The sequence below is a fragment of the Limanda limanda genome, chromosome 6 (assembly GCF_963576545.1).
Source record: "Limanda limanda chromosome 6, fLimLim1.1, whole genome shotgun sequence".
NCBI lineage: Eukaryota > Metazoa > Chordata > Actinopteri > Pleuronectiformes > Pleuronectidae > Limanda > Limanda limanda.
Window position 1 is genome coordinate 16,246,353 of NC_083641.1, and position 144,179 is coordinate 16,390,531.

Sequence of the window (144,179 nt, forward strand, 5' to 3'; positions counted from 1 at the left end):
GCTTGACATACGTCACATACTACGTTGCTCTGATTGGTTGTAGGTCTATCCAATTGAGCGAAGAGGCATTTTGTTTCCTGGTTCCGTTGAAACACGCCCCATAATCACAGCCCAATGGAGCGGTCTCAGACTCATATTCTGACTAGAATAATGAGTATGACAACGTCAGGCTATATATAGACATGTATGCAGCTGTGTTTAGTTTTTAAATGTAGTGTAATTTCACCATAAAATAAATAGCAAAGTTAGATTGCGACATCTAGTGGTTGATTTGTGAACATGTTTTTATTGAATTTAAAGGGCGTCGAGACTCCATAGCTTTACTTCATTCAGTTCAGTTATGAAAAATTCATTTTAAAAACACCAGACAATTTTGTGTGACATCACTTTTTTAACCTTTCAATGTAGCTCAAAATTTTCCAAAAAGCAGTACTCTTCTAATGTGAACTCTTATATATTTGGAGCTGTTGTACTTTATTCTTTGTACGTGCTTCAGTAAGTGTAAATGGTCTGATAATGGTGTGAATACGGATGAAGCTCTGACATTTCCTGTCATGGAGACCTGACAGTGACTGAGATAAGCCATCATTAATGGACACACACTGAGTCTTTGGTTTGTTTAAGGAGCAACAGTTTTATTTTGAGCTGTGACAAAAAGAAAAAGAAACAGTCGCCTCCTCAGAGTCTTTATGTTCACGTTCAGGATTAAAGTGCAGAATTGTTTTCACAGCTTGTGTAAAAAAAAAAATTAAATAAGACAACAGAAGAAATATAATATTAAAATATCAAAACTGGCAATGGAGATCTGGAAAATATAAATATCATACAGAACAAGATGAAATCTAATACAGCATAGTGTCAGCAATGATATTCAGTCCACTTGAATCAGGCTTGCACTTATGATACATTAAAACAAAAGAAAAAGGAAATCGGTTCACGTTTTTTCGAGTCGTTGGCAAGGCTAGCTTACAACAAAGGCACAGCATTGTTCAGAGGTAACGATCCTTTGCAAAGAAGTGCTGCGGAGACATTCTCATCGACGCGTCTAACATGCTCGACATGGCTCCGACAGGAACGGAGACGGAAACAAAGCCACTCACGGACGAACACATCAACCAGGAGGGTCTCAGTTTACAGAAGCATGTGTTGTGTTTTCAGCCTATGTTTATATCAACAGAGGGTGACATGCACTCCGAGTGTCTGTGACGTAAGCTTCGGAAACATTTTACGGCCCTGAGCCAAAAAGTGTTGAGGGGAAGGTGAGAGGTGAGACAGGCCGGGTTGAGTGCTCTATCATCAGCAGTGGTTGCAGCCTCTGGGGGCATCACATGTGAAACCAAGCAAGTCAGAAACAACACAGGACATCTTTCACAAAGGACCAGTCTGTAGGCAGCAAGCAGAGCTGGGACATCACATCCTCCAGGTAGCATAGACCAGGAAACATACTTTCTTGGTAGGTATTCAAGTGGACAATGGAAAATATAATTCATATTTCCCCTGGTGTATAACTAAACTTACAATAAAGCTGCTTCCAGAATTTCACTGGAGATAATCTCCTTTCTCCAGAGGGGCTGAATGAGAGAATGCAAATGTTTGAGTGAGAGGCTCCGGACTTTCTCTGGAGTTTGTCCTGCCAGGCCTCTGGTAAAAAGTCTGGAGAATGTCCGAATGAGCCGATGTGAGAACACAGCAGGAAATCCTCTGGAGGATTCATGGTAAGCAAGTTCATGATATTTCTATCATGTGACAGGCCCAAACTTCAAAAAACTAATATCTCAGGACAAAAAAGCGGTGCCACACACACAGAAGGCACAGACATGTTGCGCCACCCATGACCTGAACACTCCGGCTTCAGATAAAACCGGCTTCTGCCAAAGGTTTTTAAAACCTGATCCATGCTCAAAAATGCATTTTAATAATCAGAAACATCATTTATTAATTCTGATATAATCCGGTTTGCTATCAGGAGGATGAAATTCTCCAGATCCCATTTTTACAGTTGAAAGGCTCTATCAGTGTCTTGCATTCATATGTATATCAACCTGAACTGACATTATTTATTTCCTTATCACAAGTAGCCCAAGAGAGGAAATCAACAAACATGGCTTCAACCAGCCATTTGGTAAGATAGTGCAAATTAAAGTACTCAAATCTGTACAAAAAGATTTCAGTGGTTATATATATATATATTTATATATATGTATAAACAACAAATGCTGTATTTTTGTTCCTCCTTTCCTTTATAGCCTGGGTTTTTCTCACAACTTTTTTTTATCCATTCTTTTTTTTTCTTATTTAAAATCACATCATTTAGAAACAAAAAAAACAAACTTGGTACAGAAGCTGGACAGACCTACAGCGGAGTATCATGCAGCTCGTGAAAACAACAGCAGGAAATTGAAATTGAGATAAAAAGCTTGTTTAGATTAGAGACAGAAATCTTGTGTTAGAAGGTGCAAGAGAGAGATGTGACCAGTGGAAGAGATGATTTCTGAGGAGAGCGCATTATTTATGCAAGCACGCAGACAGATGTAAGGACGCACACACGTATATACAGTGATATTTACAGGTAGCATGTACATGTAAACAAAGGAGGAGAGACAGATGTGTGAACAGACGTGATAAGACAGTACCTTGTGTTGTTATCCGCACACACCTGAACTACTGTGCACGTACATGAGATGAGAGGTAATAATCAACAACAGATCTGTTGCCCTCAAAATCATCACATCACAAATAATCTCAGTTGATCATAAAATGCAGATTTAGTTTTAACCCTTTTCCTACACTAATCCAGTATAATGGGGCCGGTCAAATGTTTAGAAGTATATCTTTGATGGTCGGAAATGACAAAATGCAACATTTACTGAGACGTTTCCTGGTGATAAGATTCCTCATCTCTCAAATGCTCATAAAAGCCTCTAACCTGCCACAGTGGCATTGCCCCTTTAAATGCAGCCCAACCATCCCTCTCCTTTAATGTCAACTGGTCGGCCAGTAAAAATATGGCAATGCAGCGTACGTATATAAAATATGTCTGTACATTTACAATATTTAAAACATTTACAATGTCGCCAGCTATGTACAAGGGTAAAAATGCATGATGTAGTTTAAGTTGCCACTTGAATGTGAAGGAGATGCACTGACAAGCTCTTAAATTTGGGGAGGCAACGTCCCAGATTTGTTATGTGTACCTCAGTGTTTCTTAAGTGCTACACAATAAATGATGGAGAGGAGCAGCAGGTCTGAGGTCAGAGCGACACGATGAACCAGGATCTGACCTGAAGGCATTAATTACAGTCATGCACTCTTCAGTTAGCTTTTTAAAGCTTGAAAGGGTTTTGTTTGACGTGCACAAGTTGGACAACAACATGATCTCAAACTCTTTGTCTTGAGCGACAAGTCAGGCACCTCTCCTTTGCAATTTTCATGAATTCAGTTCTAAGATCCAAACCCAAAAGCAAAATCAAACCAAACGCAGAGAGAAACACCTGCAAACACAGACTGAACCATGTGCTCTGTAGCGAGGAGGCTGAAGTTTCACTTTTTGGACTAACTTATGCACTTGCATACACACACTATGATAACTACAGGTTTTCTTAAAAGGCATGATGTTAATTCTATACGATTCAGGAGTCATGATTTGAAAGTTGGATCTGATTGCATATGACATGCTCCACAAAAGCTTTGGGTGGAGCAGAACCAAGCTATCGCAGTTAATGTCTCTTGATTTGACTGAATGCTTTCCTATGTATGTGTGTGCGTGCATCTCGCACAGGTGGCTTTTCACATCCACATTTTCCCCCTGAGTCATCTGTTAAGCCTGAGCCCGCTGGGTCTACTTCAAACACGGAGGGGTATGTACATGACTCCTCCAGTCACCACACCACCAGCGGCAGGCGGTCGCCACCCCAGTGGCGTTAATTCAACCTTCCCACACCTCCTCTTGTGTTCAGTCCTGCTCCGGCTGTTCAGGGTGGGTGTGCAGGCCGTTTTCGGGGCGCACCATGCTGTGGTTCTCCCAGAAGGCCTTGTGAAGCGTGTCCAGTTCGGACACCAGGGGTAGTCCCATTTCCAAGTGCATCTGAAGGTTGTCCATCCACTCCCCCAGTTTGGAAAAAGCAGGTCTAAGAATATATAAAAAACACAGGATTTTTCATTAATTTTTATTTTGCAGTTATTTTTATATAATCAAACTTACAGTTTACCTAATAACACAAAAAAACATTGATAATTAATTAAAAAATGTAAAATAATTTTTCACTTTGAGAACCACATACAAATTTCCAAGAAAACTATATTGGAATGAGCTTCAGTCAAGAAATGGAAACTATGAGTTTCACACACTCATAGATATCAGTTCCCTAAACATCCCCGATGTTTTTCATCTCCATACATTAACAATTCCAATTGGTGAAATCGTTAAAAAACGCAACCTCCGCACTGCTAAAGAAAGAGAACAAAAATGACTGGATACGCCCCCTGATCCAGATCTGCAGCAAGATTTGATGGATCCCTCCCTGACCCAAACCACATCCTTCCAGCAGGTTTTGTGAGCCCTGAGTTTTTGTTTAATGCTGCGAGCTATTACACAAACAAAAGCATATAAAAACCTAACCTCCTTGGAGGAGGTAATAACACTGAGCTTGGAGTGAGAGGAAAACAAGTTTTTGTCGGGTGAACTGTCCCTTTACACACAGTAACATTTGAGTGTGAATCTATTGTTGATGTCTCACCGTTTGTCTGCATCAAGGTCACAGCACACAGCAGCCAAGGGGAAAAAAGCAGGGGGACAATCTGGGGGACAGAAGTGCTCCAAGAACCCAGACACGTTCAATCCGAAGTCCATCGCCCTGGGGAGGTAGTCCGGATCTGCATTCACCCTGCCAATTATCTGGAGGGGGGAGCAAGAAGATCACAGAGAGAAGGAACAAGTCAAGTTAAAGATGGAAGGATTCAGAGTCCCCTAAAAAAACAGTATACCCTCCAAACTGTAGCTGATCATTCCTGACAGACCACAACTACCGTTTGCCTGCCCATCAGAAGCCACATGAAAACAGCTCTGCTTTCCTGCTCTCTCTAATCCATTCACTATTTTCTTGCTAATGGCATCCATGTGGAGAAGTCCTACTCTGAACCCAAAAAGCGGATGATATGAGGTCGGGCCCAAGGCTTCCACACAGGCTCTGGAAAGCGCCTCCAGAAATATGGAAATTCTTACACATAAAATTAACTGCACACTGTATTCTATTTATTAGAACTTTGCAGAAAAAATAATGTCAAAAAGTATGCTTTTGTGGAACTAGAAGAAGTAGAGCTGTGCTCCAAATTGAATGTGTTCTATCTTGGGTCATGCACTACCCCTCCACAAAGTGTCATGGAAATCAATTCAGTAGATTTTGTGTAATCCTGAAAACAAACAATATAACCTCCTCGGTGGAGGTAATAATGACCTCTCTGAAATCATAACTATCTGCTAGAGAGTGTGCAGGGTCACTCACCTCACAGAGCATGATACCAAAGGAAAAGATGTCTACTCTCTCATCATAGCTCTTTCCTGTGAAGGAGATGGACACATTTTAAAATAGAATTTAGTACAGCAGACAATCAAACACTGCACTACAGTGACAGTCGTTTTCTGTAGATGAATGGGTATAATTGAATGAATCTTTATTGAGGTATAATTGAAAAATCAATGTCGGTGTAGCTCATACCATGGATCATCTCAGGAGCCATCCAGTATGGGTTTCCCACAACCGTATACCTCTTCCTGCGGTCAGGCCTCTTCAGACCCGGCAGTTTACCCTGCGCAAACTCCTCCTGGTGCTTGTCATCGATCATGAGCCGCGCCAGCCCGAAGTCGGCCACCACCACTGTGTTGTTCTACACAAAGGAAATCCAACACGTCATAAAAAATGAATGCTGCAAGTGCACATGCAAGAGATAACAGCTTCAAGGTAACAGAGGCGTTTAAAAAAAGCTTGAAATTTAACCTCCAGCTTCTAACGTATCGCAGAGTAAAATAACTTAGGATGTAAACTGAACATAACAAACTTTGTGTGACACATGTACAATGATCTCTCTGTTTGAGGGGGTAAGCTTGAGGTTAGTTGTGAGCAGCGTGTTTCAAGACTTAAAGCGTCTTATAGCTCCTACTAACAAAGATCCCCTTTATTTCTGTATTTGAACTGCCCCATGACAAGTGCACCATGTTAAATCCTCAAAGAAAACACACTGTATGTGCACAGGTATGTCCACAAACACACACACACAGGAACATACATGCTCTTACCTCTCGGACGAGACAGTTGTGTGAGTTCAGGTCCCGGTGGATTATGTTCATGGAATGCAGATATGTCTGAATAGAAGAGAGGACGGAGAGACAGGCTTTAGTGGTTATCTCAAGGCCGAGGGGAACAATCTTGCCTTGTTTCATTTCAAGTAGCTGCTGTTGTAAATACAATAATCCAGTCACGCACGACACTCATCACTGTGCTCCAGGGAAAACATGAGGGAGTCGTGGTCTAATCCTCGCAAGAATTCATGTCGTAATCTCCACGGAGGAAGATGGAAAATATCGTACACGTTATGAGGAGAAGTGTTGTAGCTCAATAACATGACAGCTAGAGACAAATAAAAGTAAAAATAACAGGATGCATTAATAATATAATATAATGTAAACTACAGCAGTTATATTGCAGCTGTGAATCAGGAGGTAGAGTCATCACTCATCAGAAGTTGGTGGTTTAATCCCTGGCTCCTCCAGTTCACATAATGAAATGTACTGAATCCTGAATTTCCCTTGGTGTGTGTGTGTGTGTGTGTATGTGTGTGTGTCTGTGTGAATGGGTGCATGTAGAGGGAAGCCATTTCGAATGGCCAATAAGACATACACTATTTAAAATATCCATGCACTTCCATCTTTGAACTCACCATCCCAGCAGCTATGTCCTTGGCAAAACTGACCCGCTTGCTCCAGGGAAAGTTGCTGTCCTGTGAGAGGAAAAAAAAAAATGTCAAAAGTGCTGCTGATAAACCATGTAATCTAACTTAAAGATCGTCAAAGTACAATGAGGATCAGATCATTTCCTCAGCCACAACCAGGCCTTCCTCATGCATTTTGAATAGTGAAACAGGAAATAGACAAACTCCTGTTCCAGCAGGTGCACACTCCGTTCTCACCATTTTCTTGATGATTTCCCTCAAGGTGCCTCCTTTTATGTACTCAGCGATGAAGTTGAGTCTCTTGTCTTTGTAGAGGACACCGATGAACTTGAGCACATTGGGGTGCTCCAGGCAACGCATGACCTTCACCTGATGAAACAACACACAGTACTATTACACAACCTCTCTGCAATAAGTCAACATTAGCCAAATCATGGTAGTTTATCTTATAGTCGGAAATCATTTTGCTGGCTCACACTTCACTTCTTAGTATGATTTTGTCTCTGCTCTTTGCAGTTCTGCTTTCTATTCATAAAAGTGATTACCACACCACTGCTGTAAATGTGAACAAAAGTCAGAGTGGAACATTAATGTGAGCAAAATATTTTGAGTTCGGGTAAAATAAAACTTAAAGGGATAGTTTGATATTTTGGGACATGTGCCTTTCAATTTTTCCTGCTGATAGTTAGTTGAGAGGCGGGATACCACTGTTAAAAGATGGATATGGTACAGAGAACAATATGTTGCATATAATGTAACAACCAAATATCTCTATGTGCTCAACTGAGATCAAGTATTTTACTTTGAACTGTGGAATCTGGACAAAACTTTAATTTAGAGGAAGAAAAGTGGATCTGTACGAGGTGACAGTGAGTTTCATGTCCCATTCATTGTGAACTGTGTAATATTCTGCATTACACAGAAATAAAAAGAAATGAAGGAAGGAAGGAAGGAAAGAAATAAAGAAAGAAGGCAAAGCTTGTTTGGCTCTGTCCAAATGTAACACAATCCACCTACCAGCACAACTGGGACTCATAAAGGATGTAATGGATGTTAGTCAGGGTTTTGGTAACCCTTTGACCTTTAAAATCTAAGACCAAGATGTTATATATCTTGTTTGTTAGGATTAAAGGTTAAACCTCACTCCTAACCCCGCAGCCGACCAGGGACTGTCTTTGTGTTAGGTTAAGATAGCTGCTCTCTATAGCTTTCAATTTAGCAAACAGCCGTCAGAGTGGAATCAAGTTTGACAACTTTTCACAGCTACAATGAATCGTTCATCTAACAGCAGCCATGTTATAGAAGCAGTGGGTAAACACACGTGTTACTCATCACATCAATCAGGCTTCTGTTATATTTTAATACAGAGCTTTAATTTAAACATTTGTGTTTACCGACTGTTTCATGACAACATGTCCCTGTGTCTAAAGTCTACTCATGGTTTCAGGTCACTGAGCTTTGTGAGTCTGTAAACATGCAGACTGACTTTTATCAGGTAGAAATACAGCATAATTAAGACTTAATTAAGACACTAAGCCAACAGAATACCAAAGTTACCAGTGAATCAAAAGCTTTGTCTCAGCCTCAGTCCTGTGACTCCACTACACAATTCGTTTTACTGATTTCTCATGTTACTATTTCTCTCTATTCAAACGCATTTCAAAGGCAACAGAGAGAAACTTGGTTCAAAGCTGTGGTTTAATCGGTTACATATGCCGTTCGGAGGGACACCTCATAAAACACTTTCCTCCCTGAAGCTCGGGCTGTGAAGAGGAGGAGGAGACATATCCCCGTTACACACATAAACATGAAATATTACCACTCGAGTCTCGTGATGCCTTTGTCTCAAGCGTTTGCTGCATTCCTGTCTTATTTTCACCAGAGAGGCCGTGAAACACAAGATCACAAGATACTCTGTGACGTGAGATATGGGCCACCTACACAACAAACAGCCTGAGGGAGTCATAATAATCAGGCTTCATTGTGGTTGAGGTTTGTTTAACTTCGTCGTCATCCGCATTAATTACAGAGCAAAGACTCTTTATTATTGTAGCTTAATAGTAAAACTAGAGCCCCCCATGTATATTACATAAACACAACCAGAGGAGAATAAGTTTGTGAACTTCAAACATCCTTAATTAGAAGTTCTTTAACTGCGATACCAAACATCAAATAGGAACGTCTAGACCACTTCAAGAGTAACAATAACTCCAGGCTTCTATGCAAGAGTGAGTCTGTGTTATCTTTTCAGATTAATGGAAGGATGTGATGGAGAGGCGAAGCTTTTGGGGGGTGTTTCTTATTTCATTTTTTTCTGCATTTGTTTGTTTGTCAGCAAGATTTTACAAAAACTACTGGATGGATAACCATGCAACCTGTTGGCAGAATGTGGGATGGGTCAGGAAAGAACCATTTAAATTTGGGTGCAGATCCAAACCAGGGGGCAGATTCAGGAATTGTTTTTCACTTTCTTTAACATTTTGAGATGGGTTGTTTTTCAGTATTTTCCTTGATTTCTCAGAGAATAATTCATGGACGCTGATGAAAAAACCCAGAGGACTGATATTCATTATTGTGTGAAATTAAGTGCACGTCCAAATAAAAATCCAGATCTAGTGAATTTAAATATGGCAGGACAGGTGTGCACTCTACTGAGTCCCATTCCAGTTTCACATATTTTATCTTCATTTATTCAAGAAAGAGAACTGCTCCTGTTTTATTCACTCATGTCCTACATTCATACGAAGCAGCTGCTAATTTTAACCTCTATCACCAGGTCCTTCTCAGGCACAGACACATTTTCCCTCTTTATTTTCTGAGCATAGATTTTTTCAGGCTGGTCCACGTATTTAAACCTGAAACTTTCAAGCAACAAATCTTCTTCACAAATGTTTGGGTTCTTGATCATGATTATACTAATATTATTTGTGGGGTGAAGGCTAACTAATTTCATATTTCTGTTTAGGACACAACATTAATCTTCTTTTGACCCCTAACTACAATAAAGTAGCTCTTACCTCTTTAAGGAATGTTCTCTGTGTCTCGTCATCAAAGCGAATCAACTCCTTCATCACCATCACCTCCCCGGTCTCCTTGTGGGTCACCTACAACGCAATTATGCAACAAATCAAGTTTAGCAAACAGTTGGAAGAAATTATTATTAGTAATATTGTCCATACACATTTGATTGTGACACTGACATTCATTACATTACATTGCATATCATTTAGCTACTTTATGTGAAAATGGGAATTTGTGTTAAATCTACAAACGCCCCAATGCTGCCATCTTCTGGACATCATGATTATAACAACATGAAAACGCTGTATGATGATAAGATGTCAGTGTTTCTTTAACCCCCTCATCTACCTTGATGGCCTGTCCGAAGCAGCCCTTCCCCAGCACCTCTCCGTGGATGAGGTCAGACGGGCGGAAGACACGGTGCAGTCGGTTTGAAACGACGCGGAGGGACTCTGATCGATTGATGTCCTTCCTCTCGGAGATGGGGGATGCTGCATTACTGGAGCCTGGTGATTTATCAATGCTGCAGCTCCGCCTGGAGGGTGAGAGGGGAGACAGGCAGGATGAGAAGAGTAGCAACGAGACAAGGAGAGGAAACAGCAATACTATAGATACTGATGGACAATCTCATTAGGAAACATTCATCGTATTGAGGGTAAAAACGGTAAATGCTGAGAGTATGATGGGAGAAATTATCTTAAATACACTCAAAGTTCTCAAGCTTTAATGTTAATAATATAAGATAAAACTGAAGTTAAAGAAATACAAAACATTTTCCCCGAAATCAAATATTTAATCAGCGAAATCACTTCTTCAGTGAATAGATGTTAGAGATATAGAGGCCGAAATGCATTTTGCTCACATTTAAACATATACATGTGTTTTTAAGGTGTTAAAACACACTTAAGATACTATAAATTGATTCATATATTTTATCACAAGAGGGTAAAAGTCTGTACTTTGACTACATCTCAATAGTGTTTTCTATTGGGCACAACTCTATTGTAAAGTAGAGTAGTTCTATATCTGTTCATGTTTTCTTACTTGATGATGCGGGATCTCAGGTTGCTGATGTCGGGGTTGGGGGGCTGGGTGATGGGCAGGACGGGGCTGGGCCCCTCAGACAAGGGGCTTGACAGGGGCCCGTCCACGTGCTCTTCAGCCCCTGAGGAGCCTCCCTCCAGCCCCTGACTGTGAGGGTCGTGCTCGAGGGTGAGCTGCAGCAGCCGGCTCGTCTCCTGGATCAGCAAGTCGATCTGCAGCAGAGGAGGTGGTTTGGGGATGAGTCAGAATTAGAACAGCAGAGATCTGTTTCATAGCTGAAGAAACGGTCTGATGGATGAAGTAAAGCTTTATAACACTCAGCTTGGATCTGTTTGTAAGTTCAGTGAGATGAAAAATTCACTTCTGCTGCTTGGTGCCTGAAGCTTTAATGAATATTTGATTTCCCTCTTACCACAGAGCACTATTAAGCATTTACAAGTCTGAGCTCAACAATAAACCATTTGAAGACCATAATGAATGAAATTTAAAACATATGGCAAGAACGAATAGGAGGAATATCAGAGTGCACGAATTATTTAAACTTCCCCATAATTTAATAAAAAATGAAGCTTGGTAGAAAGAAATGCCCCCATATCCATAGTCTCCATAGTCTTTCTTCTGTTAATGTTACTTAATATCATTGATAAAGAACTTAAACACACAAAACATTACAAATTGTACATTTCTCTCAAAAATATCTATTCATAATCCTGATTATTCAATTTTAGAATTTTTAAGACAAGGCGGAATCCCTGTAAAGTAGATCATAGAAGATTAAAACATGTTCGTTTCATTATTCATGTAACAAAACTAAAAACATGAACTTGTTTCTTAAAAAGTCAGTTTCTATATGTATCAGCTAGCAGTTCTACTTATTATTGACAGTCACAATTAAAGTTCTTGTTCACAAGATCAAACTACCAGCACAGGATCATGAGAACATTCAATGCACTGTGGTGTCATTTGCATATTTACAATAAAGAATCATAGTTCATTCGCACAGGACCAGTGTGGTGAATACCTCGTCCAGGGGAACATTGTAAATGGGCGTCCCGTTGATTTCAAGGATCCGATCTCCAACATGAATGGAATTCTTCACATCTGGACTGATGCAGTCTGGGTCCACTCTGGATGAAGAAGAAGAGGAACAGATAACAGAGGATAAAACACCTTTCTTGGCTCATTTGAATAACAGAGAATAAATTTTCCTTCCCCTGAATTGCACATTTTATAATTAATCTCATCCGTCTCCATCTTCTATTTTTAGGCCTCCTGTATTCATCATGCACACGCACACACATACACACACACGCACACGCACACGCACACACACACACGCACACAGAGATCAACTCACTGGGATACTCTGATGGTAGGTGCATGTTCAGGGCTGTAGCCGTTGGTCGGGCTCAGTGGCTGATCGATGGCCACAGAGAACCCTCGCCCTCTGCGTCCGTTGCCCTCGGCGGCGGCTGGGATGGACACCAGTGTGACCGTGTGAGGGATTCGTGAGCATGGCGAGTCCGGCAGCGACACCGGGGTGACGATGGTCTGGTAGTAACAGTGACCGCTGCACCCAGAGAGGAAGAGGAGACAAAAGATAAGAGAGGGAAGGATGGAAAGAGATGAGGTTATGAAGTCCAGGAAATAAAAATCCTCGTGAGGTCTCTGACTCGACAACCGTCCATGAAATCATAAGAGGAACTTCAAGTTCTCATTACAAGTGTTTTCACAGCATCACATGTTGTTGACAGGATGTTGCTTGAGCTTTGGATAAACACTGTGCACTCATTGTTCAGACGTCAGACGAGGGTCAGCGTGACTTCTGAAAAGTCGAGATCTGTTCCCAAAAAAATTGGAACACACGTTTCTCATTCATTCATGCGTCATGTCTATCAGAATTTGACGTAATGGCAGAGCCCCTCTCCTGCTCTCACCTGAAAAGACCCAGGCTGCCGACGAATGGAGGTCGTGATCAGACTGAATCACACAGTCATCATCCACCTCACACAAAGACTGTTGTGTCCTTCTGGTCTGTGTTGTGTAGCTTGTTTAATGCTTAACCCTGTTTTTTAAACCCTGAGGCTCAAGACGCTCACAATAAAACCCTACACTGCAGTTCCAGTTGAAAAAAACAGGAACCTGAAACAAACACATAATAAGATCTGCGAGCGACTGATGATTTTCATAATGTTCCTGATGTGAGATTTACTGAAACTGCTGTTTTTCACCTCAGCCAAGGTTGTTTTTTCCTTTCTGTTTGCAGCATTATGCAAAAAATACTGAACCAACTTAATTCAAACTCAGTGGAAAGGTGGAGTGGAAGGGCAGATCCGGCAATTGTTTTGTCACTTTTTTTTAACATTGCGAGACGGAGCATTTTTCACTATTTTGGTTGATTATTTTTTCTACATTTTTGTGAATCTCTCAAAATGTAATGTAGAGAAATTGATGGAAACAAATCAGGCAAATGTACAGTGTTAATATCTATATCAGGTGAATTTGCTGTGGATTCAGAATATGATCTGGATGTATCTGCTCTCAATACATACAGTACATGCAACATGGTGATAAAGTGGCCAATCAGCCTTGGCAGAGGTATGAGCTGCCCTTCTGGTAATCATATTTGTTTAAATCTTGTCCCATGAATAAATAAGGTCATCGGAAAAAACAAAACACGACCAACCATTTCTTCAAGACCGAATGCATCTGTAGCCTTTTTACAGTTTTTCCAGGATTACCAACCCTATCTTTAATACCAGAGATCTAATCTGAAACTACGGACTGGTTTTCTACAGTGCATCTGCCTCCAGCTGCAAACATCTGCATTTTGAGTAGTTTCTAGTATAATTCTAGCTGGAAAATGTAGCCTACAAAATATCAAAAGCAACAAATTTCAAACCATAACTTTAAATACGCCTGATAAAAGTGCGGTTGCCCTGGTTTTCCCACTGTGCCTTGTGTCAGCCGTCCCCACATTTTGTGCTAATGTCGACAATAAGTTCTTTGAAGTCCAAAATAAGCAGCATAAACTTCAGATTCTGTCAGTCAGCGCTAGCTTTGGCTTCTTCTTTGTGGGTTTGGTCGCACTTCAAAGGGATTTCGAGTGGATTAGTTTGTGGCAGAGGAGGGAATTAACACAACTAACTGAAACAAGTAATATAAGTAAGAGGGAAATAAAACACACAAACTAAAGGGTCCCAAACTGCATTGTCATGGCTGCCAGTGGTAAAGCGGCATGAATAAATCATATTATAATTTTGGTTCTGAAAGATTTTGATATTTCAGACTCACCAGTAGAGCTTGGACCTCTCCACCAGAGCGTACGTGTCGCCATCACCGATGAAAGCTCTGCAGTTCAGGCAGGTGAAGCATTCTGGGTGATATTTCTGTTCCCCTGCGACCTGTTAGAAAGAAAACCACAAGCATAAATAGAATGAATAGTGTTCTATTCATTTTCTAGAAACTGGAAACCACAATATTAGAAAGTTGAAGATCTTGTTCTCTGATCCAGAGAGAAAACAGATATCTACAACGGTGATTGTGACGTGACCAGAGCAACAGGCAACATGAGGCTTTGATAAATGGTCAGAGAAGTAGGCCGAGGTCTGGCCGCGGAGGGTAAAGCTGAATTACAAGCTGGGAGATTGAGTTTAGTGCAGCCAGATCCCCCTCCAGGGCTTAGGGCAGTTTTGCCAAAAAGGAGAGGGAATTGAGTTATGGCCAAACAACGAAGGAGGCAATGAGCAGATTAATCAGTGTGGCAGATCGGAGCGTGATGCTGCAGCTGGAGGTTTCACTTCTGGGTGTTCTTCAGACCAGCAGGAGAAAACCGAAGACGAAGATCAACCTCACTGAGCCTCCCACTCACACTGCTGCTCATTAAAACTGTGTCCTCGCTTGTTGTGACTCTGATCGACTAATGCCGCCTCCTTCACATGTCAATATCCGTCCTTTTTAACGCCTTCTGGTAATTATTTGAACGCCCCTTGGATGCAAATGACCCACCGACTCCGCCACCTAATTGACTCTATGATTAAACATGAGCTGCACATTTTTGCTTTGAGAGGCAGAACATTTTGAAGGGAGCTGGGCCCCCTGACAGCACCTCTCAACTGCAATGATCTGCAATGCTAATTCAGTGTACTGAGTCCGGGGAGGGGCAGTGCACGCAGGACAACGCCACAAAGAAGAATCCATTCCATGCAAATAAAAACCAAAGCAAAAACATAGATACTTGCATAAAGACTCCTTAAATTACAATTCAATTGCTTATGTCAAATCCAGTTTCACAATAGTTTCTGCTCACAGTGTATATTCTGTTTGCACTGTAGATACTATTTCCATTTTATTGATACTTTAATATTTCCTTGTGTTTGAATTGCATGTTTATGTATTAATTACTTTTAATAAGTCTAGATAATAAAAGATAAAGTATTTTTTTTTTTTATCAACATGGATACAGACATGAAAAAAACCCATCCACTGCTGCAGCCTTAAAGTAAAATCAAAGCAGAACAGACACGTGGCTCAAATGATCAATACAAGTGAAACCAAATGAGGGCAAAGAGGGAGAAAATGGGAGAATCAAAGAATCAATAAAATCATTGTTTAAAGCCATATGTCTGCTGCTGCCCCACCCTCCTTGGAGAGAAGCAGTAAAACTACGAGTGAACACAAACAGATAAACACATGCCACCGGCCCTTGGGCTGCAGGGAGGAGGACACCGTGCAGGCTTATTAATTAACAGCTTTTTAAGTAATTCGTTGGAGCAGCTCCTTCCAGCTAAACACCAGATAAAGATGCCATCACTTGGCCCAGATACCCAGAGAAGTATACTGTTATTCGTTTGGCTTATTTAAATCCTTCTTTTTTCATTTTTTAGAGAATAAATGACAAAGATTTAGAGCAACAAAAAAATCAGAAATCAGATTAAAAAGGTCTCCTCTTGAATGTTGTTTAATGCTCAAGCTGATCATAAAAGATCGTAGAGCAGGAGGAGAAAACAGAGGCAGAGCGGATGTGTAACGGATGAGAGGCAGGGCAGCTGCACGGCTTAATGGCCATCTTCATTTCTTTATTTATCCTCCAAGCAGCCTCGCAAAAAGGAGGCATTAACAATTACTGTCAGACATCAGCCAGATAGAGGATACGACTCAGAGATAAGAAAAGAAAAGTACCAAAGAAAGAAGAGAGAGACGTGAGCGATAATCTAAGGAGGAAACCAAGAAAAGATTCAGAAATCATTCAAAGGTTAAATACAACATTTTGGTTTTTATGTTGTGAGTTTGGCAGTCGTGTGTGTGTGTGTGTGTGTGTGTGGGTGTGTGTGTGTGTGTGTGTGTGTGTAGAACTTAGGTGTCGCCCTACAAATGTGAAAGACAGGAAAAGGAGGACAGCTGGACGGAGATGAAAAGGGCGTGTGGCTGCTGCACAACCTGACATGCTGGCTGCCATTTGCTCGCCCTGCAACACATCCACACCCCCCACCACACACACACACACACACACCCATCCTCTTTAAAACCACTTCTGACAGGCGACAGCTGCTGCCCTAAAATTTAGGACATGCTTCCTCTCCAAAGTATACAGATAAAGACAGATTGACTGATATGTGATTTCAAAGCATGTGACCGCCTCGCAGCTTTCAGAAGACTCAAGAAACATCCCATCGTGTTAACGCCCCACTTCTTCCGTTTCTCAGCTGCGCTCCACACGGTGGAGTTCACGTGTCCTCAAGCCTCCGAGAGTGTACTTCCATCTTTGTGTGTGAGCTCATCGTGCCCATGACTGCGTGTTAGCCGGTCATGTAGCCTCGTGGCCTCCTCTTCTTCTAGAGGCAAACCAGACTGTGTGCACATGTCTCCCCGGGGGGGAAGGGGAGCGGGTCGATGGGGTGCAAGAGGAAGTGGGTCAAATTGCAGAACAATGCTCCGTTGCCAGGAGTGAAGAGCCTCTTCATCACATTAACTCTACTTACATTAAAGTATTAAAATATGTCTCGTATCCGGATTGTGTCTAGATCTGAATTTAATCTGATTACATTTACACTTAGTTTTATATATGTGTCTCCACTGTCCACACTGAGATCTGATTGAGATCCGATCCTTTCGTCCAGCTCATGTTACGTCCTCCTGTCTTTCTCACAGGTCCCAAAAAACAACAGCACCTATAGATGTTCATTTGTGAAGCTGTGGTTTTGTGTGTGCTTGCTATTTAATTTGTCTCCATCCATGACTGTCTTCAAGAACATTGAGCTGAGGACTGAGGAGAGGACTGTTTGTGTTTCTCGGGGCTGCTGGCTGCAAGCTCCCAGCAGCTGCTTTGGAACAGTCACACGTGGTTTTCTCTCGTAAAGTTGTTATGTGTGGATTGACAATGTAAATGCATTTACACTTAAGTTCGTGGTGGTCACACTGACCACCTCCAGATGTGGTTTGACAGATTAGATCACGATCGTGCATCTTAGGGTGCGATGCATTTGTGCTTTCATGTGGTCAAGCTCTATCTTATTGCAATCTGTATTTGAATTCCAGGTTTAAATGGGGAAATTGTGACTTCAAAAATGAACTAAAGGAAAATGTAGCTTAAGTACAAAACGATGCATTACGTTTTTTGTGACTCAGACATCGAACCGCTTTTACTTGGGACTCCTCAATACAAAGTCTTATCAAATATCACTGTAACATTACCAAATTATATCAATTATCAATTAAAAATAACAGTTTATCCTTTTGTAAATTAGATATAACTGTGTTTTTATTCCTTTTGCATTCATGGAGAAATATTTGAGTTTCAGCGTAACAAGCATAGATGCAGAAAGAGTGGGAAAAATTCGATTACTATTAGCTGATCTTACTTTTTTACTGACATTTTTTTTGCAAAGCATTATGTAATTTGTTGTTTGTTGTGTCAGATTTTAAATTATCTGCCTAACCTTGTGGGCATAACCTGCTACCAGCACTAACAACGTTCACTCATTCAGCCCTGTAGTACACTCATCATTAAGATCATAGAAAAAAAGAGAAAAGATTGAATTTAAGAGTTAAAACTAATGCTTCCATTATTTAACATAACAAACTCCCAAGGTATACTTGAAGCAATATAGAACTAGCAGTGATGGTCAGCCTCTGAGACTGTTGACCGAGCCTGTCAGGTTCCTTTAGGTTTATTTGTTTTTAAAGATTTATACGTGTGACCTTAAGTTGGGCTGCAGAATGTGAAGAGACCCTTTTAAGGCATCTGGAGGAATTTATGACACTAATGCTGTGTGACACTAAACAGTTGAGAAACATGTTGGTGGGTTTCTCGACCATTCCTTCAGGCCAGTCGCCCACTTTTCCTGAGATGGGGTCTGAGTATTAAAACCTCCGGACATTAGAATTAGTTTGTACAAAATGTCAGAGATGTCAGACGTCTGAAATCTGTAAAAATATTCATAAAGGCAACATTTTGTTGAATAGGGAACTGCTACTTATTTGTTGCTCTTTATATTGGTTATTTTTCAAACACAGTAATTTAGTTACACACTTTCAAAACATTACATGATTTCAAAATGATTTCTTTAAGCATCCAGTTCTGTTGCCATTTTGATCAAAATAAATTTTTATTCAATATAGATTTTACCCCTCCGACGTCACAGCTCCCAGCCTCCAAATTGTAAATACTTTTTTTAAGCTTTGTATGATATGTAGTTATGTTTTTGGAAGATATTTGATGAGCATTTTATAGAGCTTATTGTTGGGAGTCCTATCCGTAAAGAGATTTGTTAACTTTTTAGAATGAATTGACAGTGCATGCTCCTATGTGTAAAACACACATAGGATGGAAGTTGATATAAAACATTATGCATAAGGTTTACAGAATCCACATAGCATGAGTGTTGAAACATGTGTATTTATACTCAGGAGGACCTCATCATCCACATCTATTAACACCAGTCGTACCCTGTGACTTAGGTCTGCTTCTGCTAAATGTGGAACAATGACCTCATATCAACACGGCTGGGGGTGCTTCTGAACGACCTCACTAAATGAAGACAGATCTGGCTCTCCTTAGCTTCTTGGTTGATGTACTGACCTCCTACATTACCTCAACTCAACAAAACTAAGTCCATATGTGTCTGAGAATCCACTCATACAGCTTGAAAATGTGTTTTCAAAAATGACCTCATGAAGAAATAGTAGAAACAACATGTGCACCAGGTACCTGATACTCCCCAGAGAGAGAGAGAGAGAGAGAGAGAGAGCTACAACTGGGTCAGATTCCAGAAATGCGTGGAAGGGAATTCCTACGATTACCAGATCGAAATGTAGCAGAGCTGCTGTCGTGGTGGTTTGAAGATAAATAAAGTGAGAAAGAAAAAGAGCCTGATGGCCAAAAGTCCTTATAGACCTTCGAGCTACAGCAGATATCATTTAGGCAAATACAATTAGACTGAGAGCCTGAAAAAGAGCGAGGACAGTGATCCACATTCATGCTCTCTGAAAGGAAAACCCCCTCCTGCTCCAAACATACAGTACCACTGTCCACAGCCTTTAGAAACGCTGGTAATGTGTTTCCTCGTCTCTGTGAGCCTCACATTCACTGTCCTCAGATGAGGAAATCAGTCACAGTGTGACATGTACCGGAGGTGGTGAATAAAAATAACACGCTGCTGTGACACAGCTATTAAACATGACGACCGTGTTTCTCTGTCCCTGAATGTGATCACACACTTTGAGTCTCGCTTTTATCTGTAAGAAGAATGCTCTCTAAAAATAGCACGCGTGCCATGGCTCATCAGTTTTTCAAGACATGAAGAAAAGACGAAAAGAACTGGGGCAAAAGCAAAAAAAAGAGGAAGAGAGCTGTAATTACAAAGCAGTAAAATAGTGCCCCAGTTTAAAGGGACACAACATGGTTCAGCTTCAGCTTTAAAGTTAAAAACAGAACGATAGATAGATCACAGATGGAAGGAGAGTCTGCAAAAGCAACCAGCAAACCATGTCATTCATCCCCTGGGATTATCTGCCTCCCGTCCTCCTCGCCGGCTCATGCATGACTGTACATCGCCCGGAGGACACCCGGCAACCCAGAGCAGCATCATCAACATCATCATCATCAGCAGTTATCAGTGAGTATCCTCACCTTCTTTTCCCTTTTCCAAAGCCTGAGACAGCAGAAGCTCCAGTAAAACAAGTCTCCCACCATGTCAGCGTGAGCCGGCGTCTCTCCCTCGCTTCTCTAGCTCATTCTAGTGAGGCGGCCGATTCCCCCACTGTCAACACAACACTGGCAGAGAGACGCTGCTCTGAGGGGAGGGAGGGACAGATAGAGAGAGAGAGAGAGAGTCAACGCCTTTGCAGCTGAGCTCATCTCTGAACCACTGACACTCCCCCTCCTACACCCTCCCTTCTCCTCCTTCTTTCAACCTCACTGTTACTATGACCTCATCGTTTCCTGTTTGGCCCCGCCCACTCTTGCACACGCGCCGGCTAGTGGCTTCTACCGCCCCCGCCCCCAACCCCCTGGTTTCTTCAACAAATTCCTCACCCCTCCTCACCTCCCATGCTGCAATCACATTTTGAAACCAATGATAACTACCAGTGACACAGTCAAAGGCTTCACTTATGGGATGTTAACAGAGGGAATTGGTTTGATTATTCAGGAAAATGAATCGTATTTTAAATGATTGATCTCAAATTCAGCAGAGTCTCTTTCTTTCACAGAGCTTGATATTGAGGTCAGCACTGGAACTCTGCTCCGGTCCCAGCAATTCAAAGAGCTCCAACCCAATTTTGATTAGCATATTATCTTTCTCTGTCTGAGTTATAGAATTATAGAGTCATCTGCCACCTTTTTCTCATTTTTCATTGTTGCCACTTCCTCACTGGGTTCCTGATAGTCATCGTTCATGATGACCATTTCTCTCATCGTCGGCAGTTCTTGTCTGATCTTCTCTCCATTCTCCTTTGCCCCTCAGTTCTGCAAGGTGCAGCTGTTGGTCATTCATCTCTTGGGCCATTGTGGTCTTCTCCTCGGTTTACTGCACCGTTGAGTTTAGTTGTTCAGGTGATTACTCTGAATATGTTAACCCTTTGATACACAAGCCATGGAAATCCCTACTAACATGGGTCAAAAAAGACCTAAAACATTCCCTGTGTTATTTCATGCAAGGCTGGGTGTTTCTTTGCTATATTCTTTTATAGCTTATTCTTCTTATTCTTATAGCTTAGGCTCCTTTGATGACATAGAAGATGAGTCTTGGATCATGAAGTATCTATCTATCTATCTATCTATCTATCTATCTATCTATCTATCTATCTATCTATCTATCTATCTATCTATCTATCTATCTATCTGTATTGACAAACGTTTCAGCCATCGACATATTTGTCATACAGAAGGTAATAATAGGCCCTCTTCAGGGTAGACTGGACACAACAGTGCCTCGTTTTTCATTAATAGCGATTGCTAGTCCTCTACAGCACCAACAGTGTGAGACACATTAGCCTAGAAATAGAAACCATTAATATCAACAGCTGCCAGCGCGACACAGACATCAACACGAACTCTGAAGGCCGAAGGGAATGTGACCAACACGTTAATGATATTATTCTATAAATCCTATTTGAAAAAGACTATGTTAGTCAAACTACCTCTCACCTGTCACTTTGTTTTTGTGCTGTGCCAACACTGATGAGTCAAATGTTGTCTACAGTCTAAAAGTCAAACTATATTAACAGTTTGACATCTATCACGCCTAGGGTTGGGTACCGAGAACCGGTTCCAATATGGAACCGGTTCCAATACAACCGATACCTACCCGGACCGAAATGCAACGGAGATTTCGGTGCCTCATTTCGGTACCTGAGCAAATCAAAGCCTGAGGTCTCCGCTCGTCCCGCCTCCTCACACTTCCGCTCCTTCCTTCACGGATGTCGGCCGGCTGCCGGTGGACAGACTCTTGTCTCCGCGCTGCCCGCGCCCCGCGTGCGTCAGGGCTTCCGTGCAGGTGGTGGGGGGGGAGGATCTCCTCGCGGGACCTCTCCCCTCCGCCGGGCGCATTTCCTCCTTGGCGGTGCGCCGCGACCGGCTCCGGGTCGGCTTGGAAAGGCTCGGGGTGGGAGGAACGAAGACCACGCCGAGAAATGTTTCATAAAAGCGTCCGCATTTTAGGGGGACGAAGGCGGGGGGCCGAAGCCTGTCTGCGACAGCCCCAACCGCGGAGACACGGGGGTCTCTGAGTGATGGAAAAGCGACCCTCAGTCTTCATTTGGCTCAGGCACCGGAGTCAGAGTCACGAGTCAGAGTGTTTGTGTTTTGTATTTATTTTTATTTATTTAAGTATAGTGTAAACTTTTGTTAACAGTTCGTATGTTATTCATAGTTTTAAGTTAAAAAGGGTTTTGTATTTATTTATATTTATAATCTACTTTAAACAGTTAATATATTTGGCAATAAAAAAAGCCTTTCTTGGTCAAGCATCGTTTTGTGCACTTTTTTGAAAAAAGTATCGGTTCAGGCACCGTTTAGGCACCGGTATCGTTTTAAAAGTATCGGTTAGGAACCGGTATCGGATAAAAACCAAACGATACCCATCCCTAATCACGCCACGCTTTAAGCCAATGTCTTGGATGATAGCTTGTGCCAACCTCAGGAGTGTTATCATGTGCTACGGGATGCTGACTACAGTTTACTTAACAGCCACCGATGTCATTCATAATAAGGGTGTTCTGGAATGTACACACTGAACCTTTAAGACATAAGATATGATATTTATTTGTCCTTTGCTTCCTTTCCTTCCTCATTCAGTCTCTGTTCCCAGCTTCATCTTTGCTGCTGCGTCACTCTCTCCTTCAGCCTCTCCTCTTTGACTCTGCCTCTCTAGTGCTTGTTCTCTCACTTTGCTCATGTCCCAACCATGTCCTGCATAGAAGTGTTGACCCCTCCCATCAGTCACAGAGCCGTGCTAGGGGTTCAGATATTAATAGATGGTCACATGCACTCTGTGAACTGCTTGCGACTTCAGGGTAAAGGCCAAGCAGATGATACAACTACACAGTAAACAATAACAGTGACACTGGACATGATGTGAAGTACTTTAAGTATTTCAGGGTCTTGTTCATTAGTGAGGGGACGATGGAGCAGGAGATGGACAGGCGGGTCGGTCTGGCGTCAACAGTATTGTAGCGGTCTGTTGTGGTAGAGACGGAGCTGAGCCACAAGGCAAAGCTTTCGATTTAATGGTCGATCAACGTTCGGCCCCTGATTTATGATCACAAGCTCTGGGTAGTGACAGAAAGAACATTGCTTGGAAACCTATTGGATATAAGTACACAAGTCAAAATATATATATAACATAAAGGAGTGTTACATATCATATCTTTAAATAACTTGAATGAATATTGTCTACATTGGCCACTGAACACTGTGTTTAAGCCTTTAATGTTACATCTCAATTCTTAAACAAATTCACAACCTTCAAATTGAGAAAAGGGAAACAGTGAAAGGTGATATTGGTGGCTATATGTTCACTATCTGAACCTGGGGTAAACTGCAATCTACTTTCTGTACCTATTTTTACATTATATCAAAACCAAACATTGGGTTTCATCAGACCTTCTGGCTGACAGTCAGTTCAGAAGTGAAACCAGCAGCCCACAGTCGCACCACCCGGGGGATTTCAGCCCAGTGAGGCTTCTGCTTTTGTCAGTGTTTCCACGCTGGAAAGAGGTGGTGGTACAAATACTTAGCTGAAGATCACTGATGCAAAATAGACAACCTTAAGTTCCAACCCCCTTTAGAACAAGCAGTCCTCCAGCTGAAGTGTCCTCGAGCAAGGCACAGAGGCCTCGGCAGCTGCATCATCACTCTTTATCTAATCCTCACCTCCCTGAGGCAACTTAAAGAAAGGATTCCTGATCCTAAGTATTCCTAAACAATTTTCCACAGTAAGACAGAGCGCTGTGTTCAGACTAGAATGACTGCGACGCCACAGATGAGATCATCAACAGCTGATCCAGCTGCTAAGACGACAGTATCACAACCAGCACAGATTGTAACAAATAACCTTTCGCAACATATTATAAGACACACGCCTGCCTTTACCTAGAGGCACTAACAATCAGCAGGTGTTTACCAAAACAAATTATTTTCTGTGACACAGAGCTAGATCACACCAGTGGGGGTTGATGAAGTTCACTTTATAATCTGGGACTTTCCATTATAAACCCCCAGAGGTATTACTGTTCCTCTACCACTCATAATGTCAGAGAGCAAAGTGATGAAAGACAACACTGAACCTTACCTACTGTCTTTTACTGTTGGACTGCTTAATTCAATTCAATTATATTTGTATAGCGCCAAATCACAACATGAATTAAGTCATGGCACTTTAAATAGTAAGGGCAGGACCTTACAATATTAAACAGAAACAAAAGGTTGAAGTGTTAAAATTTGAAATTACCTGAAGTTAATAACCAACTACATGACATACAATATATCAAGTGTGTATCTATACAGTGAAAACCAGGAAATAAATAAAAATCATGATTCTGTACGTTTTTAATTAAACAAACAAACGTTTAAACTTTCTCATTCTGTTATTTATGACAATCACCCCCCACGATGTTCATGTTTTCTTTACAGTATGTTTTCCATTTTATTATTTTTTCAACTACTGTAAATGTTTTGGAACCATAAACAAAAGCAGCTAGTGTCCAATTCAGTCTAAATTCAAGGTCTCTGTATTTGGTTAATTAATATTTGTCTTTTCTTTCTAGATATAGTCATTTATAATAAAGTTTATGGTTAAACTGTAACATAACAAACCTCAGTTACATTTATTTTTCTTGAACAGCTCAAATCATGGTCAAATGTTTTTCTTTATTCGACGCTGCACTTTTTTGAGCCTTAAACAATACACATGCCAGGTGTGAAGAGGATAAGATGAACGCTCATTGAGATATGTGTTCCACTTGCAAACAGACAGATTTCATAAATTAGTAGGTAGACGTATAGATTGGCTGATATATCCATATCAGAATTTTTTTACTACCTAATATCAGTATCGGCATCTGTCCCCAAAACTCTGTCGGGCTCCAAATGAAACAATCTAATAGTATCAAAACAAAACTGAAACCAACAACAATAACTCCTAATGACGCAATGAAGGGGAAACACATTGTGTAACATTCAGAACATTTGATTTGTATTAAACATGTTGCCAAACAAAACTCCTTGATTCATAAACACTTCTGATTTCAGGGAAACGTCTTGGATTTCACCTTCAACTGTTTATTTGTGTTGCAATCTGTGAAACAAAGAGAGAAAAACAGAAAGTCCCCAAGATTTTATTTGATTCCAGTCAGAGCTGAACCAGAACCATCTGGCAGGAGGAAGTTTTTTGTAAAAGCTCTGACACAATGACATTGCAAACAGCAATGAGACCTAATGGACAAACAACAAGGTTCAGTGCTGCACAGAGGACGGTCCCAGAAATGTTTACTCTCATAACTCAGCCTCACACATGTCCAATACCCACTGATCAAGGATCCACTTTGTTTCTCAGGATTCCAGAAGTTAATTATTTTCTTTCTTTTTTCCACTCATCTAACTCCAAACAATGAGCCCTTGACTGGGTCTCCTCGATCATGTTAACACCTCCGCTGCAAAAAGTGTCTTTTTTTTTTCTGAACAGGTTTGACTTGCTGACTTCATCAGCCGTTAGTCGTTCACAGACAAACTGAATGACTCTAAACAGAGAGTGGAGATGAAGGTGACTTCTGCACATTCATCTCTCTGCAGGAGGAATGATGGATGGACAGAATGATGGAGGGACTGGAGAAGAGAAATTACACTAGGTAAAGCTGTGTTCAGTAAGTAAATTAGTCACAGTAAAGGTCGTAAATAACTGAGTAACATCCACTGACAGAATTACAACCTGTTTACACAAGGTTATAGCTGCTGACAGACTCACACACTTACACACACCCACAACAATCGCTCCATCCACAGAGCAGCTGCAGTTACTGAGAAAACGTACAGAATACACCAACACCTTCAATAAGAGACACTTCTATCAGGGGCAATTTAGGGGCTCAGCTTTTTCCCCCAAGGACACGTCTCCTAGAGACTGGAGGAGCCGGGCATCAATCCACCCACTTTCTGGTTAGTGGACGACCAGCTCTACCTCCTGAGCCACAGCTGCCTGAGCCAAGAAAAGAGCTTAAACTAAAAGTTAAATGGTAGCAAATTTATAACCCAGGTGGTTTTAAGTAAAAAATCCTTTAACAAAAGTTCAGAGAAAACGATTAGAAAACATTTCGCAAACATTTTAACGGCTAAGCGTGAAATGAAATCCCATGAAATGCAAACACAGCTCGTTCTTACTCTCCTCTTCTCACATGACTGTTTCTATGGCCGACCATCACTTGTGTGTCTGCAGACTGTGACTTATCACTGTATGAAGTCTTTGACTGTAACAGCAGAGTTCTTCAGGTGCAGTCGCATCAGAGTATTTCATAAATATAAGATCTTGTTTCCCTGCTGCTCTGCTCGTCCATCAGAGTGACTGCTTCTCCTTCCGCCGGGTGTGGCACAGACGCAGCCTGCTGACCTCGGTCTGCACGTCTCCACTGTGACACATCTGCTGCGGCCATTTTGGCACTAAGACCTGATTGGCTGCCAGATCTCAGATTTACTTAAGCATAACTGCAGAGATAGTCAATCACTGTGGCACTGTAAAAGGAGCTGTAAAGCAGAGACAGGAGGAAGAAGAGGAGGAGCGGTGCAGCAGCCATCGCTCCACCCAATTCACTTTAGAGTCTCCTACATGTTTCATTACTGAGATTGCACCGCAAAGGGCAAGCTGTCTGGAAACAGTGTGATAAAGCACACACGCACGCACACACACATAGAGCCATGAATAATTTGTGTTCATCGTGACCATGACACACTGCAGAATCTGACCTGGAGGCAAAGTGTCAGAGAAAGCAGTTTTATGTTCAAATAATAGACTCAGCTTTTTATTTTAAACCAGTTTCTACTATCAGAGCAGCACAAACAGTCAATCCATTTGTTCTTTTAATCAATGCTCTGGGTTTCCAAGGCTTTAGAAACAGTTTATCACCTCAACTTGACAAAACTAAAGACTCTAAATGGAATTTAACAACAGCCTTGATATTTTGTTGCATATAATTGAAATGCGAATTCATATCATTTAAGGTAAATCCCACTTCAAATAGCACTTTGAGCAATTTCCCTGTCATATGTGCTTCATGCAAAGTAGACAGGCGGTAGTTTTCCAGGATATGAGCTTCACATATTTCCTCACGCAGCTGACATAGTTTTCCTATCGTCTGCTGCCACGGCTGATAATTCTAATTTTACCTCACAGATGGATACCACGATGAATTCCACGGCCCGGCTGTGTAAGCTTTCGCAATGATGAATGAGAAGGGAGTCATAAATCCTGCTGCTGTTGAACATGGATCAACTCTACACACTGACCACATTCCTAAAAACAGCAAACTAGTTTCTGTGAAGAGTTTCCAGATTTATCCCTGAAAATGCTGATGTTTTGGTATCCTGTGTTGACACGGTGAAAATATTTTTAATACAACACAGTGTTAAATAAATAGGCTTTATGAAATTACTCCAAGGGACATACATGAGGGGGTCTCTGGTCTATTTTCAATCATGTAGGGGGTCTTGGCTGAGATAATATTGAGAACATCTGCTCTGTCAGGTAGTGAAATGTGTGGAGCAGCAGGATCCTGGTGGTCTTGCCACTTTTCACCCAAAAAGTGGAGATGAACATTAAAATACATTAAGGCCTGTGAATACCAGGATTATGCTCAGTAGCATGTGCATGACATTATTGGTAAAAACAAATATTTTGTATTTTCATGTCAAATAAATCTGCTGATTATTTCCTAAATTAATTGATTCATTGATAAATTAATTATAGGAACTCAAGTTTACATCTTCAAATCCCCCTTTAGTTGATTAAAATCTCCAGAACACACAAATGTTTTTAGTTTTTCATGAGACAAGACAAAGAAAAGAAACAAAACATGCTAAGAAGTGAAAACCTGGAATCTGCGCCCCAAATGTGAGGCCAAAATGTCTCGATCACCCCCTGGTGGCTGGCTCCAGTATAGGTCATTAACCCAACATCCTTCAGTGTAATGGATGTGATATGGAGCAAACTAAAAAGTCAACATACACGTCAAATGCATTTTTATCAAAGACGGTTTCTGTTACTTAGTTATTCGATGATATGAAAACAGGGTGACTCATTTTGATTGACAGCCGAGAACAACTCTTTATCAGTCGATCATGTATATCGACGGGACTTCGCTACTGCTCAGTCTGCTGCAGCGTTCGTATCTGGGATATTTTGGCTTAATTTGTGGACGGTGGATGCAGTGGAGACGCATTGTCCAACTTTATATATACATACATCTCTACAAACACAAAAATATAAACATCTACCCAACAGAAACTACATTGCACTTTCACTTGTGCTACCACTGGCCTGGAGTGGCCTCGAATAAATATTCTAGTAGACTTACATTCAGTATTAATCTGTTTCTTCAAGCTTTGGATGAGTGTGTTTCAACAACTAATCAGCAAATAGACACAACTCTCCTGTGAAGCCGGTATCTCGTCTTGTCTATAATGCAGCAGCACTTATCAGCAGAGGTCGACTCTATTGTTTATCTGTTTTTCCGCTGCTGCAGCCACATCTATTCAGAACCTCTGTGTTCTCCTGTGTCACAACAACCACACACATCAACAGCTCTGACGTTCACCGGTGGTCTGTAAGCTAAGCTGACAAAGCAGTCAAAGGAATCAGGGTCAGTTACAGGTCTGGCACCGGTCCGACATGCATGTATGTATGTGAGGCTGTAAACTTCTGGATGTCTGTGTGTCGCAGCTCCGAGCTGTGACTCGAGGTTCATCAGCAGACAAAGAAGCAGGGAGGTGATGAGAAAGGAGAGTCAGCGGAAAGATCCTCTTACCATGATGAGGCCGGTGGTGATGGGATCATTGCAGCCGTGGCACAGCTCCCCGAACCTGGCCCAGTAGTCCTTCTTGCAGAAAAGCCGTCCATCTTTCTCATAATACCAATGGGACAGTGAGGCGCTGCACTCACAACATCTGACAGGAGAGAAGAGGCAGAGAGCAGTTTGGTATTTGAGGATAAAATCATCATCATACGAGTGACAGAAACAAATCCAGACATGCCAGCAGGAGTGTTAGGGTTCAGGTCAACATCCACCAGAACAAATGTTAAGTTAAATTTACCGATCAGGATAATAGTTGATCAGTTGTTCATTAATCAAGTAACTGACAATTCAAGACATTATCTGAGGTATTAAGCTACTTTGTAAAAATTTCTTTGCAAAAACAGCAGAAACAAGGTGGCAAACATCATCACTACCTCACTAATTATCAGTTAGAACCTTTAAAATGAACCAGATTAGGTGGTTTTTGTGTCAACACTGTATGAAGTTGTACTGGACTCTGTTAAACCAGCTCTAACCCTCCTAATGATACCCTGCAGGGCCCCAAATTATAGTTTTCATGGTGATAAAAGTCTCAGGCCCAATCCTATTTAACCCATAGGCCCTAGCCCTCAGCCCTTCCTCTTCATTTGCACATTCACGTGTGGGGTGAGGCTTTCCCAATACCTGTTGGGATGAAGGGGTAGGGCCAAGTGATAGGGCATAGCCGTCAAAACACAGCCTCTCTTCAAACCAAGGGGTTTCCCAGAAACACCGGCAAGTTGTGAGAGAGACCCACAAATGTAGCAATTTTTCGATTAATAAGCATTTCAAAACAACAACCTTGAAAAAGCGATCGCGATCGAAACGGAGGGGGAGGGCTAAGAGCTGGGGAGAAAGGGTGAAATGGGATTGGGCCTTAGTGTCTGTCACAAACCAGCCCAGCCGATGAGGAACATATGAGATCACTCCAAAAAACACCACACAACAATATCATTGTGGTGCACGACTACAACAACATGCTTTCCAGTTTCAGAGTGTGTGTACTTACTCTGACAACCACAGGGACTGTCATATTTAGTGGTAAAACATGACTGTGGTTAAACCGTGCTCTACATCATTATGTAGAGCACAGGATGAAAGAACACTTTGTGAAGGCTAATGGGAACCATGATAAAGGATTCAGTTATATAAAGTGCATATGTGCACAAACATGACCATCAGGGAGGAGTCTTATTAGTCCTATATTGTCTCTGCAATGACACAACAATTTCGACCATACAGACTCATGTGTCCCAGGAGCTTCTGTTGGACTCAGCAGGTTTAAAGTGAACCAGCAGGTAGAACCTCACTGACCAGACATCGTGTTTCTATCTGCACCTACCCACTTATACCACGACTGTAAACACTGTGGCTTCACATCAGCCGCCACATTTACTCTGCATCTGTCCATAAATCTAAATGTGTGCTAATCCCCTGGTCTATAATGTACACATCGTTCATTAATCAGTCAATGCCTGCTTACGTGCTTGTGTGTGCATGTTTTTAATCTCTCTAAATCGGTGTGTAACAGTCAGTGAGTGTGTAAGTGAGTGTCTGCAGACCTCCACAGCAGAGCTGACCTCACATCATCTTAAAAGCAGCCATGTCTGCTCTAACATATCAAGAGGGTGTGGAGCAGAATATTTCATCTCATCCCACATATCATCCCAGTTTTCTCATGTGCCGACTGCTGACTTAATTGCCTCATTTGTGTACCATTTTGTGGTTCCTATGGTGTCTGGATGCGATGTTGGGATGAAAACAATTGACTATGTCCTGTGGCTCTGACTTACTGAAGAGACTGAAGATATGTTGCATTTTTAAACTTCATTTATTTAACATTATTTTGCAGTATTTCATGTTATTTGATGTTATAGCATCAGATATAGTTATCTCACTACAAAAACAGTGGATTAGGGTTAACCCACTGTTAGGACTGTTAGCTGACAAAAGAAGAAACTGCAAATGCACAATTTCAATCGACATATTGATTCATCAGCTACTGGAAACATAATTAATGTATCATCCATACTAAAATAATAATTAGCTGCAGCTCTCACTCACTCTCTGTTCCGCAGGGGGTTGAATTTGAACAAAATCTATAGAGTTACATCCACTCTGCACTAAAACCTGTTTGTGTCTTGTTGGTAAAGTAACAACTGGTAAACCACTCAATATGACTTTGTTGCAGTCTCTCACACAAATGACCTTGCAGTACATACAGACACAATTTATTTATTAGACACATTGACACACTGACAGACACACCCTCTCCCTCCAGTGTCTGGGTGCAGAGCGTCACCACAACTCAGCAGATTGTAGCGGAGTAGCTTCGGGTATGCAGTGTGTTGCAGTGTGTTTCGGTGAGCGGGGGGAGGAGAGGAGACTTGGAAGTGGGTCAAGGCTTTCAGAAGACATCTACTACTCACATGGCTCTTTGTGCCACTCAATAACTGTCCTTCACTACACGCACGGTGACGCACACACACACGCTCACGCCAACACACACACACACACACACACCCTGCAGAACCCTGCCAAAACCCTTTCAGGGGCAAAGTCTTACCTGGGGAGGATAGCTGCAGTTAAATTTGCATGTAGATACACACACACACACACACACACACACACACACACACACACACACACACACACACACACACACACACACACACACACACACACTAACAGTGATTTTAATGTACTGAGGTTGAGCTTCTTCATGGAAGCTTTTCTTGGAGCTGGGAGTGGCAGCAGAGGATTAAAGATATGGGTGAATACATTAGTGACTCCTCGATGGAAATGCAAAAATCTGTGCCTTCGGGACAATAATCTTGTCTCAGAAGTATAGGGAAAAAAAGAGAAACACACAGTTTTAAACCACAAATAAGGGAAAACCACAATACAAATTTAGTTTGTGTCAATGTGTGGTTTTGTGTGCTCAGATTTGGGCATTTTTGTGCGAGTGAGTTTGTGTGGGGATGAGCATTGACGTGTAAGAGGATTATCAGTGTGAAAGACTCTGCTATGATGCTCCCAAAACCAGTTTCTCACACTCTGCTAAGCCGTGGCACCTCGCTGTGCAAAAATGCAAAAATCAAGAGCAGAGAAAAACTAAATAATGCATGTCCCTTTGCTTAGCAAGGAAATCTGAAGTTCAAGGTGAACACACAGAGAGGAAGGGGTTACAGAATATCTGTGAGGCTATATGGAAAACACATCATAAGAAAGGGTAGAGTGAAGAAAATACAAGATGGTTGATTTAAGAGACAATGAAAAAGTCACAAGTTGCTCGGACATAAATAACAAGTGAAAGGGATCAGACGCTGTGAGAGCCAGCTGTATCCCCTGAGGGGCAGGAAACAACCAGTGACAGAGCAGAGGAGACAAATCCCTGATGGAATTAGCTCAAAATGTCTGACAGAGTAATAAATTCCTTTTTCCAGGTCAAAAGCCGGCAGCCTTTTCCTCAACCTCTCACCTAAAACATCTGACTCCAGCTGAGTGCTGTCACATTCACTTACTCTGTGTTTATAATCTGTGAAAGCTACTTTTCATTATCTGGAAGAAAATCTGTGAGTTTTAGGTCGGTGTGAGACAGGCAGCGGGCCAGGAACATTTTATTTTGACAATTCTTAGTTTTTTTGTAAGATATTGGAATATTTCAGCATATCCGCACCTATTTCACCAGAATAATATAAGTAAACAACAGGCAAAATCAACTCTCACAAAATATGTAACATGACGAGGTGGAGAAAAAGATGTTTTAGAGGTGACAATGTAAAAAAGAACATGAAATCTTATAAAGTCACTCAGTAGAGGCCTGACAGTCCCCTTAGATTCAATCAAGCTGCAAATTATATCAGTGCCGAAAATGTGCTTAATTCATTTATCAAGACTCATTAATAATTACCTGGAAAAAAGGCTAGGAAAAATTACTTTATCTCTCAATGTTGAAGACAGTGAAACCGATTCCTGGATCCGCCCCTTGATTTCAAACCGCAACCATAATTTAATCTTGGTGAAAACATTATATTCTTAGTTAAGGTAAAAATTTACCTAGGATCATTTTATAAAGATTTTTTTATCAGTATTATGATTATTTATTTAATTCCCATAGACATATATCTTTGATATTCTATATATAATATTTAAAATTATTTGTTATGTATACAAAGGTACTTTTTGCATAAATATTTGTGTGTGTCTTTGTACAATTGAAATGATTAACACACCAGATAAATGATCCACATGCTCTGTATTAGTCTGTAATTATTCATATTTATTATTCCCTCATTTATCTAATTGGACAGTTTCACGATGTAATTTGTTTTTGAACGACTCTGCGTCTATTCATCAGGCTGACGTCTGACCCAGGTCAATACCGAACATGATTAACTTGTCCCCGCTGATATGAATGGACCAGTAGCAGCAGGTCTGAGAGGATGAAGGAGTCAAAGCCCCTGAGGGACTGAACTGCTGAATCTGATGGAAATGTAAATATATCCCAGAAGACATAAGGACACACAGGTGATGACAAATAGGAAAAATGTCACATCTGCCTTAACCTCTGACCACTCATCTTGTACAACAGATTACATTCAGCACATTTACATTAAAATGTGTTTATGTGGGTTTAAAATACAACAAAAACTATACTAATTCATCTGCGACAATATTCTAATAATTCATTATTTTTTAAAGCATAAATGTGAAATTATTTTGAGTTCCAGCTTTTACAATATGACGATGTCTTAACTATATTTGTCTTAAATTGTAATGAATTAAATAGGGTCAGTGATGAGACAGAGCAGATAAAGAGGATGTCTCTGACGAATTACGACTTATTTAATAAATAATGAGTTTTTGCTCCTTTTTCTGGTGTTCTATGGATCTAATGATTATTGATGAAGAATTCTCACAGAAACACACACACACACACACACACACACAGATAAATGACAGATATGGAGATGGACAGTTAATGATTAATTGGGGTAAATGTCGTCTGTTGGTGAAACTGGTCTGAGATTCAGAGCTCTCTGTGTGTGTGTGTGTGTGTGTGTGTGTGTGTGTGTGTGTGTGTGTGTGTGTGTGTGTGTGTGTGTGTGTGTGTGTGTGTGTGTCTGTGTCTGTGTGTGTGTGTGTGTCTGTGTGTGTGTGTGTGTGTGTGTGTGTGTGTGTGTGTCTGTGTGTGTGTGTGTGTGTGTGTGTGTGTGTGTGTGTCTGTGTGTGTGTGTGTGTGTGTGTGAAACATGAATCTTCTCATCAGCTGCTCCACTAAACTGTGCAGAGTACGGGAATGACACAAATATCTACAGTACACGTCTGAACCGGGGCGGAAACTAACAGCTGTTTTGTCCATCAATTCATCTTGAGAATATTTTTTTATAAATTAAGTCTAATAAACTGAAACATTTGGCAAATATTTCCATTACAACTGCACAAAGCCAAATGAAAAGTCTTAAATTGACCTGTTTTAGTAAATACAACGTTAACATATTACATTTGACTATTTTTGCTAAGAAAATAAAGCAATTGATTGATTGTCAAAATATATTTCAATATAATAGATAATTTATTATATTTCTGTCAAAGAGCTAATCCATTAAAAAAATCGCAGGTGCTCTCATTTGAACAAAGTAATGCACAAACAAGCAGCTTTTTTATTCACTCTGTTTTTAGATGTGTCCTTGAATGTCTCACAGTGAAATATAACCAGAATTTAACCTCCAACACAAACCGTGCTGATCATGCAGTTCTGGTCAGCGTTTTATGGTGTGTGTGTGTGTGTGTGTGTGTGTGTGTGTGTTGTGTGTAGCCATAGGTCATTAAATGACGTGCAGGCCGACACTGCTACAGGAAGCAGGAGGAGTCAAAAGGAAACCGTGTGTGTGTCCTGGCAGAGGTGTGGAGCAAATCATTACCAAGTGACAGATGCACATTTATGAGGAGCTACACCTCTCTCACACATACACACGTCACACAAGCACATGTGTGCAACTACTCATTAAATATTAAGTTTTCCATCATCGGTATGGAGCTCAGAAGGACATCCATCTCCTTCCTGTCTGCAGAGGCAGCAAACCTGACAGCAGAAATGCTTTGAGTACTTGGGATCAATAAGTCCATACACTGGTTGACCCAGCGTTCCAATACAATCATGAAAAATCAGACGGTAAACGTCAAGTGTGTGAGAGTCTGGCAGAGACAAATGTGTCGACTGCAGGAAACCGTCCCAGAATTCAGCAAATGCTACTTGACCTGCTGGCGAAGCTGAAACCCCACAGACAAAGAGAAAATACAACCACTGGGAAAAAGACAGGGGGGCTGTGGGTAAGAGGGATGAACACACACGCACACGCAGACACACACACACACAAACGCAAAAACACACACACACACAGACGGCTGAAAGTCATGCTTAGAAACCAGCAAACTGTCTGGGGAAGACCCCTCTCTCGCCCCTCTGGGGAGACATAAATAGACGAGGATTCCTCATTCAGAGCCAAGATTTCTACTTCCGGGAGGATTACTAATACACAGGCAAATATAACGAGACAGTGTCCTCATCAAGAAATCTATAATACGACTGTGGAAAACCAATACATAACGTAGAAGGTGGAGGATTTACATTTGGTGACTGATCAACTGTTCGTAGCAACAAAGAGACAAATTCAAGAATCGTTTTGAAATGCAGAGTTTATAGAACTATGAAGATGAAGTCTTCTCTAAATTAGAATCAAGTGGGAAATACATATACAAACAGTAATATACTATGTATGGCGGAGATTTTTCTAATAATTATCAAATTTTGGTTGGAGAGAATATTTTTAAACCCTTAACAGAGATTCTGCACAGACTGTAAAAAGTTGCATCTTGTCTCTACCGCAAAAAAGCTGGAACCAAAAATAAAGAGGAACATCTGAGTCTAACACAACAGACGGATACAGAACGTGAAGGAAAAACCGACTCTGTGACATCTTCTCTGCAAACGACAAGGACGTGGTCACATCTCAGATGAGATAACGTCTACGTACGACATAAAGTCAACAGAGGAAAAATCCAACCACAGTGGTTCCCATATTTGTGCATATTTTTATATATATATACATACATTTACTTTTGGTATATACTGTTAAAATGTACTGATATAAGCACCTTTGTTATTACTTATAGACACACCCAGCACACACACACAAACACCTCCATCTCGTTCCCACACTTCCCTTTCGGTGCCCCCTGTTTAATCAACTCCCACTCCCACTCCTCCCCCTTCCCCTTCCCATGGCAACGGAGAATGCCACAGCGATGATGTCACCCTCCCACATAAAGAGGCATTACCTCATCGCCTTGAACTAAACAATCCCTAAGAACTCCCTTAGCCAATCGGGCTTAATACTGTCCTCCTGTTATTATAAAATTTATATTTACAATGGGAAATAACCTATTCAATACATATAGTAATAAAGGATAAAGGAAAACAAATGATGAAAGGGTTTATCTAAGATTAGCTAATTTTGCCTCGTATTAACTTATTTTAAGTTGAAATAAGCTTCCTCAATGCTTTTGATACACGTGTAAACATTATTTTGATGTTTTTATATATTTTGTATAATTTTTTCTATTGTTGTCTGATTTATGTCAATACAACTACAGGGCTGGTGCTCAATTGGTTCTCAGTGCAATGCAAATAGAAGAGATTCTACTCTATTGTTCATATATTCAGTATCCAAGTGGCTTAAAGGAATACCAGGCAAATTGTTTCTTTAAAACAGCAGCTTCAAAATTAGATTGTTGGCTCAATGACTGGGAACATGGAGCACGGACAAACTTTCACATCCCCCCTCATCACCCTGAACATCTGCTGTTGCTCTGTGTAACTTTGGTGAGTGGGTACGATGGAACCGACTGATAGCTGCAGATTAAATTGCTGGAATCAGATCCAACAAGTTCAAGAATAATGCTGAACTGTGGATCAGTCAAAATATGACACATTTTAAACAGAATTTGTTACAGCTGCAGCTCCTCGGCCGGGGGTTACCACAGCATTTAATTGTGTGGGACTACACAGTCAAGATATTGACATGTCTTGTTTTTTCTCTACATGAAAACCACCATGTATGGCTGCAGAGGGCGCTGTTGCTCAGTAGAAGATACATTGTTTTGCTTTAACTGGTAATTCATTTTACAGTTGACCTGCTAGTCACCCTAGTTCCTGCAGGTCAAAGCTGCTTTTGTGTTTGACTTGGACTGACTTGATGGTGACACTAGGGTAACCTTCATGTTGGACACCCACTTCCTGTAGCATCTTGACAGAGCCTCAACTCACTGTTCCCCCTGACATTGGTAAACTCCAGCTCAGTGGCACTGACATCTGAATTAAACTGCTGCTAAATAAATCAAAAAGCCGCGGAGGAAAGCAGGTTGGGAATTTTAATCAGTGGAAATAATTGCATGCTGCGTAGCCTGGGCTCTGCAGAACAAATGTTTCAGACGCGCTCTTTATCCCAGGCTCGCTGGTCTATTCAGCTGATAAACAGGGGCACTGGCAGACTGGGAGTGAATGATGTGCACGGCAGCAGTTTCCTTTGTGATTGCTAAGCTGCGTGGACTGACTGACTGTCGGCACAGTCGGTCTGGGCCCTTCACACTTGTTTCACTGTGGGGAAATGATAAAAGGTCTCAGTGAGCTCTGGGAACCTCCATGAGTGTTGTTTACTGGGATTCAGGAGAGACAGCAGAGGCCTCATTCACTAACAGCTCTCTTTGTGCTGCTGCTGTTTCATTTACAGCAACAGTTCCACATCTCCTCTGTTGTTGATGGTCACTCACTCACTCACATCACTTACTGGGACACTTGATGCTGTGAAGCCTTTGTCGATGTTTTAATTTACACCTCTGCTTTTTCCTCCGTTAACAAAATAAAATGTCTGCTGTGAAACAAAGTCTATTAAACGATAAACTGTATTCATAGTGTGATTAATATGTTTTCTTTTTCAAAATGTAATTTTAAAACTAAAAAAATGTTCTTGATCTGCATCCAGAGTAATTGGAAACTCTGTGGTCATGCACTGGCTTAGGTTGAGCAATTCAGCAATCCCCTTTAAGTTTCCCAACAGTTTTTTAACTAAGCAAAAAAGTTGAAGCCTGCTTTTTAAATATATATTATGAAATGTCTAAGGTGAATGAAATTAAAGTCTGTATAATTTTTTTCAAACGATTAAGGTCAAACCTGTAGTTACAGGACTGATTACTCAACACAAGGAGAACAAGGGTGTTAATCTTCCTTTCTTTAATCATATGCAGGGTTTAAGTCTGGACTCTATCTGCTCCAAAAGCGACAACATTGAATTTTCAGTGTGATTAAAAGTGCAGTAGAGGAGCCAAAGGTTAGAGCCCGGGGAACGGCCGATTAATCAAAATACGCCAACACACAGGACGACTCCTTTCTCCTGTCTGTACGTTATCAGCAGGTACGAGGCCCTGAGGCGTCACAGTGATGAGGAGCAGGAGTCACTGGGGCAGACACAGAGTGTGAGAGGAGAATATTCATTTCTTTTTTAAATGACAGACTTAACTTGAATATCTAACAGCTTAACTTTTCTGTTGATTGAAAATCACACATGAAAATAGATTTTTATAAAAGTATATCTAAGTGCATCAACTCATGTCTGCAGTTGGCTCAATGAGAGCACCGTGAAAAAAAATTCAGATTAACAAATGCTTATGCAGAAAACCTGTACAGTACCATATCAATACATACATTTATACATGTTCCTGGTAAGGCTCCATCTATAAAAGCACGCCCACCCACACGGTAGTAACTGTCAATAACACAGGATCCATGACCCAATGTTTTCTGTCTATTTAACTCTTAATAGGACCATAATAATAAAAAAAGACATCATTCTGTATTAAAGAAGACTTGAAACTAGAGATTGAATTACTATTTGTTAATTTTCTCATAGACCTATATAATAACTGACTTTGTGAACCAGTGGAGTCTCCCTCTGCTGGTCATTCGAGAGAGTATTGGTTTGGCTTCACTTTCTGGACACTCTATACTGTATACATATACTTAGTATATTTTCATATAGGATCTGTCATTATTGACCAGTGATTCTCAAGGTGGGGGGCGCGAACACTCTTCAGGGGGGGGCGCGATGTCACAGACGTATAATTTATGTATTTTTTTAATTTTTTTTAATTCTTGTATTTATTTTTTTAGGTGTAAAAAAAAAAAAAAAAGACCGCCGACCTGGTACTGGTTAGTGGAAGCTCCCTCAGCGGCGAGATGCAAGGGGCTGGACTGACACAAACAAATCAAATACTGTTTCGTTCCTGATCCACCAATCATAAGAGGAGTGTTATCATTTGAACGCGAGTTGGACATACGCTTCCGAGTATAAAAGTAACCGCAGGCATGGTCAGTGCTCACCCTGACTGAGACGACACCCTGCAGAGTTTGTGCGATTGCTCTTGTTTCCTCTATCATTCAGATATTCATTTCTTTATAAACAGTCTTTTTAAAGACTCACTCCTTCCTTAGTAATACCTCCCGGCACGTGCAGTAGGCCCTAGGCCTATTCGTAGCCTAATCTAAGGAGTAATTTGCTCCACAGTCTTTTTAGAAAGCTCGTAGCCCCAAGAGCTAGCCTTCTAGCTAGCTAACTTCTTCCAACTGCAGCTAGCCCTTTCCTCCTTAACACCTACCTTTACATCTTCAATCATCCACCGTGTTGCAACAAATAAAACACCAGCACTTGAATACTATTCTGTGCTGTCCCTGTCTACATTGTGTACTGTTCCTTTTGTTAGGAACCTTTGCCTAGCACAGCCGTATTCATTATTCGTGTGCAAGTGCAAGTCGCTCACAGCCACACATACAAACACACGGACAAGACCACGACATTGCAATTACAACTATATTATCTTCACACACTGTATCAGCAAACAAACACAACTATGGACAAGTTTCTGATTCGTTAAAGTCAGGCAACCGATGCGCCAGTTGCAAAGAAGCCAAAGCTTCGCAAATATGACAAGAGCTATTTGCAGTTTGGTTTCACCGTCACTGGCACGACTGAGCAACGTCCTCAGTGTGTTTTGTGTGCCGTGGTGCTGGCAAATGACAGCATGAAGCCGTGCAAATTAAAAGCCACCTCGACACCAAACACCCGGACTTGAAAGAGAAGCCTGTGGAATTCTTTAAACGTAAGCGTGATGGCCTCCAGCAACAACAAACCACCATCTCCAAGCATAGCACTGTCTCCAAGCAGTGTCTGGAGGCATCGTATGTAGTTGCTCATAGAATTGCTAAGCTTGGCAAACCCCATACAATTGTCGAAACACTGATTTTGCCGGCCGAGCAAGACATAATAATAATGATAGGAGAGAGTGCAGCTGCTAAACTCAGCGCAATACCTATGTCAAATGACACTGTGTCACTCCAAATATCAGAAATGCCTAGTGATAAAATAGAAATAATAATTGTCTGTATGGGCCTAACAATAACAATAGCCTAACCTTGACATGTCAGGTACAATATGCTATATATCTATCTATATTTGGTGGTGTAGTTGAGGGCGGCGGTGGCGGGCGGCGGGGATGGGTGGGGGGAACCCAACTACCCCTTACCAGCTTTGGGGGGTCCAGCTTGCAAAAGTTTGAGACCCCCTGTTATAGACTATTAATAAAAAATCATTTGCGGCTGCCAGCATGTACAAAATCCTCCTCCAGCACTTTTTTAATGCTACAATCATTAGTGAGCCCCCTCCAGCAAACAAATATGTAGCTATTTATAGTGAATAAGTCATTATTCAAGTGTTCCACAATAATCCAATAAATCTACATTTGTAAACATTGATAAACAATTTAAAAATGGATTTCCGTCCAGATGGCTGGCAGCATTTCTCCGGATAATGAGTTATAACAGTTCAGTGGAGAAACAATATAGAGCTTCTGTTCATATTTCTGACTTATAACTGATTATAAATTAAAAACGTTAAATGGTTTGTTATGACTTTGTTTACAAACCCTGTTTAAAAGTTGCCTGATCAATAAGGGGCACCAAAGTGTTTAATCCATGTGTTTACTCTATATATGTATGAACAAGCACAATGTTACGCACACACACACACACACACACACACACACACACACACACACACACACACACACACACACACACACACACACACACACACACACACAATGTACCTTGTGAAAGCACTATATCGTATCGTGACAGCAACATTCATCTATAACAACCAGACATGCAGATGATGTGAGACACATCAGCATTTGATTCATTGTCCTGGACACAAACCACCACAGACAGAAGTGGGAGACATAGCGAGAAGTGGGAGACAATTTAAAGAGAAATGACTAAATCACATGAACCACATTTCAATAATGCCATCCCTCTGGTAAACTCTGTTTAGTAAACTGTGGGTCTGACTGGAGCCTGCGAGTGTGATTTATGTTTTTTAAGAAGCTGTTGTTTGTTTCATTTGTGTCCGTTTCACAGCTTCTGTGCGGAGACATGATGGGAAGTGAAACATCAGGTGTGAGAGACAGCTGCTGCTGAACCATGAGACGGAGCATTCAGGAAACAGAGCATATCACTTGTGCTTAATGCTTTTGAATCAATTCTTTCTGCTTTTCTCAGTCTCAATTAAATTAACCTCTGGGCTTAAGACTGTTGTTTAGAAAACAAAAAGCCCCATTAGGCCTTTTATAGGAAACAAGAAAATATAAATATAAGTAAAAATGTGATGTTGAACAGAATTTGTTAGCTTTACTTTGTGTATTTAACAGAAACATTAGTGCATATTGACACTAAACTGGAACTCAGCAGAGATGATACCTCAGCCAAGGTCCAACAGCCTCCTCAAGAAACCACATTTCAATTCACTAGATCCAGATTTCTATTTGGATCTGCACTAAATTACAGACACTCATTAATATCAGCCCCCTAGACATACCTGATATTTTCATCGAGATCCATGAACTATTCTCCTAGAAATCAAAGAAAATATCTATCTCACATTGTTAAATAAAGAGTAAAGCATTCCCGGATCTACCCCCCCTGATCCAGATCCGTAAAGGTAATAAATAGTGTTGAAGTTAGCCATGAAGTTTTGGACTTGCTAGTCTGGAACAAATCAGACAATTTTGTAATGTTTCATTTACCAAACGCTTATCAAATTAATGAAGGAAAAAGTCTCATTCAGTTGACTGCACAAATCAACCAACATGATTAAATAAGTTAAAACCAAAATGATTTTACACCAGATAAAATAATAATAAACTAGATAAATCTAGTAAGCTCTCAGATTAATGTTTAGTTTGAAGAACCAGACGCATTAATCTTTAACCCAGCTGTTATTAGGGTGCAGTTTAATGAAAGATCAACAAACCACGTCTGCTGGAGCCACTGTGCCTTTCGTTAAGTTTGTTATTTTTCAGTCTATTTGTCCTGAGTGATATCATGATAAACCACAGACTCAATAATCGTCCACTCACATAACTTCATTGGTTCACTTACTTTGAGAGTTGCAGTCTGTCACTGCACTGGTCCTTTGCTGACATGTCAGCGGTGGGAGTGAGGGTCTTGTTTTGACAGTCAGAGGAACGACTCATGTCAGCAGCTCTGATGTTCAACAGCTCGACCAGCCGCACACTCCCTCCCTGCTTCGCTGGCTCAACCATCAATGACTCTCTCCCCCTCTGTCTCTCTCTTCCTCTACTTCCTCTCTCAGTGCAGCTGCACCCAGGGGTCACGCTTCTTCTTCTTCAAGCATTTCCTGTCGTCTGTCCCTGTGGGAGCAGATATGACCCTGCAGATGTCACAGGGCTGCTGGATTCTTCTTTTTAAAACCCCCTGAAGTAGGGCTGGGCGATATGGCATAAAACTAATATCGCAGTATTTTTAGGCTATATCGCGATACACGATATATATCTGGATATTTTTAAATCTCCTCTAAATCAGCGGTGGATCATAGAGGAAACTCTGTGTTTTCAGTGTTTGTTTCTACATCAACAAAGTCACTGAGCGGCTGCTTCACATGAACATGCTCTGATCTCACTGTGTAGCGGAGTGAGTGGGGGGGACAAGTAGCCCTGACTGCAGTGTGCAATTCAAGGCGGTGTTCCGAGTGGGTGGAGTCAAACGTTTGTCTCAAAGACACCACCTAGTGGCAGAAGCCATGCAGCACATGAACAAATGTCCATACTGCATGAACATATCATGTTCCTAATTAGACATGTAACACTATATTTGTAAAAAAAATCATTGCCTGTGATTAAAGAAAGAAGGTCGAAACAATGTATATACTGTTAGCTGAAGTCAAATAAATTGTGGGATCCCCTATAAACAATATCAAGCTGTATTTTAGAGGGACAGACAAGAAATGTACATACGTACATAATCAGTCTTCTAAGTATCAGCTTGATCGTAATTTGCAGCAAAAATATTTAAGCATCTGTAACCCCAGAATGTGGTGTTTTAATCTTGTTTACAAAAATTGAAGTTGTTATAATGGAGTGAGGTGAAGTGTAACCTCACTCACAGATAGAACTCATGTCGGCTTTACCATCTGCAGAAAACATCTGTTCAAGCAGCCTCAGACAGATCAGCTGAGGTTCATGGTTCACAGTCCGTATAGTTTCTTTTAACATACAAGTCAAATGTTTGTTCCCACAAAACACAAACAGAGATACCTTCTGTGGATGTTTTAGGTCCACATAACATTTTGGCAGATATCTATAAACAACTATTTGCATATCAATGCAGATAAGTAATAAAGCAGATATGTATAACGTTTGCTGCACTGAAAACATCAGATATAACAAATCACTTCAGTGGTTCATTTCATGCAGGACTTTCATTTGTAAGGGAGTATTTTTACATGAAAGTACTTCAAAAAGTCTGTGTATTTCTTCCATCACTGGTGTCGTCGACTAATTCACTGATTTACAGTTAGTTACACAGAAAAAGAGAGTCAGTCCAGTGATGGAGGCTAAATCCCATGTGGATGTCTCAGCCTCACATAGAAGCCATAGACCATAGTAACTGTTGCTATGGAGCACAGCATTAGAGACTAACACAGTAATCAACAGTTATCAGGATCTGGACATGTTTAGGGCTAAAAATGAGATGTGTTACATGAGGAGAAAAACATGTCACACTCTTTACACGTCTGTTTTATAAACTGAAGACATGTTTACAACACAATCTGATCACAGCAATGCAGCAGATTAGATTTATGTCAATCAATGGATCAATTATACGACTAATTTTCAGCTCTACACAACATCACTACTCAACTGTGTTAGATCATAAAAGCTCACTTGTGGTGATTGTGATTGTAATTAAAATCATGATACCACAATATCAACGCCAGAGAACCAGTAACACAGAGGGAGGGCAGTGTTGCACATTATGATTTATTTACTCCCTCAGCTCAGTCACCAGTCCAACAATAAATCTTGTTCTGCCTCCATCTTTTCCTGCAGCTTCTGTTACCGGGCAGAGTTCATCTGCAGGTAGAAACAGCTGAGTCACTGCAGCTCTTCACTGTGTCTGCTACTGAGAAAAACTTCCCTGCAGGATGGAGCTGCACAACTAAATCTAGTGCACATTCATATTTCAGCAATACATGACTTTCTACATCTGTATTATGATTGCTGTTCTTTAGCAAGAGATTTGCTTCAATCTCTTGTTTCAACCTTGCAGATTTACAAATCTATCCCTTCATGTTAGTCCTAAATCATTCAGTTATCAGTGGCAGAGTTTGTTCTGCAGAGTGAGTCAGGGCGTAGACACATGCAGTCAGAAAGACAGGCAGCACAGGAAGACAGTAGAGGGGTTGCAGACTTTGCATCAGCTCATCCTGAACGAGAGGCAGATTTGACTAAACTATTTCACTCTCACATGAAAACGTGTATAGACAGAGTAAGAAAACTGTATCTGTATATGATTAAAGATTGAAGAGCACACAAGTCTCTGTTGTCCTTTGGGACTCAGCAGTGACAGTAGAGCAGAAATAGTTTTAGTGAGAACAGGACAGAGCTGCACTGTGCTGCAGAGGCACTGCAGCAGGAGTTCACCGCTTGAGTACAAATATAAAGATGTTGAAAAGATGTGGATTCACTTTATCTAGTTTCAAGTACATTTACAAATCTGTGTTAAGAAAATATATGAGCATGTACATATCTCTTTATGGTTTTATTGATTTTATTGCCCATTTAAATTTCTATTTTGCACTTGATCTTTTGTCTAACTCAAGGGAATTTCCTGTTATCAAAAGAATAACAGGTAGGGGCATTATTTTGAATGCCGTTGAAGACTATGCAATATTAATCTACATAATGACCGGTGATAACAGGACATGAATATAATTTATTTTTAAATAAAAACCATGAAACCAATAGAATGCTGATAAGCATAAATTCTCTTATTCCAGGCACTCAAGGTTTTTAGTGTTGTCATAAGCATTCCACACCTTCATACTACACAGGCTTCCTCTTTTCTTTAATGGCAAGATCGACATTAACATAATCTCTGCAACCCCCCTGGAGAAGACATATAAACCGACCCAGAGATCCCCCACGAGAAATAGTCACTGTCTCTGCTCATCTTTGTTTCTCAGGTGAAAACCACACATAACAGCTGCTTGTTCTGCTCTCACCTCGACATGCACACAGCCAGAGGAGACCTGGGCGTACATACTAGCAGTAGTAGTATATATTTTGTTGTTATTTTCTATCTGATCATGAGATATTTTTGGTATTGATTTTCTTTTTGTATTTATGAATATCCTAACAGAGAAAATTGTTTCATAAATGTATTCTTCAGATCAATAAAAATCATATTGGTGGTTGACTCATAATTCTTGGCACAGTCTGTGTAGTTCAGCATTGGGACAAACAGAAACAGAAATAAACCATACTGTGTGGCTGCATTTCCCATGAAACCACCAGTCCTGTGACCCATTGTTATTTCCGACGAGCAGTTTATTTCCCACCGAAAGGGACTCGCTACAATCTCTACATAACACTGTCACTTTCATTTTGCAGTCCTCCTCTCCCCTCTTCTCTCCTCTCCTCTCTTTTCCCCTCCTCCTCTCTGACATTTATTTGTTTGGATTTAAGTTCCCACAAGTCAAATCTTCCACAGAAGTCTTGTCTGACTAGTAAATCCATATTAAATCCTCCTCCTCCGTGGCGATGCTGTCCCCTCTCAGGATGTGGATCTGGGTCAGACCAACATTCCCTCCATGTTCCAGACCTGCTTTGTTCTATGAGGAAACATCACAATGATTTCTGAGAGAAATCAACACTTTCCTAAAGACTATAACTAACTAAACTAAAGGCTTGGTAACTGACATGGCTTTTTTGCTGTATATTTAACACTTCTGTGATGTGTTGTGACAGCATGGTGGACACGGAGAAGCTGTAAAGCTGAAGCTGTAGGCGGATATCAGACACCTCTAAGAAGTGTGAATAAGGACGGCTTATGTCAAAACAGACCCCTGGGCTCAGAGAGTTAAACAGCCTCCATGAGAGAAACGCTGTCTGATCATTTCTATCTCTTTTTGGCCATTTTTGCCTCTTTGTCGTGGTTTTGCATCACTTGTGCATCATTTTGTGTCTCTTTGGTCACTTTGTGTCTTTGAACTGAGGTCAATATATAACTTTATATTTGCCCAGGACCCCCCCTGACCTCTGGAACCCCCGTGGCCGGTGCCCTGTGGCCCAATCGTTCAACAATAACTGCACTGATATCCCACTTAGAGAGAGGGGCAGGGGGGTGCTTATATATGCACTTTGTGCCAAAGCAACCCAGAGAGCCACTGAAATACTTCACATGCTGAGGTAGCCAGATGTCTCTGTACACACACACACACACACACACACACACACACACACACACACACACACACACACACACACACACACACACACACTGAAACCATTGCCATTTAGCCCTGTGTCCAGATACCCTCCTCAGATTTCCTATTCACTCTTCATTAATGACACACTGTGGGGGGTTGTTTCCACACAGAGACAGACGATGTGTCGAGCTGCACTGGAGGAGGCAAGGACTTTTATTACCTCAAAGACGAAGAAACTCATCAGGAGGCAAAATAAGATAAAATAAATAAAACAGCGTGTTTTTTTTAACTGCTGGCTATGAAGGAGTCACGTAATGGCTGCAGACAACAAACATAAAATTTTCTTTCTGAGAAATAAAAAGTAACTCAGGTGAGATGAAGCGAGATTTGAATTGTGCGTAATGTATGAAGCAATTTTTGACAAGAAAGAAGAATGTATGGAATAAAACATACATTCTCTCTGGTTCTGCTACATCAGTTCGAATTCCTTTCAAAATTGTGGGGTCATTCTTTTATTTATTTATTTTTTACAGAAGAAAAGTCTCTACACTAAAATAACGTTTTATTAACTATATGAGAGTGAATATAAACAAATATTATTGTATTCTCCTTAAACAGTTCTGTCAATATATACATAATAAAAATCTAAGCTGTTTATCTGAGTACTGGAATCAGTAGCTCGTCCTTTTCCAATAAATTTAAAGTTTTCACATATTTCCTTCCTTAATGCAGTAAATATTTTAAACAGCTTTTAACTGGAAAAATTAGACAACTCTCCTAATAACATACAAACATACATCCTACATTAAAGATACTTCTCTGCACCCACCTGGAAAAAACTGGATCACTCAGATCAAACAGAAACAGAGGAGAGACTTTCACACATTGGTGTGTCTGCACAGATTTATGGAGCCGAATTCTTCCCAAAGTCAAAAATCATGCAGCTTAGGTTAATTGGAGACTCTAAATTGACTGTAGGTGTGAATGTGAGTGTGAATGGCATGTATGTCTCTGTATGTTGACTGTGTGATACACTGGCAATATGTTCAGGTTGACCTCTCTGCCAGTGTCAGCTGGGATGGGCTCCAGCCCCCTGTGACCCTCAAAAGGATAAGTGCTACAGATGATGGATGGATGGATGGATAGATGGATGGATGGATGGATGGATGGATGGATGAATGGATGCATATTTATTGCGATCATGCATCTCAAGTTTTAGAGGAGAGAGAGCGAGCAGCAACATTTACGAGTCCCTGCTGAAAGTCTTTTTTTGCAAAGAGCCTATAAAATATTATTGACTGCATCTATAAATTACAGTCCTCCCTTTCTTGGCAGGATGTGCAGTCAGTCAGTTAAGTATATTACAAGGTTATGAAGGTGTTTTTATTCCAATCTAATAAAATGGTGACGGGATTGATTTCTTCTCTTTAGCATAAAGGTTTTATTCAAAACTGTGGATCAGCTGGTAAATCCTGCTCCTCTTTGTGACTCAGCTCAAAGTGTTTTTAACTTATCTTTAAAAGGTTTAGATTTTCTCTCATTTTACACTAGATTAATTCTTTGCTGCAGTCAAAATGTTTTCAATGGAAAAATACTCCAACAATCATCTCACAACATGAAAGAAATGTTATGTAGGTCTTACATGGAGATTATAATTCTGCCTGTTATATTGTTTTGTGGGGAAAAAATACATAAATCGTAAACTAAAGGGTTTGGTTTCAAGCCTCTCAGAGTCCAAATCAGGCTCCTTAATTTGAGAGGATCTGCTGCTCATTATTACAGATGAAGGTTTTTTGTTTCACTGGCTAAAATTCATAAATGTGAATAAATGTCTTTCCCACAGAGACACGTGTGATCTCACTGCCCACACACAACATGCCACAGGATCACTTTTCCGAAGCTGATGGAGAGGAAACAAGACATTTTGACCATGTTTCATTTGAATCATATCAGTGTAAAGTGATGCTTGGATCTCAATCGTACACACGTGGCACCTCATGCAGAGAGAAACCTGCCTGAGAGTGAAACAGAAACCTGCTCATTCTTCTCTCCAAACAAAACCACTGAAAAGTAAAACTAAACACACACACCCACACACACACTCACAGCGCTGTGGAAATGTTAATGACTGTGGCTGCAGATGATAGAGCTAAACAAGCAGCTGGAAGAAAACAGAAACACAACACTCTACCTGAGGACACCAAAGACTGAAAAAGAATAAAAAACAAAGACGTGAGGAAGAAAAAAAGCAGATAATAGACATGTTCACTCACTGCCAATAACAAATGCAGGTACATACACATTAGATGTTGAATCAACAATCTCCATCAAGAAAACAGGAATAATAATGTGTGTGTGTGTGTGTGTGTGTGTGTGTGTGTGTGTGTGTGTGTGTGTGTGTGTGTGTGTGTGTGTGTGTGTGTGTGTGTGTGTGTGATAAGACACAAGCAGGTCACCTCTATGATTCATTTTCTGTTGAGTAACTAATCATCAATCAACTAATTGTTTCAGCTCTAGACTCATCCATTCATTCATCATCTCACTCATTACAACGGCTGTGATCCATATTTTGATATTAAAAACAATAAATCAAATGATGGTGTACAGAGGAGGAGTCACCGACAGAGAACAATCCCATGAATCTGCACCTTCCCTCATCTTAACAGACATTTTACTCATCGTTCGTCTACTCCGTAAATTTACATTTCTGCTCTTAAATCAGCTGTTTTCAGGGAAAAAACACTTAAAGTCCACTTTACACCACCTGCTCAGCACCACAACCAGACACACACACACAAGGTGGCAGTAGTTTCAGCAGCGACAGAGTCTGATAAATCCATCAGAAGCTGGAGGAGGTAAATGGACAGAATTCATATCATGTTTTTCTAGTCTCCTTCGCAACTTAACGTGCTTTACAGAACAATTCACATTCACCCATTCTCACACGTTCACAGAGCGCTTCTGTACACAGCACTTCTTTCTATCATACGCTGTCAGCACATTTGTCAAGTTTTCTTGCATTAGGACATTTCAGCATGCAGACTGGAGGAGCCGGGGATTGAACCACCAACCATCTGGTTAGTGGACAACCAGTTCTACCTCCTCAGCAACAGCTGTCCCGCTTATATTCACCCAGTGGTTGGTAACATGACCCCAAATGAATAATAATGTCTAATACCTTGGACTGGATTTATAAGATGATCTGTAAACAAGGTACCATATAAACACCTTTTATCGGCTGTACCCAAAAAAGAGTGAACCCATGAAGTTACTGTTATCATGTCAGTGGGGTGTGTGTGTGTGTGGGGGGGGGGTGCTGAGTTTGTGTTGAAAGGTACCTGAAGCAGACAGTGTGCCATTCACTGTTGAGGGCCTGGAGGAACTGCTCATCGTAGATCCTCTGTTTGCATCCCGCACAGACGGGCAAACTTCGTCCTGCAACAACAACAACAACAACAAGTCCATGATCACACTGCATGTACACAATCACCCCTGTACAGGTTTTATAGCTTGTTACTGTGAGCTTTAAATCAACAGCAGTTCTGATGATGAGACGTAGTTATTGCTGACGTGTGTTTGCATGTTTGAGTTATCTCTGCTCTCATCTCGCCTTCAATGCAAATCACCACCGCTGGTTCATAAAGTCATAAAGTGACTGGAGCTGCAGGAGGAAAAGATATCAACATAACACAAAAACCACAGTGTTCGACAATTCATCGCTACTGACAAACCAACACAACACATGAGTATAGGAAACCAGGGTTGTGGGTAAAGATCCTTGAATAAAGATCTAGTTTTTCAACTGATAAAGTTTCTCCTCTGAATTGAGCACAGTCTGATAACAACTGATTCCATGAATGAGACGACCACAAATCCCTCCTCCCGTATTCTAATGAGGAAAATGTTAATTATGATTAGAGTGTCATGAAAAAAAGAAATTTGGGACAGTTAGAAAAACAGTGAGTGTCGAAGCAGCTGCAGCACACAGCTAACATTATTACACAAAGTAGATGTTGCTGCAGCTCATTTGACTAAGCACATTTCTGGTATCAGCAAGAATAATCAGTTACAGAGGACAAGATGATTACTTCTGTTTCCTCTGCATAAATCTTCATTAGCCTTGTTGAATACGTTTACATGATGACACAAAGCAAAAGCTTCATTCCTCGTTATTTTCCCCTCTTGTTTACACCAAACCCGAGCAAACGTCATCGAGCAGTGGGTATCTGTCGTATGTTGATGACACAAACTGCTGTGAAAACTTCAATAGGACGTTATAAAACCATTAATACATATATTAATGAGACTAAGGTTGAAATATACCTATTCAATTAATGCTTACTCTGACCTTTTTCAGGTTTATCAGAAAATGCTGTGTTCATGACAGTATTCTTATTCAGACTATTGTCTAAATCTAGTTCATATCAATGTATTGGTCTCCATGGAAACGTGTCTATTATTATAGCTGAGCTCCTGCACTTTCACAGTCAGAGTCTGTTAATTAAAGTTAGGAGAATGTCTGAAAACCTGAACCTGCCTTCAACAGTGACACGAAGAACATCCTTCAAGAGAGCGCTATCCCATGTATAGTGAAACCCCTCATAAAACAAGAGAAAGTGCATCATTAGGTCCTTTTGGTTAGATACACAACCCTATACATATGCATATCGCAAACACATCGATAACACACAGCGATCGAAGGTTTTAATTGTCAGCGTTTAGGTCTGAAACGTGTGTTGGCCGAGGTTTTGTGCGATCAGCTCATTTCTGTGATCAGTGAGTGCTGCTGCGGCCCCACTCCTGTTTTATTGATCAGATCCATCCTGAGGGAGGTCCGGTTGGTTCCTGTGCCTGTTCTCTTCCTCTCCTTTCACCCTCACCTCTTTATCCATTCATTCTTTCACATTATCTCCCTGACGGCCGTGTCCACTTAACCTCTGCTGTCAGCACATACCTCAGGAAAGTCAAACAAACACACCTGCGTTCACACACACACACACACACACACACACACACACACACACACACACACACACACACACACACACACACAGTTTGACTAGTGCTGGCCTAGGAATATGTTCTCCACCCGTATCTCAAGTAAACATTCTTCATTCCCATGAGATGAACTCACTGTGAAGCAACGTGACTCGTCACATAAGAGATCCATTGTTGAGTTCAGTGAACCTGACTGACAGCTACAGTGACAGTATCTCATCAGAACTGAAGCTAAGTATTCATGAGAGTATACAAGAATATCGATGATTATCGCTTTATGACTTTCATCAGCAGAATTATGAAAAAAATCTAATATATATATTAACATAATGCTATAAGCATTGTATAAGCACAGGTAGGAGGTGTTACACATGATTTGTAAAATGTCTTGCTGTTTAAATGTAATTCTCTGCTCATAAAGAAGAGTTTAAAACCACAACCTCTTCCACCCAAAGGAACAATCATACTTACTATAGACTGATGTGAACATTTTATATAATTTAATCTTTGTCCTCATCATTCAGAACTAATAAGACCAAAGCCTCTTCTAGAGCAAGAAATACAAGAAAGAAATACTCACTAATTCACAGTTTGAGAAGTAAAGCTTACAATCGTCCATTATGAAATTTGTACTTTCGTCTCTAAATAAAATTGCAACCTCTCAAAGTTATAGATGCATGTAGAGTCCAGACTGGAGATGTTCTGATACCAGCATCAGAAATGTCTCCAGACGAGTACGCAAATCTACTGATATCATACCACGTCTTCAAGGTATATTAGTTTACACCCACATAAATTTGCAATTTACCATTTTAAAAGTATATTTACCAATATTTCATTCTGGAAAGTCCCCACATATTTTACTTTTTGTTCTGTTATCTGAAATAATTCATTCATTACAGCTGTGTAACATATTTTTTGGTCAGTTTATTTATCTTCGAACCAATAGAAGAGCTCCACACCAGGAACACCTCCCAAACACATTACATCAGTGAGACTCTAACTTTATCTACATTGATGTACTCTATTTATGAGGTGATGTCCTGTTTACATGACACACCCACAGAGTCTCAGTGTATGTTATTAATCTGTCAACATGTTCTTCAGATGAGTTCATGTGAGTGGAGATGAGCAGTGTCCCTGTGTGGAGGAGAACACACTAACATGATGGTGCATCCTCTCAGAGAGAAAACATGGCTTCAGCTGCAGAACAGAACCGGACGCTCCTTGCACACACACAGACATACACAGACACATACACACAGACACACATTCTCCATCTTTCATCACGCACATTCAACCACACCTTCACTGAGAGATGATGGTATAAAGCATGTCTGGTCTGCAGCCATTCTCTGAGGAGCATGTTTACAGGATGCTCCGCTGCCCCTGCACCTCCATCCGGCCGCCAATACCACCCAGGCAGCCTCTCCTTCCTCCTCTCCTTTCCTTCTCTCCTCTCACCTTCCTCCTCTCCCATGCGTTCGTCCTTCCAGGTGCAGCACAGCAGCATCAACCTCATTCACTCTCCGGTCAGAGAGACAGCCGCCTCGGGTCCACAGATCACCGGTGTCCGACCTCCTCCACCGCCGCTGAGTCCGTGTGTCTGCCCCGCTCCGCTTCCTCCTTCCCCCGCTGCCTCCTGCGGCGCTTCATTCAAGAGACAGGCCGACCAATGGGAACGAGAGCCGGCGAGAGGAAGACAGGCCGCGACCAACCAGCGTGGATCCCCGGGTTGTTAATGCGGAGAGGCGGGGTGGAGCAGAGGAGGAGGAGGAGGAGGAGGAGGAGGAGGAGGAGGAGGAAGATAGTGCAGTGCAGTGCAGTAAATAACTCTGATGGTGTTGCACTTTGCAGAACAGGACATATAGAAGGAAATAATAATAACATATTTTTGTGATTATTATTAACTTTATTTATACACTTTTCTTACCAATGATCTTTGCTTTGCATGGAGGAACCAGTGAGAATAGCACGATGGGACATGAGCAGAGAACAGACATCCACCACAGTCCAGCTGGAGTGAGGCTTCTTGACAGATGCCTCATTCTCCAAGTTTCAGAGAAATTTATTAGATTATTTGTTTGTGTCTGGTTAGTCCCGCCCACTTCGTACAGTTTCCGTAGTGTAGTGGTTATCACGTTCGCCTCACACGCGAAAGGTCCCCGGTTCGAGACCGGGCGGAAACACTTTATTTGTCCGTCAGTATTGACATTTTCTCCAGGGGTAATAATATGTTGTATCAACCCCTGATGACTAGTTGACTCAACTCTGCAGCAGTGGTCTCTGGAATATTACTTCTGTAAATCCACAAATTCACTGTTTTTATTCTGTTTACACTGTACATATTTGTTTTATTCCAAATATTTTTTTTTTATAGTTCCTTATATTTTAAGTTACTTTATTCATATATTTTGACTGTTGCAGCAACATGGCAATTTCCCCCGCAGTAACACTATTAAAGGATTCTTTTACATCTTATCTTATTTCACAGACAGGGGTGACAACATGTAAAGAAATGTTTAAAGAGGGATGAAGGAGAAACTTACGACTGGTCTGTGTAATGTCAAATGGGCGGTGAGTTTCATTACATGGAGGCTATGACAGCTTAAAGCTCAGTCACCCGTTGTTACAAGGTGAAACCTGGGAGCAGCCAGCTGGGCTCCATCCCAAGACCTCAGCAGTCAGAGGACAGGTACTGGGTCAGTGGATCTGAGAGGTAACTGGTTGCAAGGGCATTGAAGGGTTTATGAGTTTTACCATCAATATGAAGTTTAACAGGGAGCAAGTGTAGAGAGAAGTGTTAATGTTGCTTTAATAGATCTCAAAAAAGGTTTGTAGTTTAGTTTTATCATATTGCAGCTTCATAGTGTTTCTGAAGTGGGACATTACTTGACTATAGCTTCTGCTGTTGGAACAACAGTGTGAGCAGCGTTTTACAGGATGTGGATCACAGGTCAGTGGTTCTCCCAGGAGATCTCCAGAGAACAGCAGCGTGAGTTTATTATTTCCAGCTGGCACAACACAAGCAGAGTTTATTGTCACCACACTGATGCCAAAGTCTAATCTTAATCTGGGGTTGATTTTCAACACAAGATTATTCAAATGGACACGGGTTAGGGTCCTGTTTGTTCAGCGGGACGGACAGGAAATATTTGGCCGGGCTGACGTATCTCAAAGTACCCATGCGGGCATGAATAGAGCCCAGGATATTAGTGTGTGGTGTGTAGCCCACAGCTCACTGATCCACCAGGAAGCTACAGGCCAGGTGGTTTTGATCAAGTCTCAGGACAAACTCTCATGTAGAGAAAAGGGAAAAGAAAAAATCTCAGGAAGACACAAGATCTTTAAACACCTTTTATTTTGTTGTTTAATGAAGCAAATAAAATGCCAGGAAGTCACATGTGTGTCATGGAAATATAAAAAAAGTGCAAAAACCATACTGTTCCTCCTTATAAAAAAGACAGTTTTAAATAAAGATGAAGAGTATCTCACGGCACATAGGACAAGGTCTGACCCTGCAAGGCTCAAAGACAGTTCTCACACAGCACCGGGCGGAGCTACTGAAGCCAGCTAACATCAAATTAGTACAAAATACAGTACACAATTACACACAGAAAAAAGATGGGTCACTTGGCAAACAGCGCTCATGAACCTTTGGTCAGTAAAGCCTTTTTAAAAGCAGCTCAAGTAAATGAAGAACAACAGGAGCTTGTGCCTCACGTTAACACACACTGTGGGCTCTCCTGTCAAACCAAGTCTTACAGTTCGTAACAGTAAATGCAAATAGCAAGGGTTTGTTCTTGTTCACATATTCCTGATAACAATAGAGCTATGAGTCAAAACATGGTGCAAAATAATCTTTGGTAATCATGTAATGACAAAGTTAGGTAAATGTAGATAAGTGCTGCGATGAGACTAAACATGTGAAGCAGACTCTGTCCCAGACGTTAGGACAGCGACACGTAACTTCTGAAGCTTTCATACATTCATATATAAATGTACATAACAGAGTAGCATCTGAATGGTTTTATTCTTCTTGGAACTAAAAGGCAACACTTTGCTTTCTGTTGTTTTTTTAAACATCCTGTTATTAACTAAACATTTTTCATTGTCTTCAGCACATTTCCTCAGAGCAGCAGCTGCTCTTCATACATCACAAGTTTTGGCAACATTAAAAATGCTGAGAAAACTGAACTGCATAGCAACAAGACTCAGCAAAGTTACTGTGAGCAGATGGGTTGGCCGGAGCCCCGATTCCTGCTGCTTTTTACCCAGCAGGCCTAAAAATAGCAGCGAAGGAAAGACGGGGAGCCAGACACGACGCTGGGATTGGCCAGAATTCAGTTTTTTGGACGAGCCCCAGACCAACCCAGCCCCTGTGATATGTCAGAGAGGAGATCTGTGCCAAACTGAGCACAGATCACCTTGCTTTAGGATTAAAAACCCGAGAGGGAAATCGTTGGTAGGTCACAAGACTCACAACAACAGGCGATGGTTCAGACTCTCGCACAACAGTACAACCATATGCCAAAACAACACTAAACAGACAAGCACACACGCACACACACACACACACACATTACAACACAAGGGGACACAAAACACTTTGTATTCTATGTAGGTTGGTGGAGTACAGGAAGTCAAAGCTGAATAACGTGAACACATTCATGATTAAAGGCACGAACAATGACTATCAATACGTCACATTAGAACGTGTACAAGACTGTGGGTCGGTGGGTTTGTATAAAAACAGACACTGACGTCAGGTCAGTGAAACAAACATCTTTACACATTATCTAATGGGGGTTTGTTGGTATATAAAATGTACATTCTCAATCATGCAGTAGCACCATAGTTTCTTGAGGTCAAACTGGATCTCAAGAGATCCTCTACTTCCTCCTCCCGCAGTATTTGCCCTGGCATCCTGCGACTCCACCTGCAGCGAAGAGCAACATGTGTATGCTTTATTCTTTCTCAGTATAAACTAGTTCACACCATAGTTTGTTAATAAATATGGACAACATGTCTCCACTGCCTCCCACTATCCAGAAATGAAACAAAGCTGAAGACATCATTTGGAGCCACAGTCTGTGTAGTAGTGATTGGGAGATGGAGCTGTGGTATCGAGGTCCCGCCAAAACACACTCAACCAATTGTGAGTGAGTTTCAGCTGTGGATCATGACCACCTAGTTTTTACAGCATCTAAAAACTACAAACCAAACTTTCCTGAAACATGAACATCTTCTGATAGGAACTATCTATGAGAAAAATTCATTTGACAAAGTATACTTTGATTTATTAATTTGGCCCATGTCCTATTCACTAACATGGAGTAGACAGGGTATATAATGCAGCCATCCACCAGGGGGCACACAAGAGCATTTGGCTATACTTTTGGGAGCAGTTTATAGTCCAACTTTATAGTTGACACTGTTTGTTAGCACTACGCCTGTGGTACAGTTATACCTATAACAACAAATATAAATATAAAAGCTGTTTCTTACCTCTGTAGACGCCTCCTCCTGCTGCTCCTCCTGCTCCTCCTCCTGCTGCTCCTCCTGCTCCACCAAAGAATCTCTGCAGTGGACCGTACTTTGCTGCTTTGGCTGCAAAGAAACATAATATGAGCTTTTTATTTTAACCAGAAAGGTTTCTTTGGTTTGTAAATGTTTTATGAGTCGTCTCCTGCATGACTGAGTGACGTTTATGACCAGAGCTCGTGTGGAGTTGACCACAACTGATTTCCCCGACCACTGACTAAACACAGGTGCTGGGAATTAATTTACGGATGGATCTATTGACGAGGGCAACGAGTTCAGAACAACTCACACAATGTGAGTGTGAGAGTTAAATTGTATTTCATCCCAAAACATACACTTAAAACAACAAATAATAGTGTGTATCATAAGAATATCTGCATGTTGATTCATTATGACATTAAAATAATATCAGATGTGCACATTAATGTTAAAAAGACTGGTGAACAAAATGCTGCCCTAAATGTGTGTGTGGATGTATCAGAGACATAGAAGAGATCACCCACCTTTTAAAAAAGTCATATAAAGTATCTATGATAATATTATTATATATTGTGTTATATTCTGGGTATTTGCTTTTGCTTCTAATTCATATTTTCGAATCTCAATATGTGAAATTTTTTACTCTGTTTCCTTTCATAATAGAAATCTCATCATTTCTGTTAAATACACTTTCATCAGTACTTCAGTACACGTTTGTCTGTGGCTAATTAAAATATAGTTTTACGACAAATCTAATGGATTATTCAATTTAGAAACATTATCTTATCCAAATATACTTCCAAAGATGCATTTTTTTAAATGGAAAAAGTTGCATGATGGAGGAAGCTCTGTGTCTTTTTCTTCATGATTTGTCTCAGGAGATGGTTTTCTCTCTGATCAACAGTCAAAGGATGGAGATAAGTGTATTTACTTGAGTTCGCTTCCTGCGCTCAAGAACAGTCACAAATTCTGAAGGACAGTTTGCCATGACGGATTAAACTTGACACAATAAAGCTAATTTGAAAACCAATAAAATTCAAGTGGATACAGATTTGAGTGAATGACAAAATAATCGCAGTTGAATAAGCACAAGTGGCCTAAATCTGAGAGATTATAAAATGATTCGATTGCCAAGCTTCAAGTTTTCTTAACAGTAACCAACCAGAATATGAATTTTATTGGCTGACTGAACTGTGTTAAGGCTCAGCTTCACCACACTGTATGACAATTAACGCAATAATGACATTCCTCTTTAAACTGAATCCTGATTTTGTAATATTATATCTTTCTTTACATTTACCATCACAATGAGAGTCCATCATTAACTAAGACACTATAAGAGTAAAAAGCAGAGACAGGTAGCTCTGAGGCACCAGACAAGCATTCCTTGAAATAATCCCACCAGCAATAATCTCAGATGTTCAGGAAAATGCAGATTATCACGCATTCAGCTTCCTGGTTGTTCTGTGCCATCTGCAATGACAAGCACACACCGTACCAACCCACACTCCAGCCTCCGTCCAAATAATCTGACATGTTGCCGTCCTCTGCCAAACAGCAGAGTTTATGAGGCAGAGTGAGCTGAGGAGCAGTGAATGTTTTCATTACTGCAGCGATTTATTATCGCTTAAGAACGTGGCGTTTTGTGAGAGTGTGGGGAAATGTGAGGAGGTGGGTGTTCGGTACCTTGTTGAGGAGTCAGTGGGGCTGGTACGTATCCACCTAAACAGCGGTCAAGACAAAGACAAATGAGAGATGAGTTGGAGTCATTACACCTAAAATGAAATCTGTCACAGTGGTTGATGTGTTTCTTTTGGTCATGATGAAGAAAATTAATTCAGACCAGCAATAATCTCAAATGTTCAGGAAAATGCCGATTATCACACATTCAGCTTCCTGGTTGTTCTGTGCCATCTGCACTGACCAGCACAGAACATACCAACCCACACTCCAGCCTTCGTCCAAATAATGTGACATGTTGCCGTCCTCTGCCAAACAGCAGAGTTTATGAGGCAGAGTGAGCTGAGGAGCAGTGAATGTTTTCAACGTTGCAGCGCTTTATTATCGTTTAAGAACAAGGTGTTTTGTGGGTGTGTGGGGAAATGTGAGGAGGTGGGTGTTCGGTACCTTGTTGAGGAGTCAGTTGGGCTGGCACATATCCACCTAAACAGCCGTCAAGAAAAAGACAAACGAGAGATGAGTTGGATTCATTATACCTGAGCCGAGATGAACTCTTACACAGTGGTTGATGTGTTTCTTTTGGTCATGATGAAGAAATTAATTCAGACCAGCAATAATCTCAAATGTTCAGGAAAATGCAGATTATCACGCATTCAGCTTCCTGATTGTTCTGTGCCATCTGCACTGACAACCACACACTTCACCAATCCACACTCCAGCCTTCGTCCAAAAATCTGCCATGTTGCCATGTTGTCCTCTGCCAAGCAGCAGAATTTATGATGCAGCGTGAGCTGAGGAGCAGTGAATGTTTTCATTACTGCAGCGCTTTATTATCTCTTAAGAACGTGGCGTTTTGAGGATGTGTGTGGAAATGTGAGGAGGTGGGTGTTATGTACCTTGTTGAGGAGTCTGTTGGGCTGGTACGTATCCACCTAAACAGCCGTCAAGACAAATGGGAGATGAGTTGGTGTCATTACAATAGAGCTGAGATGAATTCTTACACAGTGGTGGATGTGTTTCTTTTGGTCATGGTGAAGACATTTTTTAGGTGTTATCAGGAGATCACATGGGAGGTACTTAGATCTGGTGTCTGATACAGAGGTCTCATTATTTCAACCAAATTTTTGTCACATTTGAATTAATTTGAATAAAGTGACCTCTGACACAAGAATGTACAGCATCATTTTCTCTTTTGAAGATTGTAGACAAAATCTATTTAAACATCAATATTTTCATTTGCATCACCGTACTAACCCAATTCATTTCTGTAGGTACCTATAGGTGCACAGCGATGAAAAGTACAGATGACTGTCATTCAAACACAATTAATTCCCTCATTTCAAAATAAACCTCCAATGTGTTTAAACAAGTTGTAAAAAATGTTGAGTTAAAATTGAAAAGCCCTTGATTATCTTTTGTTGAAGAAATAAGAGAGCATGAAGTATTTTGTTCAGGATTTTATGTTAATTTGTGATAAAATGTATTCATATCATCTCAAACATTTAGGACTTTTCAAATTTAACCTGAGATTGAATGTGGTTATAATCTTTCCAGCGTAAATCAACTTCTAAAATTCCAATTAATGCGCAAGAGATTAGAAAAAGACTGTGCAGAAGCAGCTCTGTGTTTAAGTGAAAGAGTCGTGTATAAAGGGAAGGAGAGTGAGAGTCTTTGAATCTTTCAGGTGCTACTGAACCACAGAGACATTTTCCATGAATTGTTAATTGTTCCTCACGCTTTACTGGATATCACTGAGGATTAAAATAACTGAGTAAGGAGAAACTTCCTGTTCTCCTCTCCCTCTCTTTATGCTCTCAGCTCTAATGGGGGAAGCGACGTGTTAGTTTGCCTGTTCGCTCTTCCCTCCAGCTGTGTTACCTGGCTGCTGGCAGTTGGACATTAATCCTCCTCCTGATCCAGAAACAAGGATGAAAAGTTAAAGAATCGTCTGTGATCTAAATCTTAAGATTCGGTGGAGGCAGGTTTGAATCTGCCAGCTTATTGGTGGTTGATGATTGGCATCCAGTAGAAAAAATAAGGATAAACTACTGAAGAATGTCCTGTAAATGATCAACTAAAATGCTCTCATTTGTTGGAGCCTTTCCACCTTTTTTATTGCAGAGCTGATGCTCTTACAGAACAAATATACAAGATAAATGTATGTGTCTATCACTACGTTAACATAGTTCATGACTCATCAGCAGAGAAATGCTGACCAGATTTCTGTTTCTGTCCAAACTCCCATGTTTCTTTAATCTGTCAAATCCATCTGTTGCTCTGCCTGAGGCATCTTCCATTTTTTACCTTTTTTCCTCCTCTGGTTCGAGGGTCTACAGACAGAGTGTGTTGTTGATAGTACAGGTTGTGATATTGGGGCTACAAATAAATCAAATTCACTTCATTGAATTTCATTAGCATAAATACACATGCAGGGCAAGCATTAGTAGTCGTACCTTGGTAGTACTGCTGTGGGTAACCACCTCCATAACCAGGAGCTACAGGAACTCCTGTAAAAATGAAAAACAGAATAGACTCAGTAAACCCACTAACAGAAACATTTCCTAATTAAGAATAATAATTCCAGTGGCAGAACACCAGGTCTAATCAAGTCCTGTATCTGCACTGTGAATAAATATCCTGGTGATTTGTTGCGATAAATTATCGTAAATATAGAGCCTTTATCACTTTGAGCCACTTTTTATCCACACAGTTTCTGATGCAAAAACTGTGTGGGTAAATTAAAATGATTAAACCATTTGCGGCAGCATTTCACACAGACAGACGTCTGTGGCCAATGGGAAGAGGATTAGGGCCGTGAGTTTATATGACGAGCTGGTACAGTATCTGTGGGACTGAGACATGTGGCTGCTGCCCTGTGATTACACTCATCCCTCACTGATGCACAGAGGAAAAGGAGGAGCACAGGCAGGCCCAGTGGCAGAAGTGATATGTGTGTTATATTAGCATAATATTGTTTATTTCTTCTATAAAGAAGAATTAGAAATGTATAACAAGTATGCAGCGTTCCTCACCTGCTGGCTGATATCCAGCACCACCAACTCCAAGATTCCCATAGCCTGTTCAAAATTAAATTAAATAAACCAATAATAAGAATGTATCTATTCCTGTAATGTGTAGTAAACTCGTCTTATGTTTTTCAAAAATTGGCATGTAACTAGAGGCTCAGCTGAAGTCACACTCTGGCAGAGTTGTGTTATTTAATTGCAGGATTCTCAGGGGGTTTGTGTTATCTTTACACAGCTACACTTTGATGTTGTACACAAAATCACTAACAGTAATCAGTCTCCACTGGGAAATGTTGTGTTACTGTTTGCTCCATTTACAAACTCCTGTCGGTGCATTAACACTTCAGAGATCACTGACATTTTACTGGAGCTGGATTTTATGACATTCTGGCGTCATTACTACTGTGGCAGAATTTATACTGCCTTTGTTAACCTTACAATAATTTTCCTCATGAGTACTATTTATATGGTTAACAATCTCACTTAATGAAATAATTATAATTTCTTCCCTGAATTTATTTTAGTTAATTTATGGTGCTACTATAATCAACACTTTCCACTATGAAGCAATGAGTTACCTCGCTACTGTGGCAAACAGCAGTGACAGTGTTGGCTGTAATTGTACAAACAATGATTTAAGAGCATCCTGCAAACATTTGATCCAGTTTAAAAACGATCCTACTGTTCTTTATTATGTATAACATCTCCTGATATTAGCATTGTGGTCTATGACAAGCATACAAATAGTAAAAATATACATTTATAATGATAGTATATTATTATTATTATTATTGATAATAATAAAAATGACTTTATACCTTGTTGTTCAATTTAGTTATGAAACATATTGTACACACTGTGCTTCCATGTGATCTATAACAGGCCTATTACATTACCTGGTTTGGGTGCTTTAACTCCACCACCAGCACCTCCCAGTCCAACTCCTGAGGGATACGTCAACCCACCTGCTACAAGAGACACAGCACTGGGTTAGTTGAGGTGATAGAGACCCTTAAACTGTTTAACTACAGTCAGTCTGTACTGTACAGGATTGTAAACCAGTGGATTTCCTGCATCAAAGTCTCAGGCTGGCTTCTCATTCCTGACACCACGCCCAGAAACTTATCAGCACGTCGGACAATTTCCTTCACAGGAAACAGTGCAATGGCATCTCCTGACCAACTGCCACTCTGAGCAACGGGCAGAACGATTTTTGTTGTTGTTAGGGGGGGGGGGGGACATGTTGTATTAATGCTGTCAGCTTCCTCTCCTTTCATACATACCCTGTCCATAACCATGACGATATGGACTGTATCCCCCTGAATCACGGTGACAGACAAAAGTGGCATTATTGTCCGCTACGTTATCTCAGCCACTACAGTTTGTGTTTGGGACGGGTTGATGGGAGAAATGGTAATAATTAAAAAATCATATAGTTGAGAAAAAATTTTGTTACATTGTTTAATGGATTTTTTTTAAATTTGTGCTTTTGATTCCTCATGTTTTCTTGTTTACCGATACCTACAATATCTCTTGTGTTCTTTAGGTTCATAAAAGGTGTTATTTTTTACCTATGAAATTAAATGTCTCACCTGGATAAGTTCCTGCTGCCAGTGGGATTCCAACTCTGCCTCCGGCTCCTCCCACAGCTACAAAAAGTTGAACACAACAATGTATGATGTAACAACCATAAAAACAGTTTGAAATGACATTCTCGATAAATGTTGGATGGGAGATAAATGCATTACACTCACTGGAATGTAATGCATTTATATTGATGTTAAATATAAAAGATTGGGAACTTGCCTCCATTTGTTCCACCATAGGGATATCCACCTCCAGCACCTAAGGAGGAGAGTGTTAGAAGACTGATGGTGTGAAATCAAAGTGTTTATTGTCACATGCACCGAATAACTTAGCGTCATCAGAGCAGTGAATTCTTATTCAGATTAAATAGAAGATTCTTCATTACAATTCATTTGTTTATGCTGGTTTTATCCTCTTTAGCAAATAGGTTATTGTTAAAGTAACTTCAAAGGTTTCTTTACAGGTTACTGTGTGTGTTATTGATCTCAATTGGGTGACACCACTGATGCTCCTGTGTTCATCAAAACTTTTTCTTTTCATGATTTATCTTATGCAATAAAAAAACATCTTGGACTTGGTCTCATGTCCATCACAGGTCAAATGTGCACTGAAGCAGTCCTAAAACTGTTAACCCACTGAGGCACAGAACTGATGACTTTTCAGTCTATTGAAGGTATAATTGGTTAAACAAAGGCCTGATGCAGCTTTTCCTTATTTCTTAACTGCTGCTTTTATTGATTCCAGTCGAGTCATTAACTGTCTAGACAGAATGTGCACAGTCAAATAAATATACAGCCTGAGAGGGATCTATGAGAGTGAAAAAATCATAAAAAGTCTGCTGATAAATTAGTACATCATTAGTTAGGATTCTGAAGTTGCAAGGTGTGTGTGTTTGTATGTACCATGATGTTTTAGAAAAAGCTACAAATGTAAGCAATTATCCTCTAATTCAGAAAGGAAGAAGGGAAGAAAGATAACGTAACCATATATAATTGCTAAATAAATATAAACTAATGACATTTACTAATGTGGATAGATCTTACACTGAGTTGAATGTAGAAGTTAAATTCTATTTCTTTAATATATTATTGAACAGATTATGTTCTGACTTCTCTTTTTCCCTCTAAAGAGTCACACATATATTAAGTACATTTTTTATAGTAATAGGTACCAATATATACAAATGATTTAATATTGTTTTGTGGAAATGGAATGAGCCATGTAATTAATAGTTAATGTTTTGTAAACCACAAGCAAGAGAAACGTATAACTTTTTTTAAAAACACGTTGATATCATCACATTGTTCGCAGTTACAGAATTTAAGAGAATAAGTAACATGTTGTCTTCTTTGAAAAACAGGTATAAGTCATATTCACCTGGAAAAAATGGTTTTGGGGCTTTGACACCAGTGCCAACAGGAAAACCTGAAACAGTCATATTTAGTTATCATGGTCAGACTGTAGAAGAGACAAAGTTGTTGTTATTGACTTTGTCGCCACCATGTGGCAAAAAGGATAAATCACAAGTGTCAATGACAAAACATAGTCTTAGGGGAAAAAACATTAGTTGTTCGATAAAGTAAGTTACTATACCTCCGGGTTGTTGGACTCCAGGTGCAACTGAATGAGACAAGAGAGTTTTAGTCAATGGTTGAACGAATGAATAGGTCAACGTAGAAAGTGAGACTCTTGAAACTGTTGGAAAAAGAGCAGAGCTTGGCAAAAGAAAAAATGTAAGAAAAAAGAAGGTCGAAAGTAAGAAAACACAGCAACAGTATTATTTACAATGAAAGTGTAACCATACTCTTATGTGTTTTACACATTAGTGAATCTCCTTGTAGGCTTAATATGTTTTTTTTGTTATTATTATTATCTTATTTCAAATTCCTTACACTTTAAAGACAAAGCTGTACATTTCAAGGGACAGTGTGAACGATTTAGGGGAAAGTGATCTATTGACAGAAATTTTATGTAAAATAATGCTAGTGATGTTTTCACGAGTGTGTTTGATCTAAATTATACAAATTGTTGTTGTATTTACCTTAGAATGGGCCCTATATATTTAAAAACTTTAACTTTGAGATTTTCTGAAAACTGAATGTTACTACAGGTTCTCTTTCATGTTTGGAAGGGGGGCTGACCTTGGCCTTGTGTGGCCAGATGTTACACCAATTTACATCGAGCATGAAATATTAGTCAATCGCACAATTTGTAGACAAAATAAAAAGAACATTGCTCTCACCAGCAGGGGGTGCTCCAACACCTGTTCCACCTGTATAAAAGAAATGTCTCTTCAAATTTTGTCACACGTCTCATGTTTGAAGAAAAGCTGCACAAAATTTTAGATTGTTGAAGGATCTTTGTCACATATTTACCAACGCTTGTGCCAGCTGTGAAATAAAAATATAAATAGTTTCAGCTATCACATACAGAGAGTATATGAACAGTCATAGTTCAATATCTATGTGCAACCCACCATTAGGCTGAAAAATTCCACCAGAAACTGTAATAAACAAGGAATAAAAGATCATTATAACAGATCGAGACATAAGACAAAATTGAATTAAGTATCTGCAAATACATATAAGTACTATGAACCCACCGCCTGTTTTAAATATTCACACGTCCACCACAAGAGTAGGCAGTGCAAAAAAGAAAAGAAAAGAAAAACAGCATTAGTCAAACTTTGGAGTTTAAAGTATTTGTCTGTTTGGTTTGGCAACATCAACAATAATAAAAACTACATGTTTAATATACTACTATTAGCTAGCTTTTCCATACTAAAGTATATATAAAGTAGCTACTGATTCAATACATTTTACATGCTGGAAATAGAAGGTATGGGAATAACAAACAGGGACAGAAGAAAAGTCATATTCATTTCAAAGTAATAGCACGATGTTAAATAACACGATGATAGCAATACCGTGTCAATAAAGTAAAGATTAAAAAAAAATGAGATCACAGTTCATTTACAACATGTAATTATATCAAAGGTAGCTAAAACCTCATTATTATCATTTGACTTTCATGTCAGTGGGTTTATCCCTAACTGTAAAACTTAATTGTTAAAAGAGACATTTAAACAACACTTTAGAGCGTTCAAATGTGGTAAGACTTCTTCTAAAAGTCTCAGTGAAATGGATTTACCAATATCCAAACAATACAGCTATCATGTGATGGGAAGTAAAGAACAGTGAGCTGTTAGCGAAAAGGAAAAAAGAGTGCACAAGACACATCCTGCTGAGAGGAAGAGAACTAACACACTCAATCAACTCCTCTTTCAGCAATTTGTGAAGAACTGTTTAAACATCGAGACTGATGCTCAGCTGTCATGTGTTAAAATTGTTTTGTCTGGAAAAGAGCAATAAAACCTCATTCACTTATTAGATCATGTAATGCTGAAAGATGTAGTTGAGTAGTGTCTGTCTTTACAGTCCCTTAGGGAAGGAGAAAAAGGAGTACAATAGTTAATGGAGGCTATAAAATAGTTTTTCCAAACAGTATTTGAGAAGATGACAATTCTTATTCAAATCAATCCCACGCTGCAACTTCTGTCCATGAAGATTTTCAGACTATTCCCATGATATAGATTTAGACAAACTGGGAATTAATGATTAACAGTGGCAGCTTTCAGAGCTGGTGGTGGGGCTTTACCTTTTATAGTTAGATTTGGAACAATTCTTTAAGTGTCTCTTCAGGACCAGAAAATAATCACCTTCCCAAATACTGAGTAGACTGTCTCGTCAGAAAAGCAAATACATAACACTGTTAGTTGATATCTTTCAAAATATCAAAGGTTTCATGCAAAGAGCAAGTCTTACTGGGCTGCTGGACCTCTGGGGCCTTGCCAGTTGCATTAATAGCCGTGAGCTCTGTCAAAAGACAACAGTTCCAGGTTCATAAACTGTACTTTAAACAGTGGCAGAGTGAGAGAAACTAGAAGAGGCAGAAGCTGTAGGGTTGACCCTTATACTGCCACAGCTGGGAGGCTGTAAGGTAGAGCTGGTCAATAGCTGGCAGCGCTCGCAGTACAATCATGTGAGTTTTGTGTGCAAGGAATGGCAAAAAAAACGTAGAGGGGATAAATTATGCCACAATACTCCTGCGGTCGCCCCGATGTTGAGTACCATTGCCAAATATGAAAGGAAATGTAGCACTGCGGTGTACTGTAAAGCCTATTATACAACTATTGCAAAACATAAACACACAAACTGTACCTGGTCCAGCAGTTCCACCAGGAAATACATCCTTTTCTGTAAAGAGCAATGAAAAGATCAGTCACAATATACAGAAGTCATAAAAAGCTACATCCAAATAATGATAAAATAATTTAAAAATTGTATTCAAAGTCTGACCTGGTTTTAGAGTAACACCCGTCCCACCAGGTGACACAACAGCAGAACCATCTGGAACACCTCTGATGGTTGTATCTGGAGTAGCGTCTGGCACACCAAGTCCTACTCCAGTGATGCCTCCTGAAACAGGTGCACATGAGGTCAGACACTGTTATGCTCTATATTACAATAACAACTTGATTTTGTTATAATTTTGAATAATAACTCTAATGCTTCTGACTTCTCCCTCTTCACAGACTTCTTCCGGCTCAGCACAAAGACACAACATTTGGCTGCCGTTGTCTGGGCCACACATGGTCTGCTGGATGTAAGGATCAGTTGGGCGGTTTGTGGCCCCAAGCTACTGAAGAGCAACTGGCATTAGACATGTGGTACATTACCTCTGTAGTGGGAAAAGTATGTAGTGACGATAAGATCTAGATTGACAGCAGGTGGTGCTAGTGATTTGAACACTATACCAGACTGTTGTAGAAAAGACAGAGCCTGACATGAGGGCTAAGCTTTCAATTAACCAAATCTGCATTCTCTCAGCTTTGGTCAGGAGTTTGAGTTAATGACCCAAAGAATAAGATTACAGATCCAGACTGTTGCAGAATTTGTTTATTTACTAGGAAATGTGTGTGAATGTGTAGCATGCATGTGTATTCAATTCACCCACCGTATTTAGCTGCTTTTGCAGCAGCAGAGTATTGGCCACCTGTCCCGGGTATTACTCCAGCTCCTAACCCTGCTCCTGCTCCTAACCCTGCCCCTGCTCCTCCTGCTCCTCCTGTTTAAAAAATGGAGAGGTTTACATTAATTATTTTAATGTATGGATCATATCAGAATACATGAGAAGATATCGCTTAAGCAGGGAAATATTTTTCCGTTTTGTTAGGGTTATTTCTGCTTTCATATTTAGCAGCTTTTGCCCCCCAGTCCCAATCCTGCACTGAGCTCTACTGAATGAACCTAAATTAAATACTACACACACACAAAGTCTAGCATGTGCTGTTAAACATTTTCAGATCAATAGGAAGACAGATTCAGATGATTGTTCAAATTTGTCAAAAAACAACAATATCAAAAATAATCTTAAAAGCTACTTAAAGAAAACTTCTTACCGTATTTCGGGGGTTTGACTCCAGCACCAGCACCATAACCTTTGAGGAAACACCATTATTTCTTAGATTATACTAACTTATCACAAAGGAAACACATGCAGTGAACAAAACCTTCTCATCTGCACTGATACATCAATTCAACCGCTCACCACCGTAACCGCCAAAACCAGGTAGTATCTGTCCTGCTCCTCCTGGAAGTCTACCTCCTGCTTGTCCTCCTCCTGCCACTCCTGTTGAAAAAATATTGACTCAAACCATCATAAATGAAAGATTACAAATTACATTACATGTGAATATAAAATACATTTTATATTATTCTAAATTGTGTCCTGTAGATGAAAAATTCTGTAAAGCTGGTTATATTTTATCTAATGTTAATCAAGATACTATGTGAAATTATAAATCAGTCTCACCATATTGTGGAGGTTGGGCACCAGCTGCTATAGCTGCAGCACAACATGGTAAAAAGGGGTGAGATTAAAAAGTAATCTTCTAAGTAATAAAACATTGTTTTCATTATTCATATAATGATTAAGTCTGTGGGATATGCTTACATCCATATCCTGGTAAAAGTGGGAATCCAGGAACTCCTCCTGCACCTCCAGCAACACCACCTGCACCTTTCATGTACAAATTGGTAAAAAGTATTTTTTTGTGCAAATTCTAATTCAGTTGTCTTTTCCAGAGTTTGAATTGTTGTTACCATATTTAGCAGCTTTAGCAGCAGCAGCAGCTGCAGCTGCAGCAGCAGGGTATCCTCCACCTCCCAGTCCTCCTGCTCCTAGTCCTGTTCCTCCCAGTCCTCCTGCTCCTCCCAGTGCTCCTTGTAATGTGGAGACAAATGTACTCTTTTGTAAAGCTGGTGGTATTGTGTGATACAGTTATTTGTACGACATACATTTCATCATAGCTAAAATGCCCCAGATGTGGTTATTTTTGTGTATTACCGTATTTAGCAGCTTTGGCAGCAGCAGAGTATCCTCCTGCACCCCCTGCACCTCCAAGTCCTCCCGGGCCTCCTTGTCCTGTTCCACCCAGTCCACCTGCGCCTCCCAGTGCCCCTTGAAATATGAAGACAAATTTATTCTAATCTAAAGCTGGTGGTAGAATGTCATTATCATAGGAGTAATACTATAATTTTGTATTCTTACCATATTTAGCAGCTTTAGCAGCAGCAGCTGCTGCAGCAGGGTATCCTCCACCTCCCAGTCCTCCTGCTCCTCCCAGTCCTCCTGCTCCTCCCACTCCTCCTGCGCCTCCCAGTCCTCCTGTGCCTCCCAGTGCCCCTTTAATGTGGAGACACATTTATTCTTATCTAAAGCTGGTAGTATGGTATAATACAGTAATTTCGTCAATATGATAATACTTTTAATATTAAGTTGCTACAATGTACATTTGAGTTGGGCAAAATAGGTTACCGTCATGTATTCTTACCATATTTAGCAGCTTTAGCAGCAGCAGCTGCTGCAGCAGGGTATCCTCCACCTCCCAGTCCTCCTGCTCCACCCAGTCCTCCTCCACCTCTAGGTCCTCCTGCTCCACCCAGTCCTCCTCCACCTCCCAGTCGTCCGGCTCCTCCCAGTGCTCCTGCTCATGTTGAAAACAAGATCATCTAATATGGTAAAAAGAAAAGTGATCTGGTCTAACTTTCCCCATAAATAAAGACTGAGAAAATGTTATTTCCACAGATTAATAATTGAAGAATATCTGAACTAAAAAAAAAGATAAAATCAAAGTTTATCTCTTTTGGTTTCAGACTTTCTCACTTAGCAGATATGCATGGTGTTGCAAATGCATTAAAATGTTAATTGTCCAGAACAAACAATTGCATTATCTATAATTAAAAAGGTCAGTGAGAGAATGATTTGAAGGGCCACATTCGTAAAGATTTCCGATTTTACCCATACCATATTTAGCAGCTTTGGCAGCAGGAGAGTATCCCCCTGTTCCTAATTGTCCTCCCGTTCCGAGTTGTCCTCCCGTTCCGAATTGTCCTCCCGTTCCAAATTGTCCTCCCGTTCCAAATTGTCCTCCCGTTCCAAATTGTCCTCCTGTTCTTAATTGTCCTCCTGTTCCTAATAACAAAGCACTGAGTATGAATTTTGTACTTAAGAAGATATCCAGGTACAGCCCCTGGTAACACTCCTGTCCAGAGAACACCAGTAGAAGAAACAGGTCAAGTGTATTAGTATGAATAGATAGATTGTAAAAAACACAAGTTAGATATATATAAAATTCCATCATATGCAAAACATGAAAGTTCTCACCATATTTAGCAGCCTTGGCTGCGGCCAAGGCTGACCCATATCCTGCTGTAAAACATTAAAAGAGAAATAATCATATGATCACATTTTTACAAGTAAAATACATTGAAAAACCACAGACAACAGCTTTTAAAAGAACATTTGACTCAATGTAAGTGTGACTTTACAAATAATGTCTTTGATTTAGACGGACATATTTCGATGACAGGAACGAGCAAGCAAATCTGCCAACCACATGTAAGGACATATGCATTGCTAGATGTTTCGTTTTTTTCATTTTTGCAAGTTATTATACCTCCTGGCACCAGCCCTGGATAGAATCCACCAGTACCACCAACACCACCAGGCCCAACTCCTCCAGCCCCAACACCTCCAGGGCCAACACCTCCAGTGCCAACACCTCCTCCACCACCACCCAAACCTGAAACAGAGAACACAGATGTTGGTCTGATCGATTCAGCACTAGTGCTACACAACCTGCACCATGTTAATTGGAAAAGAAAAACAATGGAAAATCTGTGTCCTGGTGATGAATGTGATAATTAACCATATTTGGCAGCTTTGGCCTGAGCAGGTGAGATGCCCCCTGGTCCCACTCCTGCAGAATATTGAAAAAAAGGCATGTTTAGTCTTTTCTACCTCTCTTCTTAGTCACAGACTAACAAGCAAATCTGCCTCTTTATTTCCCACAAAATTAATTACGTACCAGTTTTCTGGTATGTGATGAAATTTAAAAATTGCCCCAGATGTTTTTACTTTTCATTTTTGCAAGTTATTATACCTCCTGGCACCAGCCCTGGATAGAATCCACCAGTACCACCAACACCACCAGGCCCAACTCCTCCAGTGCCAACACCTCCAGGGCCAACACCTCCTCCACCACCACCCAAACCTAAAACAGAGAGCACAGATGTTGGTCTGATCGATTCAGCACTGGTGCTACACAACCTGCACCATGTTAATTGGAAAAGAAAAACAATGGGAAATCTGTGTCCTGGTGATGAATGTGATAATTAACCATATTTGGCAGCTTTGGCCTGAGCAGGTGAGATGCCCCCTGGTCCCACTCCTGCAGAATATTGAAAAAAAGGCATGTTTAGTCTTTTCTACCTCTCTTCTTAGTCACAGACTAACAAGCAAATCTGCCTCTTTATTTCCCACAAAATTAATTACGTACCAGTTTTCTGGTATGTGATGAAATTTAAAAATTGCCCTAGATGTTTTTACTTTTCATTTTTGCAAGTTATTATACCTCCTGGCACCAGCCCTGGATAGAATCCACCAGTACCACCAACACCACCAGGCCCAACTCCTCCAGTGCCAACACCTCCAGGGCCAACACCTCCTCCACCACCACCCAAACCTGAAACAGAGAGCACAGATGTTGGTCTGATCGATTCAGCACTGGTGCTACACAACCTGCACCATGTTAATTGGAAAAGAAAAACAATGGGAAATCTGTGTCCTGGTGATGAATGTGATAATTAACCATATTTGGCAGCTTTGGCCTGAGCAGGTGAGATGCCCCCTGGTCCCACTCCTGCAGAATATTGAAAAAAAGGCATGTTTAGTCTTTTTTACCTCTCTTCTTAGTCACAGACTAACAAGCAAATCTGCCTCTTTATTTCCCACAAAATTAATTACGTACCAGTTTTCTGGTATGTGATGAAATTTAAAAATTGCCCTAGATGTTTTTACTTTTCATTTTTGCAAGTTATTATACCTCCTGGCACCAGCCCTGGATAGAATCCACCAGTACCACCAACACCACCAGAACCAACTCCTCCAGTGCCAACACCTCCAGGGCCAACACCTCCTCCACCACCACCCAAACCTGAAACAGAGAGCACAGATGTTGGTCTGATCGATTCAGCACTGGTGCTACACAACCTGCACCATGTTAATCAGAAAAGAAAAACAAAGGGAAATCAGTTTCCTGGTGATGAATGTGATAATATACCATATTTGGCAGCTTTGGCCTGAGCAGGTGAGATGCCCCCTGGTCCCACTCCTGCAGAATATTAAAAAATGCATGTTCATTATTTTCTACCTCTCTACTAAGTCCCAGACAATGTATGTCTGGGACTAACAAGCAAATCTGTCTCTTCATTTCCCACAAAATTAATTACATTAAAGTTTTCTGGTATGTGACGAAATTTAAAAATTGCCCTAGATGTTTTTACTCTTCATTTTTGCAAGTTATTATACCTCCTGGCACCAGCCCTGGATAGAATCCACCAGTACCACCAACACCACCAGGCCTAACTCCTCCAGCCCCAACACCTCCAGGGCCAACACCTCCAGTCCCAACACCTCCTCCACCACCACCCAAACCTGAAACAGAGTGCACAGATGTTGGTCTGATCGATTCAGCACTGGTGTTACAACACCTGCACCATGTTAATAAGAAAATAAAAACAATGGTCAATCAGTGTCCTGGAGATGAATGTGATTATTTACCATATTTGGCAGCTTTGGCCTGAGCAGGTGAGATTCCCCCTGGTCCAGCTCCTGCAGAATATAAAAAAATGCATGTTTAGTCCTTTCTACCTCTTTACTTAGTTCCAGACAATGTATGTCTGGGACTAACAAGCAAATCTGCCTCTTCATTTCCCATAAAAGTAATAAAATACCAGTTTTCTGGAATGTGACAACATTTTTAAATTGCCCTAGATGTTTTTACTTTTCATTTTTGCAAGTTATTATACCTCCTGGCACCAGCCCTGGATAGAATCCACCAGTACCGCCAACACCACCAGCCCCAACACCTCCAGCCCCAACACCTCCAGGTCCAACACCTCGTGTGCCAACACCTCCTCCACCACCACCCAAACCTGAAACAGAGAGCACAGATGTTGGTCTGATCGATTTAGCACTGGTCCTACACAACCTGCACCATGTTAATAGGAAAAGAAAAACAATGGGAAATCAGTGTCCTGGAGATGAATGTGATCATTTACCATATTTGGCAGCTTTGGCCTGAGCAGGTGAGATGCCCCCTGGTCCTACTCCTGCAGAATATAAAAAAATGCATGTTTAGTCTTTTCTACCTCTCTCCTTAGTCCCAGACTAACAAGCAAATCTGCCTCTTCGTTTCCCACAAAAGTAATAACATACAAGTTTTCTGGTATGTGACGAAATTTAAAAATTGCCCTAGATGTTTTTACTTTTCATTTTTGCAAGTTATTATACCTCCTGGCACCAGCCCTGGATAGAATCCACCAGTACCGCCAACACCACCAGCCCCAACACCTCCAGCCCCAACACCTCCAGGTCCAACACCTCGTGTGCCAACACCTCCTCCACCACCACCCAAACCTGAAACAGAGAGCACAGATGTTGGTCTGATCGATTTAGCACTGGTCCTACACAACCTGCACCATGTTAATAGGAAAAGAAAAACAATGGGAAATCAGTGTCCTGGAGATGAATGTGATCATTTACCATATTTGGCAGCTTTGGCCTGAGCAGGTGAGATGCCCCCTGGTCCTACTCCTGCAGAATATAAAAAAATGCATGTTTAGTCTTTTCTACCTCTCTCCTTAGTCCCAGACTAACAAGCAAATCTGCCTCTTCGTTTCCCACAAAAGTAATAACATATAAGTTTTCTGGTATGTGACGAAATTTAAAAATTGCCCTAGATGTTTTTACTTTTCATTTTTGCAAGTTATTATACCTCCTGGCACCAGCCCTGGATAGAATCCACCAGTACCACCAACACCACCAGCCCCAACACCTCCAGGTCCAACACCTCCAGTGCCAACACCTCCTCCACCACCACCACCCAAACCTGAAACAGAGAGCACAGATGTTGGTCTGATCGATTCAGCACTGGTGTTACAACACCTGCACCATGTTAATAGGAAAAGAAAAACAATGGGAAATCAGTGTCCTGGATATGAATGTGGTCATTTACCATATTTGGCAGCTTTGGCCTGAGCAGGTGAGATGCCCCCTGGTCCTACTCCTGCAGAATATAAAAAAAAGCATGTTTAGTCTTTTCTACCTCTCTCCTTAGTCCCAGACTAACAAGCAAATCTGCCTCTTCGTTTCCCACAAAAGTAATAACATATAAGTTTTCTGGTATGTGCGGAAATTTAAAAATTGCCCTAGATGTTTTTACTTTTCATTTTTGCAGTTTAGTCTTTTCTACCTCTCTACTTAATCCCAGACAATGTATGTCTGGGACTAACAATGTATGTCTGGGACAAACAATGTATGTCTGGGACTAACAAGAAAATCTGCCCCTTTATTTCCCACAAAAGTTATTACATTAAAGTTTTCTGGTATATGACGAAATTTTAAAATTTCCCAATATGTTTTTACTTTTCATGTTTAAAAGTTATTATACCTCCTGGCACCAGCCCTGGATAGAATCCACCAGTACCGCCAACACCACCAGCCCCAACTCCTCCAGGGCCAATACCTCCAGGGCCAACACCTCCACCACCACCACCCAAACCTGAAACAGAAAGCACAGATGTTGGTTAGATCGATTCAGCACTGGTGTGACAGAACCTGCACCATGTTAAAAGGGAAATACAAACAAAGGGAAATCAGTTTCCTGGTGATGAATGTGATCATTTACCATATTTGGCAGCTTTGGCCTGAGCAGGTGAGATGCCCCCTGGTCCCACTCCTGCAGAATATAAAAAAATGCATGTTTAGTCTTTTCTACCTCTCTACTTAGTCCCAGACAATGTATGTCTGGGACTAACAAGAAAATCTGCCCCTTTATTTCCCACAAAAGTTATTACATTAAAGTTTTCTGGTATATGACGAAATTTTAAAATTTCCCAATATGTTTTTACTTTTCATGTTTAAAAGTTATTATACCTCCTGGCACTAGCCCTGGATAGAATCCACCAGTACCGCCAACACCACCAGCCCCAACTCCTCCAGGGCCAATACCTCCAGGGCCAACACCTCCTCCACCACCACCCAAACCTGAAACAGAGAGCACAGATGTTGGTCAGATCGATTCAGCACTGGTGTGACACAACCTGCATCATGTTAATAGTGAAATAAAAACAAAGGGAAATCAGTTTCCTGGTGATGAATGTGATCGTTTACCATATTTGGCAGCTTTGGCCTGAGCAGGTGAGATTCCCCCTGGTCCAACTCCTGCAGAATATAAAACATGTTTTAGTCTTTTTTACCTCTCTACTTTAGTTCAGTTAATTTGTACAAACACACACCAGTTCCAACCGGATATCCAGGATTGGAACCAGCTGTTCCTCCTGGCAGTCCAGCTCCACCATTACCGAAGCCTCCATAACCTGAAACATGGTAATAGAGACAATTTAGTATCCTCTGGATTTTTCCCTAATGCCTCTGTTGTCACAAATCTTTGTCAAGATTTATACAAGAATTTGTACCAAAGGGAAGTTTTCCTCCTCCAGGTTTTGCTCCATAGCCACCTGAGGAGAAAATAAATATGAAGCAACAGTATTTACCAACATGACTAACATTAATTATCTATAACATGGTTTGTAAACATGAAAGACTGTATGAAATCTTTGGTCCATAAAGTCTCATGTATTCATCATGTTACAGATCAAGTCATCCACTTTGCACACAGCAAAGCCTATTAATGTCCCTTGCTTGAGTAGACCTTTTAAAATAAATTCAAGCTCTAATCCTTTGAAGCAGGGGTCTTCGACGTTTTCAGGCCAAGGACCCCCAAACTGATGGAGAGATGTAGCAGGGACCCCATACTATACTATATATATTGTATAAAATAGTGTTTTATATAAATCTTGGACTAGTGCCAACACAGCTACCCTGTTATTGTGCATTCAATACAAAGCTATTCAAATAATACACAGGTTCATATATTCATGTTTTCATTATTGTGTGTCGCTGAATGTGTGCATTACTGACTGAAAGATAACATCTTCTGCCCCCATTTATCCGTTCGCTACAATATGTTGGATTCATGTTAATGTGTATTTCAAGACATTTAAATTTTTGGGAAAAACATTGGTTGGAACATTTTGTTTTAATTAAAAATATATAAAAAAATGTTTAATCAACCAAAAATTCTGCGAACCCCTCCAGTACCCCCGCAGACCCCCTAGGGGTAGCGGACCCCCTGTTGAATACCTTCCATAGTAACACTATGGAACTTTTACTGAGTAACAACACCCTCTGCAGCCACACGTGGTGATTAATTCTGTTGGGCTCTCTGTCCTAGTGATTAAGTGTTTTTCATGTCAAGAATTAAACAAGTTCGATCGATGTGTTGAGTGGACAGCGGGCATAGGTACACAGGGACGTAATGTCCGAGTAACAGTTACTGTCTAGATTCAGTTCGTACCTTGCACTTTGGGTGATTTGAGAGGGTATCCATGAAACACCCCTGGTTGCATCTGTCCACCATACCCACGGCTTCCTGTGCCAGGACATTTAAATCTTGATCAGCTGATACCACTTATATAGACAAAAAAACAAATAGTAATCATAAAAAACAATACCTGGACCTTGACCTCCTCCCTGTCCTCCACCTGCAACTGCACAAGAAAATGTTTGGAAGAGGAGGGTGAATAGAGGGGGTATTCAGCTGCAATATGCACCTTCATCGCTGGATTTCGCTAAATTCTACACACTGAACCTTTAAGTTATATGTAATATTGTCAATTAATATGTTGTATATATTAACTATTAGATGTTGTCTCGATTGCAGTGTTCCCCCCACAACTTGTATGTGTACATCTGAAAAAACTACATATTACCTGATTTTTGATTCAGGTCAGTTCCCATTGGCACACCAGGAAGAACTCCACGTCCACCAAACCCTAAAGGAAACACAACAAACCAGGAAACAGCCACATTAAATCTCTATACAGCACTAATGTGTAAAAGTAATGTCCATTCAGACAACGAAACACAGCCAAAGCCTGCCTGAGATTAAGCAATAAAATACACAAACCTTTTCCTGGCACCAGTCCACCTTGATAAAGTCCAGGCACACCCATACCTGTCACAGTCAATAAGAGAGACAGTTTCTGCATCTACAGTCAAATACATGAGAAGGATCTGGCATGCACAATCGGTTTGTTTGAGGAAATTATACACATATAAATCCATATCACAAAACACCACTACCACATAGTTAAGCCAGACAGTTGCTGCAGGCATCCGTATAACTTGGCTACAGGCTGACTTTTTCATTGTGTGTGATCTTTCTTCTTTGATTCAACTATTTATTGCCCCTGCTGAGGTGTTGCTGTGCTTGGCTTCACCTCTACACATAAAAAGAGTTATTTATTGGTGCTTATATTGCATCCAATTTTATATCCGCTGTAAAAATGCAAGTAGATATATTTAAACAAGAAATAATGGGATTATTTCTAATGATATACACATGTTTACATTTTTTATTTGTTCATCTTGTTCTACTACTCCTTGCTCTGTAAAGTATGACAGATGAAGTCTGAAATATTGAAATTGCAGTAAAGTTTTTTTTAGCTGCAATATGTGTGTTTAAATATTCAAGTATACTAATATAGACAAAGCCAATTTAAACAAAAGTTTAAAAATCTCATACCAAAAAGGAAAAAATCCAAAAATGAAAAAAGAGATTTTGTAAAACTTAAAATTTGATTCAATTTGATTCTGATTTGTATGGAGTTCATCCCTATCAACGGATTCTGTATGATCTGTAAAGATTTTGGGACCAGTAGTCTTTTGGTTTCTGTTTATAGTTTCTGTTATCTAGCTATCAGTTTATAAATGTATCTGTATTCATATGCAGATAGCTGTTAATAGAGACAAGCCAAAATGTTGTCTTGACTTAAAACATCTACAACTAATCGGACTTCAAAAAGTGTCTTGGCCTGGATATCGACCGTCTACACAGGAAACCACAGAATATTGTCCGTTGCTTCCAGTGGCCAATTCGTCATCAGATGATAGCCAATGGGCTCCGAGATTGAAATAGCTCTAAATCACAACACATCATCTCAAGGCACTTTAGTGAGTAAGGTTTAGATAAAACATCATTATTTTGCATATAAATATAATTTCATTTTTTCTAGTTCCCTTGAACACCTTCCAAATTCACTAGAAAATGAATTGGATGAGGCTATGCTTCCCTGTGAGTCAAATCCTGTCTGCCTCCAGTTTTTATGTGTTTATTGTTGAGTCTACAAAACCTGGCACTTTGGAAGCTTTCTTTCCTGCCGCACCATGAGCTCCCCCTCCTGGAAGGCCTGTCTGAGGAATAACAGGTACTGGAAGAAATAAAAAATGAAATAAAATGTTAGTTGGCTCATTGAGGGAGTTTGAAAAATATACAGTGTGAAAAATATACAGACATCTTTCTTCTCCAGGTGCTGAGTCCAAACAACTGTAACTGAGATTTCTGCCTTCTTAGGCCACTGGTGACAGCTCTCTTTAAAATCGGTACTTTATTATATTAGGTAAAGAACTGGCTCTGGTCAGAGAAATTAATTCCACGGTACCTGAGGAGCCAATTTAGGCTTGAAATGTTGAACTTAGGAAGCACAAATCATTGCTGTAAACACAAGCTGTAGCTAATGCTCTTAACTTGTCATTATAAACAAACAGTACAAATTTAAAGTAAATAAGCAGCATGATGTGTGTGCTACTTGCCTCCAATGGGCAACGCAGCTCCAGTTCCTGTGCTTACAGGAACTCCTCCTGCCCCTAGCACTGTTCCTCCTGTCCCTATTTAAACACAAAGTGTACAGACATGAAGATAAAACAAAAATATACAATTTCACATTTTCTCTTAGACTCATTTTTATAATGATTCAAGATGAGAGATGTCACATTGTTCATATAATAATATAAAGCTCTACTCTAACCCTAATAAATAAAGAACGAAGAAATATAGACATACAGCAGTAACAATAGAATAAATACAGGTATAATAAATGATATAATATACTAGAACAAGAATAAGTCAAGAATGCTAGTATGTCAATGTATATAGAATGTTTAAAACAACAATCGTAAACATTTGAGAAAGAAAACATTGCACAATTGCAGATGGAATCAAGCTCTCAAACTCAACTTGAATTGAAAAAATTGAACAGTCAGAAATTGTTCTAAGCAATGATTTAAATGTTTATAAGGTTAAATATTTAATTTTATGTAATCAACTGCTTGTCAGGTGATATGAATCTGAGGGTCATGCATCTCCTACCAGAGGTCAGGAGGGAAATCATTGTGTTGTGTGAGTCACGTCTTTATGATCCTCTGGAACTCTGAGGCACTGCTATGTGTACAGCTCTATAAACCTGCAAGAGTATTCTCTAGTAGTACATCCCACGACCATGAGAGGGCAATGTGATACTAAAAAGCAGTACTGAGCAGGTGTGCTGCTTGTAACAGACTTCGCCTCCCCAGCAAAGCGCCAGATCTTCAGACTGACCATTGGTATTGAAAGCAGCTAATCTGGCCCCACTAGTCTGTCATCACGGCATGATCAAACAGAACATGGCTGATGTTTAATCAAATCATGAGAAGCGGCCAGCAAGCATGGCATTTGCCTTGCCTCATCAAATGCCTCACTTCTTTGGCGATCCCCTCGTGGAGGAAATGAGCCGTCAGTAAGAGAGTTTGGCAGCAGAATAAAACATCCATTTATTTGTTTATTTCATTTTTTTATCCCCATAGTTTGCCGGACAGACATTGCGCACTGCCTTTAAGTATGTGGTCTGAAAGATTTGGTGAGGAAAAGTTTGGCAAGAGAATGGTTTGTTTTATCTGTGCTCTTTCTGTAACAGTTTGTTTCTTTTTTTTGAGTGTCATGAAAATACAGACTGATTCTAGGTACTGAGGTTTTGTCATTGCCAACCAATACTTAAGAATTGGCTCTTCGCCATAGACCAGTTCCAGTCATGATTGGACCCTCCTGAGTTCATGCTTAATCAGCCTAAATTAGAGCAAATCATGAGCAAGCACACACACACAAACATACAACGCATTGGACTTCATGTCATGAGGTTTGCAGTTACATGATAAAAAATTTACATGTGTTTGCCAAAACTCAGTTTTTCATGCATGCAGGTCTGTTAAAGTGCTGAAAAGAGTTGAGTCATTATTCAGAACAATTCAAGTCTGTGGGCCAAAAATCAGCTTACCTCCCTGTGGTAGCAGATGGCCTCCTGCACCTGTGGTTGCAACAACAAGACCGTATACAGTGGTATTCATAAATATAAGAGATTCAGGGAATAAACATCAAGGACCATTAGCAGAAAGGTTTAATTTGTTACCTCCAAGTCCGTCAAGGAGTTTATGTTTTCACCCCTGTCTGTTTGTTTGATGGTTGGTTTAGTCATTTTAAACCCAGAAAATATCAGCCATCAAAACAAACAAGTCATAATAAGCAAGTAGAACATAATCAGTTTCCTGTGCCAACAATACATTTTCCATCTTCATGTCTGATGACCCCCAGTTTCCATCACAGTCTGAGCCTTCAGCACTGCACTTTGTTTAGAAATCAAGATTTGGGTCTTTCTGTCCAATAGAAGCATCAATAAACAAATGATGATTCAAACTTACAGTCTTAGCAAAATTATAAGAGACAAAACTACATCAAATGATTTCTGTAATGTTCTAGTGCAATTTAAATATGCATGCTACTCATATGGACATAATACAATTGGCAAGATCAGAGAAGGTGACATATTTCTGGTAAGTATTAGTAAATTTGCTCAAAGCTGCAAAGTAACTAGGAGACTGCCATACAGTGCTTAATACAGTACAGTACCTACAGTAAGTGTGAGAACTGAGGGAGATGGAACAAATAATTAAGGCTCCAAAAGAGGTAAAGTACTGTAAATGTCTAAATTAGAGCAATAAGGCTATTTATGATATTTGATAACCTTTCAAAATATGAATCATGTTATCTCTTCATATTCATTTATTTATTTATTATCTGTAGTGTAGTTAAGTTTCTCTACTCCTGAATTTGGTTTGATTGTTTTGAATTAAATATTTAATGTACTGTACCGATCGTGACAGAGAGGGTAGCTGAATCAGAATAAAGGAAAACTAAAAATGCTGGAATTGAACAGCAGTCTTTAAGAATATGAGAAAATTAAAAACTAAACAAAACAGAAGCTGTACCTCTTTTAGCAGCTTTCTGTCCAGCTCCTGGAAAAAAGCCCCCAGTGCCTCCTCCGTATCCACCATAACCACCTAAAGAAAACATAGAGGCAAATGTCAGTGAAACATTTTGTGTAGTGTAAACTTTTAAAAAGACAGTTTGCCCCCTTTTTTATTGTTATAAAAGGTATATTATTGTAATACTGAGAATATAATGGTCGAACATACTGTTGAACTAATGTTACAAATCTCAGTTTCAGTACTAACCTGCTCCAAGGCCACCACCTCCAAAACCACCTCCTCCTAAATTTCCATAACCTGGATGAGAAATAAATTATTGATGGGCAGTCAAGTGGAGTGAAAGAAATAAAGCACGAATGGGGCAACAAGGGTCAAAGATGCACAACTTTCTTCACTGTGAAGAAAAAAATACTCTGTTGTACTGACCCTTCAATAAAAACAACCCATCACTCAGGCTTTCATCACAACATTTTCCAGGACCTGCAAGTACTTAACCGTAGATACAAGAAAAGGAAAAACAAGAAATATGACCCAATCAACTTGTGCTTAATCAAATGTGATTTAAAACACTCACATTTATGTTTCTAGAGCCAAGGACTGCATGTTGGGAGCAGTGGAAAGTGCTGACCCCCGCTGAGTGAGAAACATGATAGACATAACATGGCTGAGTTCTGGTTGTGCTGTATTCCAAACAGTGGAGGTAGCAGTCTGTTCTTTGCGAAACAAGAAAGCCCCAAACTAATCCATCGGCGGCAATGATTTTTGGCTTGACTTGACGGATAAATAAAATCTATCCCAGCTTGTGTCTGTTTGCCAATACCAAAAAAATGAAAGAAAAAAGAGTAGACATGCTGACCAACTGCATGTGGATTAACAAAACGTGGAAGACCCTAAAAATTAGGAGCCTAACATGGGAAAATAGGGCCCAATGTACAGCCAATATTCAGTCAATAATCATCTATGTACTAATTCCAGAAATCTGTTAGTCTGTAGTGTGGAGTGAGAACCGTTCCTATTATCGGCTTTAACCTTGGCGTGTGTATTGTTATGGGCCCAAGGACGTACTGTGTCAAATTTCGTGGGATTCGGACACACGATAGGTTCAATATTAATCAACTTTAATAAGCAGCAGTAAGTGACGTTGTTATCACAACAACTGGCCCTTGACAACTGATTCTCCATGGTTTTGCATACTGAGTCGAGCTTCACGGAACTTCGAATAAACAGGTGAACAACTCTTTGTGCAGCGGTGTCTTCAGGGTCCAGCAGTTAATCTTTACTTGCCAGCAGAAAGAAAGTGGACTCAAGTGGATGTCATAGAATGATATCAATTAAAATTAATTTAATATATCAGGCAATGCCGAAACATTCTATAATTTGACTTAAATTCCTTTCAATAAAGTAAAAACATTTTAAAAAGAAAAAAGGTGAAGGTTGGATATTTATTCAACTCCAGTCGTTTAACAAGAAGTAGTATCTCTAGCATATGGCTGAAATCATCTATGTGTATTTTCTAAGGGTAACATATGGCACTTGATGCGTCTCATGCTTCTCAGAGCTGTGTTTCTAAGCTATGAGTTGAACAAGTTCACGAATCAGAGACAAACATGCTGGAGTAATGACTGTTTTTGAAACCAGGAGAAATTCAAAATGCAGCCAACGAGCTAGTCCACCAAGGAACTTGTTTTCATCAATACTTGTAAGCCAAAAAATCTGGGAGTGAGAACATCTACGCATGGGAAACAAGCTGAACAAGGGAGAGAGAGGGAGACAGAGACACATGAGGCCGGAGGGTGAGAGCTTGGAGTCAGTCCAGTAATCTGCAGAGTTGCAGGTAATGATACTGATGAGGAGGAGGAGGAATGTGCTGGGAAAGACAGAGAGAAAGATGGAAGTGTGGAGTTTCATGACCTAGTCAAAATAAATGTGGGCACTGGCCTTGCCAACAGCTTGGCAAACACACAGAGTGAATTGCAGGCCCAGACGTTAAGCTAAGAATCTTTGCAATAATCCATCTCCTTCAACTTTTTTTAGCTCGATTCACCTCGATTGCTCAACTATCGTTGGACACACCTTGAAGTAATAACAACAGTAATCATTTCTTGTATAAATCAGAGTGATCTAGGGCTTTCTCTTTTCCAACGTCTACTGAGCTGACACAAGGAATCTGTATCATTTGTCTAATTTTTATCAGTGAGCCTCACATACCATAAAATGTTAAGGAATTGACAGGAACTGACAAAAACAAAGGAGTTGCAAGATAAATGGCACATAGCTGATGCCTGAAACCTTTCGAGTGACTAAGTCTGGCTTGTTGTGTTCTTGTAAGACTGTACTGTCTGGTATTGCCTCCAGATCACAGAATGTCTCATTGGCCAGAGACGTGTATGCGAATGTCAGAGTGACTGTTGGAAACAGCACAGTGTGCGCAACAGAGAGATTATGCATGTCAATAGAAGAGAATCACTGAGAACGAGTGAAGTCAGGCAGAACCGTGGATACTTTAAGCCTGCTCATCCATCATCTGGCCCACCTGTAATCACATGTGCATGACCCAAGCTGGCTCTGGCAAGTCGTCATCAGGGTCAACCAGCACCTGCCACGTGGAGCTCCGATTTAAGATCAGGAGACGAGATGCAGACATGTAGAAGTCAGCCTGAGAGGGTATGTGTGGGTTTGACCATGAGTGCGGGCCTTGGGCAGACAAAAAATTTAGACAGGGGAGAAATCACTGAATACTGGGGAAATAAAACACATTAAAGTGAAAAAATCAAACTCTGGAGGTTGTGGAAGGACATGCTTACAAAGCCTGGACATTTGTTGGTTTGGGGTCGAAACACTAATTGTATTTGTGAGAGATAAAGTTTTAGTACAAAAGCTCTCAGTTTAGCCGTATTTACACTATCTGCTCTGCCCAAACAAGCATGCTTTTGTTGGACTGACATCATTACAGTACGTCATCTCACACAAACAGACCTGTCTTAGCTCACACATTATTGGAAATCTACACCATGTTTGTTGTCACGAACCACACACATAGAATGTCTGCACCATGACCCCGATATCATATCATCACATTTCCTTGATGCGGCTCCCAGTATTTAGTTGATTTCTAACAAGTTGAAGGGTTTCTGTACAATAATTTAGTGGCTAATCTTTCATGGTGACGCTCAAGGCCTTGTGGGAAGCCCAAGAGACCACTTGAATGTCCAACTGACTTTGGACAAAGAAACCTTGCAGCAGGGCAAAAGTCTGGATATAACAGTATTGGGACAGAAACACAATACTAGACAGGAGGGAGGACTGGGGGCATGCAGAGGAATTGGAATGCAAGTGATGCAGTACTGCAATGCATCATAGTTTCCCCCAGTTAGATTTCTAAAAGAGGTGCAACAGAAACCTGGTTCATTTGCCAGTTCCAATTCAGGAAAGACCACTGGCTTCCACAGCTGTACAGGGACAGGTGCACCAGCAGGCTGTTGAGGTGAAATTTGGGGATTGTGTGACATTGAATAACTGAGCGTTTCCCAACATTAATTTGTGGTGTCTGGTTTAAGAATTATCTCAGCGAGGGTACACATGTGATTTCAAGTCTAGACCTTTTCGGACTTAATAGCAGTTTTGTTTTTGGAGAAAATGAAAAGATGATGAGGGACAGGCTGCCATGTTCAGATGTGCTGGTACATTCACTGCCTCCTGCTCAGTCGGCAACACACTTGAGGGGTAGCTATTGTCATTTTGGCCACTGTTGTTTTGTTTTTTTAAACCAGAAGTAGGGCGAGCCTGACAGAGATCTCGAGAACATTGCACGCCCACCAATACCTGCAACCACTAGTGGGCACACTGTAACCAATGTCCAAAAGCATGTGCCTTATCTTCTGTTTTACTCTCATTTGGACCATAATCTAGAAAAGGGAGAATTATATGGTAATTTTCTCAAACTTCAATAGAGAGAGGTATTTTCGAAATTGCCCTCTGCTGGTAATTTAAGAGTATACAAGTTTCAGGCACTTTTGCACTGGCTCAACTTTCCAGACCCTGGCAAGTGGGCAGCATGGCCAGCTCTTCCAGCCACAAGTCATCCTCTTAAACTCTAGTCCAGAACAAGTGATAGATATGGTCCAGTTTAAAGAAAGATATCTGGTTTCAATCTCAACATTGAAACATTTTGCTCATTCTCCATTGGGGTTAGGTCAGGTAATTCTCTGTTTCAGAACCAGAAGAATACAAGATACATCAATCAAAATGTTATCTTCAACTTGCAGACTCTTGCTTTTGTTCTCCAAAATATTTAATCTCTTTTCTCTTTCTTCTTTGTTCGTTTTTCTTTAACTGTGTCTAAGGTGCTGCGTGCTGATCAGACATGAGGTGGTAATTGCCACAACCAGAGGAAGCCAAACGTGAGAAGTTAAGATGGATTTGCTTGCTTATTTCCATCTCCTCCCTTTTCCTCACCCGCTCACCCTTGTCTCTCTCTACTTTGTGAACCAGCTGGGTTCACTGGTGAAGGCTTTAATTTAAGAGATCGAGGAATTTCATGGCTGAGATCCACTTTAACTGATGGCAGACGCTTAGAGAGCAGACGTTGGAGCTAGAGGTCTGGAATGTTCAGGATTTTTTGGGTCAATTATTTGCCATTTTGTTCTTTGTTTTTGCTCGTATTTAATCAGGGAGGCAGTCTAGGAACAAATGCTTGTTTACTGAAAAGCAAGGAATGAAGATTACAACTCTTGTTTCTTTAAAAGTGTTGTCAGGAAACCACTGTCAATGTGATGCTGCTCGTCTGTGACGGGAGAGTCACAGAAAGATTGTAAATTGAGTCGTCTGTTTCGCTAAACACTGGCATCACTAAACCGACCATAACTGCAAACATATAAAAAGTAAAGGCTAATTGCGATAAGCAGAGAGGCGTGATATGGCAATAAAATGCTGCCATTTTTTGGATGTGATTGAAAGTTTTGATGATAATTTCATCCTCAATGGCTCTATGGAGGTCCCCAAAGGCTCAGCATTTTTCTGTGATTGACAGGCAGATTCTGCTCTCCGGCTGTGGTCCCATTTAAATTTTCACTTTGAAAGCTAAGCCTCTCATAATGTTCTTTACTGTCATGACACCAGATTTTTATCAGTATCAAATTATCACTGTTCCTCTTCCAAGATAGTGAATAGATTGCATTCTTACGAGGTGACGCAGGACAAGCTGGAATAAAGCAGAATGATGTGAGGTGCTGTAGTGATTACATTTCGCGTGAGACAAGTGGATACACCGAAGCTTTCCTTGATTCCTCCTCTTCCCCTCCCCTCTCCAGTGACCTCCCTGCTCCTTGTCACTTCCAGGTCCTCCGTGCTCCCAGTCACGGGCACTGGGCTGTGAGAAGCAGGACCGGTCACATGTTGGACTGATTAAGTATTCACAGTCACACCACCGCACACAAAGCCGTCCCTTGCTGGTTGGTGTGAGCCAACCGACACTGGCGTCGGGCCTTTTATTGTTTTTGCTTTCCTTTTCCATGGAGTCATTGACGCTATCAATGAGAGGTCCCGAAGCCCTGAGCCTCCCTCTCTGCCAGATGACCCCAAGTGCACAACTGCCAGGTCAAAGGACTAAACTTTCTAAACTGCGCCGTGCAGTTATTCATTGTTGGTATGGCTGCTCATTTTTTAAACTTTTATTGGGAACATATCCATCATACTAAAAAGAGAATGCTATGTCGTAAGCTGTATATTGCTGAAGCACCTTTGCCTAAATTTCGAGGTTCTCACCAGCCCACACACTTTGGCTGCTGAACACACATCATCTCAGAGGCATTGAGCAACTCCTTCAAATGGGCTACAAATTAATGGTAAAAGTAAAAGTCATCATTTCATGTTGTGTGGATTACAACAGCTGCCACTGTGCCAAACCACAGATCCTTGCCCAGTGACGTCTGCAGCCGTCTGATCTAACCAGCTTGAGCCCTAGTGCGCCTCTCACCTCCACAAACTCATGGTTTGATTCAAATACATCTGTGTGAAGAGAGTTGCTGCCGTCCCTTAATTCAAACTGTGCTGATTTGTAAAGCATGCGTTAAACCATATCCACCGAGTTTGTGATGTCATTGTTAATGCAACAGATTAAACCCGAGCAGAACACGCTATGCTGTAAGCTTTCAAGTTGACCTAATATTTCTCCTTTTTGATTAGTTGAGAGGCTCTGCTATTCTACTTATTAAACACTTCTACAGAAATGTAGAAACAGCCAACACTGAAGCCCTTGAATATGTCTTATGAGTATCCCTAATACAGAGATCATACCATCACCCACTTAAGCTTGGTGCACTCACTTACAACATGTAGTGTGAAAGCATTCAGACAAAGCAGAAACACACTGCGAGCATTAGAGTGTACAGCAGGACACAGAGTTCACGTGCTCCGAGAGAAACCAATTTTTTACAACAGCTCATGTCTGAGTTCTACAACCAGAGAAGTTCAATTTCACAAGTTATACATAGGGTGAGAAAACCAGTCAACGTACACAGCCTGTGGCTAAGGTATGTAAAGTTGGCCGAGAGTGTTTCCTCTCCCAGATGGTCCGCATATGCATCTGACTGCTATTCCACTTTTCTGACAACTGTGGGCTGAGAAAAGAGACTTGTGTCCGATAGGTTGGCTCAAATCAAAACATGCAAATTGAAACAATGACGTTAGATTCACTGAGGGGGCTTCAAAAGCGTTTCCCAAATTCCTCTGACATTTCAAAGGCCTGTCATCATTGTGCAGCCATCTGAGGCATTCCACAATGACAAACATATTGGATGATCTACGAAGGAAAACAATTATAAGAGATAAATTGTGTCATTGACGGAGGAAAAGCTCTTTATCACATTGTACATTATGTCACTGCGAAGGATTTCACTCATGTGCTTTCATCTAAAGTGTCTAGATAGATGAAGGTAGAGTGATTAAAAATCCATTTATTTCACTTATCTATAATATTCACTATATTTACCAGTTCTGCTTGCGTTAGAAACCTCATCAATGTGCCCACTCGCTTGCTGTGAATTCCCCTAACATAATCCTACTATATTCTCACATGGGCTCACTCTGACAGTGAGGGGCTGGCAGGAAAAACTCTGGAGAAAAGTCTTCAGCAACTGACTCAGATATTTGCGTCCTCAAATGCGGCCCCTCCAGATAATTTCAGTTAGAGAGTACAGTGCATGTTTTAAAGCATCCTATGCAGGTTAAGTTGCACATTTTGATCGGCCGCTGCTATACTTGCAAAATGTGGAACACACACAACTTTTATCAGCTCTAACACCATTTTAATTGCCCTGTTACCAACCACTACACACAGTTTCCCTGATTTAACAGAAAACAGTCCACCTCTACCAATGATTTCAACAAGGTCATTCAAATGCGGATTTGTCTTTATGGCCTCTCTGGGAAAAAAGAGCAAGAAACGTCTCCATCAGAACATTAACAACACTTAGATTGTGCTGCCAGATGGACAAGGATAGTGGTCCATGCTCCAGACCTATTGGCAAACGGAGCAGGGGAGAGGTTGAGCAGCTGCCAGCAGGATGGCTCATCAACTAACACAGAGAACATGAAAAAGAAGAACCACACTGATGGTAACATGCTCACTGGAGAACAAGCCACAGTCATGACACAGAACAGGGTGGTGAAAGGCCGTAGAGCTGTAACTGAGTTATAGTGAAAGTTTTGGTCCAACGAAGGGGGAAATACCTCAGTTAGAAAGTGTAATGTGTGGCATGCGTGATGCATTAGACACCAATAAAAACTAATAAAGCCCTTATCTTATCTTGCTTTACTCTGGTATAAATTCATATTCCCAAGATGAATTAGAGAGATTACTGTGGACACTAACAACAACATGTGGTGAGATCATGCAAAATTGTTCGGGAAACGACAGGCTTTTCCAAAGAGAAAAAACAAGCTGTGTTGGCTGTGTGTATGTTGGGTGGGCTTCGTCGAGCATAGGGACAGAGTGGGTTTGATGTAAAAGTTTCCTCTGCAGACAGTTAAGGTTTTCTAGATGAAGCTGAACAAGCATGTAATTTGTATGTCTGTGAGCCGAAGGTGCCCAAACCATTGTCGGGATAAGTATTTTAAGATTGCGCAGGTAAGGTATGTATATATGTACATGTATGAGTGTGTGTGTTGTAATTACACACAGATCAGCACCATAAACATATTTACATACACTCATGTTCGGGCACATTCGCAGGCAGATGCTTCCAGGTCTGAGCTCCAGTAATGAAAAGCATATGTGCTCCCGGAGACTGAACCTCTTCCAAGCTCATCATCTTCTTTTGGCTAAACACTTTCATCTTCTCCTCAATCCATCAGTCTCTTTTCTTTTAGCGACCTCTGTAAGCATGTGTGTCGCAAGAACGTGCACATAATGTTTTTGTCCTTTCCTTCACTTTTCTGTCCTCCCTGTACATTTCCACTCATCTGCCTTTTCTTTATTCTTCAGGTTGTGAAGAAGACAAGAACATTTGAGGGGAGGGTCCAAAGATGAACCTAAAAGAATCAGGTGTATAGAGGGACGATGTAGGAGGATACACGGGATGTACGCAATGGTCAAGAGTTTGTAATTCAGAATCGGTGGATGGATAATAACATGAGCATTATTCTATCAACAGCCTTAAAGTGAGAACCAGCATCAAAACAGTATTGTGTTGGCCAGAGGCAGCTCAAACTCAAACCTATGTATTGTCTGCACCGGGAAGCTTCCAGACGGCTGTCAGATCTACTCACAGAGACATGTTGCTCCAATGGATGATGTAATTCATCATTTTAAATTACACACAATTGTCCAACCATGATTTTATCTTTCATGTAACCGTTGGGACTATTTTCACTATAACTCCATTACTTCAAATTGTTATGTTTATTCAGTGAAACTAAAGAGCCAAAATAAAGAGAAATAAGAGTTGAGGACTATTTACATTCAGCTCCCAGTTTATTTGGTACAATTATCTGAAACTAATGCAGCCTAATACAACAGCCCTGCAATCAATCCTACCTCCAGGTTATAATGTCATTTTGGAAACTAGGTTGTGGTGTTATTGAGTTGTTTTGAAATATAATGTTAGGTTGAATAATAGGCTCATATTACCATGCTCGCAATATCAATTTCCTTCGGATTTTCAGCTCAGTGGTGTTGGCGTGCAGCACTGGGGGTCAGCTTTGTTGATTTACTGTTGGAGCGACTGAGAGCCACACCATTTTTTCTACTTGTATTTTTGATTGTATTTTCAACCAACCACAAACAGTGAAACTAAGTAATTAAAACATGAACATCTACGATAAACAAGGTTTTGACTTGCCACTGTGCTGATGCAAACTCAAGGGAAGCCTAAGACAACTGACTGCCAGCATTTAGCCATTGCTATGCTATGTTCGCTCTCTCTTACACACCCAAACACACACGTTAACCCTAACCCTGGCAGAATGCATTCCCTAGCCCCTGCCCCTAACCCTAACCATCCTAATTAAAAGCCTAACCCTAAACCTAAACCTTATTGTAACCCTAACACTAAGCCTAACCCAATTCTAACCCTAACCCTAAAACCAAGTCTTAACCCCGAAACAGTCAATTAAATGGGGGTCACAAAGTGACGGCCGGCCAAAAGGTCCTCACAAAGATAGCTGTACAAGAGCACACACACACACGGAGACATACTCTTACCATAGTTACTACTTGCCAAACCCTAACCCTCACCTGAACCTAAACTTAATCTAAACCTCAAAGCATGTCTTCACCTTAAAATGTAAAGATTTACGTCATGAGATCTTTTTATCCCAAGAAATAAGAAAAGTCCCCATAATGTGATTGTGTAAACAGATTTAAGTCCGTACAACATGAATTAGACCTGGACCCAACACACACACAAACACAAACATATATCAGCCTTGACACTAAGTAAGACTTCAGTGCGTGTCAAGTTTCTAATTCTTGGTCATGTTGATCCTCACTCATAATGGGTATTGACAATATTTTGGAAACAGAATAGAATGGCGGCTATAGTATTTCATCCATGTTCTATGAGAGGCAATATGTAAAAATAAAATTGCTTACAGATTCAGACTTATGATATAACATTTCATTGGTCTCCGATTATTATAGTGCTGTACAACATTGCTTTGGTCAGTTTCAGATGGGGAGAGAGAGGTGGGACAGACAACACGTTGTTTTCAATTTGTTGACTGGCAAGCAAATCATGGACACTCGAAAAAAATATCTCACCCAGACAAATGTTCTTCTCAACGTGAACCAGACTTTTATAATGATACAATTAAGTTACACCAATAGTGAGAACAGTAACCGCAATGTTTCTTGTTAACTTCCTTCACACCGCCTGAAAGTGACAAGACGCTAGCCTACGAAAGCCAAGATTTAGAAATCGTGGAGACGTGGATTGAATCCACCTTTGCTTGGGGGAACGCAGAATCTGAGTCCAACAGCTGTTCATAGAAAGAAAAATCCTCTCTTCCAGCTTTCAGTGTAGTGTCAATGCTGGACGATGACAGGCCTCACAATTAGTGTGACATTTGCAAGGTCTTGCATGAGCTGCACTGCAATTCACTACAGTCACGCTACTCACATAGCCAGCTGCTGCGCTTGATTGCTGGCCAGGCAAGGTGTGTGTCTGGAGAATGCAATGTCACCACTGAGCTTCCAGGTACAAATTAATGGCATCTTTCCTAATGTGTGCATGAGTGATTTATTCAACAAAAATCCTGCTTTATGTATTATTGCATGATAAATAATGGTCAATCATCTTTTATATGGTGGTAGCAAGTAATTTCTTCTGGCATGTTGTGTCACAAGCCAAATACTGGCGAACTGATGCAGAGAGATTCTACCTGCAACTGTGTGAGGGTTACAAACTGGTGAACCATAGATGCACATTTGTGAAGTAATGGAAATGTCATTCTTGGAATTTATTCCAAAAATTTTCAAATCCAAATATGGATCGCTTAAGGTCATTTTATTCTGTTGGAAAAGATATGGCAGATACGAAAACTTATCAATGACGGAAATATTCAGAGACCACTGGACATAATTATGGTCGGGAAGCTGAACATATCACAACCCCATTCATGAATTTCAGTCTCTCCTTTCATTTCATGTGTAAAACCTTATGTGACCCTTAGCTGTTCACTCTGAGTTTAAGGTTTTTCCCCCATGCAACAGAGATTAGTATGGAATGTGGGAAGGAGCACCTACACCCAAATTGAATAAAAACACAAGGAGCCGCTTATAACGGTTGCTTCCTTTTTCTCACTAACGTAATTTCTGCCAGGTACGCCTTGTGAGGGAGAACTTGAATTCATACTAACACTGGGACAATATTTCCCCAGTAGAGCTCTGCTGATCCCAGCCAAGATCAACTTCCACCAAATTCTGGATATTAGGTCATTTTCACAAAATGGCTCTCCAGCTAGTTTTATTTGCTGGCAGGGGTGTGGCCCTCCAGAGGGAGCCTTCAGAAATAGGCTGCGTGAGTTATCAGGACAATAAGACGATTGCTTGGTTCCTTATCTTTCTTAACACATAGAAGTAAGCTCAGATTGTATCAGCGGTGCTTTAGGAAATAAATGATTGCTAAACGTTCCTACAGCACCAATGCAGTGCAGGCTGAAAGGAAAATATTTACTGTACGCTATCTGAGCATAAGGCCGTTGTAAATTTTAGAGGAGGTTTCCAGATATTGTAAGGTTCCAACATTACAATAACATTAATCAGTACTCTGGCACCATTCCTCGGCTGGCGTTGATGGCCGTTTGCACGCTGCCATTCATCACTCCTTTACACAGCTGAGGTCTAGGAGTGGTGGAATCTGTGCATGGGCCAACCCCGACAGGACGCCCCAAACAGCTGCCGAGCCGGTGTAAACCAGCCTTGACAAAAACACAAGGGTGATAAGAAAAACTTGGTGACAACCAATCAAAACACTGTTTCTCTTTAGACGTTGCTCTGTATTTATGCAGGTGTCTGTTGGTGTGTGTGGGTGCATAACGCAGTCTGTACATTAACCTACTTTATCCACCTCATAACAATGCACTCTATTTCCTTCCTGTCAAAGCACTTGACATTATATCTAATAAAGAAGAATTTTGTGAACAAATGAAGTCTGTTTCCCCCTATGTCAGTGTTGCTTTACAGCATTACAGTGCGATGTAAACTGACCATGAGCACACTATCTTCTAAATGTTGATTGGTTATTTGCCACAAATGATATGGAAAATTTAAAATAATTTTAATGTACAGTATGAACACACAACATAGACCCAGCCCATTGTATAACACTTGTTAGTTTCAGACAATTTAAAATAGAAAGCTACAATCTATTTATTGGGACAGGAAATAAAGGTGTGAGAGGGGATAAGGACATGCCTAATAGACTATATATAAAGATGGATTATTGATATTCATTCCCTCCCTCTATCGAGAATTGAAGCCAAAATATCCCGGATATGAACGCAGCCATCTTTCAGTGATTACATAATTTGGAGACAGAGTCTGTAGCAATCGGGGGATGAAGTCATGAGGTCCCTCGACCAACCGTGAGTTAGTCAGCTGTCAATCATTACGTTTCAAAAAACAAATAAATAAAAAACTGTTACATCAGTGTGATAAGAACTACCTTAGATGACGAAAAAGCTTGAGAAAAGTGTGTTTTTATGAGTACTTTAGTTTGAACCATGTCCAATTCACTAGCATGGAGGTTGCAGTATTTATAAACTATACCAAAATCAGCCATAAGAAAGCTAATGAGAGCTGTCATGTCGTCCATGTTTATACAATACAGTCTACAAAATGCAACGAAGGCCCCCAGACAGAAATTAATGAAACAGGGGAGCTTACAGGCGCTGATATCTGACCAACAGCAGCTTAAACAAAGAAAGTGTTTGGATGTTTATCTGTTTTCATACCTGCAAACGCCTGGCCACCAGGTCCAACACCTCCTGGCACCAAACCACCTGGGCCTACACCATGGCCTCCACCTCCATGGCCTCCACCTCCATAGCCTCCACCTCCATAACCTCCTATTATCGGGAATAAAGCAGCAACAGGTGTGATTGTGATCAGTACCGTCGTCATCCTCATTATTGTTGTCATTATTCACCAGAATCATCAGCTAACACTGTCCACGTCATGTCATTATGGAGAAAGTAATATACATTGTTAAGCTCATGACCTCAAGCTTCCTAATGTCATCCAATAAAACAGCTTAATAACAGTGGTTGGCCCTAAAGACATTGTTTATTGCCACAGCAATATCCCAAGCGATTTAATTACTCTTGCTTGTGTTTCCCCAGCATCTGACGAAACCAGAACCAAGTGTTGAAAGGGAAATGAATTTGTCTTTAGAACCTCTTTCTCCTTGTTCTTATTAACATAAACCTTTTTGGCATTCAACTCTGCGTAGAGACATTTAAAAAGTCTCATCAATAGGTTCTTCCCAGAGTGATGGGTTAAGTTATCCTTCAAAGACACACAGGGTCAACCTTTTATAGCAAATGGGAGTTGAAGTCAGGCCAATGTGCCTACGGTTGGTGAGCTGCTGCTAAAGTGGCAGGCATCTGTTATTGATGTGTGAAATGACAAACAGCAGACAGAGTATCCGTGTCTCTGTATTGAGCCCAATGGAGACAACAGTCGCATGAACAAACAATCAGAGCCCTGAGAAAGCAGAGCCGCTGGCATGACAGAGAGGTAACTTAATGAAAAATATTTAATTTATTTATAGTCAAAAACACTCACAGCCTGAGCCTGCAATGAAGGTAAATATATAATGTAGCGATAAAGTTAAATAAGTGATGGAAAGATTGAAATAATAAATGCAAAGAAATGAGTTGAAACCAACGGTGGTATGTTATCATTAAATCACATTGGTCCATCTACAAATTAAGTATCAAGCAATGTTGAGGCTAAAACATTATTTCAAAATTTTTTAGACTGGTTCTACATTTTCATAATTAAATTTACCACATACAAACATTGTTTCTTGTTTTCAAATCACTACCACATTTGTGCATTGACCAATTTGTGGTAAACAAGATGTTTTATCTTAAAAATTAATTTTATTTGTTGGACAACATAACTACTCACCTGCAGCTTTGGCTGGTTTATAGCCTGGAGGGACTCCTCCAACAGACCCTTGTAAAACAATAATAACACAGAGAATGAGTTATGGTTCGCCTGTAGTGATGTAGCAGACAGTTTGTTGGCCAAAGGATTCATCATTTCACCAGTTGGCTTTCTCTCAGCGCACCAGGAGAGGGTGTTGTGACGTCTTTTGAGCCATTTTTTATCCTGTATGTCTGCACTGATGGATCATGATGGAACAGGAATTCATACTGACATTTTGAGTGTTTCAAAATCGATAAAATATTGTACCCCAGGGAGTGTGGGGAGTGAAAATTACCCAGGACCTACTACCTCTACTACTGTACTAATTACAATGGTACTTGCTATGCTATATGGGTCAGGGAGAAACCCACAAAAAAATCTGATATATTTAAGGGAATGATATTGTGTACTTTGATGCAAATCTGGATCAAAATCCAGATAAAGTGGCAGTTTAATAAAGGAATTGCTGGGTCTTGGAAGAGGTATCCATTAATGGATGGTATAAAATGTAAAACTAACAAACTCATTATATGGGTTAAACTGTGGTAATCATTACCTTTATTTGAGCAGTGGAAGAGATATTCTGTAATTTACATCAACACAAAACAGTAAATATCTTTACTTTAGGTTCAATGGTATATTGAGCTATTATTTTACAATTTTACAATTTTGATATTTTTATATTCTGTTTTCGTTTTAATAAAACTTCTGCTCTACAGCATTATTTTACTCTTATACCTTTGATTATCATAAACAGACTTTGTTTGTTGTGGCTGAGTTCTGGATTATTTTTGTTTTAACTGTCCAGACAAGTCGTTGGAGGCTCTGTTACCTGGAAAGAATCCAGTGCCTGTTCCAGCGCCTCCTGGTCCGATTCCAGCACCAGGTGGTACATACACACCTGGAGGACACAACAGAGAGAGAGCAGAGGGTCGTCACCATTATGTGTCACCAAGCCAGATTGAAACCTGTCCTCATCCCCCAGGTCAAAGCAATGATGCAGCACATAATAAAACCTGAACACAGCAGCTCCAACCAGAGCCAGAGTGAAAATAAAAAAAAGTCTTGATTAGAAGTAAATTCCTTTTTCTGTTTTCATTTTGATGAGGTATTGCAGTTGGAAATCTTCTTTCAGAAAGCTGCTGCAGCAACATGGACAATGTTGACCCCAACCTCCATCCCCCAACTTCATTTCTAGCAGATTTCTGGCTGCGCACCAAACTAACTCCTGAGATGGTCGTTCTTGATCCCAGACACAGTGGCCTCATGTGAGCAAGGAACAACAAAAGCCATAAAAGAAAAGGGGAATAAAAAATAAAAACGACTCCAGTTGTTTTGGGACAACTAACAGCTTAATCCACTGGGACTGGTGAGCTAAGGCAAAAATTACAGTTACATTTTTTGAGGGCAAACCTGGTTTATATCAGTGAAAAGGGAGAGTTCAGGGCTGCAGGACCATGATTATTATGTATAATGGTTCTTACATGTGTTAGGAGGTCAATTAATTTAAACCACATGTCACAGGCATCCATGTGTTTATTAGAAAACACTGCAAGAAAACAGCACTTTGTCCACTGAGTGGGGCCATTAGTGGAAGAACATTACAATGAATCACTGTCCGATTGAGTTGAATGAAAAGTCATGGCTTTGACCCTTGAAGTTGAGACAGATTTATTAGATTTGTGCCATAATAACATGGCACAAACCCAGCCATGGTGTAAGGATCTACTTGTTGGATGGGTTTATAAAGATGGCAAGGATTTAAAAAAAGCATGATGACTCCAAGAAAAAGTATGAAGTTTGTATTTTAAGCTTTTATTTTTTGGTAAAATTTTAAGAAAATCAGAGTCTAAACGACAGAATTGTGTTGATACAGCCGTGAGTTGTTTCGTTGAAGTTAACAAGGACAACATTGCCATATTCACACATCCAAAACTGCTCTCCTATATCTGATTGGAATGTGGTAAGAAACATTTGTCTGTTTTTGTTTGACAGAAACAATGTTCTTGAGTTTAAAATGGGCATCTGCACAGAAGAAAAGAGGGAATAAATAATAATGTTCAGGGCTCTCTATTTCATTATCAACTGACTAAATCAATGCAAGTCACATGGGTGTCTGTCACCATGCCCATACCCTTGACTCTGTAGCATTGATTTTAGGGGCAGGCATCACACAGCAGAGACGGAGTAATTGTTTTAACTTTGCTCCTTCATTTCGCAGTGAAAAGGAGGATTTCCTGTCTCGGCATAGCAAGCGAGGCGAGAGGGACTGTGTGACTGCTCCACTTTTCCTTTTTCTAAGAATCCCATCATGCTACTGTAGCAATTTTACAGAGTGCATTAGGTTCACTGTAGCCGTGTATCCAAACGAGGCCCATTCTGACCACTGTCAAGTAGTCTGACCTTCCTCAATACATCTGAAGATGTCGTCAGGATTGTTCTGATCATCATCATCATTGTGCGTTTAAGCTGCTTGTGAAATCAGCCAGGTTATGGGAATGTGCTGGAATGTGTGTGAAGGACAGGACTGACTTGTAGACCACAAGGGATATGAAGAGGTATAATTTATTTCAAAGTTGACCCCAGACAACAGTTTGCTCTGAGTGTTTGTGATACGATTAATGTTGGTGAATAAAAAAATAAGAAAAAAAGATTATCAGACTTAAACATTTATTACCAAGCAGTGACTTTTATTCGCGATCTTTATAAAAAAAAAAAAAAATGGTTAGAAACCATCACTTATGACTACATTATACAGATGGAATAAGTGTGAGAGTTTTACTACTTAATTTTGACGATGTGTAAAAGGAAAGTCAGGGAAGCGTTGATAAATTACTGCCAGTGAAATACAATGACATGTTGTTAACTGAACTTTTTACTGGTATTCATTGAGTTGCTATGAGTGTATTAGGAGGGCGATGATGTAAATGCACTCTAACGGGAATCCCACCAGTGATTTAATTTTGTCATTACGCCATTTTGATCTCATTTTCAGAGGACAGAGTGTCAGTAAGCTATGAATGAAGCCAGTCATCAGTAAAAAGGGAATCAAGTGGTTAGGATGGGGTTCAAAGTCCAGGAGTGAGACAGCAACACTGACATGAATAACAATATGATAATTATTTGTTAAGCTTTTTGAAGTGCACAATGTGCTTGAACAAAATACAATTTTCAAAATACATTCAATAATTTTGGCTTTGCAAAAAAATTTGGAGTCAACAGTGATCAACGATTGACCTAAATGTGCACCCTTACTGAGTCAGAGAATCAGAACCAGACATAGAAAAATCATGGATCCTCTACTGGAAATTTGAGTCCCTCTCAGCCAACACTTGAAGCTCTGTCATGTCTGTCTTGTGGCCATGATTATTTTTTTTTTATCATACATTTTTCAAATCTCATTTTCCCCCAAATACATCCCATCTAAAGCAACAATTTGGAGCCACTTCTGCAGATTCAAGTTTTTAACAGTTCACTAATTTCCCCTGAGCTGCTGCTTGTGGGGGACCAGGGGGTGGGCTCGAATATTAAGAGTGTGCGCGCGATCGCACACAAGTGGAAACTGGCCAAGAGATGGATGTTTTGAACATGAACATCAAAAACTTTTAGACATGGAAGGTGAACGGACTTATACAATTCAAAAACTAACTTTAATAAACCTCCAGACTTCAATCCACTACTCCACTACTTACTAATACTTATACTTTTGTGCAGTCTCTACGTCTACTAGAGCTTCATCTTTTTTTTAAGTGGTATAAAAATAATGCACCAAACAACATGAGCCTTGAAATTATGGGGTTGTCTAAAAGTTTTAACGGTATTATTTTCTAGAGAAAGGGAATTCCTGATACCATTTCTTCATCATTATTCAATCCATAATCTAACAAGGCAACACAAAGGCTGAGATATCTGATAATCAGATATGTATAACTCAAAGAATGCGATGTTTGAAAAGCTCAAAAGCTTAAACAAAAATCATTTTCATACACAACATGTGCGTATGCAAGTGTTTTGGTTTCTTCGGTTCCCTTGATTTGAATTTTGATAAAATGACGTAGTTCATCAGACACAGGCTTACAGGAGAAATGGATTGGATCCAGCCCCTCGTATGTTTAGTTTTGCATAATGGGATGTTTGAGTGTTGGCCTGGAAGGGACATGTAAATCAATGGTTTTCCTGGCGAGATGATTTATTTGATATTTTACTTCTACATCAATACTGAGGATAAATCTTAAAGAAGTAAAATTATACTGGCTTGAAAAACTTGATTTTATGGGAGATATGGGTCACTGGGCCCACGAGTGATGACTGAATAGCACAGAAGTTCGGAAACTCTACGAAATAACTGTTATAGAATCAAAGCGAGCCAATTACAGGTTTTTCCGTAGTTCCTCTTCATGTTAATGGCAGTTTTTACAATTTCTCGAGACTTGAAAGCTTCTTAGTTTTACCTCATTTACAACAGGCTGGTGAGTAATATGACATTTCCAGAAACCCTTTTATGTGGTTGGTTAATAATTGGCCTTTTACTAAATAATTAAATCCTTAAAGAATTGATAGAACAAGCAGCATTCCCTGTTCATTACAAAAGACTTACGGGACCATTACCATTTATGATCTCAGTGCTGTGCACCACATAAGCTGGGAAGTCCGAGGGAAAACTACGCTGTGATGTGTTTACATCACTCTAGCCACCTGATATGTACGCAGATGTGCACCGCTATTTCAATCGCTTTCGAAAAAACTAAAACATATATTGGCTAAATGTTGGCTGCATTTACTTGAATCTGAAACTGCTATCGTAGAGGAGAGAGTTTGGTTCTGCCTTTATGGAAATCTCTCATACTGCAACCCAAAGCAACAGCCCTGTGAGGTAATTACTGATGTTCCTGGCGCCCTTACATGTCCCGTTATCAGCCACGTGACAGCTGGACAACTATCAGCCTACTATCACCCCTCGCACTGTTCATTTTCCAGAGCATGTTGGAGGGTGGAAGAGGAAAGTGTGAGGAGGAGCTCCCAGAAAAGAAAAACTTAAGTGGAGAAAATTATCTTGTTCTCGTACCCACCCTACCTGACTTCACTTTCTCTTTATTTGCTTGTCCGTATAACCACAAACACAGCCCCTAATGACCAAGCATGTTTGCCTCTGTGTGTCTTGAGTGAAGCCTTCCCGTAGGAAGCTTACGGGAATCATTACAACTGACTCAGGGAATGCACGTCTTTGATACTGAAAACGAAAGGGGCTTGGAAAAGCTTTTGGATCTCCTCTGTAAGTATTTTAGACCTCAACATGACTAACGGATAAGCCATGGTTGAAGATAACCATCAACAATGTGAAATCACTACATGCTGGTGGAACAAACAGTTCATATTATGACTCTATTCCAGAAACTGATTTATGCGATAATATGGAACTGACAAGTTACGAGTACAAGGCCATAAAGAAGCAAATTTACTACACCCTGCAGTTTCACTTGTGTTGCGTCAAAGACATCCATCGACAGGACATGTTAGACCAAATACAATGTAGTGTTGGTTTTCTCACGGAAATATTGTTGAAATTATCTGATGTGACACCTGAAAATATTATGCAATACAACTGAATTGTGTAGACTTCAAGAAATATAAAATTTGACATGAAGCAAGTTTTTGTTGTGCTTTGGATTAAATATTAGATATATGTCTGAATTGTGATAAAGAACATTGAAGGAACCTTCAGTGACATGTATGATATGTGATATTAACATTTTCATTTTATTTTTAGGGTGAGGACTAAGGCCCAGTTGAATGGGGAAAAAGCAGTGATTTATTTCAAAGAAGAAAAAAGCTTCACCAACCTTTGCTAAAACCTATCAAGACACTTGCAGCTTTGTTTGGTTTAGACCTAAAGATGCCATGTCAACTCTCACCGCTTCCAATGAAAAAAAAGTGAACTGAAACTAATAGAACACAGCACACAGTGTTTTCTTGCCAGAGGACTTTGATTAAATTGACGTAATGTGTTTAATCAGAATTTAAATTTGTTAACATCTTTTCTCAACAGTTATGGAAACATATTAATACAACAGTTTTTATACTAATGTTGTGCTCATGTTGTCAAGTTGTTTGCAAACTCAGGAAAGCTTTGGTGGGTCAAGGTGAAAACATTCGTGACAGGAGCCATTTCAGATTGCTGGCCCAGTGAGACTACTGCTAGAACACAGCCTGGTGAAGGCTGGGAATAATCATCTGACTTAATGTGCTTTGTTAAAGACTTGGCAATGGCCAAGGTGACCAGACATCTGACTGGAAGATGATAGTACTGACATTTAGCCAAACTACAGACTCAGAGCTAAACTGATTATCAATTGAATATGAATTAACAATTTAGTGTATGCCACTAGAGGAGGTACTCACTTTACTTAAGTAGAAATACAAATAAATAGACAAAAGTACTCAAGTAAAAGTATCACCTTAACTTTTCTACAAGAGTGAAATTAAGTACTTCATTTTAAATCTACTTTATTAAAATTGCTTGCAAAGCTTAGCCTATTCAATAATGCAACTGTTTTCTAAACCATTAACTGCGCCAACTGCATACTGTTTAATAAGAATATCATAACAAGAATAGCACAGACTGTCATATAAAAGAATGTAGCAGATGATGCTACTAAAACACATTATCACACTAATTAATGGCTCGGCAGTGGCCTCTTTCATTTTAGGCGATTTTTTCACTTTCAAAATGCATAAATGCGTGAATTCCCTCACATTATCAATGTTTATGCTGTGTCTACAAGAGGTATGAACTCGGTGAGAAATCAGTAGGTTTTTCTCTCATGAGGATTTTGGATTGCATATCAGCAAGTCAGTCAATCCATTAATGAAGGAACTGGATTGCATTAGACACTCAATCCGATTATCAAAGCTAAGACCAATAGTTGTAACAATGACGTGTGTAGACCTAAGGAGTTACACCCAAGACTTTTGTGCAGTCCTTTAGAGTTACAGTACAACTAATGAAACAAGTCATCCATCCCAAACCTCTGGTGCCAACAACTCTAACAGTTTGTTGCAGTAAAAACTGTGACAGGAAAACCTGTAGGCCAAAATGTTAGTAATCGCTTCTGGCTAGGACCATCAATACAGAGTGTGACTTCCCCAGTCATATAGCACGCTGTGATGCACAGTTGCAAACCGAGAGCTGAATTTGTCCATTCTCCCAAACACTTACCTGGGACGTGTGCCAGAGCAAGACATGAATACATGGAATAACAGCTTTTTCCCAATAACAAACCCTGGTCAATCAGTGATTGAATCCAAAAATGAATACTGGGTGAGGTCACCACATTGCAGATTACACCAAACCATTCAACATCAACAAATAAAAATGATTTTGTTGATTCATTAAAAGAAAATCAAGAAACTGAACAAAGAAGAAACAAATTCCTTCAACAGCAGCGCAGAGTGCTTGGATCACTATATGTCACATTAATCCTATGCTGTGGCTGGCAGTCAACCCTACAGGGGGATGAATCGGTGCCAAATAGGTGCTTGCAACATACGCTCCCAATCAAGCCTGAATACAACATCTTTGGGGAATCAAGAGAGTAATGCAACAATCCATCATTCACCATTCATTCATTGTGAAAGTTAAAACGCACCAATTTCACTTGACTTCACCTACCGATTAATGTGCAAAAATCCTCTCAAGATTTTTATGCTTGGACCTAACCGATGCCAAATGAGGTAAACTGGCTTCCAGCACCACTAAAGAAAATATCGCACAACCTTTTTTAATTCTTTGGAGACGGTGAAAGAACAGAGCAGTTATTTTTTTCTCTTGATCTCCCGCTGGTCTCTCCCAGTGAGAATAGTGCCATTGACCATGTCCATCATAAAAGCCAAACTAATGACTTTGGTGCGCCAGTTGGTTATGGGGTTGTCTGGAGGATTATAATATACGTCAAGGTGAGTGATGTGATAGTTGATACTCTCAGAGTTGGATTTTTTTACTCTAAAATGTGTAAGCTCCTTCTTAGCTGCTCACTCTTCCCTTAAGTGAAGAGTATGTTTGATTAAATTCCTAAGTTGAGGAATTTATTCAAGGAATTTTATCATCCCCTCTGGCCTGGTTTTGATTCAGTTATCATATATAGCAATAGAAATTGAGGCCACTGAACCAAAGCTTCGCAAACATGAATTTTCTTTTGATAAGTATAACCAGAGATGTTAGAGGAGAGAGAAAAAACACTTAACGAATTCTGAACAGAAAAGCACATGATGGCCAAGATGGCAGTTGTATTATTCTGCTATAAATTTCGGCTCTCTCTCCCATTTCATGTAGATTGATTCCTGATCTTGTTCACCCAAAATATCTACGGTTGTTGCATGATGGCTGCTGAGTAGCATCTCTATACGGATTTGGACAAAAATAAATCCTCCAACTCATGTAACATATGCTATTTGCTTGTGGAATGTAGAATAACTGCTCCTTTAACAAATGAGGGATAATCAACAAACATACCTGCACATGGTCACAGGAAACATGACAGAGGACCCATTTATTACCAGACTCCTTCACAGATGTTTCCAGGACTATAAAAAAAAAATCCAGACCAGCCTCACACTGTATCGTAATTCAAGGGGTGAATTTTACAAGCCTTAGGTGTTTTCTGTGCGGACGCATTAAATAAATGGATGGGTGTTAATGAGGTTCATGTTACTCACAGATAATTGACCTCTGGAATAAATCGAGGGCGCCCACTTTAATCGCACAGACAAAGATGGAACTAGTTTGAGCGCCAAATAAATGCTGGATATGGATTGATTCAAGGCTCACTTGAGATCAAAGTTTAGCTCCTAAGCCTATGTTGATAACTGTTGGCTCCATCACTATATTTTGCCTGATTCCACCTTGAAATATCAACTGAAATGTGGTAATCACAGAGAAATAAGAATAACATTTGGTATGAGTAAAGGGGAAAGATTGCATACAATGTCCAACCTGACAAAAAAACTAGTCAACATGATCCAATTAGAAAAGGCCAACAAGCAGCTAGGAAAAGTGAGCCTTTATATGGAGAAAACATTTGTTTTAGGAATCTAACAAATAACATGATGCATCGGAAAGGACGCTTGGACAATGGAAGATAAGGAAAATAGGGAAACAGCTGTGACCTTTAAGCAAATCAATGCAACAGAAAACATTCTTGACTCCAGCATACCTAGTCCCAGATGCTAAACATGTTTTCCAGTTGGGGGTTGAATAATTCAAAAGAATATCAGCCAAAAATCTGACCAAGAACCAAGTTAAAGCAACATGGAAAGAGGAGAAAAAGCAAACAAGGAGACTGAGGGAGAATGGTCGGAACCTGTGTCTCACTTTCTGTCTGTCTGATACAGATAAGTTGCAAAATGAACCCCTAAAATCTGCCCCTTGCTACTCTGACTTGATGAGACAACCCAGTCGAAGCAGTCACAGTGACACATACACTCCCACTCCCTGTGGGAGTTCATCAGGGGTGAACTTAAATGGGGGTTTTACAGAGTAGGGAGAGGGACCAGCTGGAACCTTCACTTCCTGAAATGTAATAGGACAGCGTCTGCAGCCATGTAAACATACTGTGTGTGCACAGGTGTGGAAAGGATGCATTCCAATTGTCTGAATGCATTTAAAATACGTTTCAATAAGAAACCAATATACCTTAGTTTGTTATTTAAATTTAGATTGCATGCACACAGACACAATGACATGTCTCTGTTAAATCCATTAACAATTTAAGTGGGACGCAAGTCTTGCTCTAGAAAGGAATTTTAACAGCAGCAGTAGATTTCAAAATATGATTTAAAGAAAAAAATCTCTTCTATTCATGATTTATTAAAGGACTCAGTTTGGCTGTATTAGTCAGACTTCAATTTTCATGATTATTGCAGTAAGACTTATATATATATATATATATATATATATACAATATATATTAATTTATTTAAATCACCAAATAACAAATACATAGGAATGCACATGAAGAATTGTATTTTTTTGTTATACCTGGGATCAAGCCAAAAGGAACAATAAAACAATAAAAGTTATAGCCAAACACTTTTATTTCATGAAATGTCACGCACCAACAGAGAAATGTTAGTTACATAAAATGTCTCTTAACTATATGAAAGTACAATTTTGATAGTATGTAAGTAAAATCAGAAAACTGCACCTGCTTCAAGCCTGTATTCGAGGCAGCAAAGATCACGGCTCAGTATACCTGTAGCATACACTTACCTCCTTGTAGAGAGGGCTGAATCAGTGCTAAGAGGAAGAGTCCACAGAAGAGCAACAGAATGTTTCTGTTAGCCATCTCGCTCCAAAATGCACCACCCCTCTCCCGATCAGCTGGTTTTATTCTCTTCAAGCTGATTACCTCGAGCTCAAAGTCTTGCAGAGCGGCGGAAAAGGTGAAAAAAAGGGAAGAGATGTGAGAGTCTACGTAATTAAGAGGGGGCAATGACTCCGGTTCAATGGATCACTTTGCTTTTTTTCCTCGTCTGTCTGGTGTTGCTGTTTTTATTCGGGTCACTCTTGCCAACAGCACAGACGCTGCTGCCAACAAGGAAAGAGAGAGAGAGTGCGAGACACACACACAGACAGGGAGAGAGAGAGACAACCCCCCACTCTCATCCAGAAGGAATTGAACTGTCTGCCAAACATTTGCATGGACACAGACCATGCTTATCTGTAAGACTCGAGTGAGAGACGGAGGAAGAGCAAACCACAATCCCAGATAATAACCTTGTCTCTAATGGTCAGCTGCATAGTTTTAAACAAACATTTTTACCCTTTCTCGCATAACCCAGAAAACTTTGAGGAAGAATGAAAAGAACACAGCAACTATCAGCACTTGTGCACAATATATCAGAACAAGATATTACAAAGTGACTGGCTGCATAAATAACAGGTCCTACTGTTCATATAGGAGAAAAGTGTCAGCCTCCAATGCAGATGACAATAAAAGCTAAAAAGTCCAGAAACATCAGCCTGCTACTCTGTGCAGCCCCTCAACAACTGAACAGATATATTATCGGTCTCCAACCAGCCTCCGTCCATACTCAGCTTTAGATAAGTCTGAATGCAGCAACTGTACTTCTGTGATCAGCAGCTGATACATTTTACGCATGGATCATCAATCATCACACAAAATAATTATAGAGAGAATAGCAGAAAATACTGCTCATGTCTTGAATATTTTTTTATGGCTTTCTAAAGTCACGGATAACTTCTTGGAGTGGCCGTGGCTCAGGAAGTAGAGCGGCTCGATCTCTGGCTCCTCCAGTCCACATGCTGAAGTGTCTTTGGGTTGACTTGAATGGGACTTGTAGTGTAAAGCTCTTTTAGAGGTTAAGACCATGAAGTGCAATATAAACACAGTCAATCTCAGTGTGCCACAACCGTTATGGCATGGTCCGTTTTCCTCATAACATCTTTGCAGCAGCGGCCACTTAATTCACCAAATCAACATATAGGCCATCACATTTTTGTTAGAAAGTATCTGCTTGAACCTGACCTTGATTTTTCAGTGTGGAATTTGCATGCCGTGAATGGTTTGTGTTTGTATGTTGGCAACCTGTCAAGGGTGTATCTTGTTAAATCAATGAGTAAACTGAGATTGGCAATAGCCCCCTAACAACCTTTGAAGGATAAGTGATATAATTTAATATTAATTGATGAATTGATGGATCATTTATTTGTCACATTTGCCACCAAATTAACATTCATCTATTAACGTCAAAAGGAAATGCTGTTTATTACTTGTCAAATCACAAATATATTAATGCTGACTACATCAGTAAAATATTCACAATGTATTATTTTTTATGCCTAAACTTTCCAGTCATGCAAAACATTCAAATGCAGTGAAAACACAATTAATCAAGTTTTTTTTATAGTTATGATTAAGGCACTTGGAGCACTTGGATATAGGAAAATATCCCATTCTGGTTTAATACCAAAAACAGTGACTTCAATGTATTTATTTAGGCTACAGTCAACCAAAACTATTCCTCAACCCGAAGTACTTTTTTTGTCCAAACCAGACAGAACCTGTAGATGTGACAGCCGTCCCAGCCCAGAGGCTTTGACCCACATCATCTGCTGGAAGCTCCTGTGTTATTCATTCATTCAAAATACATCATTGACTCTAAACATAAACCAGGCCCCAAGTACATTTGCAACCAAAACAATTTCAGGATATATAAAATTAAGTTCTAGCAGACAGGGTTGTTTGGCAAATGCTTTTTAACACGCCATTAAAAGAAAAAAGTTTGGTGAGAAATATGAACTGCCTTACTGTAGGTACACTAACAAATATATATCAACAAAACAACTTTCTTAACTGCTCGTCTTTTCTGAATGTTGTGTAGATAAAGGATTTGCACAGGAGTGCTATTACTAACAGGACACATCCTCCCCCGACACCTGGTGTGCAGATTCATCTTGGCTCAAAACATCAAACCATTACTTAAGAAACACCTCGACACTGACAAGGCCGTCATTGTCTGTCTTATTTCCTCCCTGGGACGCATTTCTGGGATATCAAGTCAACAAAGTTGAGTAGCTGCACTTTTCACTGGCAAGAGCTACAGCCAAAGTTGTTACTCTCTCAGACACAAACGTGACAGACTGACCGACAGGCTTTTGCACGCATGCTAAGGGCTTCTGCTTTCCAAGACACACACTATCCTTCATCGAAGTGACATCCACCATTAAAGTGCATAGTCCCTAATGATGATTTCCTTAAAGTTAGGAAAGGCATCCTTAGAGCTCATATCAGCTGTTAACAGTTTGTTCAGACAGGGCGAAACACGATTTCACTTGAATTATTAAGTATTATCAAACAGTTGCAGATAAGCTTCAATTTTTCACTCCAGTAGAGTTAGGCATTATAGCCACCCAGATACTGTAAAGGCTAATATCAAAGATGTTCACCACACAAGCCTTAGTACATTCACGTGGAGAGCATCAAAATAATCCAAATATTTCTATAACATGGCGAGCCAGGGCATTAGCCTTGCTGTTGACCGCACGCCTTTCTGGTCAGTTTTACATAACAGCAGATTGGAAAGTGAAATCTCTTTGATTGTACAAGAGCCTGACCATTGCATTCCGATGCTGATACTGATAAAGTATAAAGCAGTAAAACAATTCCAATGCCAAAATATCTGCTTATATATATATTAATAATGACAATGGATCACACAAATACATAGATCTTAAAAATACTATAAATTGTTTTCCCTTAAAATGTGAACTAATGCACATCGTCTCTGCAGCTTTTATTCTTTAAAATAAGTTTTTCTATTGACAAATATGAGTAAACATATTTATCGAATCATATGCCTTGACTCATAATGGCCAATATTTATCGAGCTGCCAGGTTATTAATTTATTGGAACGGGTTTGTGTTAAATTCACTGGATTGTTTGCCTTTGAATGAACTATGTAATTTTGCTTTAGGTTTTTCAGGGCACTCCCGAGATCCCACTGCATTAGTGTTCCCTACCACACACACTTGTAGTCAGTGGTAATTTGAACCTGCATACAATATTCAGATATGATAATACAGGGGCGATGATTTCAGCAATGAGTGCAAACATCTGTTTTTCTCGGTGAACTCATCAGACACATGAAAAAAGACATCACATAAGTGCAAAACATCCATTAAACTCTATGACAACAGTTGAACTCTCAGCTCTTGATGATTAGAGCAATTATTTCAATGTTTGATATGAGACCAAAAGCTGCAGCCGGCTGGATTGTTTGTGCGTTATTCAACATGAGAGCAGTGTTTTTGCCTATTTATTGCAGTCTAAATGCCCATTTTAGCTCATGTCTGTTACTCCTCTTTTGGCCTGTGCTGAACAGTGTTTTGGCCAAAACGGCTCAGACCGACTCTGATCCAGACGAAGGAGAGTTCACACAGAACTGAAATAATAATCTGTCCATTCTTCATAACATTTAATGTTTTTTTCACTTTTTGCAAATAGTAAACTGATTTAAAATACATAGTTATGGACAACATGGGTATATCTTCAAATTTGCCAAAGAGATCAGAGGCGAAATATGTTCTTGAGCCTTGGTTTGTACCGATGTACAGCCCAGATTATTTGGTTGTGCAAGCGATTACAAACCTCCCAAACTGCCTGCAGGATCTTGTGGGCAGCCTTGATAATTATGTTGACAAGCATGTTTGAATTTAGGCTTTGAATTCAAGATGATAACGACAGTACTTGATATTGCTTCAAAGTAACTGTAAACATTTTTAGGCTAACATCAGATAGCGTGCTACCGTTGACAGATATAACTGACAGTTAAAAATTCACCAGAAGAAAAGGTAACCCATGATGATGAGTCTCTCCAAATGTTTTCTCATCCAGACTCATTTAGCGTTTTGCTTTTGTTTATTAATGTTAGAGCGAGTTGTTGCTCCACACTTTCCATTTTGTTTACATCTGCTTCTCCATTAAGTCACAGGAGAGACATGATGTACTGGGTCTCCACATCTGGAGCAAGAATCTGATTTATATACTGTATTATGTGAAGCCCCATTATTTAAAATTGTTTGTAATGTAGGCATGTTTAAGATTATAAAGAATAGATCTGAAGATTTTTCTTATGTTCATGATGCAACTTGATTTCAAAATCAGTGAAGTTTCTAAAACTCCTGTCGTCTGAGCCCAGCTTTGGTTTGATGTAGTTAGTGGAAGTGTATAAAGCAAGATATTTAACCGCACCTTCTGTTTTAGAGTTAATATAAGTGGATTTGCATGCTGGTGGTGGAGTCTTTGTCTTCTTACCCGACTTGCAGATTATTCTAGCAGATGTGAAGATGTGTGCATGGTTAGAAGACAAGCTCTAATAAAAATCAAGGTTACTGTTTCATCAGCCTCAGGTCCCTAGCCAATCATATAATGAGCCTAATAAGATTGAGTTCAAGACTTTGGCTTGCTTTAAACATTTAAGTCTCTATGAGAGTTGGGACCTTCTTCGTGTCTTTGTCACATCACATTGCCCGACATGCCCCAACATTAAGGCTTTTGTACTAGAAGCTGCTCTCTTGGAGACAACCGGGAATTACAAGAGACCCTCACTATAATTGCTCTGAATCTGAAGGCACAGTTGGCAGAGCATCACAATTTAATCCACTTCAACGTTCCAAGTACTTCTGGCTTTGGTAGAAGGGAAATTAAGTCTGTAAAGACAAACTTTTGAGGTCACTGCCAGAAACCATATCCAGTCACTGAGGTAGAAGTATATTAAATTCCAAAGAAGTAGAGGCTTCATTTACTAATAGACATATTACTTAATTCTTGTCTCTACAACTTAATGACCAAGTATCCACAGTTCAGTAACCAGCTGTAAACCAGCCTGAAGTCAGTTGCAACATTCCAGTTAAAATCACCTGGTTTGGGCTTCCAACTGTCATCTTTCTCTTAAACCCAACTGATATCACATTAACACGATGTCACAAGTTATAACTCAAACATTTATCTGCTGAGCAGGAACTTGTTACCTTTATTGGTGGCATGCATGGTGAGCTGATTTGGCTGCCTGCGAGGGTCTCAGTTTCAAACGATTGGCTGGTGTTGTTTCCTCGTGTATTTCTTGTAGCATGAGGGGGAATTACGGTTTAACACTCTACACATGGATGACTATTGGAACAATGAAGCTTTGTTTAGTAAGTAAGTGTTTACATCTTGCTGTGGGGTGCTGCACTGGATCACTTCTGAGATCAGTGTCATGCAAGGATACCAGAGTGAGGTTGGTCAGCCATGTTGGTTTTGGCACACTGTTCATGCTGGCATGCCAAAAATGGATAGTTTTTTTCTAAAGCTGACACAAAACACCCTGGCTTCTACAATGCCTGGAACAACATCTACAATGTTTTAAGCTAAGAAAGAACATACAAATAGAAAACCACCATGTTCAAAACACATGAACCTATATGAAAATAGTGTTTCAGTCTGTTGACGGTCTTCATCTGTGAACAGTCGAGACCATTTCTGGTATGATCTATGAAAACTTTCCAGAAAAATGGATCAGAGTTTGCCTATTACAAATGCAGGTGATTGACTGGGTCAGACGAGTTCTTAGGAAAATATTCTGAAAATTCAGGCAGGCGTTGGTTCCTGAGTTTAGAATGCACGGGGCAGGACCTAACATATGAATTATGTTGCGGGCAGCAAGTGTTTTTGTTTAAAGCACATTGACACCGGCTTCGGCCCTTGTCACAAAAAGCTCTTGCATCTCATCGTCTTTCCTATTTGATATGCTCGTCTGTGTCTTCTACATAGGTGGTTCTTTTTCATGTGGAGATATTTTTCGGCAAAAGTTTCAATAAATGTCTGGAGCTAATGAATTTGACATTGGGTTCCCATCTACGGCCCCATAATCCCAGAAAATGTTGAGAGTTCAGTGCAGTTCTTCTACAGACAGTGCAGAGTGAAAGCCATCACAGATTGGCAGATGTTTAGTACCCTGGTGCAGCACAAACACCATTCTCTTAGTGGCTTGTGCTGTCACCAATACACACAGACGCTAACCTGGCCTACCTCCAAAGTGTGACACACACATCCAGACCACACTCCAGATGTGGTCTCTCTGCAGTTAACATTGCTCTGCAAGTGAGGCAGGTTCCAGTGAACATCAGATCCAAGTCAAAGCGCCCAGGGAAAACTGATGAGTTTTGGTGAGAGCCAGACCAAGCAGCAGTGTGACTCATATTTGGCATTAAAATCTGTAAGACTCTTAGAGATTTGAATGCACTCAGTAAAACATCCAAGTCTCAACTTTTACAGTGATCTTGAGTTCTTGTGAGTTTCAGTTGGATATATTAGGAAGCCAGGCTGTTTGGTTACATTGCGTGTGAAATAAAGCAGGAATTAGACACGTCATCTTGGTCACAATGGTCACCAGTGTAGTCAATGAAGTCTCACATTTTAATAGCAAAGCCTAAGTAGGTGGTTTATTTGTTAAAAAGTTAAATATTAGGATTAAAAAATAACAAGGATTCATCACACCATCCTTTGAGCATGACTAAAGCACTGAGACAGTGCTCTCCATTATAAGTTGTTTGGGAGGAGTACCACAATAAAAGCTCTGGTTTTCCTTTGTTGGTTCATGTGCAAAGCTTTTGGCTATTCATAGAGCTTAGAGTGTTCTGCTCAGTTTAGTGTCCATCAGAGCTTGAGGCAGTCAACTATCTACCAATTTTGTGTTGTTAAATTCACATAATAGAAAGTATTTTGGAGATATATATCTGCAGTGGTAGGGTCAATGCCAAATATTTGGTCAGCAACTCTAATAGCCCATCCATCCGTCCATTAACTTAACAAGCTTATCCTTTGAGGGTCTTTGGCGTCTGGGTGGAAGCCAGAGGAACTTGAGAAAACCATGCAAACACAGGTAGAACACAAACACCCCACAGGAAGACCCCTCTTTACTACTGATAGGTGATCACTGGCATTGCAACAGGGTAGTAAAAGCAGGCAAGGTCTGGGGCTTCGAGCTGAGAAGGAGCTCCCCCCTGAACGAGGGTTTGATTATGTTAGTCTACAGCAACAACAATTTTGTAAGAACACCCTTAACTTTTATGATTGACTATATACAGGAGACTCCGACGTCATCATGTTAGGAAAACCCCTTAACAAGGCCCCATGCCACTATTCTCCCAAAGCCTTTTGAATTTTTTAGGTTTAGTTGAAGAAGTGTAGTTGGTTTTGGTATGATGTGTTTCTTTGGGTGGGAGAAACAAGGTCTACTTTACCTGGGGCCTTGAAACGCTCCTGAGACATTTTAAGACTGTTACTGTAAGGCTCAGTTGAAAATAATCTGTTTCCTCTTGAGTCAGTTACACTAAAGTAACACATTCACAACCATAAATAATAAACAGTAGAGTTGGCCGAGTAGGGCAATGATAATTCACACTGAAAAGTAATGCTGACATATTTGTGGTGGGCTATGTTTGATTTTTGGCTTATCAGAGAATTTCTTAGGCTTATTTTGGGACTCTGTGGCAGGAAAGTCTGGCCACTTAATAGTGAGAAAGACTGTAGGCAGCTGTGTTCATGGGCAACATGAAATGCTGGTGAAACAACTTTTCATCGGGTCCAGAGACAGACATGCTTGGGATACTGTAACCATTAGGTGAGTTGTCAACAACATGCTCTGGTTTTACCCAACACATGGGAAAACTGAGAGAGGTTAAAATGATCTGGATTCCCAAGCGTTTCACCCACTTTTCACAGCTTATAATAAGCGAAAGTGAAATTTCCTATTTCTACAGATCAAAGTTATATAAAAGAATATAAAAAATGTCCAAGTGAAATCCAGTTGCGGTTGGTTTCACCACATTTATCAAGGCTCAATTAAATGCAGTGAGACTTATTTCCGACAGGCACACTAACACACTTCCTCGACATTGTTATAACTTCCTTATTTTGCTGAAACAAAAGTGTTGGGGCCAACAATAGGGTGCAGCATAAGTGCAAAGTAACCTAGTCAACTTAGTGTGTGCTCCTTGTGTGTGAACATGAATCAATGGCCTTTTCCCAAATACCAATGAGGAGAGACAAGTGACAAACTGCCCCACTCCAAAGATAAGCGAGCCAGTTCTCACACCAAGTCGAAGTGGGTCACACCCTAAGAGACACTTTCCAAAAATGTGGTTGCTCAAAACAATCTAAAGCAGTGATGCCAGGGTTACGGCCCGCGGGCCGGACCCGGCCCGACTGTACATCACATCCGCCCCGAGGGTGATAAGGGGAGAATATAAATTTTAATTTAATTTTGATGGAATTTAAAAAAAAAAAAAAAATTAAAATTTTCGGTGGACTCCGTTAGTTGGTCTGTTGCTGCTGCCCGCCTCAGCTGCAGCAGCGCCGGTAGTGCTGATCGAGATGTTGTCAAATAAGAGGAAGGTCGACACTGAAGCTCGCATCTTTCAGGATAGATGGAGAGAAAATTATTTCTTTTGGGAAGTAGGAGGCAAACCCGTGTGTCTTATCTGTCGTGAACAAGTGGCTGTACTAAAGGAGTACAACATCAAACGACACTACGAGACCCACGCCGAGAAATACGGCGAGTACACAGGGCAACTCCGGACTCAAAAGCTAAACGAGCTAGCATCATCGCTACAGAAACAGCAAGCCGTATTCTCCAAATGTCGAGATACACACGAAGGTTCGTTTTATTTTAATACATATTGTAACGAACTGATAGTTGAGTTCTGTTCTGTTTGACTGCTTGATATGTGGTTGTTATGAATGGATGGATGGATGGATGGATGGATGGATGGATGGATGGATGGATGGATGGATGGATGGATGGATGGATATGTAAAAAGATGGACAGACAGATAGATAGATAGATCGATAGATTACTTTCCGAAGGGAAATTAAGTTGTCATAGCAGCCGGTACATTTGAATACAATAAAATACAAAAATACAATACAATAGAATAAAATAAAAAATATTGAGGTAGAAAGAATAAAAAACAGATGGTAATGTTATTGTTAGACAGTATATAAGAATAGTACAGTATATATAGTATATAATATAACATAATATATATTTATATATGATAGTAATTATACCAATATAAAAGCAGTACATAGTAATAATGGCAGCAACAGTATATATAATAATAATAGTAATAGTGATATAATAATAGTAATTATAACATGTACACATGTATAAATATGTGTATATAGACTTATGTATACAAAGAATATACAGAGAGTATGATATATTTTACAATTTCCAGTGTGATATGGGGGGGAGGGAATAAAAGGGGCTGGGGTTGACTGATAGCCAGGCTAGTGCCATAAAGGCACATGGGTGTGTGGAAATATGGGTTGGTGACTGGTGATGACTGGCAAAGTTAATGTGCCTCATCTGTTATTGAGCCAATTTAGTTTTTAGATAGCTCATATTTGCCTATTTTTTCAAGAACCGTTTTGTTTTACTAATTCCTACTGGATATTCAATCACATGGTCTAATGTTGGACTACTTTATTCTGGCGCTTTCTTTCTGTGACTCGTTTAGGCCTACTTGGCCTGGCCTTCTTTTAATTGGCCTTATTTTGCATTGACTTGTTTTCATGTGCAAGCCTTCAATAAATATAATAAAAGTAATTAACAGTTTACACTTGTGTTATTTATAGGAAATGTGTTTTGTTGGCACCTAGTCTATTTTGTTGCATTTCTAATTTATAAATGTAGGCTACTTGCATGGATAGGAAAATGTAACGTTTTTAGAGGGTAACTGTCTCCTGCTTTAGGCTATGTAATTTTAGGCCTCATTGTGAGGCTATTTTGGTGCCGATGCAATTTCTTATTGATGTGTAGGCCTTCATGAATAATTTCAAATAACCTACCTATCCATGTGTTGAGTCAGTGTTTGGCCTTTTCAGTCCGAAAGTGTAATCCGGCCCCCTGAGGTCTTGCTTGAAAAAATCTGGCCCCCTGTCCAATTTCACCCTGGCATCCCTGATCTAAAGGAACAACACCACTGGCCTTAATCATTCAAAAACACATTAGTCATTTGATTCTATAAAAACTGTTTCAAACACCTTGATTGACAGCTGAGACTAACTCATGATTGGTCCATGGACCTTGATTGGACCTCACCATCGCTGCTCAATTCCCCAATTGCTGCTGTGCGCCGAATTTGAAAGATGGTAATGTTCGTAATCAGGCTAATTTGGCTCAAATTCTAGAAAGTGGGAAGAGGTGAAGATACATTATTGATATCTATATAGAGCCTTAGGTGTTAAGCAGTACTTATACATCCAGCAGAAAAACATATATGGAAATACCATTGATGTCCCAATTTACACCTACTGTCCAATATGTCTCATCTCATTTCAACCTGGTTTATCTCTAATTCCTGACAGCTTGTGTGTCATGCATGCTCATGGCCTAAGCGTGGCGGACTAGTGCATTGTTTATTAAGACTAACTGCATGGAACTGTGACCTTCACTCTCTGAATCTTTTCACATTAAGAATAATTTGATTAAATTAAAAATAATGCTTAGTTTAGTTTTAAGTACTCCAACAAGGACAATTTCCTGCCATTTTAATCATGACAAAAGTTATGTTTTTCAACAATCCTTTCATTTAAATGTTGGTGTACTTCTGCACTAATGCTTTAGCCTCAATCATTATCATAGTAAGACACTACGATCCAGAAAAAAATAACACATAGTTAATAGCACTTAAAGATTGATAACAGCTTACTGAATCCTGGCAGCCAGATTCCAGTATCAACATAAATGTTGGCCACGATCTCTGAATAAGCATTACAGACATGAAGAATAGATACATATTTTTTTTAAAGGAATTGTTTCCCCTATATGACCCACCAAAGCTGCTAAGAAAAATCCTACAGGAAACTAAGAGGTCAAATGAAATACTGCCTCCTTCTATGGTATATGAAATATAAACGTTTTTCACAGTCGACAAATGCAAAGATAAACACAAATGGATATAGGATAGAATTCCCTAATTTACTGTGTTTTATGCAATGGTCATTTAAATGGATTAAATTCATTTGAAAATGGGAAAACAAGCTTTATACAAATTGTATGCAAACTCCCCATGCTAAAGTATCCACTCTTTCAACTTTGTTAAAATAACACCAATCTTACATTTATACAACTTTGTGTTCACCCTGACAACATTTCCAAGTTTGTTGATCCCTTGATCAAATATAATAGAATAATTAAAAAGAGGCTAATTATGTTACTTATGCTGTAAAAGTTTCAAAGTTTATGCTGCAGCAGAATTAGATTCATTGTTTTATGTGTCTTGAGAAAATTCCTGGTAAAAAGTAAAAGAACTAAGAAACAATTAAACTGAAATAAAGAGCTCTGAGAGCAGCAAACTCCATTTCTGAATAAAAAACGGACCAACAGCTAAAAACAATGATTCAAGGGCATGTCTCTGGACTTAACTTTGGCTGGAAACATCCATCCCACTAAACAGTCCAGCTCTGCTTAATGAAGCTTCTTTCAAACTGGCAGCAAGCATCGTGAGACATGAAATAACTTCTGGAATAACTGTGTTTTTGAATAATTATGTAACTGATACATCTCTGTCTTAAACTATTTTGTGCCAGTAACTGAATTCCTCATAAATCAATAGAGCAATAAATAATGACCAAGTTCCTGAACATGGACTGAACTGCTCAAGTGTCTCTGACTAAATTCACTGTCCATGTAGATAAATACTTGTTTAGTTATAACCAGGTCATGTACTGGTTAAACCCAGACAACAGAGAGCTGGAAAATTGCAAATAAGAGGGTTTGAGCCAAGTTTTTGTGTAGACCTGCAGGGAATAACTGTAAGGACATTGGAATAAGTTTAAAAAGAAGTTTCTAAGTAATTAAAATACACAATTTTAAACTACAAAACAACAAGCCACTGTTTGTTTGTGCAAAACAAAGTGGGTCAGCTGTTATAAAACCAATTTGACAAAAATAAACAGGACAGAAAGAAGGTGTCAGATGAAAGAGCACAGAAGAGGTTTAGAGAGGACTGCTTTAAAAGAAGATAACACAGCAAAAATAAATCAAAGGAGAAGCTGTCTAGTTTCATATGCTCTGACCACACAAGTTGTGTTGGTCACAGACAAAACAACCTCTTCAACCACTCTAAGGTATAGAATAACGCAAATGTTAACTAATTGATTATACGTTATTAATGTATATTGTCATTATTCTCTCCTGAGCCCGAATTTTGAAAGTCTATTTTGGTTCTGTTTATGGACATTTGCATGACTTTTTCTTGTGTTTAGATTTGTGTTCTGTGTTGTGTATTCTGCGTTTCCTGTTTTATTTTTAAGTTCTGATCCCCCTCATGTATTTCTGTTTCTGAATTTACTTGCTACTTATATCTTTGTCGAGACGTCTTTTCAGTTGCTGTCTATTCTCATGCTCTAGTTTTCCTGCTGGGCTTAATTATTTGTATGTGTTTTTTTTAATTACACCTGCCTTGTTTCATCTGCCATCTACAAGCGTGAAATATACTGGACTATGGAGTTAGTTTATCTGATATTATGCACTGTTTTCATCATTTAACCCCCCAATCAATAAAATATCATAGAAAGCTCTGAGTCGCCATAAAAGTCCTGTCTGCTGCATATAGGCCTACTGCTCTGTGTATATTCAGTTGAAGTCATTACATTCCCTGTGCAGCTGCTGAAACGTGCATGCCAGGTCAGATGTTTACCCAGCGTGAGATCACATCAGATAAAATCCCAGAACTCTCAAAGCCAAAGTGTAGAGTATCACTACAATAACACAGGCTTTTAATGTACAATATATTTACATGCAGATTTTGACACAGATATCTAGCTTCAATGACAAGCTCCACAAACTTCAAAATAATCACCTTCCAAGTTCTTGGCAGTCAAGTCTTCTCAAATCATACATTTACACATCTACTCTCCAAAAGCTGAGCATTATAATTGTAATGTACTGTGTAGCACAGAACACCATATACTTTTCATCTCTACAGGTATATACAGACAGAATATATACAACACTGAGGTCTTTTTTTTGATCTGCTACGGGATATTTGTTTCTCACCGGGTTATGGTGAGAATCATTTAACAGTACAGGGAATACATTTTCAAAAAGTACAATACAACAGCGCATTTACATGGTTCCGCTGTGCTCCACCATCTAGCAACACGGAGTAAATTCCTCCCTATATGCACAATCATCTATGGACTAATCTGGTGTCTTGCATACAATTATCGCCAAAGCAAATGGCTCCTACACTCGGGACCACACCAAACATGGGAAAGGGTACAATAAACCTTCATTGTCAGGTCAGATACAGTATTCATGGGTATTTATATGCTCTGATAGGGAGTGATGGAAACACAAACCCCGGGTGGACACGCAAAGTGAAGCATGTCATATGTCATGGAGGCAATGAAGGCTTGTTGCCTCTGTTGAGAACATACACAACCTTTTTCCATCTCAGCCACAAATTCTGTCCATCTCTTCATGCAGTGCTTAAAAGAGTAACTTAAAAAAGTTACCTGTGGTCCAGAGCCTCGTTGCTGCTTTTAGCTGTTTACTAACCCATGTTTGTGATGTCAAGCAATACACAGCAGAAAAATTACAGAAAAATAAACATATCATCCAGGAATGGAGCAGAGTCAATTACCTTGTTTACCCACATTTAAAATACCAGCACATACACTCTAAGATGGTGTAAAACATGGTTATACTGTTGATTACTATAGCCTGAGCAAATATTTTTTATTTTTACTAAATTGTACAATAAAACCTGATAATCTATATAAAGTGTGAAATTCATGGAGAATGATCAAGTCCGGAAGGAGCTTACGTTTGATCATTTGTCATAATCCTCAAAGGCGCCACAAATTTCACTCCAGACTTCCAGCCTTGTAATAAGTCCATTTGCGCTGCTTAGCATTTGGAAATATGTAGTCCAAATGTCGTGCTGCAGCCCTGTTGTTAATTATGACACGAATCTTCCTTGGAAATGTCTTGTATGATTAACACTATGTTCAAGCAGAAGAGCTAAGCATCATCAAACGTGCTTAGTATCTGAATAAGTGTGAAGCCTAAACACAACCAGCTGAGTTGAACAGTAAAGACTCCAAAAAAAACATAAATTATAGGGATCTCCAGAGCTTTTCCGTGTGCTGTAGAAAAAAAAAGATAATTTTTGGCTTTGTTGCTGTAACATACAGATGAAATCATTAAGTCTTTATCTTACTTCTATCCAGTCCCTTTAATGGGAGAGATGAGCTCAATGATCTAAGTATTTTAAATAGTGCATAATCCAGCAAAGCTGCTGTATAGGTCAAGAAAGAACCCAATAAAGCTTGGGGTGGATTCCGGAATTTTTTGATCACTTTCCTTTTTTTTGAGAGATAGCGCTTTTTTTTTAACATTTTCACTGATTTCCCAGGAAATAAATCATGGATCTTGATGGAAAAAAGGCATATTTAGTAGACTGATATATAAACAAGTGTTTCGTACAGCTTGATTGAATTTAAGGGAACTTTTAGGCCTTGGCAGTAGTATGCACTCAACTAGTTTTGAAAAGTACAAGTTTTGTGGTAATGTCACATTTTCCATTTATTACACAAACTTTCAGGATTCCTGACTCTTATTTGTTTAATATTAATATAGAAGCTGGTTTGTTCGATAAAAAACCTAACCAATGGTACCTCACTTTCAAAATTTTTAAATAAATGTATTTTCCAAGCTCACAATTAATCTATTGCTTTACAGAACTGCTGTTTTGACAGGTATTGGTTATGTTCACTATAGGTAGCAGTGAAATAAAAGGTTCAAGAGTGAACATTTCCTCCTTGAACACTATTCAACGGTAGAAACCTTTTTCTGACAATCCCTTTGGCACATTGTTGCGGTTGTGCCACTTTCGTTTAGCTCCAAGCTGGACTGTTAATTTCGGGATGTGGATCTTGGCATGAAGGTATGGACGCTTAATGGGGCAGATCGACTACGTAATGTCTGTGATATGTCCACTGAACATGCTCAGGAAGGGTTTGGCATTATTGTTCTGTATGTGAGCTAATTAAGCATTGCCAGCTTGGTCAGATTGTCAGCACTAAAGAAACAAAAACACCCCCCCACTCTCTGTTTGTCCAACTCTCCTGAAGTGACTCTTGTTCTCTTGTTTTGCAGCAGCTGTGTTCGCTTGGGAGGGAATGACGAAAGGAAAATGTGAACTAAGATGTGCCCAGGATGTGCCAGTATTTTTCCTTTTTGTTTTCTGGAGCAACTTATGTCTGTTGTCACAGTCTTCTCTATATATTTTACTCTAACCCTTAGCACCACCACAGGTGGCACATATCAGATTGTTAAACACCAGAAACAGTTTTAAAATGTGCATTACGATGTCAGTGTCGGGTCAAGTGATTAAAAACCATCTGTAACCAACAAGTACAAACAAACAATCTGTTTATATTTGAAAGTAACTTCACCCCAAAGTTTTGGCTGAAATACCTCTCCCTCTTAATTAAAAAAAATGCCAATTGAATGCAGTGCTGGGAGGCAGGGCTACCCACCTCCCATCTCTCCCTCCTCCACACACACATACCTCGTAATCACACACACAACCGACATACCATCAGCTTGCTTAAGATAAATAATCTAGGAGGTTGTCTAGCCATGAGTGGTGACTCCTGTATCGGCACACACACTTGCAACAGAAATGTCATTTGAAGTAAAGGCTTCCCACCTCTAGAGTTTCCCATTGGGCCAGGACCATGGTCACACCGAATTGTTTGATCATTCGCACAGGCAGCTGGTGCTTAAACAGCCAGGGTTGAGGCAATTCTGTCTGAGGAGCATGGTGGTCCCATACATTCAAACTGCTGGTATAGGCGGCTGTGGTCTTGGCTCCCAAGAAACTGAATGATGAAGCCCTTTCTGTCACAAAAGAGTGTGTGTGAGAAGCAGCCATGTCAGAAGACATAGAAGGGCAGGAAAGGATGGTGGACACCACTGAATGGTGGCATGGTGGTGGTTTAGGGGATTTGATGAAGCAGAGATATTTAAAAGGGTGCAGCTCTCCAGATTCCGGCTGATGAGTGTTGCTGTTGGTATTTTATAATTTTAGAAAGACTTACTACATGGTTTCTATCTAGTTTATTTAAGAGTAAAGGGAACTGTCTGTTTGTACAACTATATAACTCTATATTGAGGTCATTACTGGGTCTAACATCAGAACTACAGCTACAGTGAATAATTGTTTGCCCTCTAAAGAGGTTATTTCACTCACAGTTTTCTATTGTTACTGTTGAGACAGGTGACTTGAACCTGAAACATAACAGTGTATCAGCAATATCAACTCCAATCAATAGACTCAATAAGTCCAGGACTGGCAGCAGGGGCTTCCTTTTTTTTAAATGCATAACAGAGATTTGTATCTTGAGGCCCTTAGCAGGTGTTTTAATGGGAATGTGTTTGCTTTACAAAGAGTAAGAACAGCCTCTAACTTCACAGGCCTGAGCAAATATTTTTTCTTTTTACTAAATTGTACAATAAAACCTGATAATCTATATAAAGTGTGAAATTCATGGAGAATGATCAAGTCCGGAAGGGGCTTATGTTTGATAATTTGTCATAATCCTCAAAGGAGCCACAAATTTCACTCCAGACTTCCAGCCTTGTAATAAGTCCATTTGCGCTGCTTAGCATTTGGAAATATGTAGTCCAAATGTGGTGCTGCAGCCCTGTAATAAGTCCATTTACTAAATTGTACAATAAAACCTGATAATCTATATAAAGTGTGAAATCTCTTAGATTTTTAGTTCTAAAATCTAAGAGAATATAATTTGGTTAAGGGGACATCAGGGAATAATTTCCTGGTTCTGTTTTCAGCTGAGATAAAACCTTTATGCTACCCTTCCCCAGTGTGTTTCAAGATGTGGTAGGCTCAATAATTTCATCACGAATTGTCTTATAAAAGTAAAAATAATTTTGGTTAATCTGTGACTTTATGATTCCTGTCCTGTAAGACAATCACTCCAGTAACAAACAAAGTGTAGTGGGGATCTAAATGAGGCATACGGTACGTCATTAAATAGGACCCTTGTTAAATATGTTGTAGTAGCATCACGCTAACTTAAGTCATTCCTAAAATCATATCCAAGAGGAATCCAGATGTAGGGTTTTCAGTGAACATGAGATTATTCTCGTCATCGCTGTCTTTCCAGCTGGATGCTATTTCTGTCTGTGATTTTTGACAACTGGCAATAGTCCTGTTTGACATCACCCTAAGCTAATCAGGAATAAGCTAAGAAGACAGCGCGAATGCAATATTTATGGACTCCAGCTTTAGAATAATTATCACTAGGTACACAGCTTAAATATAATTATCTGTACTTATAGAAAAGTTTGAGCCTGGCCAACACAGCACCTCTGCATTGGTTTCTGTTCCTGTTTTTTTTTTTTGTATCTTGTCTATGAGTCCTGGGTGGCCTGGAGAAGTGAAAGGCATGAGCTTATGTCTGGCTACTTTCATAGGTTGTGAACATGCAAAAGGTAAGTGTTGGGAGAGAAGTGGCACCCGCGCCTCCCATTTAAAAACAGAATAAGCAACTGGCGTAATGTAAATCAAACATCACGTTTTTTAGAAAGTCCATTATTCAGTTACCTTTTAGATTTTTTAGGTTACAAGTAATTTTGAGGAAGTACGGACCAAAGCACTAAACAGAGAGGACTGCATATGGCCTTGCACCCAGATAACCTTTTGGAGCCAGGGGGAGTCTAATAATGGGATGAAAACAATCTACAAGAAGAGGAATTTTCCTTGCCGCACTTACAGTTGCATGACAGACTGAGCAGAGCCAAACCCACAGGGTAGAGGGTGGCAGCTTCTTGTTTACTTAATTGGTACCAGATATCATGGAGAAGACTGGATGACTACATGACCACATGAGGTCCTTTCACATAATCAGAATTTACAGTGTATCGTAAACAAGACTAATGTTGGAGACAGAAAATCTTTATGTATTTGGGGAATCTACCGATCTACAATAAAACAGACAGTATGAAGACTTCCTGTTGACAAGGTTAAATTAATAGACCAAATATATAGACTTCATGAGAGCTCCCAAAAAGTGAAGCCTAAGCATCCTGATGGCTGGATGTATAAGGGGTCATTAACCTTGCCTCCTTTATGTTATTGGATGGGACATGGACCAAACTAAAGTTAAAAGTTAAGAAGTGTTCTGTAATTTTAGGTATTTCTATCATAATGACAATTAACAGCTGAGACCGATTGGCACATTGTCATCCCCCAAATTTGGGAAAAGTTTAGCTAAGATAGGTTCATACCGTATAAGTTATGAACTACAAGTAGGGCTGCAACTAACGACTATTCTGATAGTCGATTAGTCACCGATTATTGAAACGATTAATCGACAAATCGGATTATGAATGACACAAATTCTCAATTGCTATTATTTAGCAAGCAGCTTTTCAATTTAGCTTGAGGTTGTTCGAGGCATGTGGTGACTGAAAATAAAGATCGATACTCAGGCGATACTCATAGAGAGGCCAAGTGCTGATACTAAAAATAAATAAAAAATCAAGTATCCCTTTTTCGTGTTAACAAAAAGGACAGGGAAAATAACAATAATAAAAAATTCAACAAAGTAAACTACAGTCTTCTTCAGACTAAATAAATGTGATTTAAAAAAAAGAGGTTTGTCAGGCAAAAGGATAACATTTCGCTTTTAAACTCGTTAAAAAAAAAGTTTAAACCATATTTTTGTAATGGATTCTAGAATCCTGCACGCAGGTATATACGTGTATATATAACATCTGACAGAGGCGAGTCCGCATCGTCTCCGTTACGATGTCACACGTGCCTCCTCCTCAAATGCGCGTGTCATGCTTCCATGCAAAGCAGGTCCGCCGCACAGATATTGCAGGTGGTTTTTTTCGGGCTGTTAAGAGTGGAGTTCTCCCGAACTTTTTACTTTCTGGTGCGCGAGGCAGCGGACGCCGCCATTGGTCCATGTTTTGTCGCTATTGCACGTGCGCAACTTTCAGAGATAGGAAGCGAGCGAGATGGCTCACTCCTCAGCTACTTCTATCAGCACCTCTGGTAAAACAACGTTTAGTTCCGCTGCGCGGCACGAGAAACACACGCTATGACGTCACCAACGATTCATCGACGAGTAAATTCGTCGGCTACTATTTTTGTCATCGATTTTTGTCGACGACGTCGACTTATCGTTGCACCCCTAACTACAAGCAAAGCTATGTATTATAAGTCTATCATTAATCATCTTTGCAACAAATAGAAACATAACCCAAAAGAAAGTTAAAAAAAAAAAGGATCTGATTTCATTGCTTTTTGTCTCAAATGGATTCACATCAGGACAGTCCACACCACCTGCTGAGTGACACAGGAGAGACCGTCACTGCAGTTAATAATGTGAATCCTCCGCTCCCTTGAAACCTTGCATGATTTTCACATTGCCTGAACAGTGCCATATTTTGAGTCAGAACATAGGGATTTTATGTCAACTTAATATCTACCAGAGGGTCAGTAAATCACTTAATAGCCTGTCTCAGTCACTGATGGAACACTACTTACTCATTTCCTGGCAGTGCCTTCCCCAACAAATACTGTCTGACAGGCATATTATGGATAAAACAAAATCCTCTCCGGCTCGTTGTGAAATAAACCTTGAAGAATTCACGAGACTCTCATTGCGTGTAATAAAAAGGATGCAACTGCTTAACTATACAGGAATCAACAATCCCAAACAAGAAGAGAATGCTTTTTTGTTCAGTGAAAGATTACGACAGTCAAAAGAATTTACCCCACTGTAAAGATGATTAATTTAACAAATTTAATTTAATATATAATCCAATGTTGTAATACCAGATTACTTTTTTCTTTACCCACTGCATTTACTTGTCAGGCAAAAAAATGGAATTAGAAATATTGCAAACTTGTCAAAATTCAACCCCAGCATTACCAAAGATAGAAAGAGAGACACAATTATGTGTTATTATGAGTCTCCAGTCAATCTGATATTTATATCTTTGGACTATGGCAGGAAAGAAGAGCCCCTGGAACTTGTAAATAATTCAACTTTAGAAGTAATTTTGAAGCTTTACTTTCTGTTTGACAAATCAAACTTGGACTAAAACATGGACAAATGGAAGGAACCGTGAAAGGTATCCTAAATATATTATCCTAATTTGCTGTATATCCTGCACAGACTTTCATAAGCATTTATGATTGAGTCAAAATCAAAAGCACCCTGAATACCATAGACTGTATAAAGGCATAGACTATATAAAGATGGACGACATGACAGTTCCCCGTATCAAACTTGTGGGCTTAATTTCTGGATAGTTGGGAGGAAATGGAAACTAGGGATGCACCGATCCGCTTTTTTCACCTCCGATACCGATATCTGAGGTTTAGTATCGCCCGATACCGATCCGATACAAATTAAACAGTCGGATTCCCCTGGTCCGCACCAGTTCTAAGTCACCCGCGGGCGAGTTCACCAACTTTGCAGCTCCGCCGGTTCCGTTCAAACTGAGCAGGGCGGGAGATCCGGACCGGGACCCGTCCGGCACCGGGCCGGCGGAGGGACCGAGAGCCGGACCGAGAGCGGGACCGGGAGCCGGACCGGGACCCGGAGCGGGACCCGGACCGGGAGCCGGACCTGGAGCCGGACCCGGACCGGGGTTCACAGCCGCCCGGGGGAAGCTAGCGGCGGCGGCGTGCGGAGTGGGCAAAGTTCCGGGTCCCGGTACCGGGGCAGCAGCACCAGCAGCCGGCAGCCCCGCTCCGGGGAGCACCGCGGCCCCGGTGGAGGCGGCTCGGCTCGCACCGGGAACCGGGGGAGAGGCGCCGGGCACTGTCCGCTCCGCACGGCGTGTTGCTTGCGTATGACGTCACTCACAGCGCACATCATAGAATTACACTGAATAGATCAGCCGATATGGATCGGCCCATTGTCACCGATACCCGATCTAGAAATTTCTTCAATATCGGTACCGATACCGATACAAATATCGGATCGGTGCATCCCTAATGGAAACGTGTTTTAAATATGATGATTCATACATATATCATGACTATACCTAAGCACAGTGCCTCAGTGTAAAGGTACTATTCTTTTATAGAATGTTGCACACAGAAAATTCTCCATAAACCTATGTGTACGAGGAAGGGATAAGTAGTTCAATAGCATCTCCATGCTTTCGGTGAACAGGTAGTTCTCCGAATAGGGGTCATTGTAGGGCTGGGCAAGTGACCGAAAACGTAAAATAGACATTTATAACCTCTAACTGACCTTATCTAGCTCATGTTGGTTCATTCGGTTAAAACTTTCCCTAATGCGTGGATTCATCAACTGTCAGGTTTCCCTTACGTTTCTTGATGTATCACCCTGATGTTTGTCCTCCCTTCCTCACTATCCCACTGATCTGCACTCATTTTACATGTTAACAATTATCACCATTACTAATCAGAAGTTATAGGACCTGAACAGTACTTGAAGTTTACTGTGTTGGTTTAATTCACTCAAAAGTTTGAAGTTTCAATATGCCACATATTGACACATACATATTTAAACTTATTGAAAAGTCAATAGAATAGCCGTTCATTAATCGTTATTGAGGTAAAAGTTTGAAATAATTATGATATTGATTTGAAGTTGTATCGTCCAGCCCTAGGTCACTATCAACTGTCTACTTTGTGAGGCTCTGCTTTCTCATACTTATGTTCTCGCTGATGCAGTTCGACTGTGCTTCGGCGGTTGTAATCAGTGCCCTCATCCTCTGCAGTCTGATCTGTCAGGACTGCTAAGCCCTGAGAGGCAGTGGAAGCTCGGACAGAGTGAAGGGTTGTTGGCTGACAGATGACTGCACATTATGCATGATCAGTGCACACCCTTATAACAGCCTGTTGGCTTTTGCGGCCAGTATTTATAGCAAAGGAAAAGTACAATCTGTCTGACATAAACTAGTTGGTCTTTTGTTAATATGATCATAAGAAATTGATTATAAAGCCATAGATCTTAAAAACAAACCTGCTCTTTGGAGTTTCATGATTTACTTATGTGTTTTTATGAATTGTAAAACTAAATAACGGTTAATTACTCATGTGCTGGGATACCTGGAGATGTAAACCATCAATGGAACTTCTAAGACACCATGTTTGCCATAGATTGGATTGACTTAAAACGTATCGATTACATTTTAGTTCCTTTATAATCTCAGACATGGGATATCATATGTAAATGTAATATCTAATCAAAGCTTAAACACCATTTGACAAAATGGAAACAGAATAAAAACAAAAACGTAGAACTACTTCGTCAAGATTTTGTGTCATTGGCTCATAAAGTTTTGACAGGCAGGACAAACTGTCTAACTGAGAGAGAGCTCTAAAAGTCCAACACAGATTTGTTTCCATTGACATTGCCAGGAAAATATCACAAAAAGCCTCTGGTGCAACTATGGCATGGTACATACCTAATGGGACCTTCGTGAGATCAAACTTCTCAAACTCCTGGCATGGAGCTGAAAGGTTAGCTGAATAGACTTGGCAACAGTGGGACCTTCTGATGCACCATCAAGTGTTTAGTTACATCTGTATGAATGCTACAGTATTTCTTCAAGGCCTGCATGTGTGTGTGCATTGGGGGGGCAGGCCGATACATTATTTTTTAACATCAACTGAAAAAGTCATTTCTGTTGCATGTGCGGTTACAGAAATAGAACTAAATAACTTCCAATGACTTTATTCGGATGGTCAGACAGCTATCATCTCAACATTAGTTTTAGTTTAACTGTGAAAACAATGTGAATGAGGAAATCGTTATTGCTGTAAAGGTGTAAAAAGTTTTTGAGACGTAATTTAGCAATTAAAAGATTCAGTGCAAAAGACAGAGTGGACAAAAAACATGACAAAAGTATTACAGAAATGTGTGTAAAGAACAAAAGCTGAGGCAGCAGCTAATGGAGTTACCATTTTGATTCCTGTTTGTGCCCCAGTTTTTTGTCTCTAAAAGCACAATCATGTAGCCCCAAGGACCATAATGTACCTTTAAACATGTCTTTTAGGGGACTCTAAGTGCGCTTTCACTCCTACCTTATTTGATCCGGATATTCAGACTTTACAGTTTAATTGCATGGCCTGGACCAGACCAAAATGAACACTACGTTCACACAGCAAGCCCAAGTGGTCCAAATCTGATTTATGAGACCCAAATCTGATATTAATAATCTGATAATACCGACATCTTCTCTTTGTTTACACCCATAAACTCCCCCTACACGCTGTGTGTTACGTCTTCAGTGCATGTGGGTCACATCAGTGCCATGACAAGTTCACATTTGGGTCCGATACTGGCAACATTTTAAAAGAAAATGTGAAAAGCTACACATGCAAAACACAAACCAAATCTGAATTTAGATTTTGAAAAACATCTGAATTTAGCACTAAGGCTTGCAGTGTGAACAAATGCAAGTCCGACCAAAAGAGGAGGTATTTGTGCAGATCAACCTGAACAATGGTTCAGATGGTTTGCAGATTGACATTTTTATTTTGGATAGTTCTGACTTTTAGACCAATTACAACTATGTAATGTTTGAACGAAGAGGACATTAATTTTGCTGGTAGTTATACCATAATGATATTACAGTGGCAACAAAATTAACAGAATGTTAGATTTAGCGAATACAATAGCCAAAATTATATCTTGACATACGCCAATCTACAAACCAATCAATGTCAAGTTAAGGTATACACAGCCCACATTGGGGAGGACGACAAGTTGTATGTAAGTAGTACAAAAGTCTTTACTACTGTAGTTCAGACTTCCAGGTGTGAAAACACCCAAAACATATCAGTGAATGTTGCTGTTTGGATACAGACAGTCTCAAAAGCTGCTTCTTTATGCATGTAAGTGGCCACAGACAGTTACATTATCACAATTTCCCCACCAATGTCCCACTCTCTCCTTCACAGAAACCATGACCAATGATACGTATCTCCAACAACAAAAATGATCCCCTTACAAGCTTTCTGTCCACTGAGGATCCTAATATAACTTGTACCTCAAACACAAACAGCTGAATTGTCTCTCATCAACTCAAGTCACTACAAGTCTTCTGTAACAAATTTAACATGAACACAGCACAGTCATTGCTAATCTTAGTAGTGACTGCTCTTTAACTCAAAATGTGGTTTTATTTTACAAAAATCGAAATAAAGCACACGCTTAAAGCATCAACCTTTATAAAGATGCAAGACTGTCAGTGCTGTGGCATCCACAATGTTTCTCCATTAAATAATATAAACAATGTCAGATGATGGAAATTTGCAGTGAAAGTTAAAACAGGACAGAGAACTTTCTTACTGAAAGCAAGAAATTATAGTAATGGTATAACGGAGCAGAATGTTCATAACAGCATATTAAAAGAAAGTGAAAGTTTCTGCAACATATGGTTGGATGTTGGGTAGTGAAATATGTTATAGTTTCAATGCCTTCAAGCAGCAACACGTTTTTTCTATGTGGAAAATCTTTATTCAATCAAACATGGACCCTTTCCCAGTTTGATAATCAAACAGGCCTTGTGTAATATTATTTATTATTTAATGATCATTCATAATCACATTATATTTTTAAAAAATGAAATGTGACTGGTTAGAGTCTAAATACCCTGACATCAGTGACAGAGGATGTGAAGAAATATGGACTTCCTCTTCAAATGTGTTTACAGAGCTGACTGAGCTCTCTCATTTGACCAAGGTGCAGCAGAGCGCTCTGCATTATTTGATTTAAAATTTTGCACAGCTGCACAATGTTTAATTTCCCTGTAGCTTCTGCTTAACAGGAATATGCAGAATGTGGATGTCTGTCTTTCCTGGTGTTTTCCTTTAGGATCAAATAAACCTATACTACTCAGTGTCACAGGTGCAAAGTTATTGATTTACTTTGAGATTTATTTAATTGACTGTCCTTACAGTACCGCGCATCACACATTTTTTATAACCAATACGTTTTTCAAACATCTGGTGGAGCTATATAAAAAAAAAAGCCATAAATAGTCTGCGAAAGGTCCTGCCAGAGTGCGATGGAGGATCTGAGAGAACCACCTGACCTCACAGCAGGAGAAAGAAAGATGCTGTGACGGGGCCTGAACTTTTAACCTATTGTTATGAAATCACAACAAATGTAATCATAGAAACTGCAGCTGCTTACATTACCTTCCAGAAAAGGGACTAGATTTGGAGCTGCCAGCGCTGACGTTTATGGTAGCCTGAGCAGAACGACTTGTGGACCAAAAATGAAATCAAAAAAGATAAACACCCTCGCCAACAATGAAGCACAAACAGATGAATGTGAATGTATGAAATATTGCACCTGAAGGCTCCAGGCTAACTTTTTACATTGGTTGCACTGGTGCACCTAACTTTTTCATAATTGAGGTGCACCCAAAAAGCTTCTACTGCTCATTTTGGCACCGCTAAAAAACCGATTCAATGCCGATTCAGTTTAGGATATTTCATTGTACAATACCAATTATGCTTGGATATAAAATACATTTTCAGAGAACTAAAGCTGTTAACTGTGCAAGGAAACCTCTAACTTGGTGTATTATTGAAGACATTAAGGTAGGCCTGTCGCAATAAAAATGTTTGCTCTCACTAACTGGGCTTGGCTTCTGCAGCTGCCGGGCCAGGTACTGCCTTCAGGTGCTAGAGTACAAGCAAGCTAAAGTCTGACAGTGTACACAGTTTGCCCATGTAAGCAAAGCAGGCAATTGAACAGTTTTTTGAAATATTTTGAATTAATCACACCTGTATCATAAAAAAATAATCAGTGTTGTGTTTAATTTCAGTGCTGTTTGTCAAGTCACAGAGAGGGATATGCTAATGAGGGCCGCACTTTGTCATGCATGTCGACCTATATAATTTATGATGACCCTCTTAGACTCTCATAAAACTCAGGAACTAAGGAATTCTGTAAAACGATTCACAATTCAGTACTACAAAGTTAGCATTCCTTTCACGTTTTTAGTAATAACTTACTGACTTGCTTTGGTATACACAGTTTTTAAATATGTGTCTCATAAAAACTTCAGTACTCTTCAGATCCTAATAACTTGAGATAAGTATTGGTGTTTATTGTTAAAATGTAAAGTGAGCACAGGTGTTCAATAGATTTTTGAGGGGAGTAAACCCAGACAGGAGACTCAGAAACAGTACAAACTAACCGCGCTTATGCTTTTTATCCTTAATTAGCGACGCTATCCGTTTTGTATTAGTGGTTTGTCTCACGAAAACCATATAATTGCAGCTGTTCGTCATAAACCAGCTACTTTTGAGTGTTTTAGGTTGGATATAGGTCTATAGGTGGCTAACACAACTGGTGAAGAGTAAGATTTTTAAGTAGAGGTTTAATCACTGTGGTTTGCCCATTAATAAAGAAATCATAGACTGTATATAAAGATGGACGACATGATGGCTCAACAAAAGTGAAGCCAAAGCGCCCTTTGTCTAGGTACAGATAAACTAATTTTATCCAATATTTTGTATGTATATGATTTAATTTTAACTCTATACACCAATCAACAATTAAACCAAATTTAATATAGCCACATGAATTAGAAAGAAAACATAAGGATGTGGGCTGCAAGTAATTTCACATGACCCCTGGTTTAGAAGTTAATTCATCACTCCGAGCTGAATGAAGCAATCCTGGGAAAGCTAAACACGGCAAAAACAATAAAGTGATAAGCGTTTAGCTGTGCTGCAGTGGTTCCTGTCTGTCAGCATGCTGGCAGAGCAGCTTTCATTAATATTTGTAGAATCGCACTGATACAGGCACATGGTGATTATAAGCCCAAATAGATCTTTGAAACAAAATTCAAAGAGGTTGGGATATTTCCCTGTTTGGAAAATATATTGAGAGGCTTATTTTGAAATGAAGAATATGGCAGAGTAAGAGAACATGTACATATTTATTGTGCATTTCAGCATTAAGGGTATATGAGGGTGTTTGCATTCAGATATTTACATTGGTGTGCATTTGTCTGTTAGTTATCTACATTACACAAAAACTACTGGATCACAGCAAAACTTGATGGAAGGATGTGATCTCAGTCAGAGAAGGAACCATTCACTTTTGTTGCGGATCAGAGATCTGGATCAGAGGGCAGAGCTTTCTTTAACATTGTGAAATAGTATATTTTCTAAACATTTTCACAGAGAAAAAGGCACATTTAAGGAAGTGATATCTATAAGTGTGTACAATTTGGTGTAGCTTGCTTAACATTAAGGAAACTGTTGGGCCTTGGCGGAGGAATGCACTTTACTGGGTGGCATTCTAGTTTTTTAATGTTATGCTGATGAAAGCAGCTTTTATCATGAGGTCAATTGGAATCAATTCATGATATTGCAGGCAATGGGTAACAGTCTTCCAGTGAGAATCACCAGTTAACAGTGAGGAAACTGCATCAGCTTGACGACATAACAGCTAACACCTGGGTCAAGATGGCTGGTCTTCGCTGCAAAGATTTTCCAGATACACCAGTGATTCAGACCTGAAGGACATGGTCTACATTACTTCGATAACATAAGAGCTCATGAACACTTGTGGAGTGACAGGGCGAGCAGCCTCTCTGCTGTAAGCGACAGCACCACAACTGATTTAGACTTGACCAAATGGTCTTTTGATTCTAAAAGCTACTTCCATCTGTTAATTCCAGACAATATAGTAAAAGTACAGTGAAATATTTTAGGACTTTGTCAGCAATGTCCAAGACTTGTCATCAGCAGAACAGCCCCTGACCGTTGTTTCATATGGTGTTTTTTTGGTGTGTAGGGGTCGAGAATAGAGTATAGAGTAATCCTGTAATTCAGAGCCACTATATCCCCATAAATATCACTATATGAACGATAACGACAAAAATATGGATTCCGGGCTTCAGCATACTAAGTTAAGTTTCACCAAACTTGAATTAATAGATAAACAGCTCTTTGTGCAGCAGCAGTGGTGCAGCTTCAGGGTGTCAGGTGATGGGAGGGACTGGAGATTGATGCTTTTAGAAAAAACATTGTGCTTCCTAGAAAATATGGAACCACAATCAATCTCCCCTACAACATGCTAGTAACTGACAATAGTAATTAAATACATGTAAAATAATAAAACAATTCATAAGAACGTTTACAGTAAATGTCATCGGCGGAATGAAATTCTGCGTTTTCTGGACAAAACTAGATGTGATGAAAATAAATGTTGATACCAATAACAACACTTGATCTAACCTTAATGACACCCCAAACACCCACACAACTAACACATTAATCATGTTTATGAGAGAAAAGAGACAAACATGCTCATGTCAAACTGGGGGATTCTGGTGAACACTACGGCACTGTTAACAATAAAATGATTCCCATCTGGTGAGCTTCAAAATCCAAGAGACTGAATCAATCTTCCTTAATGTTAAGGTCGTGTTGGCACAAAGTGGACCGAATGATTACATCTGTTTGGGTGTTTGCTCTATCTGATGTTGAAATCGTATTGGACGCTTCAAAGCCGTGCAATGAGTGTAATGCCCAATGCACAGTCAAATAACATCCAGCAACAGAACTGCTAAACAATGTTAAAGGTTGACAAATCAGACTGCAGCATTGTAATCATGATTGCAGTTGTGGAAATATTTGGTAAGATCACAGATTGTGTTACAGCCCAACATGAGCACACTGACGCACTACACATGCTCTCTAACCTGTTCTGATGACTGCTACAGTGAGAGTGGCTCAACATATATTCTCTGACCGGTCAATGGAAGTTTATTTTCTATAGCACGTTTCATTTGATAAGCAGAGATTCAATGTGCTTCAAGATAAAAAGCAAAGATACATAACAAATACATGACTAAACATACGAGTTTGAAATATGTAGAATAAGAGGATATATATATACATATATATAATTAAGGGAAAACAATCTAAAAAATAATGGAATGATATAGGCATGAATCATAGTTAAAACAGAGAGGAATAACAATATAGGAAAGGGACAAAAATAATGATTCAGCAATAAATACAATATAGAGGTACTCTTTCATCAAATGCTAATTAAAAGCTTGCGAAAGAGTATAATATGAATTTGCTTAAAAAAAACTGTTATAAGTGGTAGAGTATCAGAGAGTGAGTCCATATAGACTGAAGCACCATAGGGGTCTGTCTGTATTCAATAGGCATGTCAGTAATATAGGAAGGAGCAAGAAGCATTTATACATTTAAAGACTATAAGATTATAAGATTATTTGATTTACAGCCAGTCTAGAGAAGTTAAGAAAACATTAAGTGATACTGGTGCCTTAAAGCCTTGGCAGACACTAAACGAATCTGTCTCACTAGTGTGAGTTTCTGGATATTTACAATCTAACCAGGTTTCAGGAAGAATAAGGATCAGAGTATTCACAGTGTCTGATTCATTGAGCCACAGGTCAGAAGAGGTAATCAGAAATGTCTAACAATAACTTCAGTAGAAAGCATTTACTTGCTGCCACAATTCATCATTCCTTGGGACTATGTACAATCCATGAGGTAAAAAACAGTGCCGCTAACATTCCATCATAAATTTAAATTGTGGAAAAAGTATTAAACATTGAATAGGTGCAGTTTTCAGGACCAAGATCTGGACTAATAATTTCCCCAACTTGAGCCATAAAAAGTTTAAATCCCACTTCACTGACCTTTTCCAAGTATTGGTTGATTTATAGTGCAGGTCAAATGAGGGAGCAACTTCACACATGCTGTGCATGATTATCACTGTTTCCCAGAATACACTGACATGGAATTACTGTTCAAAATTGCTAAAAATAAAATAGCTGTGAATATAACTTTTGATGATGAGTTTATCTGTGATATTGTATAATATTACGGTTAAACTCAGATCGGTTGTGTGATGATATAGATGGATGAAAGGACTGCTCCCCTAAAGTGAAGCCAAAGCATCTTGATCGCCCCCTGATGTCTAGCTGCAATATAAAGCATTTTTTGGAGTTAGTTTGGTTTTGATTAGTTATCTGATGCTCTAAAATGGGGTGAGACATTATGAGTGATAGCTGATACTGAATTGCGATTAAATGAGTGTGTGTATCTCGATGCCATGGTTCCATAGTGTGTGCAACTCTAGCTCCGAAAGTCGGCAGCATTCCTGGATAGTTTGGCTTTATTTCTGGATAAGCAGAGTTGTGTAATCCATCTTTATATACACCATTATTAAACTCTGGGTGTACAGTTACAGACGTCCGATCAGTACACAGGCTATGTGAGCCATCCGACGCCGTTTCCTGTTTCTCATAATCTTGATTCCAGGGAAGTCAATGTATTTTGTTAAAAAAATAATGTTATGTCATAGAGTTTTTCTGACCTGCTTCACATCATATGCCATAATTTGACATGTATCTATCAATCTAGGCTCCACCAAAAGGAAAGTAAAACATGCCTCAATTACTTTTCAGGGCATTTTTCCTTTCTGACGCTGTCGAGCTTAAGCATAAGCAGGAAATTACTTTCACATGGAGGCAATGTTTGCCACATTTTGTCAGAATATCTTTCCATGATATTGACAGCATCATCTCTTTTGGAGGGACTTCTCATAATCTTACTGGAACACCCTGCCGGTTTGGAGATGCGTGTATCTGCATAATAAACACTAACCACCATGAGAATATTATCGAAAAAGCAAAAGCCGTAGAAAAATAAACCCTACAGGATTTCCCCTTCAAGTAAAACCATCTGTTGTTGTCCTCTACAATAAATGAACCCTCTCTTGCAACAGCCTTTGCCTTAGTGAAATGTTTTGTACTCTTCCATCTTACTTGCTAAAAGCTGAACTGGTTTTTAACATCTTGTGAGAACAGACTCTTTCAGGAAAAAATAAAATAAAATGTTTGTGTTATCCCATATATATTTTTAATCTGTGAATTAAGTTTTGTTCTGCTTCTGAAGCAGCCAGAATACACACCTGGCATTTAATAATTTAAAAAAAGTGTTTAAAACAATCAACCTCGTTCACCACTCTATGCCTACTCATCTCATTTCATTCAGGGAATCATTGTTTTGTGATAATAAAGTTCAGATGTGCAGTCTGGCTCGGTGCTTTTGAACAGCCTACTGCATGTGACCTAATACTGCAAACATTTGGCTGAGTGACAGGTTACATGGTGTCTTATAAAACACTGATAAATGTTGGTGGTACTTACAATAAGGAACTAGGAACTAAAGCATAGGCATCTCAACATGTTTCCTGTCTCTCAGCTTTAAAACACACATGCGCAAAACAGCAAGCAAAGAATTGAATACATGTAGTATATGTATTACTACACACCAGCCGGTTTAATAATAACAATTGTAAACTAATGCTTTACAATGCATGCAATTATTGACATTTTTATTACATCTGTACTGACTGGAGGTTAATTCACAGATGCAGTCTGAGCTTCTCATTTTCATGGTAATCACTCTATGAACTACTTTATATTGACATTCATGCTCACATATGGTGCAAAACTGTGATGCTCTCAGGAGATGTTGATGCAATGCTATTACACATGGAATTCACACAATGAGTCCAACATTTACCTCATTTTCTGTCATCAGCTTTCGACTCTTGGATGAAAATTACAATCAGTAAGTCTCAACAGAGGTTGGCCCTGGACCACTATGTCACAACCCCATCACTGTGACACCTGCAGTGAAACCAGACTTGCTGTTGTGAACATTTCTTATTTTTGACTGAGTCTTGTGGTTGTCTTTTGCTCCTTTTGCTCTCTCCAAATTTTTCGCAATCAGATCGTTTAGTAGCCTCAAGCCTCTAGTTGCTGAAATTCAGATTGCTATAGTTTTTTCTACTTTGGCAGCTTGAAAGTGTCTCACATCCAGCTTTAAAGTGTAAGTGTAATCTAATGTAACACCACATGTGCGGTGCTTAGGATAAAGCATGGAGCTGTTTACCTCAAAAGTAAGTAAGTGCCAAAGTCCTCCATAGTGTGAGCTCTCACATCTGGCCTTTACAGCTACAGGTCGAAGTTTCACTGCTGTGGATTCAGTAGAGATAGAACAGAACATCATTGTACCTCAAAATTTATATTTCTGAAATATTTTTGACTACTGCTATGACCTGACCTCATCTATAGTGATAACGAGAATTGCTGTAAATCTAGGACATCCAGGTACTTTAAGTGGGCATGCAGTTTTATTATTTCAGTTTGTGGGTTTACACTGCGAGCTAGTGGCAGAGGATGTATTCCGGTACTTCACTGTAAAGTAAAAGAACCAATACCACACTGTAAAAATGGTCAGATCCTGGATTAGCAGCCTAAATGCATTATTACATTATTACATTACATTTCATTTAGCTGACGCTTTTATCCAAAGCGACTTACAATAAGTGCATTCAACCCCGAGGGTACAAACCAAGAACAACAAGAATCAAGACAGTACAATTTCTTCGAAATAAAGCAAAACTACAAAGTACTATAAGTAAGTGCCATTTTAGTGCTACCAAAGTGTTAGTTTCAAAAGTGGTTAGTCTTTTTTTATTTTTTTTTTATTTTAGGTACAGTCGGAAGAGGTGTGTTTTTAGTTTTCGGCGGAAGATGTGTAAACATAATGTCGACATTATGTTTAACCAGTATTACTTAGTATTTACTTTATTGATCTGCTGGTTATTTTCTAGATTCATCCATTTATTGTTTGGTTTGTAATACGTAAGAAAATGAAAGAAATGCCTTTCACAAATACCCAGAGCTAAAACTGACACAATAAAAGGGGTACTCTTGTTGAGTCAGAACCAGTAGTAGGGAGTGGTGGGGTTAAATGACTGAAAAAGCATCAGTATCATATGATGAGCCGTCCATATGCATAAACAACCTGTTTCCAGACAAGTTATTTGTCTATAAATAAATACAAATGTTTCAGCCTCCTGTGACCCTGAAGGTAAAGTATGGAAAATGAGTGAACGACTTAACAGATATAACAGCAAACATACCTGAATATAAAGGTACATTTTTCTAAAAGGAAAAAAATCTAGGATAATCCGATGTGAGAAATCATCCTCTATCAAATCATCTTGCTCTTTAACTGCTTCAGAGGCAGACCGGTCTACAAGCATCTCAGCTTAAATTAGCCTCTTAACCAACTCTTAGTCAAGGAGACTTCTTAATTTTGTTGTGGTTAAACCTTTTCCACTTGAGGTTGTTACAAATAATTGGTTTGTATATGAGTTGACCTTGTCTCACGTCCTCACAGACAGTAACCAAATATCCAAACAGACCACAGTGTGCAGATATGTGTATATTCTTTTTAGATTAAATATAGTGTGTAGTTAATTTAATACGATCTTAATGGTGGATTCAACAAACCTATCAAACCCTACCTATGTTGGATAAAAGGTTCCGATTGGTCTGCCTAGTTTCGCATTGGAATGTAGCGACTGAATCTAAACAACATATTTCCCAAGGTTTAGTGAGTCTATTCCATTATTTGACAGAACTGGGCTGTTCATGAGAATTCTTCTGAAGAGGTTTACACTTCTCTGGTTCATGCTCCAACACCGTGGGTGGTGGTAATGCACCTCACACCTTGTTGCCAACCACCAAAATACGAAAAAGATGAAAACAGCCATTTTCGTGATGGATAGAAATCAGACGGAAAGGGAGGGCGGCCAAACTCATGTACAAGAGCTAATAAACACAAACTAGCTAATTGGTCTGATGCCTAATTTGTATCACATGGATTTTTAAATCGCAAGAACATTATAGCAAACATGTTATGCTGGCTTACTTAGCTGTGAGGTCAGTGATGACTCAATGTAAAATGACTGCATTGTAAAATAAAACTCCACTCTCAATCAGTTACTGAAACTGAGGGCCATTTCACGACGTTAACCTCTGCTAGCTCATGTTGATAGATACGTCATTTGACACTGTGGGATGCTATGATGCTAATTAATTTACGTTATCAGTGCCAATGTGCTCAGAGCTAGCTTAATGGCTAACCGCCTTCAATCTGCTGATATATACCATTTGTTAGCTGTGTTCGTCGTGCTCACCTTTCTGTTGAGAAGCTGTTTTCCCACAGTTCCTCTGTTCTCTTTCTTTATTTCCCTTTTTTTTTATCCCTCTTGTCTTTTCATATAGGCTACTCTGTTTTTTATCTGGTTTGGGGGAAGACATGACTCACATCAGGGTCTGCAGCCTCCAGCTCCTCCATCATCACTTAGCTGGATTAGCAGCTGAGTGCAGGTGTGCTGGGACGGACCAAACCATTTGGCATCACTTGTGAGGGGTGAGAGGAGCCTAAAAGAACATACCCTACTTTATTTAATTTGTCATACAGAGTTCGGTCCCTTAACCATATGATTCGGTCAATTTAATTTACTTATAACAGTAATTCCTTTCAAAATTGAAAGCAAAAACAAACTTTTCAATCCTGGCTTTTCTGGGGCTTTCCCTCAGCGGGGTCCTGAGTAGTCAGACCCGCACCCCCCCCCCTCTCTAAAATGCCCCTGCTGGTCAGACACATTCAAATTTTCCTGAATAGATACTAGTTGGGTTTTTCCAATTGCCATGGACCAGATGGTATAATGATTGATTTAATTATAGCAAAGTATCTGCCTCTCCCAAGAAAATCATGAGAAAACATGTGGTCTGAAATACCTCATGAGGACAAAGCAGAGAAAATATTTAGGCCTACCATTCATCCATCAAATCCCAGAAAAGCATGTTCTCTCACACATACCCACTGCTGAGCATTGGAGCACAGCCCACGCTGCTTAGAGCATGGATCTTAGTTCCTCTAATGTATGATTTAAAAGACCAAACTCCTCTGTAATATGTGGCTACCTCTCCCTGAGTCTTAAGAGGTGATGTAAAGGCTACACAGCTTCCAGACAAACACCTCATAGGTGAATGAGGAGACCTGGCTCGAGAAGGTTGTTCTCGCCCTCTTAAAAGTCTTATTCTTGGCCTTGACTGCTACCCACTCAATTTTTCATTCACGCCTCTGAACTTCTGTCTGAGTGCAACTATATATCGTTGAGGACAGCAACGCTGCAGCAGAAAGATATAGACAGAGTGCAATGTCATGACACACCAGAGGAACAGGATTCCTTCATTTCCCAGGACCCCATTCTCCAAGGTCGATGGAGGGAACGGCCTGGTAAAACATATCGCAACAAAGACAGAGGTTACTCCACTGCCAAAAAACACAGGTTAAATCTCACATGTACCCTTTCATAATGCTGTCGATGAATATACTGGTTATAACTGATAAAAATCGAGCAGGAGCTGGTAAGTCCTTTCAAACCTTGGATGTTATTTCATATGGTCCAACTATTCTTTGCTCCAGTACTAGCTCATTCTAAGGAAGTCTGGAGACAGGTACACAAGATGTCTGGTGTGCCGCACTTAAGAAAATTATATGCCTCTATATGGCATTATCCAGCTATAAGTATTGGAAAGAAATCTGTTTACTGGAATCAATGGCCTATTAAAGGTATATACAAGATGAGTGATATGTATTTGGATGGAGTGTTTATGTATTTTTCTGAACTTGTGAAAAACTATGATATGTAATGGGAACGCTTTCTCGCTAAAAGCATTGCTGGGACACTGATGATCTGGTTGTACTATTGTAACTGCTAAATGTTAATTCTGATTGTTCTAGATGGGTGTATTTCTCACAGGTCTTTGGAATTTTGTAACTCAAAGTAATAATACTGTGTGTTTGTAAATGTTTAAGTGAATTAAAACTTTAATTACGAATAAAGATTAGAATCAGCATCGTTTTGAACATTATACAGAGCTGGAGGCATTTTGAATTATACAGGCAGGCTAATTTGGCACAGAGAAGTGGATTACAGCAACTCCAGTAATGGAGCTCATTGTGTACTTTTCTTGTATATTTACAGAGTTTCAACACCCTGTGCTTCAGTGTCGGACTTGCCCTTGGTTGCTTCAGCTAAGTTTTCCTTTGTGTCACCAACTCTGTCACTGCCTGGATAAGTAATGGCACATTTCCTCTGTTATCAGGTTGTGTAAATAGTATCATCCGTCTTTCAGTGGGCTCACAATGGCAGTGGAAAGAGTTTAATCTTAGAATGGGAAAGGTAGTGTATAGCTGGCCTCGAGGGCAGTGGCACGGCAACTGTAATATTTTGTAGGTCATAACCAGAATGTAAAGAAGTTTTTTTTATTATGAAGACAAGATATCTATTAGTAGGGATACACTTTAACTTGGGGACATCAAATTTTAAGTGCACTTCTGTATTGAACCGCTGACATTAAACAGCAGTGTATACTATAATGTCCGGAGGCCCTGCTCTCTCACATTGATACTTAAGCACAGACGTAGGATAAAAAAATATAAAAACCCAATTTATTTTAGGTTTATTTCAGATTAATTCAGGTTATGTTACAGTAGAGATTATTTTGTAATAACTGTACATTTGAGGAAACTAATTACAGTTTAGAAAGTCAACTAAAGGAAATGATTGCTTTCCATTAACTTTACAGCTGCACTTACGCTTACTTTTAGACGTAAAAACTTTAATGGTCTTACAACAAATCAAAATAAACAAATGCAGTTTAGTTCTGTCCATTTAGCCTGACTCAGCACACCCTTCAAGATTATGCCCATTCTGGTAATTCTTGGAAACAGTATTTTTTCTAATATATTACTTCATTGGAATAAAAACAAAGACTAATTCCTGGAAATTAATCTATTAGACATTTGAAATGTTTTAGGGCCACTGAATGCAGTAGTGCTGCCTTCACTCACTGCAGAGCCCAGACAAGATAAGGAGTTATGT

At 39.9% G+C, this 144,179-nt stretch overlaps 2 protein-coding genes and 1 non-coding gene across 4 annotated transcripts; 1 reads left to right on the forward strand and 2 right to left on the reverse strand.

Moving 5' to 3' along the window:
* Positions 1–618: 618 nt before the first annotated feature.
* limk1a (LIM domain kinase 1a) lies at positions 619–53,538 on the reverse strand. Of its 2 annotated transcripts, XM_061073588.1 has the most exons (16): positions 53,415–53,538; positions 50,291–50,387; positions 29,023–29,161; positions 14,305–14,414; positions 12,368–12,580; positions 12,032–12,137; positions 11,011–11,222; positions 10,315–10,501; positions 9,963–10,049; positions 7,183–7,314; positions 6,934–6,993; positions 6,293–6,358; positions 5,715–5,883; positions 5,502–5,557; positions 4,737–4,894; positions 619–4,127 (listed from the first exon to the last, which is right to left on the reverse strand). In XM_061073588.1, exons 1-16 carry the CDS (start codon positions 53,470–53,472, stop codon positions 3,953–3,955), a joined length of 2,025 nt encoding a protein of 674 aa, XP_060929571.1. In that variant the 5' UTR covers positions 53,473–53,538; the 3' UTR covers positions 619–3,952. The 2 variants fall into 2 exon arrangements, with proteins under 2 accessions (XP_060929571.1, XP_060929573.1); XM_061073590.1 differs by lacking the exons at positions 29,023–29,161; positions 50,291–50,387; positions 53,415–53,538 and adding an exon at positions 20,141–20,234.
* Positions 53,539–54,066: 528 nt separating this feature from the next.
* On the forward strand, positions 54,067–54,139 carry trnav-cac (transfer RNA valine (anticodon CAC)). The gene has a single exon. It is a non-coding gene; the product is annotated as a tRNA-Val (tRNA).
* A 12,684-nt stretch (positions 54,140–66,823) lies between these two features.
* LOC133003383 (elastin-like) lies at positions 66,824–78,384 on the reverse strand. The gene is made up of 39 exons (XM_061073101.1): positions 78,226–78,384; positions 77,968–78,003; positions 77,811–77,885; positions 76,870–76,911; positions 76,690–76,770; positions 76,565–76,615; positions 76,328–76,438; positions 76,080–76,130; positions 75,843–75,953; positions 75,408–75,458; positions 75,168–75,281; positions 74,936–74,986; positions 74,684–74,809; positions 74,452–74,502; positions 74,200–74,325; positions 73,952–74,002; positions 73,700–73,825; positions 73,452–73,502; positions 73,215–73,325; positions 72,981–73,031; positions 72,744–72,854; positions 72,510–72,560; positions 72,273–72,383; positions 72,039–72,089; positions 71,787–71,912; positions 71,495–71,539; positions 71,135–71,302; positions 70,662–70,814; positions 70,379–70,513; positions 70,175–70,288; positions 69,931–70,050; positions 69,782–69,847; positions 69,641–69,673; positions 69,377–69,457; positions 69,228–69,266; positions 68,783–68,893; positions 68,125–68,244; positions 67,987–68,022; positions 66,824–67,641 (listed from the first exon to the last, which is right to left on the reverse strand). Exons 1-39 carry the CDS (start codon positions 78,251–78,253, stop codon positions 67,538–67,540), a joined length of 3,270 nt encoding a protein of 1,089 aa, XP_060929084.1. The 5' UTR covers positions 78,254–78,384; the 3' UTR covers positions 66,824–67,537.
* Positions 78,385–144,179: the final 65,795 nt, after the last annotated feature.

What these genes read in the sequence shown, in the direction of transcription:
- limk1a (XM_061073588.1), bottom strand. Translation starts at nt 53,472, where the DNA reads ATGAGGTTGATGCTGCTGTGCTGCACCTGGAAGGACGAACGCATGGGA. An exon ending in GAGAGGTCCAAGCTCTACTG is followed by an intron (nt 12,581 to 14,304) that starts GTGAGTCTGAAA and finishes CTCTGGGTGCAG; the next exon opens with CGGTCACTGTTACTACCAGA. An exon ending in CTGAGATCCCGCATCATCAA is followed by an intron (nt 10,502 to 11,010) that starts GTAAGAAAACAT and finishes CTCACCCTCCAG; the next exon opens with GCGGAGCTGCAGCATTGATA.
- LOC133003383 (XM_061073101.1), bottom strand. Translation starts at nt 78,253, where the DNA reads ATGGGAACTGACCTGAATCAAAAATCAG. An exon ending in GGCCAAAGCTGCCAAATATG is followed by an intron (nt 76,439 to 76,564) that starts GTAAACGATCAC and finishes TCTCTGTTTCAG; the next exon opens with GTTTGGGTGGTGGTGGAGGA. An exon ending in TCCAGGGCTGGTGCCAGGAG is followed by an intron (nt 72,090 to 72,272) that starts GTATAATAACTT and finishes AATATTCTGCAG; the next exon opens with GAGTGGGACCAGGGGGCATC.